The sequence below is a fragment of the Anguilla rostrata genome, chromosome 3 (genome assembly GCF_018555375.3).
Source record: "Anguilla rostrata isolate EN2019 chromosome 3, ASM1855537v3, whole genome shotgun sequence".
Lineage (NCBI taxonomy): Eukaryota > Metazoa > Chordata > Actinopteri > Anguilliformes > Anguillidae > Anguilla > Anguilla rostrata.
The window spans coordinates 68687384-68831562 of NC_057935.1; the positions used below are offsets into that span (position 1 = coordinate 68687384).

At 45.8% G+C, this 144179-nt stretch overlaps 3 protein-coding genes across 5 annotated transcripts; 1 reads left to right on the top strand and 2 right to left on the bottom strand.

The window, feature by feature from the left end:
* Window positions 1–21013: 21013 nt before the first annotated feature.
* On the bottom strand, window positions 21014–26451 carry LOC135251769 (myosin light chain 3, skeletal muscle isoform-like). The gene is made up of 6 exons (XM_064329525.1): window positions 26316–26451; window positions 25647–25797; window positions 23035–23178; window positions 22462–22635; window positions 21869–21946; window positions 21014–21535 (listed from the first exon to the last, which is right to left on the bottom strand). Exons 1-6 carry the CDS (start codon window positions 26316–26318, stop codon window positions 21507–21509), a joined length of 579 nt encoding a protein of 192 aa, XP_064185595.1. The 5' UTR covers window positions 26319–26451; the 3' UTR covers window positions 21014–21506.
* A 4368-nt stretch (window positions 26452–30819) lies between these two features.
* lancl1 (LanC antibiotic synthetase component C-like 1 (bacterial)) lies at window positions 30820–41806 on the bottom strand. 3 transcript variants are annotated; one of them, XM_064329528.1, is made up of 10 exons: window positions 41553–41806; window positions 40902–41028; window positions 38624–38741; window positions 37466–37673; window positions 36411–36558; window positions 35730–35876; window positions 35007–35189; window positions 33668–33844; window positions 32652–32724; window positions 30820–32243 (listed from the first exon to the last, which is right to left on the bottom strand). In XM_064329528.1, the coding sequence occupies exons 2-10, from the start codon at window positions 40986–40988 to the stop codon at window positions 32167–32169; spliced, it is 1218 nt and encodes a 405-aa protein (XP_064185598.1). In that variant the 5' UTR covers window positions 40989–41028; window positions 41553–41806; the 3' UTR covers window positions 30820–32166. The 3 variants fall into 3 exon arrangements, with proteins under 3 accessions (XP_064185598.1, XP_064185597.1, XP_064185596.1); XM_064329527.1 differs by having other exon boundaries at window positions 40902–41048; window positions 41572–41799; XM_064329526.1 differs by lacking the exon at window positions 41553–41806 and having other exon boundaries at window positions 40902–41526.
* Window positions 41807–42110: 304 nt separating this feature from the next.
* cps1 (carbamoyl-phosphate synthase 1, mitochondrial) lies at window positions 42111–99518 on the top strand. The gene is made up of 39 exons (XM_064329529.1): window positions 42111–42487; window positions 44859–44968; window positions 45677–45821; window positions 46556–46645; window positions 46890–46946; window positions 47195–47287; window positions 47725–47814; window positions 48415–48543; window positions 49111–49217; window positions 49767–49908; window positions 50762–50839; window positions 51044–51142; window positions 51610–51705; window positions 53763–53952; window positions 55120–55277; window positions 55502–55630; window positions 56162–56306; window positions 56626–56836; window positions 59842–60040; window positions 60792–60968; window positions 62187–62305; window positions 66817–66958; window positions 67395–67460; window positions 67880–67943; window positions 68837–69018; window positions 70751–70945; window positions 73895–73962; window positions 76390–76465; window positions 78694–78771; window positions 81433–81540; window positions 82898–82987; window positions 83450–83620; window positions 88795–88869; window positions 90257–90355; window positions 95538–95597; window positions 96281–96393; window positions 98163–98292; window positions 99128–99150; window positions 99382–99518. The coding sequence occupies exons 1-39, from the start codon at window positions 42368–42370 to the stop codon at window positions 99455–99457; spliced, it is 4500 nt and encodes a 1499-aa protein (XP_064185599.1). The 5' UTR covers window positions 42111–42367; the 3' UTR covers window positions 99458–99518.
* Window positions 99519–144179: the final 44661 nt, after the last annotated feature.

Genomic DNA, 144179 nt, shown 5'->3' on the forward strand with positions numbered 1-144179 from the left:
TCACTTATTTATTTTTATTTTTTTTGAATGACCTCAACACACAGTTGAGCAAAGCACTGGCAGGAGCGCTTAGGGCCCCCTGCTGAGCTGCTGCTTTCAACCCAGAAAATGACTATTATTGAAAATGGCGACGCTAAAATGTGAAAGATAATGGCTGAGAGAGAGAAAAAAAAGGCATTCTTTGGCCCTTCCACTCTTTTCGCAGCGGGCGATTGCAAGTGCAAAGATTTTCCACCCCGTTCTTCGCTTTGTTAGGCCTACAGAGCCCCCCCCCCCCTTTCACCACCACCGACACTGCCAGGCTGAGCCACGTCGGTTCACTCTAACTCCAGATTAGCCTTTTTTTTTTTTTTTCAAAATTAACGTTGATAATAATTAAAGCATGTTTTTATTCGCTGGTGAGACTGTCCTTTTAAGAAATAACCTATGCTATGAGGCTGCCAGGATACTAAAATACACGCGGTAAATATACATCCACTGAGCAACGCAAACAACTATGACAAAACCGCAAAAATGACAGTAAATAGACATCCTACTGAAAGATTGTTCTAAAACCACAAGGTCGGACGCGTATGTGAACGCAGTGCAAATAAAGTGCCTTGAATATAAGAAAGAATATTATTGGAATATCCAAAGTCACATATTCAGAAGTATCACATCACATTAGAAACCAATCTTGCCTCTTTTGAACATTGAACCATATCCTCACATAATGCTAAAAGACTGTTTTTTTTTTTTATTATTCGGACAAATTCTAGAATATTGCTGTGGGCTGCTCGTGGGAACATTGCAGCGAATGATGAGCTTTCACCATTTTGTACCAACGCATTTGTTTCTGTGCATTTTGGCATCGTCATTACTGTACAAAACAGCGTCTTCCTCCGTTTTCAAAATGACATCCAGACAGTCTGATACTTTAATTGGAGTCACCCTGTGAACCATGAGGCTCTGTCGGCTGGGACAACGGTTTGTTATTCATTGGAAAAATAAAAAGCCATTAGATGTGTTCTTACTGGGTAGACTGAGAGCGTCTCGTTGTCTTGGTGAGAAGCCAGCTTCGGTCCAAATACTGCACACGGGAGGCTCTCTTGTTAGAGATCCAAGGAGATGTCTGGATCTCAGAAAAATGGGTGGATGGAATGAACGGCTCCAATGGAGAGTTGCTCATCGCCGAGCATAGATATACAGGGGGATTAAGTGTCCGTCCAACAATTAAGTGTCCGTCCTACAATGATTTACAATTTCAAACTGAATCAATTGAATAGACAGACTATAAAGACCAGGTTATCTTCAGCATGTGGCCTCAAAAATTATTACAGACATATTCTAGTTGAAACTTCGAAGAGCAGTAAAGTTACTATCCATAATGCTGTTGTTGTTGTTGTTGATGATGAAACACGTTCGGATAGGCTGCCACTGGGCACACGACTCTTCCCTGGATGAAACAATAAAGGAATAACGTGAAAGTCATCATGCTAAAAGGATGAAATTGAGCGGGAATGAGATAAGGAGAGAAAACGATGAAAGCAACACATCGCGTCGTTCATTTAGACTCCGATAATGGCGACATAAATCACTCCCATTAACACCGCCTCTGAGCCGTTGGTTTTCCTCGCACGGAGTTTGATAAAAAAAAAAGAAAAAAAGAAAGATGTAAACTCTCGCCTTCGGGTGGTGATTTTGCAAATTGAACATTATCCTCTCATCTCGACAATGGCGGATTTGAGGTACTCCAAGGTTGCAAACCGCTCACAGCGCCTGGGACGCTAATTCCTTCGGTGGGCCAGGCGCGCTGCAGATTCGAAACGGCTCACTTCCCCCCTGTACAATTAGCTGAATGGCAGAATGTGAAAACGGTGAGTCGAAGGTGTCGTCCTTTTTTCCCCACAATGCCGTGCAGACGGCCTCACGTTCATCACCCGTCCCGCCAGCACCATCACGTCCCTCCTCAGCGGTAGAAAATTTCTGTCGGCGCCATTCAAGGCCTGTGTAATTAATTAACCCGTGTGCTATCATCTCCGCCTTTAAAGCTACATGAAAATGCAAAATGACCAGAACAGGCCATTTAGCCCATTTGCAGGGGCGACATAGCTCAGGAGGTAAGAGCGGTTGTCTGGCAGTCGGAGGGTTGCCGGTGCGATCCCCGCCCTGGGCCGTGCCGAAGTGTCCCTGAGCAAGACACCTAACCCCTAACTGCTCTGGTGAATGAGAGGCATCAATTGTAAAGCGCTTTGGATAAAAGCGCTATATAAATGCAGTCCATTTACCATTTACAGTAGGCTTATCGCTAAGCTACAGGCTAGAGTGAACACTGTCCGTGCTGTCCAGTCTCTGTCTATACACTCTCTGCTACAGAACCTGGAAAGCCGTTCCAGAAATTACCTGCGATCTGTAAAAAAAATAAATAAATAATAAAAAATACTGCCTGATATCCTTGATATCCAATTCCTTCTTGTTTTACTATTCAATGTGGCCTGAAATTTTTTTTTTTTTTTTTTTAAAGGTTATCTTTGTTAGTTCCTTTAATTAATTCAAAAACTGCAGTTAACCCCAACCCCCCCAACCCCCGTAACTTCCTTTTTTTAAGCTTTAAGAGATTAAACACCTTTACTCTTTCTTCATAATTTTTAGATTTAATATGGAGAGCCAGTTTTGAGGCTATACTCCCCGCCTCCAGCCTGCTGACCCCAACAAGAGAAAAGAGCTGCCCTATCGAAAAAAAAAAAACTAGTTGCGACAGGACGCTGTCACACCAGTAAGCATGTCTCATTATTCCCGTAACAACAACATACTGGTGTTTGGGTTTGTCATTAATCTTCGCAATGCCGCTGAGATGACAGCAAGTGTGGCACTGCTCAAGCAGCTAACCGTGTTCAGTGAAGAACAGGCATTTCAACAGCGCTTGATTTTACGTACAGACCGCTCCTGATTGGCACAGTGGAAAGAGCTTTCATTTAAAACATCGTGAGTTTGATTTTCTACAGGCCTTGTCCACCATACTGGCATTTAGAGGTTCCATTCATTTTAATGTCATATAAAATAGATGTGTGATGCAGTGCAGCTTGACTTGACTATGCTTGACATACAAAACAGTTTTTTTGAGTCGAGCCTGAACCATGGACTGCATCCATAGTACTTGTGTTGTAGCACGTGAGACAACAATCCTGATAAACTTTAATTAAAAACAAAAATTTTCTTTTTAATTTAATGACACATTATAGTTAGGGTAACATTGCCTTGTGAAAACAATATATCCACTTATACACCTGTCTTCCTTAATCAAATCTTATGTGGTGCAATTAAACAGAAAGTTATGAATATGGAAAGCATTAAGATAGATCTTAAAACTTCTAGACGTTTTATTTATGGACAACTCAGTCATAACAGAGCCGAGCATCAATAATTACCTCTCTTCGTCTCCAACGGTTACTCAATTATCACCCACGCTGCACTGATTGCTATTTTGTAGTTTTCTCCATGCGGAGAGCAGTCAGTGTTCTTTCTCTGATTGCCGAGCTCCATATCAGCAGAAAACAATAAAAAAAAAACAACTTAATAACATTGACTTTTGAGAGTCATATTGCAATATCAACAAGCTCTCACAGTCGGAATGAGCAATGTGAAAACAACTTTTTTTTTTTTTTCCACCAGTGCCTCTAAGAGGTGCTTCAGACTACTTAGTTGAATTGGAAAATCATCTTTTCAGCCTCGTGAAGCAGTTTTACTTACCCCTAGCGTAGCTTTAGCCGTTCCATTATCTGACACCTGCATCAAAGTCTGAGATCTGAACAACACAGATGGACCCTGAACTCAAGATGGCCGATTTGCTGCCTCGGAACCTCCCACACATCTCTTAATGCAACTTACAGTGCAAACACGGTTTCTTTCCGAATGTAGTTAGCTGTTTACTGTTACGCCCTCAATGGTACAAAAATGGATGCTTAATTGCGTGCGAAGTCATGAAGTGCACCTCGCGGACTTACAGATGTGTGCATCCATCAATTTACAGCTCAGCCTTCACAATTATGAGATCATTAAGAGAAAACCATTTGCCGTCGCAGGCACTGTTGACTCTGAAGTCTTCTTCCTAAGTGTGCGGATTCTTCAAATGTTAAACAATATTGGCTAACATGGTAAAATAATACGAGCTGATGACCCCTAAAACGTAATGGCACCAGAATAGCTCCTCAGTTATCCTTGAAGAAATCACCATAAGCAAAAATTAAGTCCATTAGGCTTAATTTCAGAACTTTAGTCTTTATTCATGTGTCCAGTATCCAAGCACAGGAGAAAATTCAATTTAGAATGATGTCATAAGCAATTTAAGTGTATAGTAATGTTTTTACTGCAGTAATTTTGCCCCCATTACCACAAGTTTGTAATTCATACATTACTAGCCAGTGATTATTTAATGTGCCTGCGACTGTATTCTTTCCTATACAGCAAGTCTTAATAGATCTGCAAATAAATGTATGCACCACATAACAAAAATACAAACATGCATTTTATATTTTGTTCATCACATCTTGCTAAAAGGTCTTTATTCTTTTGCTCTGAAACCATACTAATATTTCAAATTTTGGCTAGGAAATTTGTTCATAACTGCTACAGAGCTATTGTCATTCCCTCAATGAAACCAAAGTACTCATTTGCGTTTTTACTTTTTGCTTTCATTTTTAAAATAAATGTATTTGATTTAATTAAAGCAGATGTCTCTCCTTGGGGTGGATGCTTTTTAAGAAGGGTTGACAGTGTGCAGTGTATTTGTCAGCCAAACTCATGAGGGAACTAATTCCTGAAGGCCTCTAAAAATGTAATCACTAATGTGGCATTCCCATTCTAGTTTACATATTCATATATGTTTTCAGTTTTTAGTTTTATACAATGAATTAGGAAGAAGCAAATCAGCATGACCTTTTAATTCCAGACTGCTGTCATTGAGGCACCTGTGGCTGTTTACCGACGCACCAAGGAAGAGCAGAACAGGTGGCTCACAGCAACATGTCATTATTGCTTAGAGCCAATATGGCATGATGACTTGAGCACCTTATTTAATTCCACACATGAATATTAATGCACCCTGTTTGTCTTGATAATAAACGATTGAATAATGCATGTATGGTACGATTAGTGCTTTTTCTTTTTTTTTTTTTTTCTCGAATTTCGATCAAAGCAATTATAATATATATTATTCAAGACTCAGGCGATGCTTCTATTAATGTGAGGAAAAACGGTACACTTGACAGTGCAGTATACCTGCGGTCCATTCGAAAATGAATTGTGTTTATGTTTCATTATTGAAAACAAAAATGGACCCGAGCTAAATTGATGAGGTGTGATGCTGTACAAAAGTTCAGTATGCGTTCTGGCAAGAAGGCCATTTGAAGAACGTGCCAGAAAAAAATGTCCACGTCACCAGCCTAAACAGCCAGAAGCACTGTGAAAACAAAATATATAAAACACTGTGTGTGTGCGTGTGTGTATGCGTGTGTGTGCCTGCATGTATGTGTGTGTGTGTGTGCATGTATGTGTGTGTGTGTGTGTGTGTGTGTGTGTGTGCACATGCATGCCTTCTCTGAGTGAAATATTCTGAGCCATATATTGTTAATAGTGCTTTGATTATATTTGTGTGCACTGCAATATCAATGAGGCTGGGCCCGTCTGTACTTTAATCTGTAATTAACAAAAACGATCCATGTGTAATTATAATTTACTTTAATTTGAAGTGTTACCCTTGTGTCAATGTGAACATTACAATCACTTCACTGAATTAGTATATGACAGAATATTACCATTCTTTATAATTAGCTGAAGGAATATGAATGGGTATGACCTATGATTGGCAAGTCTGGTGTTCATAATTTTGTTTAAATTAGATGTCTTCATGTTGAAATGATTCCATACATTAATAAATATTATTGACATATTCTAAAAGATCACAATCCTCTCCCTCTTGGTACACAATCAAGCACATGTACACACATGCACACGCACACACACACACACAGACAGAACACACACACATGTAGACACACACACACACACACACAGACACACAGACAGAACACACACACATGCAGACACACACACACGCACGCACACACACGCAGACATGCAGACAGACAGACAGACACACACACACATGCAGACAGACACACACACACACACACACATGTAGACACACACACGCACGCAGACATGCAGACAGACAGACAGACAGACACACACACACACACACACACACACACACACACAGTAGTAATATGGCACAAGGCGGGTTAATATCGTTCAATGTGCCTTTCTATCAGCACCATTAGCACTCGGGTCTGCAGAGTAATATTCTGTTCGGTTAAACTGCTCGGTAAGAAACTTCATTTGGATGTAAATGAAGCATAGTGCCTCATCCAGGGGGTGTCTTGACCCAGAGAATCATAAAATTAGACTCACAATCCTTCTTGCCATAGATCTTGCAAAATGGCGAAATGTGCAGTGTGACGGTTGCTGGTAGAGGAGTAAAATGTGTGGCGTCCTTAAAAATCAGGGACATGAACCCAAATGCTGCTCACCTCCAGTCACGCCTGAGCACATTTTGAATAAACATGTTGTTGGTTGCTGGCTTGAGTGGTCAATTAGTTGGTTACATAGCAACACAACGATATTCACAGCCTTACGTATTGCAGATAACCCATTAATACTTATATTATATTCATTATATTTTAAACCAGGTATATTCATAATTACATTTATAATCATATATTAAACATATGTGTTAATAATTACCTTTCACTTCCACAAGACATGACCTTCCTTTCTTGGTGCTTGGACGGTGCTTAATGAGTCACTTCTATTACTTCATGCCTAATGCAGCTAATTATAAAAAAAACGGAGAGGAATAATCAACAAAAAGCTCTTAAAGATCACACTATATGCTGTGCTTGGATGTTAAATTTTAAAAAGCGTCTATGCGGTTATCTTACATAAGCATTCAGATATGCACGTGCATATCCCTCCTTGCCTAACCACCAACTGAATGTACAAATTGAAAACCGGTCTTGTTAATCCCATTGAATTTCATGTCGCAGTCAGTATGGCGGGCCACGTTCGAGCAGTATTCAAACTCACACTTTTCACTCAAGACTTCAAACAGCTTCAGTCTTAGTTCCAAGCCTTAGATCCGTGCACCTCGCTGTGTGGACAGAACATTCCAACCTCGGGGCAGAACCACTGCTGCAGTGACACACGCCACTCCGTTCCTAGGGAAACGGATCAAAGTCAGAACGGAGTCAGCCTCCATTATTAATTTCAAGCATCTTACAAGAAAAAAAGTGACACGCTCTGTGTATCTGTGCATAGTCCTGTCCCCTTTAAAATTCATGTTCTCAGTATGACTGGACAAGACGCATATTTTTCTCTTACATTTTACCTACCACAACATGTTTTCTTTTTCATTATTAAAAAAATTAAATAAATATTCTACCCATGAAATAGTGAGGAATCATTTACTTGTTTGTACATTGCATGCTTTTTATAGAGGTGACATTTGGCAATTTCATAATTAGTCATTCCAATGACTTTGTTATATGCCAAAACCACATATAGCATCTGTGCTACATGAATCTAGAAAGATAGTAGGCCCACGATAATGAACTTTCCTTTGCCAGGCATTATTACTGGTATTATTATCAGAACAGACCATTTAATTGCCTCTCTCATACTTATCAGGACTCTCTGTCCTAGATAAGATCAACATTTGCCCAAATTTCTGAATTTTGATTAAATATGTGCTCATTGCTATTTTTCAGAAAGACAATTTGGTGCAGCAAATTATGATGATTACCGATCTCACCACACAGTGTCTGTGGAGAATGAAATCTTCATTTGCATTTAATCTTTAGTTAAAGTTATGGACAAATTTCAATTGAACCCAGGCTCCAGTTTCTGACAGAGACCGTTATAAAGACATGCCATGTAGAAAGTTTCTGTGATATAGTTCAAGCTAAGCACAATGTTATGAAAATAATTAACAGAACATTTAAAAACATAATCAGAACAGTGAGAGGTACATTATGTGAATCAACCGTCAATGAGCTACGTGTATCAATATAGCCATGTATCCGTTATGCATGCGCAGCATACACATGTAAGACGGTACATGGATTTACGGCAAAGAAGAAATCTTCCACTTCCATCCTTTAGAAACATATAAATGCAGCCAGAATTTAAAATTTGGAACTGGGCTAGATTTGGATAATTGAGAGGCGAGGGTCCAAGCATTAATTTTGCTTGAGTAAGCAAGCTTGCGCAGTAAAAGCCCAAGGGACAAACAAAACAGATTTGAGGTATTTAAAAGTTCAAAGCACTTCTAAGTAGAGGCATAAAAAAATAAATAAATTTTAAAAAATCCATAAAAATATTCCCGGTGAGACTTCAAATATTAATGTGCCATTTCAATTTTTCTTTCAGAGCACCCCATCTATTTTGTTTGTTTATTTTCCATTCCATGTATTAATTTAGGCGGTTGAATGTTTGAACAGAATATAATGAACCATGAAGGGAATTATTGAATCACTGGGGATAAAAAAAAGACAAATGAAATAGTCTGACAACATTTATTCACATAGTCTATTGTCATAGTCTGTTCTGCTTAGTAGACATGCTGGCAAAGACTCAGAGATTATTTTTTGCTGGTGATGAGACATACCATACATTTAACTGCTTGTAGTGGCCTTTAATTATTTATATATAAAAAATAAATACTAAAAGAACTACTGATACTTAATTGCGTTTACCACAAGGGTGCCTCTGGGAGGGCTGATATTTTCTTTATTAGATGAAGGCTTCTCGCTGAGTCATGTCAAGATTTACCTTGAATCCTGACGCTGCTTTAAAATTAAACAATCAGCCTTCTTTTGCAGTGAAAGCACCTCTCGGTGCTGTAGATTCTACCACAGAAAGAGGAAAATATGGGACGTAATTCCCAAGGGCAATAATGCTTTCACTCTTTCCCTATGCAGAATCAGAGAAAGGTAGACCTGCTGCGGGTCCACAGATCCAAAAACAAGGAAGCGGGCACGTCCGATGCTACGTGCTAGCAAGAGAACAGAATGAATAGGAAACCTGCTCTCTCAGCCGTTTTCACCCCATAGTGTTGAAATGGTAGCATAGTGTTCAGTTCAATTTTCTATTCATTCGTAGTGTTTATACAAACCCATATTTAACAGAACAAGGCCATTCGTTCATCTTGGATTACCTTTGGGGTGGGGTGGGGTGGGAGGGGGGGTATTCAGGGGGAGGGGGGATGGAATAATTTTGTCCTGGGCCAAGGAATTTCACCTGGGAAACTTGTACCAGTGACTCCTACATATAAGCGGATGCACTGTACGTACACCCAGACACTGAACAGGAAACTTCACTCTCCATCCATGTCACCTCACTCACAAATGAGTGATCTCTCACAAGTGATCCTGTTTTTGTCTAAAAACGCATAATAATTAGTAAATCTCATCTCAGAGAAGAATTGTATTAAGGATTTGGCCTGGCCTGCTGGAACACGGCCCGGTTCTAAAAACAAACCATAACAAACCGGTGCCTGCCCGCGGCAGATGGGTTGCCCCTCTGAGTCCGGTTCTGCTCAAGGTTTCTTCCTGTTATCAGTCAGGGAGGTTTTCCTTGCCACTGTTGCCCTAGGCTTACTCTTTGAGGGGCCTCCTTTGTTAAAAGCGCTATACAAATAAAATTGATTGATTGATTGATTAAAAAGAAAAGTTATCCTTAAATCTGAAACCTGTAATTATTGGATGCACAACCCATTAGAAGTGATTGACACTTTTGTCACATATAACAACAACTGTTCCCTCAACTCACAGAGCAGACTCACAGAACAGGGTCAAGATCTTGCACATTTTCTCACATTATTGTCTGGGTTTGTTTAGGCAAGTTCTCCACAGACTGGTCACTGCAGGGGCGGAATATGCCAAACCACTTTCCATAGAAACCCCATTAGCATCCCAGTAATGATGATGGGAAACACGTCTAATTGAACAGTACCTTGAAAAGGCTCAATGCCAGTCCTAATGGATCATGGATCAAGGTTTGAGAGCATATAGTCAGCCAACATTCTCTTTCCTGGCAAAGGACGGGGGCAGTGTTTAGGCAATTCTACTTATTCAAAAACCTATTTCCAAAATGTACAGTTAGCTGGCCTCAAAGTACAATTACATGGTTTAAATTTTGCACATGGCATGACCATTTCAGGGTATACGTATTCGTGACAAGCACTGCTTAATACTGTACCAGCAGAAGGACAGGACGTAATGCTCTGAGAGGTTAATGAGCCACCAGGTTTAAAGACTGGCTCAAGCTCATGGAATGCAAATCTGACTCATATTTCTATCGATTTTCACTTCTGAAAAGAAAGTATTGGCCAAACACACCATAGTTTTCTGAGGGCCCTCGGAATCATCCTATCTGCCTCCCCCCCCCACGCACACACACACACACCCCTCTGACCCCCCTCCCAAGCCCCCACCCCACAGTACTGCTGGGTGGCCGTAGGTAATAAAGTAATGCTATGAACTTTAAGGCTATGCAACGCATTATGCATTCAAGCAGTCGCTGGGGTTGTGTATGTTTACTAGCTCATTGCCAAGCACTACACCATCTCTCAGACACCATGTTTGTCTGACATTATTCCTTAGCTTAGCAGACTGGAGAGACACACCGCTATGCTACTGGCGCTAATTCCTTTTTGTCTCGATGTGTGCACACTCATAATCATAACATTAAAAATGATGTGAGCTGAAACTGTTTCGCATGCTTTTTCCTCTGTGCCATTTGCTAAAACAATATTAATAATCACGTGAATAAAAGTAGGAAGCAGATTTAATTCAATATAATTTTTTAAGCTTAGAAAATAAACCTCTTACGAGGGCACTGAATAGAATCTCTGACGTAAAGCTGTACAGAACTTTTTTCAATTTTTTCTTCAGTGCTTTCCTTTACCACAGAATCGTTACCATGCTGGACCCCCTTAGTATGGAACCATGTGACCTTCTATTCTAATGGTTCATGCGCTGGCAAAAACCAGCACACAATGCTCGTTTTAAAATTGCCTTCAGAGGGAATCATCATGTGCAATGTTCCCGACAAAAAAGGCCATTTTTATTTGTAATAGCATACTTCCTGCTGAAAATTCTAATGTGTTTTTCAAGGAAACTGATCAATGACAGCTTCATTTCCTGCTGAATAGCTACACATGATTGCTTCCTGCTATCCCCATTTTTATTTTTTCTAAAAAAAGGCATACAAAAACATGGGAACCTTGTTTCTCTTTTTAGGAGAAAATATTTACTTTCATTTTGAAATGAATCCTTTTTTAAAAAAAGAAAAAAATGTAATTAAATATAAATTTCTTAATTACTTAAGAAATGTGCATTTCTAATGTACATTTTACGTATTGCAAGGTGTACCACAGTGATTTAAATGCAGCAGGTATATTGCTACATGTCAATTTAATACTAAGATCTGACAAGAAAGAAATCAAAACCAACTCTGTCAGGCCACCTGTTTTTTCCTGCTTAGATGCAGATACTGCCTGTTCCTCTGCCCAGCTATACTAGTTATATTCACTTTATCTCTTTTTTAATGAATTTGATTATCTGCACTAGTGGATAGTTGGTGAGTGGATACCAGTGGGATGTTTTTTTGAATGAAAAATCTAAAAATCTTCAAGCCCACCCGGATTTGGAATGTCCAATTCATGAGCTAAATACAAGCACGTTCATATACGAACCCTGCTGTCTGAAACCCATAACCTCCTGTTTCAAGTCCAAATTGTCTGTGTGGGGGACACATCAAGTTGCAGGACACATAGAGTTTGCTGCTCGGACAGTCCACAGTTTTGGTTGTGTTTTGGAGACCGCCTCTAGCATGATGTCACTGGTCCGGTTCCTCTATGACGTGACTGTTCTGCATGCTGGTCTTGACCATCCCAGCAGATTGAGTGCAAGGAAAGCAGCATCACAGGCCTGATGCCAGGCAAAGAAATTTCAGTTTGTATGGACAAGCAAGGACGCGTTGTGATTTTGTTTTTTTTGCATTTGATTTCTTAGAAGGTTGCAATTTAGCAAGCAGCTGGCGTGTCTGTCAGAATGAATACGCCCTTGTGTTCACTGGCCTGGGATTCAATTAAAGGAGGGAGGCAGCCGTTCTCACAAGCTAGTCAAAAATGAAAGTGCTCTGGAGAGAGCAGAGGATGCGGGGTTCATAACAGGCCACAGGAAGAAATACTGAAGAACGAACTGCGGAAGAGAGGAACCCGATAACACAGCGCCCCTTGTGGACACAGGGGGAAAAACACATCAAGGACTGCACACAAAATGCATCACATTTAAATCAGATTTAACAGCAGGGGACTCAAACTCCAGGCCTGGGAGGGGGAGGGGCGGGGGGGGGCGTGTTGCCGTGCAAAATATTTGTGGTTTCCTTTCAATCAGCAGCTAAATAAAGCTTTGAGAACAGGGTGTGTGGACCTTTCTTTAGCCAGTCAATGACTTAAATAAATCGCTCGTGCTGAAACACACTGAAAACCAGCAGTCACTGCGGCCCCCCCCCAGGACTGCAGTTTGACCCCCCCTGCCTTAGAGAACCCAGAGAGACACACAGCTAGAGAGAGAGAGAGAGAGAGAGAGAGAGAGTGAGGGGGAGAGAGAGAGAGAGAGAGAGAGGGAGAGAGAGAGAGAGAGAGAGAGAGAGAGAGAGAGAGAGAGAGAGAGAGAGAGAGAGAGAGCACTGCTTTTTTTCCTGCAATCATTTTATTTAAGCAAGTTTGTGATTAACGGGATTTGTGCTGCTCTGTATCAGACCAAATGACCAAGCTTATGCGAGAGCAACACTTGAACTCTTGAGAGATCGAGCCCCAAGCACCCGGGTGGGTGAGTGAGCATGGATGTCGTTGAAACCATATAACTTATCCTCAGCTTATGGGGGGTAAACTGCATCTCCTAAACAGAGGTTTTCTTGCCCCCGCAAACCCAAATTACAATGTGAGAAAACCTCAGGCAGTCGATGGCATTTTATAATCTCATAAAACAAAAATGCACAAATCAAACAAAATGCAGAAAGCTGAGTAAAATGCTTCCGCATGCAGTGCTTGTAAAACTTCATGCTGTTTGTGTGTGTATTATCTTACGTATATGCTGTCCGTGGACAACAATAAATCATAATCTGTAAAAATGTTTCAAGTTATTAATTTCCCTAAAGGCATTTTATTTGGACCATTTATTCCAATATGATGTTTTTTTTTTTTTTTATTGATTTCCATTCCACAGGTTGCAAAAGGCAATCACGAGGAGATTATGTCCATTACTTTGACTCAGCCGAGAGGCGTTTATTGAAACAGGCCGACACATAGGCCGCGATCGCTGGGTTTGAACATGCAGGTCGTCTGTGTCTAGGAAAGGTATTGGACCTACGGCCTTTACGATGGAAGCATTGTGACGTGTTATCACTTCAATAGAGTTTCAAAAAAAGACAAACAAAAAAACTGGAGACCGCCTGACTGTCTCCCAGTGCATTACATTACATTACAGGCATTTGGCAGACGCTCTTATCCAGAGCGACGTACAACAAAGTGTATAACCATAACCAGGAACGAGTGTGTCGAAAACCCTAGAGAGAAGTACCGGTCCAAGTGCAGGGAACAACTGCATAGTTCAACTTGGACCCTGAAGGTTAAACTGATTAACACTAACACAACGAGAACGGCAACAACGCAATCTATGGAAAAAAAATACAAGCAGTAGTTAACACAGTTAATGCACCTAAAGGCGCGTTTCCACCAAAATTACCCGGAACTTTCAGTCCCAGGAACTACTTTACCAGGAACTAAAAGGTTCCTTCAGCCAATGGTTGTCTGCGTTTCCACCGGGGTCTAAAGTACCGCGAAGATTAGGCAAATTAGCCCACTGACGTTGTCGTCGGTCCATCTGTCATATGATTTCTTCTGTAACCCCATACTACCACCGAAGTAGCCTACATTATTTTCTAATAACCGGGACAGCCCGGAGGGGTTTATTCCACTTATATACAACGGGTTACCAACAATGACTATATATGGTTACTTTTGTATTTATTGATTTTCATATATCCTCTCAAACACATTCGTTAACAGCAGAAAACATGCACACGTTGTAAACAATTTGCTGTTTTATTACTTTCTCGTCGTCAATTCCATATAGGCTAATCGCAAAATGACAAGAATAGAACGAAAACTCGGACTTGCGTGAAAATGTAAATTAGTAGTGGTACAGCCACCGTTTGCTTTCCTTCGAAGTTACTGCTAGCCGAGCAGCGAAGTGTGCCCTCCAGATGCGAACCATGCACCATAAATGAGTCCATAGTCTTCCTGGTCTTTTCGTGGAATTGAAAAATGACAGTAAAATTACGGCAGTCTTAAAAAGCTAAAGGGAATATTACTAGAATTAACCTGTTATTTTACCCGGATGAAAAGTGCGGAAGGTGATTTCCAGTTTGCTTGTACTGTATCACCGATGTTAATTATGCAGAACTACCGCATACCTCACATAACTGTATCAAACGTTTTGAGTCAATTACAACGGGCTAACAAAGAAAATCCGGAAGAAAATATTCAGCAACCGAATTAATCCATTTGAATGTTTTGGTAGCCTACGTAATATGCTGTCCCAGCACGAATGCTTAGCATTTTATAAAACGAATACTAAAGCAAGAAAAGAACAGAAGAGCACACGTTATAATTCCAAGACGTTGACAGGCTATAACCAAAAGTAGGCTACTGCGCCGCATAACAAACAAGTTTGATTTGAAGTTATTATGAAAATAAATTGGTTTGCCGCTGCATATTTTCAAACATGGCGGGTAATGGCGGAAAATAAATACAACACAAATGCCACGAGTACTCGACCAATCAGAAATGTTCAGCGCTGCAAGCTCCACCCAAAAGGTTCCTGTACTTTCGGAAAGTACTACCCCCCGAGCAGGAACGTTTTGGGGGGTAAAACAAAGCCCCCAGAACTAAATTTAGACCCTAGTTCCTGCGGTGGAAACGCACTGAGTTCCTCAAAAGGTTCCTAGTTCCGGGGTATAGTTCCTGCGGTGGAAACGCGGCTTAAGTCACCTACGAAACAGCTGCCTAGTTACAACCCTAAGCTTACAGTCATTTACAGGGGGGTAGGGAGTGCCCAGTGCGATTGGCTGTTTTACAAATGCGCCATATCAATTCTCTATAGGATTTCATAGCGCTCTCATTAGCCCTGCATGTAATTTTGTGCATGGCTGGTTCATTCCACTGAGTGAATTAGAGAACCCGGTCATGAAGGGGTGGCTTAGATGCTCTACTGTAACATCATCCTCTACAGAGAAAATAAACCCGTTTTTAAAAGGAAGGCTGTCTTGCATTTAAAATGAGAGTCTTCTGCACCTTAAACGCGATGGTGAGCATGTAGGACACAACAGGTAAACTGCTCCCTTGGGAAAAAAGCTGTGCCGGGAAGTCACGGAAATGTCAGAACTTCCAGATGCACATGTTGTGTTAGGTGCCCTTCAAAGATGTCTTGAAAAAAATGCCTGCGCTAAATTAACCTTAAATGCTCGAAACTGATTATGAAGGCAAATTAATTCCTAGACACTCTTTTACATGCTGCTGAAAGAAACCACTGCAGTCATAAATGTGAATTCAAGATTTTACCCCCGGAGGTTGATAAAAAATCGGGTAATTCGACCAGCTTGTCAGTGAACGCTATCAGTACGGAGAAATTCTGTATATACAGACGGGTGACAAATTAAAGGAACGACAAACTTAAAGTGTTTTAGTAGGGTGCTGGGCCACCACGAGCCATTGGAACAGCTTCAGTGCGCCTTAGAATAGGTTCTACCAGTCTCTGGAACTGCCAAAGACATTTGGTGTTTTCATGATGGTGGCAGAGAGCACTGTCTAACACATCGATCCAAAATCTCCCATAGGCGTTCAATTGGGCTGAGATCTAGTGACTGCAAAGGCCATAGCATGTGATTCACAACATTTTAATACTCATCAAACCATTCAGTGTCCCCTCGAGCCCTGTGGATGGGGGCATTGTCATCCTGAAAGAGACCACTCCCATCAGGATAAAAATGTTTCATCATAGGATAAAGGCGATCACTCAGAATATCTTTGTATAGATTTGCAGTGCCTGTTCCCTCTAAGGGGACAAGTGGACCAAAACTATGCCAGGAAAATGCCCCCCACAGCAAAACAGAGCCACCGGACCCCCTCACTGTAGGGGTCAAGAATTGAGGCCTGTACCGTTCTCTTGGTGTGCGCCATACATGCACTTGTGAATATGGTGACTCTTCAGACCATATCACTTTTTTCCACGTCTCTGTAGACCAGTGCCTGTGGTTTTTGCACCACTGAACTCTCAAATGTGCATTCAGCTTTGTAAGAAGGGGTTTATGCACTGCAACCCTCCTAACGCATCCCTCTCTGTGTAGTTGTCGATGGACTGTCTGATCACGGCCTGCACTGACATTCTCAGTCACCTGAGGAAGAGTTTCTCTTCTGTTTTTCCTTACATATCACACTAATGCATGAACATCATGGTCATCAAATGTGTGCTTTCAACTACAATCTCTGATTCTATTTTACTGACGTCTTTCCCATAGATCTAAATGCAGACGTCAGTTTAGTCACTGTTCCTATTGAAACACTAACCAATTGGGCAGTCTTTTTGTCTGAAGTTCCTGTCCTCCGTGCCCCCAATAATGAAACCTCTTTCAAAGTCACTTAGATGTTTTCCTCTTGCTGCCATTATCCAAAATCAAGGTCAACTGGGCCTGCTCAGCATTTTTATACATGCCATGGAGCATGATAGAATGTTAATTGCATAATTGTGCCATGCAGTACACCTGTTTAGAAGCAGCTGCACTCGTTATGTTTCTCCACTCATTATGCAGGTTCTTCTTTTAATTTGTCATATATAGACGTGTGTGTGTGCACATGGAGAGGTACACTGTACGGTCCTGTGCAAATAAGCAATATATTGCAATTATGAGATGTTGTATTATTTTCTTTTTTTAATTCTGTTTGTTTTAATCATAGTGTTGCACACCAAAATAATGCTGAATATTGAGGCTGGGGCTCGAGCTGTCAAAAAAGGAGGATCTTTTTACTTTTTACTGTCAGATGGGAGCATCAATGGGAACTGTCAGAAACTGCAGCTGAGCTCGCGCAGAGATGCCATTTCCTGCCAGCAGTGTCGGCGCGCCCCCTAGTGGTGAGTCAGTCTCTAATTTCTCCTGCCGACAGGCGACTTCATCCACAGGACTAGTCGGGCTCGTGACTGAGATCAGGTGATTGATCGCACCGTTTATTTCCCTGAAGTGTTAATGAATCTGGAGAAGCGGCCCGATTTTCCTGAAAATAAGCAACAAAGCGCTAAACGCATAGTGCGGTGGGTCCATTGCCATTCTGCAAACTCTTGTGATTTACCTAATTTCTTCCCACTGGGCAGGCTGTAAATCAAATCGGACGTTGTCAGGGGATTGTACCGTACTTTAGCTGTGCTGAGGCACTGTTTCAGATAATGCGTGCGTTTAGTCCTTTCCGCGCTAATTAAGGAGTAAATAATCCTAATGACAACCGTGCAGGACTATCTATCATATGTAATGCGCTTGCTTATCACACGCCGTTGATAAATTTCCTTTTCTGCACCGAACCGATCTTTCAGAGGGACATGTACTCAGAAAGCTCTGAGTCAGTGCTTTGCTCAAGGGTAAATCAGCAATGTCGCATTCATGGTTCCCAAACTTAAAAAAAAATTATTATTATTATTATTTTTTTTTTTATTGACAGATGTCTGTAGCCCATTGCCTGGCTGCGTGACATTCACTTTAATCTGCGTCATTTCAGAGAGTTTGGTCTTTGATGACCGTTCCTGCTGTTCAAGCAAACGTTTTGCGTGAGCATTTTGACTGCGGTTGGCTGTCACATTTGAGAAAGCATTAGTGCGCGATTCTGTGCGCTTAAGTGCATGCTTTTGAAGGAGGGTTCGGAAGCCAAATGCCAAAATCCCGCGTAACAATAAGGAAAGTGACATGAAAATTGTTATAATTTGTAATTCTGCTGTCAGGTTTTCCTAATCATTGGACATTATTGGCTCTTCTCCATTGACCAGCACGGCACAGTACAGGATCCTACCTGTGCGGTGTTGCCTGTTGCGCTCCTCCATTACACAACAGACCCGTGAAGGTGGGAGGAGTCATGGGAAAAGTAAAGCGTCCTGAATGTGTAATGATTATCTTTTGTATGTATTTCTATACTCCGTACTCTCGTATGTTTTCTTGTATGGGGATGGAAGGATATGAAAACAATTTACACCGTCAACCACATTTTGGCAATGTTCTAACACTCTGGTCATCACTGTTGCATGCATCACACAAACTATTACACCACTAACTAACGCTAACATTACAGTGTGAAATATCCACATTGTATATATACCACTAACCCATTTAAAGACACTCAATTTCAAAAATAACGTATATAACCGAAATATTTGAGCAGTAATACTTACATAGCAATGTGATGACATTTTATCTGTGTTCAGTAGATAGAGAGAGACAGTAAATCAATGACAGTTCTATCCACTTCTGTTTTGCTCCTGCACCGGAAAACGATGTCAGGTAGGTCTATCTGCAAACATATGGCTTAGCTATGTCCAGACGTCCTCAATAATAATAGTATTTTCCAAGAAATTATGAAAAATCGTTGACAACGTTTCGTTAGGTGCAGGTCTTTTACTGCTATCACAGAGCGAATGCCTAAGTTAATGCGATGATAAGAACATTGTCGGTTACCCTGACCTATAAAACGCTATTCCAAAAGCAAAATTGTCCAAGACAATATATGACCCCTCATTTTCAAAAGGGACATCTCTACGCGTAAAACCAATGGTAAGGTTGTATATTTATTCAATATTTAGTCCCAGATATTGACTGTAGAATTCGCTAGTTAACGTTACTCTCTCTTGCTGTTGTGGTATTTTAAAATGGCGGTTGCTGCCGGTGAACAAACTGAACATGGGATGACGTATTTGTGACGATTTCCATTGACCAATCAACGGTCTGCAGTATCGATATGCAGCACGGACAGTACCTTTGGTACCTACCCCAGAGCAGTAAAATCAGCATGGGTACTTGTGGCCCGGCACGGGTCATGTGGCAGTGGAGAAAGCAAAACAAAGCGGGGAGCATGGATTCCGGCACAGCACGGCGCGGTAGTGGAAAAGCGGCATATCATTACATTACATTTATTTGGCAGACGCTTTAATCCAAAGCGACGTACAAAAAATGCATTTCATGGTCATAGACAACTGCTAAACACAGGTTCAGTAAGGTACAATACTTATTTTATACAGCTATTTCTAGCCAAGAACACAGTTTAGTTCACACAGTGAACACTATTCAGACCTAACCTCTGCAAAGCCAACTAGGCAGAAGAATAAGCTACAGGTGTAGCATATGTGTAGCCGGAACTAATGCTGGGTCGAGCTCTCACATTGTCATTCTGCTCTTGCAAAAACAATCAGCTTTTGTTTAGATTGAACCATTGACAGGTTAAACGAAGCCTTTGGTTTGATTGAACTCTTCTATGCTAGATTCCCACAGTTGCTGTGTGTGACTGGCAGCACTCTTCCCCTATATAGTACCCTATAAGCAAAGAATGCTGTCCCTTTCACGATGGTTTTCCCCTTCCTGGATAGAAGTGGGACCTGACTACCAGAAAGGAGAAGATGCATTTATGGACCATATTTTGATGTGCAAATACTTACGACCCAAAGGTTCTGAGTGTGTATTATTATTGTGATATCTTATGTTTATTCTTGGTTCCTCATAAATGTAGTACCAGTATGGGATGTATGTTTGCAATTACCGTAATTTAACATCTGACCGGGTTGAGATGGTCGGTGAGATCACACAAATGTGTGACTGCAATGTTCTTAACTGAACACTGTAATGCTGATGTCACAATCACCGCTAGTGACTGAAAGCAGTGGAGTTCCAGAATACTGACTTAGAATTTTGGCCAAAAAAAAAAAAACGAGTAAATACTGTGCTGCATGGTAGTGATGGCAACCACAGCATATGGCTAAAAGAGAGTGCTAATTCCCCTGATGGACTTGTGTGCTGCCACATTGTTTCACGCACACACACACCAGCCATTTCTTTTCACAGTGCCTCAGCTCACTGTTTCCTGTGCCACTGCATGAATAAATTGCTGGGACGGGAAAATCTGTCGCAATTTGGCATCTGCTTGACAGCCACCCTCTGCCAAGTCGCTCTCAGCAGCCTGGCACACAGCTGGCTCGGACGGGGCAAAAGAACCTTGGGTATTCCCTGGTCACCAAGCAACAATGTCTGTAATGGGGACACTTGTGGTTGACAGTGAATCAAATGTTTGAGTGCTGCATGGGCCTTCTGGCTGTGTAGAATGGTTTCTCCGCGCAGGGCATTGACAGTGGAATAAAGAAAAGCGGCCTTCAACCATGCTTACGTGCTCCGAGGTGCCATTGAGATGTCAGTAGTGTCACTGAAATGAGTTTCTTACATCCCTCTATACATCCGTGGATGACAGACATGCTAAGTCGATGTTCTCAGGGCCAAGCCACAAAAGCACTGATGTACAGGCTTGAAAATATATGTACATGGGAACAGCAAAGAAAAGAAACAATTCGTAAGATTGAAGCAGTTATATTGTGGCAGAATTCCATTGGACCCTGCTTGTTCTGCATCCTGAGTACAACTCACACAAATTAATAATTAATTAATTCACTAATTCATTCATTCATCCATCCATCCATTTATTCATCCATGCATTCATCCATCCATCCATCCATCCATCCATCCATCCATTTAAACCTATTCTGTCCTTTCTTGTGCTGAAGGCCGAACCACATGCTACTTCGTAAGGGAAATGACAAGGAGCCCAGTCAATGTGTGGGGGTGCATTTTTGTAAAAGTTTATTTGGTGAAACGACAGAGCAAAAATTATTTAAGACTCTGGGCAGGGGGAGGGGCTGGGTGGCCGGCCCACAGTCATTCCCGATGCCTTAGGCACCGCTGGCCGATGGGAGCAGCCGAGATGGGAGGGGCCGGAGGTTCTGACCCCACGTTGTGAGTGGTCAGCCTCCTCTTCCCTTGTTCCCAACCCCTGTGTAACAAAAAAAAAAGGGCACACCCCTGGTCGAGGGTCTTCTGCGGTGAGGTGGCGCCCCGGAGAGAAGATGGGAAAAAAAAAAAAAAAAAGAACTCAAACAAAAAAAGGCAAAGAGGAAAAAAAAAAAAAAACAGGAACGGTTGGGTAGCAACGGTTCCATAGTCCTTTGGGTTTCCTTCGGTTGGTCTTTGAAACGGCAGATGGATGTCCTGACACACTGGGGGTTCGCTGGTTCTGCTTCTGCTCCCCGAACCACTCCTGCCGACGCCCGTTTTTACACGGACAGGATGTGCTTGACGAAGCCTGCCGGGAAACAGAGAGCGAGCGTCAAGGCGCGACAGAAAAGAACGAGCCAACACGCGTATTGCCTGTTTCTGGGATGGCACGTGAACCGCCAACCACAGTGTAGCACTGAGCGTGCTCTTACAAAGACGGCAAACGTCACTGACACGCAGCACTAGTTCTAGTGTTCCAGTGACAGTCACTGACGTTAACACTGCTGCATCAGCAATATAACAGGCTGCTGCAGTATAATTCAAATACAGCATAGTAGCACTCGACAGTGCTGGTCACATTGTAGGTCCTTAGGTTGACTTAGACTGTCAGATATGAGCAAGTATGAAAGCAGGGACTGACTCTCGTAGTTGATGGTGCCGTTCTCGTCTTCCTGACCGGTCATGAGGGCGTCGATCTCACCCTCATTCAACTTCTCACCTGGAACATTTGGGAAGAGAGCCAGGTGAGAAAACATCCCCACAGAAACACATGCTGAAAATTAGTTTTCAGCCTCATCCAAAAAATAAATATATGTTTATACTTATATATTTGTATAAATATATTTGTACCCTCTTTCATTAAATCATTGTCTACTTGTATATACACACATAAACACGTGCACAAAAATCACTTTTTGTGGGAAGCCGAAATCAAATTTTAAAAGACATCATCGTCAAAGCTTTGCAGATTACATGACGCATGATTCCAACATCCACTGTGACATCATAACTGCAAGCATCCTGTGGATTATACTGTATGACAAATTATTCCTCCATGCACTGTGACGTCATAACTCTGAAGCATTCTGTGGATTATGCTGTATTGCAAACGATTCCATTGTCCACTGTGACGTCATAACGATGAGGCATTCTGTGGATTATACTGCGTGACAAGCGATTCCTCCATGCACTGTGACGTCATAACTCTGAGGCATTCCGGGGCCCGCCCCTTACCCAGTGTGGACAGGACGATGCGCAGCTCAGCGCCCATCACGGTGCCGTTGCCCTCTTTGTCGAAGACGCGCAGGCCCTCAACGTAGTCGTCGTAGGTGCCCTTCTGTGGGCTGGCGACCACGCCGGAGAGCATGGGTAGGAAGGAGTTGAAGTCCAGTCTCTTGTTTGCAAAGTCTGTGCAGGGGAGGAGATGGAGGGAAAGGTCAAAAAGATTGTAACAGACAGACAGGCAGGCAAACAGACAGACAGGTAGGGATGGCAGACAGACAGACAGACAGACAGGTAGGGATGGCAGACCCCACCCGCCCTCCTCATGCCTCCTGAAGGTCTCTTTAGATTCATGCCAGGCTTTCATTGTAAATAAGAGTCTAATCTTAATTGACCTGCCTGGTAAACTAAAGGTTAAATAAATAAATAAATAAATAAATAAATAAATACAGTCTTCATGCTCATGCGACCTAATTGCTGTATTTCACAACGAGACAGATGTGTGGAAGTGCATCTCTTAACTACCACTGCTACAGCTGTGAAGCCAAATAGCGGCCATAACAGGGGCCATGACGCGGGTTCTACCTTCAGCGGAGGGGTTGCCAAGGATACCCATCACTTCCTTGTTGGTGGGGTTCTGGCCCAGGGCGCGCATGAGGTCCGCCACCTGGTTGTACCCCACACAGCTGTCGCCGACTCTGTCGAACAGTCCGAAGGCCTCTTTCCAGTCTGCGTGGGGGGAAAAAGGGGAGGGAGGGACGGAGTTAGGGCAGGATAGGGGCCTAGCCTAAAACATTAAAAAAACAGCCCCCGTCCAAGGGGTGTCCAGACACTTCCAGTCATATAGTGTATGTGCGCTATCACACAGGAGAGTGTTATTTACGGGTAGCACATCTTCAATTTAAACATGATTTCAGCATCAGATCAACAATATTACAAATGGACGTGTAATATCTGCGAAGCAAAACGGTACACTTGTGAGCTCCTTTAGGTGCCCACATTCTGATTTGGAATGAAAAATCGTGTGGCATTTCATTTTAAACTTGGAAAATGAAATATCCCAGTGCAACCTAAACTCTTGATGCACTGACAGCCTTGATCACAGAAATGCATTCTATTTCACTCGCTACATGTCAGTGAATTTTTAAGTCATACATTTGCTTGCCATTGGCTTTGTAATGCTATAGACCATTTTCTTCTACTGATGTAGCAACTGAAGACCAATTGCAAGCAAAACGTGTGAAAATTACACTCGAGCTTAAATGAGTTACTGTACACTATACTCTCAAAACACGTGTTAGAAACAACACAACGTCGTTTTTTTAAACACACCTCCATATCTAATTATGAACTACACAATTTGTCACTTTCAACATCATCTTGTTTTGAAAAGCACCCCTTAGTAATACATAAATTGTATATTTGTAGCAAAACGTTGACACAACCTGAGTTGAAACTTGAAAATAACATAAAAGTAGTAACGGGAAAAGTGTGCTGGACATTAACACAGCCTTTCTGAGAGTGTATCAACATTTTGGGGGAGAAAATTCGTTTCAGAACAAATTTATGTGAGGTAATTTGAGTTTTACGATTCAGTCACAACCTATGTTCACATAGTTGTCCCCTGTGTCCTACTACCCCTTGTAAATTGCCTGGGGGTAGCTCCACTTAGCACCCCGTTAATTACAACCCACAGCCGACTCTGGGGCCCTCCAAGAGACGACACCGGGCGCTAACAAGAGGCAGCTATTTCTATAGCCTGTATCGGGCTCCAAACTGAAAGTGACCCGCCGAAAGATTAATAGCTTTGAGCGACTCCCGAAACACACAGGCAGCTGTCGTCGTGGCGGCCGACAGGAAATCGACAACCCCCCCCCCCCGGGGAGAGCGCAACCCCATCCTTAAAAAAAAAGAGGGCACGGGCGTGTCGGTTTGGGGCCCCAAGTCGAGTCGAGCCGAGCACAGGAATGCTGAGTAGAGGTGCAGCTTACACCCGACACTTTGACCTCTAGAAAAGCCGTACTGGAATGTGAACCCCTTCTACCGCAGAACATGCAGTGCATTCCAGGGGTGCTACATTATACTACACAGGTGTCTGGAGTCATCTAACCTTTTAAGGAAAATAAAATTTTCTGTAGTTTTCCATTTGCAGTACTTAGTATTGGAGGCAACAGCCATTATCTCAGCCTAATCCGTATACTATTCAATCGGAAATTTAGATTTTAGTCATAAACATAGTTCTTCTAAATCATCACCATTGTGAGCATCATCATCCTCATAAAAAATTAGTACATTTTCTTTTTCAATTTCCCTGCTCACATGCTCCCAGCCTGTTAAATCCCCACCTTTACAAGATGTCTGATACACGTCAGTCTACTGTTGGATCGGCAGCACATATGTGCTTTTGAGGTAAGGTAAAAATGTCAGGGGTCAAGGGTCAAAGGTCAAAATGCCGTATGTAATGAAACCTGCCCTAAGATTCCCTTAATACGTCTGAACAGGGATTATGAGGCATTGCATGCTCGGAAGTGAGAATCGCAGCGCGGTTATAGACAGGTTTGCTAGGGCTCAGAATAGACTCAACACGCCCACCCTCAACAGCTGAACAAATTCGAGCACATTCTGAAAGTCTACTCTGTGTATCCCCACCAGTCGATATTAAGAGATGCTTACAAAGTCCAGATGGGGAGACAGAAAGTTCATGAACGACGAACCAGTTTACATTTACCTCTTTGTTAATAGAGTACCTTAAAGAAGTGATTCGTTTGTGAAATTTGCAGCTGCTTACTATTTACGGCAAAATGATCAAGGATGTCTACTGACACAAATTATTGACACATCTTTAACAAGATGCTGGTTTCGTCCCCCCCCTTTATTTTAACACGTTATCATGTGGACGGGCCCATGGCAGACAACACAATGTGTGTGGCAGGGCTTTGGTGATTTCATTTAACTGGAGTTTCCCATTGAAACAAATATTGGACTAATAAGGCTACCCACCACCCACCTTCTTGTCATGACATACACCTTGGGGGGGGGGGGGGGGGGGTGGGGGGGGTGGGGGGGGGGGGAGAGGTTAGGGCTGGAATGGGGGAGGGTGGGGGTTTTCGATGGGTAAAGGAGACATCCAAAATAACATCCTCAAGAAATTAACCTGTCGCACGTGAGTCACCACACGCACGGGGGGCTTCACTCACCGTCCAGCTGGTCAGCAGAGACGCCTGTTGCTACTGGCGCCGCTACTGCAGGGGCGGGTTCGGGCGCGGGCGCTGGTGCGGGTTCTGGGGCTGGGGCTGGGGCTGCGGCGGGGGCTGCGGCGGGGGCTTCCGCGGGAGCGGCGGCGTCTGCCTGCGGGGGCCCACACGAAACAGAGAAAAAAACGAAAACAGTTCCTGTTACCTACAGACGCGCTGACAGACACGGACGGCTCTGTGTCTGTCAGAAGCTCGTTTGTTTGCTGTAAACGGGTCAATCCAGACCATATGAAAGATCTGATAGATTATACGGATGTCAGTGGTCCTAACGAAATAGAACTCCTCCCATAGGAGTCAAGGCTATTGGAAACAGCCACTTAAACGTAACATGTGCAAAGGTTATTTTTGAGATATAGCGCAGTACATATAATGCAGTTGTTCCCTAATCCCATCTACAACACAGCAGAACAACTTCTTAAAAGAAGAAAAATTGACATTGCGTCTTGATAGCTCTCAGTCGTCTATTTTGCAGTGACATCAGGCAAGGATAGATCCAGGCTAGGGAAGTGCTGCATCCAAATATTGATTTAAAAAAAAAAAAGGAAAAAAAAAAAGTTGGCTGTCTTGCAAGTGTTACGTGACCGACTTGGCCCAGAGGAATCGTGTACACACCATGCTGAAGAGCTGACGGAGGAGAGGGAAGTCAAGAAGCAGGAGGAGCCGGTGTCCCTTGAGAGTGGTCCAGCCGCTTGGTCACCGCCCTTCTTATTTATGTCGGGCTGTGATGTCACGGGGGATATCGAATGACGGTTGGCAAGTTCTTTAGCTTTCTTAGGGCAAACCGAGAGCGGACTTACCGCCCCATCTCGGGGCGCAAGAGTACCTTTAGTGGGGGTGTCAGTTATTTTTAGGAGCTCCTCCCAAGGGACGTATAGAAAAGTCTCCCTTCTGTCAGCACATTTACGCGTGTTTTTCTTATAAATCTTTTCTTAGGCTATGTGCAACTGTGTGATGTTATTTTACCGATTGCACGACAATTACATTTATTGTCATAGTTTGCTCAAATCCGTTAATATACAATAATATGTTAGCGCAGCTCCAATTTCACTTGTGATATCTTTAACCCGCTTGGGAGATATAACCCATTCGCATGCTTGTCCGGAAGCATTTAACACATATCCAATTATACAAGAGGGAATTCATTACATATTCATTATCTCAGAGAAGAAAAATATGCCGAAGAACTCATAACAATTATGCATGTGTACCCACATCCTACAAACATAACATGATATAAACTATAATATATGAATAATATATAACAAGTTGTAAATATATCTATATATATATATACTATATATATATAAATGAAACAAAAAGTTCGCCACATTATAGCTAATAACTGGTCTACTCAGATAAGTTTTCACTGCTTAATGACGTTGTAAAGGTGATTTGCCGTGTTAGTTCCTCAGTACAGCAGGAAAAGGGGAGGGGGGTAGCCTAAATAGCAGTTCAAACAAATGGAAGTAAGCCTAAAGCTCGATCTGCGTTCCTCGAACATAGAATCCTCTGAAGAGCTTAATCGGAACAGGGTAACGGGGAAGGTCCAGCCCCTCACGCTTCCGCAGTTCACACAAATATTCCTTCAGACAAATAAGCGACGAAGTGAAGTGGCTAATACGAATACAACGACAACACCGCACGGCCAAGTGCGACCCCGCCTTTGAAACCGTAACCCTATCAAATGTTCCTTAAGCAATGTGTAGGCTACAGTAGGCTACGCCGCAACAAAACGTGTTAGCCTACTAATTTTCTTGCATATAATAATAATATTATTATATGCAAGAAAATTAGTTGTTATTATTATTATGTCTACTACTACCATTACTAGTCGTATCTGGTAGTCATACACTCATACTACTTGTTTATGCTTTCTGACGAAGCAGCGTAAAGAACGGACCTCTCTCTCTCGGCTTGTAGTGTAGCCTACAAGGCCAAGTAAAGTACGACATTTTAGCTCTCTACAGTAACTAAACAGTTACTGTATGTCTAATTTCTAACATTCTCAAATGTAAATAAACTCATATTCCTTGACGGCAGGTCAAGTCATCTTCAGTTGTTCACATTTCCACATTTGGTGGCATACCCCATATGTCCAACGCCAATCAGGAAGTTTGATGGCCGTGGAGAGCTGTTGGGTTACATAAGGAGGACAGCAACACAGCAAGGGACACCAAGATAAAACCATCTGCAGGCCAGAAATCAGTTTCGTTCTGGATTAGCGAACAGCACACGTTCTGTTCGGAGCTGTCCGTGGTGCTGCTGTTCGATCCGTGTTGCCATAAAAAAAAAAAAAATAATAATCTATACAAATGGATAAACTCTGGATATCGTTAAACTTAATTATGGAACTCATTTTTTTAAAAAAGCAGCTTGGCATCAACAATAGAATCTCGTGTGGGTTTGATCATGGACTGAGAAATAATTTAAGTTTTATAACAACAAAACGAAAAACTAGAAGCTGATATTACACATGGCACGTGCGGACACAGTATTCCTCCTGCCTGGGACAGCTGCCTGTTTGGCTGCCCCCCCAAAAAAGGTTAAAAAAAAAGGTTAGACCCGCGAATGGATTTTTTTTTTCAACAAATGCCCTCAAATCAAATCAGTGACACCATCATTTCCACATTACCATTAAAACAATATATTAATATAAGCCTGCTTCAACCACAACACACTCAGAGTAACAGCGTTCAAGATACAAAACCTAATAAAACCCCGTTATGGTACAGGGTATGGCCTGAGGTCATCTGGCAACTGAAAAGGTTGTTGGTTTTATTCCAGGTCCTCTGAGTATGTCGAAGTGTCCTTGAGCAAGACACCTCACCCCCTATTGCTCCCGATGGGCTGGTTTGCGAGGCTGCCTTGATCACCAGTGGTGTGAGTGAATGAAAAAAGGTTAGACCCGCGAATGGATTTTTTTTTTTTCAACAAATGCCCTCAAATCAAATCAGTGACACGATCATTTCCACATTACCATTAAAACAATATATTAGGATGCAGGATGCAATACGCCTGATTCAACCACAACACACTCAGAGTAACAGAGTTCAAGATACAAAACCGAATAAAACCCCGTTATGGTACAGGGTATGGCCTGAGGTCATCTGGCAACAGAGAAGGTTGTTGGTTTTATCCCAGGTCCTCTGAGTATGTCGAAGTGTCCTTGAGCAAGACACCTCACCCCCTATTGCTCCCGATGGGCTGGTTTGCGAGGCTGCCTTGATCACCAGTGGTGTGAGTGAATGATAGGTATTCATTCACTGTAAAGCTCTTTGCGTAGTTGTTGCTAGAAAATGCGCTATATAAATGCAGTTTATTTACCATTTCTATGTTCCTGGAAAGGAATGTAAAACCACAGCGCACTATGCTTTCTGAAAACTCTTCACTTGGTGTATATTCTATTTTTAAGTATTATTTTTAAAGGGTGAGATAGCTGTTGCTTGGAATAGTAGCTTAAATACACAGTGGAATTTCCAGTGTCAATTCAACACTAACAGTGTCAATTGGGCTGGAAGGAACTCAATAAGGATGTGTTGGTAATAACAATCATGCTGTTGTACCTGGGGGGGGGGGGGGGGGGGGGGGTGAAGGCCTTCTGACTATGTTCTTTGGGTCTTCACGTTTTAACACCACACAGTGTTATATTCAACAGATAACATTTGGTCCTGCATTCCAGAGTGGGATCAAAGGTTATCTGTTAAGTCTTGACTTAACACTGTTAAGAGTTAAATTAACACCGGACATTTTACAGTGCAGTCTTCAACAGCTTTACATGTTACATGTACTTTAGGTGGTGCAGGGTTAAGGCCCGACCGTCAAAATTCCAGATCACAGGTTTCCAGGGTGTCTTGCTTGGGACGGAAAGGGGTTTCATCTCCTGCTACACATTCAGGGTCAAGTTAGCCGCGTCCCTTGAGGGTCTTTGGTTATAAGAGCAATGCAAAGGTTACAGAGGTCTCTAACCACTGTCCGAAGGTCACATGGGTGGTTTTGGCACCATCACTCTATTGTATGTGTGTTTGGTGGAGGGGGATGTTACCTCAAATCTGACCAATGGGTGATGAGCTTACTGGGAGGTCAGCGACATGCGGCAGTTCTGCTCCATTGGGTGATGAGCTTGTTGGGAGGTCAGCGACATGTGGCACTTCTGCTCCATTGTGATTCTGGCCCTACGCTCACTTAGGTGGCCTGGAAAGAATGGGCTGTAAACTGAGCTCTTGAGACAGATGGGCTCTACTTATAGACCCTGCAAACGGGGGTATAAAGTTTCTTGGAATTTCTCAGTGTGGTGGTGAGAAATTCTTCCTGTGGAGGGTCTTCTCTGTCCATTCCCCCAGCAGACTGCAGAACAGCTCAACAGTCAGTAGTCATAAAGCAAGCCTACAAAATCTGCTCTCTGGGCTTTGAGGACGTCCCCGTCAACAGAAGGGCGTTGCAGGAGATTAGAACTGTGGTTAAGAGGTCAAAGGTCAGAAACACATCGGAATGTCTTGGAGCTTTTCTGGACTTGGGCTGAATGGCCTCCTTTCTGAACGCATTACGGATTTGACTTTAGTCACAACTGCCATGTAAATAAATGCATTGATTCAGTGCTGCCACCCAGTGTTACATATGCAACACTGCACAGAAATGAATCTAAGAACTAACGTTAACAGTGCCTAACACTTTAATTAGCATTGAAAATTAAGTGCGTTGCCACATCATGAAGAACATTCCCCATACAATATCCACTTTACAGTCACAATCCTGGCACTCATAACTTGAATTCCCCAATTCAAAGTCGATCAGTCCAATGGAACTCCAGAGATAATGCAAAATGCCTGGAGTCACCCCTGCAATGTGTTTTTACAAAAAGCCAACTTGTTTCAAACAAATACTGTTCTTGGTCTCAGCACAATGAACAGTGGTTTGACACTGTACTTTTACTTTCAATAAACTTTGCGAAGCACAGACTACATGCAAGTGTAAATCTGCAAAGTCAGTGCGCTTGGCTTAACAGGCTGCAAGGCCTGCCTATCTTCACTGATGCTATACTACACAATTTACACATTATATAATAATATGTAATCACATATAACAACATCTCATGCATATTACAATGACAGTAGAGATGTCAAGAGGGCAGAACACCATTTTATTGCTGAGCTGGCGGAGCAGGGAAGCAAAAGAGAAACCGTAGAAATTAGATGAAGAAGAAACACAAACTAAAGTACAAGGCAGGGTGGGGTGCACTTACAGTCTGTCTACTGCGTTCACCTTATAAAAGCATCACTGCAGTAACATAAAAAGCAAACCCGTCTAATATTTATGCACAGAAAAAAAGATTACATAGCCATGCATTCTGAACGTAAACATTATTGGAAACATATATAAAAAATGGATCAAATATGCTGCTTATAGGAAACTAACACTGGTCTTAACCATAGCAAAGTTCACATATATTTTACTGCATAAAGCATTAATTCCAGCAACTTACAGATCTACATAGTTGAACCGAGTCTTACAACCAACAAAATGTGTGAAAATATTCTAGTGGTGGGTGTATAGGCTCAACCATATGAAGGACATTGACCTGCCCATCCAGACCTTTATATAGGCAACCTGGGGCTACACCCCTGTTGTGCCCAAGGAGGCGAGAGGTGTGAAGGTTTTCCAATTTTCTTTCTTTTTTTTTGTTTAATGAAGAAATTCATGCTGAAGGTTGTTTTTTCAGTAAAACTTCAAGTGAGGATCACAATGTCAAGAGCTTTTATTAGTGGAGGTTTCGTATTAAATGCAACTCAGTTTTATGCGGAATGGTTATATAAACTGAAAAATAAAAATCTACAAATATTGTGCACACAAGATGCCATGGGAAAGTCACTTTTGAGCAAACTAATAGCAGTGAAATCTACATCATAATATTTTTTATTATTTACAAATGTCAATTAATCTCAAACAACCTTTGGCTTGACAGCCTACCTTCCACTGCATATAAATAATTATTCTCCATTTCCTGGGTTTAAAAAAAAAAAAAAAAACCCATCAATTTACCATAAAATGTAAAGCTAACCTTAAACCAGTTTTGTATTTCCCACTACCTGAATAATCTCTTTTCATACCCACTGTCATCTTTAGACGGACACCCTTGGTCCAGGACAAGTACAGCGTATCCACACAACACTGCTATGGCTTTGTTAGCAGTAGCTCTAAAACATGAAGGTTTACATGCAGTGCATGGACAGGCCACTGTTTCCAGTGTTATGAATGACACAGCAGCACCAGCAGGGACACCCCACTCAGACAGCACTGTAGTGCACCAGAAAGCAATGCGGAGGGACTCTTAGCGCTAAACGACATAGCCCCACCCTCCCCCCACGCCGGGGGGAGGAGCCTCACAGCTGCCCCTCCCTGTGGTGGAACGGAGGGACGTTCCACCGAGAGAAGTGCATGCTGGGGACAGCGCGCTTCTGGGTTGGCTTTACATCTCAAAAGCCGGGAACTTTGACCTCAGGGGCTGCAGAAGATCGGCCAGGAAGTAGATGGTGCCAGCCATGCCTGTGGAGGGAAGGACGAATTCAGAACAGAGCTCCTGGTGGAAATGGACTCAAACTCCCATACTGCTCTGCTGTCAAGAAGTTACCATTTGTTTCATCAGTATGATGATGTCATGTCTTCTCTAAGGGAATTAGCCTGTTCCAAATCTAAAAAATGAAACATTCTGTATTTGTGTAAAAACACCGAAATGTTACATTCCTTTAAAAACAATATTCTGCATTTGAGTATAGTTCAAAGACAGACACAGTTGTTTTGGGTAGTTTTTGAAGAAGCACTTCCTAAAGCAGTGGGGAAAAGGCAAACCAATGATCAGTCCTGTAATCAGTACGAGCAATAGGATCACTGCGGTCCAAACAAGACACACAGGTGTAGCTGTCACACACTGGGTACCCCACCGCCTTAACCCACCTTCAAAGAGAGAGAAGGGCGTGTCCGGAGTCCGGCAGCCATGTTTGCCGTAGTCCATGCACCACTCTGCAAACTACAAGAGAAGGCAAGTCCTCAGGGAAACGTTCCATCAAGTCACCTGACAAACTCAAATTTGCAGAATTCCGCCACCAATGGGGAATTCTGCAATCAAACCGCAGCGGGTGACGTGATTCTACTGGGGTAGATTTGCGAATGGGAGGTCAAAATCCACATTCTCCCTCTCAAAAAAGACACAGAGCCAAATCCCTCCGGCCATTGAATACAGCTTCAGAAATTATTCCAATTATACCTGAGCGCTACGCTCGTAGCATAAATAGCAGCACCCCTTTCTGTGGTGAGATGCGACACTGCAGGAGGGAGGAGGGAGAGTCCTGAAACCCGACATGAACGGGATCCTTTATTTTTGGCTCTTTATACAAACGGCTCTTAAGCTCTTAAATCTGTTCGCCGGCCGCCCTCTAAGATGCCTGTAAAACGAGCCGCGTCGCCGCCGACGCCAGCTCCCACGGGCACCGCTGCCAGCTGCCAGTCAGAGCTGATGAAGCACCTGGCACCGTGAAGCGTTCGCGTGCCCTCCAGTCACGAAACGATCTCTGGCCCCGCGCGGCTACGCGCGTTTCCGTGGCGATGAAACGCTAATCACAGGAGCGTAGACGCAGATCATCAGCGAGACTACAACTCCCAAGCACTGTGTAAAAACGGGGGAACAGGACATGGATATGACAGCAGCGTCTGAAAGACATGGTAACAGGAAACAGACTCTGATCAGCGCTGGGCAGGACTCAACACTGAATTGTGCGGTTTGAGCCCCGCTCTCCCGTGCTTGCTGATGGGCTTGGTTAGCCTCTCACCTTGCAGGGCCTGTACAGGTACTGGGGAGCGGCGGTTCGATCCCCTCTCTCTGTGTGCGGGTTGTCTCTCACCTTGCAGGCCTGGTACAGGTGTTGGGGGTGCGGGGTTCGAATCCCTCTCACTGTTCGCGGTTAGCCTCTCACCTTACAGGCCCGGTACAGGTGCTGGGGGGCGCCGGTGTGCTTGTACAGGGCCAGGAAGCCGTACGCGTTGCCGGCGGCACCGTGGCACAGGCCGTAGCCCTTCTTCAGCAGACCCCACCTCCAGATGACCTCCCCGCACTGCAGCGCGTCCGACAGGTACTGGTCCTCCCCAAACACCTGTACCGGGACAGGGGCGACAGCACAGCCCCGCCTCTTAGTCACTGGACACCTGTCAATCACCCTGCCCCGTAAGCCTACTGCTTACTGTTTTACCATTCACCCTTTAAGGTGTGAGGTCACAATTAATGCAATTAGAATGCTCTTAACTGAACATTCTAATGCTGATGTAACAATCACTACTGGCAACTGAAAGCAGTGGAGTTCTAGAACACTGTCTTAGAAAAAAAAAAGAAAAAAAAAACACACACATGCCAAAAAACCTGATATTCAAAGGGTTAAATGAGAGCACACAGTGAAGCCAATCTAGTTCATTTAGGAAGTTACTGTGGATGAAAGCATCTGCTTGATATATGATTGCAATGAAATACTTTTTGCCTCATACCATCTTTGAACCTTTTTTATTCCCTTAATGTTTTTTTCCTGTTCTGTCTTGACACATATTTCAGTTTGTCAGCGTTCACTTTCTGTGATACGCAGATTCAGAACTGGCTTTACCCAAAGCAGATCTAATGCAGTAAGGCTGTAGGTAATACATTCTGCTGGAAGTCATTTCCATCCCATAATTTGCCAAAGCACGTGGGTGACCCAATAAAGTATTTTCACTGCGTCTGACCTACATTTTAATCTGAGTCTAGACCACTACCTCATTTCCACATACAGTAACTGGAATCAGTAACATCCATCAAGACAGGACTGAGATTCATCAGCGTGAGCACTAGAGGGCGCCACCACGCTTAGAGAAAACAGCCCAGTGCCAGAACTTCTCTGAGGAGAGGGTTCACACCTAGATCAAGCTTTTCACTGGATAAGCACACACACCCCCACACACAGCACACACACTCGTACATACACACATGCATGTGCACACACACACACACACACTTCACACGCGTGTGCACACGCACACACACACTCACACGTGCATGTGCACACACACACACATACACATGCACACACACACGCACACGCACATGCACACACGTGCACACACACACACACATACACACACACACTCGTACATACACACACACACACACACACACACACACACACACACATACATATTCTACATTCACAGAGCTGAAACTCCAGGAGCGGTCTCACTGCAGGCGTGTGTAGGCGCCTCTCGCAGCGCGGCGCAGCGCGGGGCAGCACGCACCCTGTGAGCCTGCAGTAGCATGTAGACGACTCCGGGGGCGCCGTGGCACCAGTGAACCAGCAGGTCGCGGGAGTCGCCCACGCACGGCGGGTAGTTCCCCGAGGGGAACTTGATCTGGCGCACGAAGTCCACGCTGGGCTTCACCACCCTCTCCAGCCTGTCCTCGCCCACCCCGAAACCTGGCTGCGGGGCACACAGGAGAACTGATCAGAGGCCAGGGGAACAGGGGTGCACCCCTCAGGGAACACTTTTATTTTAGACACCCCATTTTAAAGGATTGAGATTTAAAAAAAAAAAAAGAAATATCATGGTTCTTTTCTTAATAATAGTCCACATTCCGAACCTTTTTTTTTTTTAATGATTTCAGTTCTAGTGTACCTTGTGGATTGGTCCAGACGGTTTTTGTGTGATGAAGAATATTTTAGATATTTACATAAGTTTACGATGACCTACAGGCTGTATGATGGCTGGTACTAGCTGCTTTGTAGTTATCTTCAGTATGTTGTCTTGCACAAATTTGTTAATGCCTCCACACCAGCCATCATAAACGCCAACAGGTCATCAGACACTTCTTTAGGCATCTAAAATATCCATCGCAAACAAAAATCGTCAGTGCCAATCGGCAAACAGCAAGGTTAATTTGAAAAATCCTCAACCAACATTTGTCAGCCAATGGGGTTCTTCTATTTGGAACTGCAGCACTCACTGGCCAATGGGAGTTACCTGCATGAGGAAGTAGTAGATTCCTGATAGGCCGTGGGCAGCCCCCACGTAGTACTCCTGGTACCACTCGTAGAAGAGGGGGGTCTTATCCTGGTACCTGCGTTTCTTCGACAGTCTCTCCCCAGAGGCCAAGATGGCCTCGCAGATCTGAAAAAGATGAGTGACAGCTGATGAGTGACAGCTGAGTCATCACAACAGCACAAGGCAGCCTCCACAGGCCATGAGCACGGAACTATTAAACATCTCCCCAGACTGTATTCGCTGTGAAATGGCACGGATCCTCCAAAAACACCCCCAAATCCCACAAAACAACAGTATCACTGATCACTGTGATATTCGGTGGGCGGCGTGAACCCAAGTTCTTAAAGGCATACTATGCAGGAGTTTTATAAAGCAAAAAAACAAAAGCATCATAAAATAACCCTGCTAAGGGACATATCTACGATGCACTGTTAATCCCTGTCTTTACGCACTTTTGTCGAATTCACGTACCTTTACCTGTATTCGTTATTCTAAAATGTGCTCAGAACGTTTCTGGGTGAGGAACTCTTTTCTGAACACACACAGCTAATGCCTTTTACTGAACATTGATGTTTCATTCATTAACGCTAAGCTCATGTTTATACTTGGCAGTTGCTCCTTCATAGAGCAGATTAGCGCTCAGACTTGGTGAACTCTCACCTCCTGGATGAGCTGCATGGGAATCTTCTCCTGCCCAAACTGCTGGTTGACGAAGGACAGGGAGGAGAGGTAGCCAATGCGGCCGTACAGCAACTCGTCCGGCAGGCTCTCCTCCCCCCTGACCACCGATTGGTGGAGCTGGAGGAGCCTGGGGCATCAGGAAAAGGAGCATGACACACCTGAGCAGACCACTAACCGTACCTGCCAATCACTGCAGAGAAGAGCCAAACATACATTTGCTGAAGAAGACTGGCGCAATGCTTAATGCTGCAATCAAGACCAGGGTTACAACAATGTTAGTTTCATATACTTTTTTAACCCTTTAAGGTGTGACATCACAAATATGTGATGAGAATGTTATTAACTGAACATTCTAATGCTGATGTAATTGAAATACTGGTAATTGAAAGCAATGGAGTTCTAGAACAGAACAGAAACTGGAGGGGGGGGGGGGCTTTCCAGAAAACCTACTCTTCAAAGGGTTAATCGACCCGGAAAATGACCTCACTGTAACTGACATGTCAGATAACCGGGAATGCTACCCTTCAACCAGGCTGAGTCTATGTGAAAACCATAAAGTAAAACATAAAACAGGTTTGACTCAGGTTTGGTCAGCTGTGAGTGGCATTCTTTAGAATCTCCTGATGCAGTCTGATCTAAACTGCGCAGGGTTTGAGCAGTTAAGATCAGGTTTGGATTGCAGGGCTGTACCGTGAATCCAGTTACAGCAGTGATTTGAGAGTGAAGCTTTATGAACCCAAAAAGAGGGCAGACCCAATGTGTACCAATCACTGACTGATACGTAACACTTCGAGTGAGATGGGTTTCTGGCCCACAGTAAAACTCTCCACCCATTCTTCCTCTCCTGTGCCGATCGTACAATCCTGGCAGTGGCTGTGCTGTAGCTGATCCTGAGGACGTGTCTGAACGGAAACACGGCGGTTCATAAGAGGGGGGTGGGGGTCGGTAAGGGGGGGGGGTGGGTAAGGCTTACAGTTCACAGGCCTTCCCCGCGCAGCTGAAATGCCTCTGGTTCTGCTCCCGTCGGTACCGACCTTCTCAGGCAGTCCTCGGCCTCCTGGGTCCTCTGCAGCCGGTGGTAGACCACGGCGGCCACCGCCAGCGGGCCCGCGTCGCCGCACAGGAAGGTCACCCAGCGCCGCGTCAGGCACTGCAGGGCGCGGCTCACGTAGTCCAGCGCCCTCTGCAGGAAGGAGGACTCCCCGAAAACGTCAGCCAGGTGCAGGTAGAGCAGGGCGATGCCTGAGGGGGGCAGAAGAGGGGGGGCGGGGTTACGGTTGTCTGGACGACGACAGGTCTCCTTTTATTGCTCCTATGTGAACAGCTTTAGCTCTTTGAAGATGCCCTTCCTTTATCTCTGCTAATGACTGAGGCACATAAATGCATTTACTACCAGTCCTGTCTAGAGGGGGAAGGGTAGTGAAGAACAGAGGACTCAGTTACAGGACAGGGGAACGCTTTTCTGTAGCAAGTTGGGCTTATCTAAGAGACTGAAAAGGAACAGATTGTTTCATTTAAAGATTTTACAATTAGCCAAAAAAAAACCCCAACAATTAAAATCTTCAGCCACACATGTACGTGTGTTGAGTTTTAATTAAAAGCTTTACACATGGTATTCAATCTAGCCACAAAGAAGTTAATCACCCGCCACTTCAGAAGAAGTAAGTTTTTCACGGTAGCGAAAGTGGCAGAGCGCTAGGCTTACAAAGAAAATGAAAAAATATTTATTTCAATTTTTTTTACTATTTGAAATTTGTGGATGAACCTGATACAAGAAAGACAGCAATAGTTAATGTGTCAAGTTTTTTTATGATATTTAATGATTATAATGTTGAGATTTTATACAAAGTCTTATACAACATGGACAATGTAACACAGTTGTTCCCAGCCCTGTTCCTGGAGAACTAGTCCTGTAGGTTTTCACTCCAACCCTAACAAAGCACACCTCATTCAACAGCTAGAGCAGGGCTGCCCAACCCTGCTCATGGAGATCTACCATCCTGTAGGCTTTCAATCCAACCCTAACAAAGCACACCTCATTCAACAGCGAGATCTCATTGAGCTGCCAATTAGTAGAACCAGGTGAAGAACCAAATTAGGGCTGAAATTAATGGTAGATCTCCTGACACAGTGTTGTTAGCCGCTGGTGTACCATGACAACAGACTCCGGTGAACCACTGTGTTCTTCTCACCCGTCCATCCAGTGTAGCCACTGCAGTCCCTGGGGTCAGCTGACCGGAGGCCATTCTCCATCAGGGAGAGCAGCTCGCTGATCTTATTGCGCACACGTCCAGCAAACTCCTCAGTCAGCTGCAGAAAGCCACACAACACACGCGCATGCACGCACACACACACACACACGCTGGTTAGCTCCAACAGCTACTCTTTTAAAAAGATGAAGAAAAACAACCATCCTTTCGAAAATTACTTACAAGGCTGCATTCCCCAATCCCCTTACCACTCACTCCTGACCTCTCGTCTCTGCTTGGCATGCGGTACAGATTGTACACTTGCTTGGATGATTGTGGGAAGCTTTACTTGTCTTTCAACCAACTACTGGCCATATAAGCATCATTACATAATGTCCTGCCCTCACTGGAAATTGCACCTTTATCAAGACCATTCTTTACACGCTGATGGCCACTATTCTCAGCCATGTGCAAAACTATTTTACTGTAAAAACTGCTGTTTATTTTTTGCCCCCTGCAGAAAATGAAGCAAGTGATTCACATACACATCATTAACATTTTCTTTTAATTACTCATTACCTAGTATTGACTGTAAGTCAATTTGTTCTGTTGAGGCTTTTATGTGTGCGATGACACGGCTACGTCCTGCTTCATAATGAGATATGAAAATCCTGGGCACGTGAGATTTCCGACAGTATTACAAACGGAGAGGACCTTTCTCTGTAACTCCGAACGGGACGAGCCTGCACACGTTCGGTGAGCTCTTTAATGCGAGGGTAAGTGGGGATAACCTCAGTCACCCCTGGCCTGGTTCTGAGCGAGGGGTTAAAGCACTCTGCTGACCCATCCACGTCCAATTACTTCTGCCTGGCCTGACTGTGACTGTGGACCCACAGACTGCTGAATCCACAGGGCAGGGCTATAGCTGGCACCCCCGTTGTCAGACATTCCCCCCGCACTCAGCAAACGGCAGGTCTACACTTAATCCTGCCCGGGGGGGCGGGGGCCCTATTGTTATCCGGGTGGGGGGGTGGGGGGGGAGGGGCTTCCCCATTGTTATCCAGGATTCAGGGGGAAACTGGAGGCTACAGAGTGGAGGACCGTACAGCTGCACTGCAAATAAAAGGCCAATGACCACAAGGGCTGCCATGCTCAGAAGCAGCTATTCCATAGGCGCCTACTCTTTAGTTTCGTTGGTTGGTTCAGATAGCTACATGGGAGATCACTATACCTGAATGAAAAATGACATTCCTACACATGAGTAGTTAATCACCTTCAACCTTCTAAAATGGACATCGGAGGAGAAAAAAAAAACCTTTTAAAAAATCAATGGGCTCTTTTTTGCAGTGAGTGCTAGCTATACTTTTTTTATTCATTTTTTTGTACAGTAGCAAGTGTGGTGTTTAAATCACACTTAACGAAATATATAATAAAATAATATATTATAACGAAATAACGAAACAATCACATCAAAATGTTTTAGTTATTGCATAGAACATAGTGGACCAGGAGCACCAACTATAAAAATAAACTGTGAAAACATAAAGCCCCAATTACACCAGCAAAAATGAGACTCAAGTGCTTCAATGTGGGTCATACAGAAGCTGCATTCAGCAGTGTGTAAACGGAGCTCATGCAGAAGGGACAACATACGCTCCGTTTATTAGCTTATTTCGGGTAATATCTGCATTTTCAGATACCTGTAGCAAGAAAATTCAGAATTCTACTTTCCATAGATACACTCACTGCTAACATGATAATCCAATAACACTACAGTCAAAAAAAACTATATAGAGAGAATGTGTGTACTGACTGGGCTATCAATCTCGTTATCATCAGGTCAAAGTTATAATCAATAAGAAAAATAGTTATCACCTCACAAGTACTGTACGTGTACTAGGTTTACATTTTGCTCAGATTTGGGAAAATTCAAAAATGCTCATAAAAGTTACTAACACAGATGTTCTTATGGATGGTTGGACAGGGACGAGACACACCACGAAAAACTGCTCTACTCACAGTACCAAAAGAAACAATAAAGACAACCGTTTCAGAAATGATTGTTTATGAATGGGGCCGTACAGCTGACTGCATGTCTACAACATCTAAAGTGACAATGGACGAAGGCATTTTCTGTTGTGACTGCGGTTCCGTTGTACTGTGTTTTTGGCCGGTCTGTTCGTTTACAGTATGTTTGTTTTATTTTGTGTTCGTACTTCGGGGCCGCTGTGAATGTTCCAACATTTCGTAGGAGCTCTACCTTGCAATTACGGCAACTTACTTTGCCCTGAGAGTCGAACAGGTGCTGTGTGCAGGCTGGTGTCCCATCGTAATCCCTATACGGATTCTTTAAGGCTCTCGTGTCCATTTTTCTCGCTGTGGCGCTGTTCAGATTCTGGGTCAGACAACTCTGTTTCGCAGGCTTGTCCTGGAAATTAGACGGCGATATGAGACGTGAGCCTAATCGGGCCTATTTTCTCTAAACGAACACCCCCATTTCTAAAGAGAACGAAACATGCAAATAGCACACTTAAAAACAAACGCTGTGACTGACTGCATCTTCACATGCAGATTTAACCCTCAATATGTTATTCGCGAATTGCAGAATGTGGAATCGTATGCAATCTAATTTGCAACCAGCTAGTAAAATGTAACCAGTTTGTCACGTCATCTAAATTGTTCTTGGCTTTTAATTGCTTAAAATCATTTAGTTAGAAAACTCGCTAATGCTACGTAGCTAGCTGTCGACCATAACTAAACATGGGATGCAACGCTGCATGCTAGCAAGCTAAGCTGCAGGCAGAAAAGAGCACAAACGAAACGCTAGCTACCTAACTTCACGTTAAACTAAAGCCTCGGCGCACGCAAACACACACTAACGTAACAAGACCGCATATGCTACCCCAACTAGCTAACCCCAAACTATTCATACAACGTATTCAACTAACTACCTTCTTAAGGGTAAGCAGGCGTGCAGATCATATTCATATCCCTTCTTCTGCGAATGTCTTTCTTGGTTGGATAAGTGCGTAATTACGTACACAACTGGAGCATGCGCTTCTGTCAGAAATACCGTAAGGAAGTTAGCTATACCATTAGCCTAGCCGAGTCAGACCAATCATAGGGTTATAAATACGGATCTCTAATCTAATAATAGATAACTATCTTATTTTGTATCAGCCCTTACGACGCTTCAGACAGCATGCTACTAGTGAAGTTAGATTAACAAAGCGAACAAGACAATTTCAGACACACGCCTGAATGAATATTTCAAATTGTATACGTTAACATGTCTTCATAAATACAAAAACACGGGCAAAATGACGTGACTGCAACAAATAAGATTTTACAAAGAAAGCAACGCTGCACAGGACACTCGTTGCTCCACACCAGAGCGTATAATGCTCAACATAGGGTCTCACCCATGCTCTTACCCTAAATCCACATCGAATTCAGCTACGCCAATCATAGACGAGAGCGCGTTATTTGCGAAGAGAAAAGCAACTTTGCATTCTTTCCCACCCTCTGTCCCATTCAACTAGCTACTTATAACCAAAGCGATGAGACACGCGGACAGCTGAGAAGTACCCTTCCCCCAGATTTGTCAAATAGAAATTTGTTCTTTAAAGCGCATTAGTTGTTGGCATACAATCCCGGACAAGTTCTTCTGGCTAGCTAAATTACTTTACTCTTAGTCACCTAAGAAATAGTTTTAGCTGGGTAACTATACAAAACAGCCAACGCAGAATGACACAGATTTTGAGAGCATATAATGTTGCCAGAACCCTAAAGCACGGATGGTCCTTAGGAAGAATCAGCAATTTTGCCGCCTGGAAATCAAACGGAATTAGATTATTTAGTGTAAAGGTAAGCCAACGGCTGCTTCTCTAGCTCGCTCCATCAAAATCGATGTGATCAATTTTTCGTCTGTCTAGATTGTGCACGCAAATTTGCGAGTACAATCTATCTGGGATTCACTTATTTTGTGTTCCTCCAACAGCGGATGTAAATTGCTTGCGATAATGCACCGGTCGCAAAATCTAGTCGTTACCTGTTCAACACGTCCTTAGCTAGGGGCCACACAACCTGTACATAGTATTTATTTATCAATTCAAATTGTTAAAGAAATTACTTATGCAGCCAGATGCAACATTCCACCATGCTGCATGGGTAATTTCTTTATCATTGAACGATTTTTGCTATCTTACTAACTGCTTATCAAAGTTTGAAAGTTAATGTCTTGTTCTGGGGTGCCGTTCGCTTGCTGCATTTATTGGATTGTTTTAATCAGCATCTAGGTAGGTGTCTGTTTAAAAAAAAAATTACGTTTGCAGTAGTGACAATGTAAAGCGCACTACATGGGCAAAAATATGTGAACACCTAACATCCAACATCTAATCCGAAATCATAGACATTTATATGGAGTTGATCCACCCTTTGCTGCTGTACCAACCTCCACTCTTCTGAGGAGGCTAGATGTTTAGTCTATACTAGATGTTCGAGCATTTGCTTCCATTCATCCAGATGAGCATTAGTGAGGTCTGGCTCTGATTGGACGATTAGGCATGGCTCCCGGATGTCTTAATAAATACAGTTTGCAAGAGAACAGGTATTGTGTTGCTGAAGCAACCACACTAATAACTGATGTTGTCTTGGATTTTTCAGTGGGAGGAGTTACATGCACTGGCTTGACTTTTTCTTTAAAATTTTTAATTGAGGCCTGCAAGCTACGATGAAATTGACGGTGATCTGGGATGCTATCTAGTAAAACGAATTAAACATATTTTGCAATTGTGTCCGAAGTTGTGACCCAGTATAGTCCCACAAAAGGAGACCAAATCGCATTAGAATTATTTATTATGATATTGTATTGGTCCTGCGATAGATTGGCGACCTGTCCAGGGTGTATTCCTGCCTCTCGCCCAATGCACGCTGGGATAGGCTCCGGCACCCCACGCAACCGTTGACCAAGATAAGCGGGTCTAGATAATGGATGGATGGATGGAATATTGTTTTGGTGAAGGTGCTGTGGTACTTGAAAGAGACATGCATTCTTGAAAATAGTGATTGTTCTGCACAAGCAGCAAGGTTACTGTTCCATCTCTAGATATGAATATTGGAATGCGAACAAATTCCAGTATGATAGGATGTTGATTCTAAGCAATGATCTGTCGGCATGCTGAAGCCTACGTTATTTTTCTTTGTCACGGACACACAGATGACTGCAGTCATTCTGTGGAGCTTATAACCAGGAGTGAACTAGAAATACTGATTAACACCTTTGTGCGTGACAGGGTAGGAGTAGGGCTGTGGCCATGCAAGAAGGGGGTTCTGGGTTTGAGTCCCAGCCGACTCTTAACTCGTGAAGGTTGCATGTTCTCCCCGTGTTCGCATGGGTTTCCTCCTGGTACGCTGGTTTCCTCTCATTTAGGGAAAAACTTGAGGGAAAGCACTGAGATGCCACATTTATTTGTTTATTTATTTAAAGGTCCCTTTCTCACTTGAAGTTGACCTTTGCCAGGTCACATGTCAAAGGAGGAAATAAAGATGATAATGAGCAGCTGTTTTGAAATCAGAGCGTCTTAAAACCCTGAGGTGGTCCTCGCTGAGAATTGAGTTGTGTGGCAGTTCATTAAAAAAATGATTACGTGTGCTTTGAGCAGCATCTTTATAGTCTGGGTGTGGGTGTATGGTGCATGATTTACAGAAATCTGTAAAATGAGTTTCAGCAAGGGTGATGGCTTGAATTGTCCACACACACACACACGCACACGCATACGCACGCACACGCACACACACACACACAGTACGTATTATTTTTAAAAAATCATCTTATTTTTAAAAATCATTAATATTAACATTACTGTTACTATCTTAATATTTAGATAAGATTGTGTGTGATTAGATGGTAAACCTGTAGCCTATTGTGCCCATTAGTGAATTGTTGGAGTCATGTTCTGGTTCTGCAGGCCGAGACCACTGGCTCTGCTGCCTTGCTGCTTGTTGGTTTGCCAGTCTGTGCTCAGTAACAGTGGATTATTCATTACTGTCAGCAGCAAACTGGGGTTTTGTATATTTTTATACTGGTTGTCTTTGACAGTGTGTGCATTGTGATAGACAGTGTGCAAGTCCTGTAATGAGCGTTGTTCGGGCAGTTTTTTCGTACGTGAAGAGCATGTTTCGGCAGTATGTCGAGAATCTGACCTCTAACCTTTGACCCCACCTCTCTGCCCCCCAGGCCCAGACTGCACACCTGATCCTGGAGGACGGCACACGAATGAAGGGCTTGTCCTTCGGACACGGACGCTCTGTCTCCGGGGAGCTGGTCTTCAACACGGGCCTGGTGGGGTAAGACCGCAGACATCAGAAAGAAATAGCCTATAGATAAAATCGCTGTGACGTCACCCATTGCCTCTCCATGGGCTTGGTGAAAAGCGTTTTGAACCCTGGGAAGTGCAGTTTGTGGGTGCCGCCATATATATATATATATGTATATAAATTCCATAGAAAATTAAATAGATTATATAGAACAGGATATATTTTTCATTTTAATTTGCATCTTTCAGTCTTTCGCTATGAAAATCTTCTGAAAATATAGCAAAAACTAGTTTCCAAAATGGCCCTTTGGGGAAAAATAAATCAGGCCTATGAGAGAACATGGATATTATATGCACAGCAATAACACACTGACAGACCAATGCACACACTTTTTATTTATTGTTAGTAATAAGGTTTTGGATTTTTTTTCATTGTGCGCATATTGCAGTTTAAGTGGGGTGGCATTAGAAAAATATAGTCAAATTTACATAAGCACACTTGTCAGGGAATTTGACTTGTAACAGAAGGCAGATTATTATTATTATTATTATTATTATTATTATTATTAGTAGTAGTAGTAGTAGTAGTAGCGTTGTTGGTTTTGGTAGTCTTAAAGTAGATATTAGGAGTATCAGTAGTAGTAGCAGCAGAAGTAGTTGTAGTAGTAGCAGTAATAGTAGTATCAGTAGCACCTGTTGCCAGGATTAATTTCATGACGCTCCTCCTTCTCTGGCACAGTTACCCCGAGGCCCTGACTGACCCCAGCTATAGAGGGCAGATCCTTACCCTCACCTACCCCATCGTGGGCAACTACGGCGTGCCCAACACCCAGGAGCTGGACGAGCTGGGCCTGCGGAAGCACGTAGAGTCGGATCGGATCCAGGTGAGACCGGGGTCCTGCTCAGACGGAGCGCACTGCCCCTCTCATAGACTGGTTTAAATGACACCTTCAGGGATTTCCCTGGGAGTTAGCGGTATAAAGCAGCCTATCCAGGCAGAGGTATTTAAACATACTGTAAGCCGCATACTGTACATACAGGATTCTTGCTTGCTGAACAAGCTTACTCTACAGGGTTGGAGTCCTGATCGATGTGGTCACTTCTGGCACTACGATCCTTACTTGACTCTAGTGTTTCTTTTGCGCCTCTACATCATGAAACCTATGCACTTGTTGTACGTCGCTCTGGATAAGAGCGTCTGCTAAATGCCTGTAATGTAATGTAATGTAATGTACATCCAGCGTTTTGAAATTGATGTTGTTATAATCAGATTCTCCTAAAGCACAGAGCATTTCTACAGTGTCTGAAGGATGCTGGCGCTCTTCTGTAGAAGATGCTTATTATTTTCTAGTTTTTTTTCTTGCTATTATTATTAAATGCGTGCATCAAAGAGTTGCCGGCTCACTGGAAGCAGCACGCAGAAAGCTTATTAAAGCGTAACCCAGGGGAAGTGTTTGTTGAGGACGGCGTACCAAATAATTGCCTTTGCAAGGATAATAGATAAGGGCTTGTTTATTCCTATTCTTTCTTAAACACTTTGGCAGATTTTCTTTTGGCAGCCGGCAGCCCTGGGGATGCTGTAATAACGTGCTGGGGGGGGATGGGGGTGTGTCCACAGGTCTCAGGGCTGTTAGTGCAGGACTACAGCCATGAGTACAGTCACTGGAACTCAGTCAAATCCCTGGCTCAGTGGCTACAGGAAGAGGAGGTATCTTGTTTTTTTAAAGAATCTCTGAACACATCATTTGTGTGATTTTTGCTTGACATCAGTACAAGACCTACAGTACATAATGTTAATGGTGGAGGGGGGGGGGGTTGCTTGGTGTACCATAAGAGTGGAGTTTGTCTCATATGTTTTATATATATATAAGGTTGTGTACATTTGTTTATGAATATATTTAACGTGTGTAATTGCTTCTCTGTGAGCTGAGCCGGTGTGTTTGTCTTTAAAGGTCCCTGCACTGTATGGTGTCGACACCAGGATGCTAACGAAGATCATCCGAGACAAGGTGGGGCATTCAAATTTTCACCCAAACCGCCACAATCCATATTTGTTTTCTGACAGTAGTGGGAATTTTAGAGAAGTGTATTTCTGTTATAACTACCTTTCATTTACATAATTTTATTTTTTTTCCTTTTCTCGCAGCAGGCTTTCGTTATGTTGACACATTAAATTGCACAGATAGGCTAAATATTACAAACTAGAAATATGTGTAATGCTGTTGGAAACGACCTTGGGAAACCCTTCAATCTTCAGGGCACAGTTTTGGGGAAAATCGAGTTTGACGGGCAACCAGTGGAGATTTCCGATCCCAATCAACGGAACCTTGTGGCCGAGGTGTCGACGAAGGTGAGACCAGTCTGGCTCCGTGGGTGGCCCGCTGCCATTTAAAAAAACAAAACAATTATTTTCAGTGAAATCCACTGAAGGAACAGTGACACAGACTTATGTCTTTGTTCTGTTGCACCCTGATATGCTTGATGACCTGGACCTGTTCGGTTCGGTGTGGGGCGATATAGCTCAGGAAGTAAGAGCGGTTGTCTGGCAGTCGGAGGGTTGCCGGTTCAATCACCTGCCCTGGGCGTGTCGAAGTGTCCCTGAGCAAGACACCTAACCCCTAATTGTTCCCTACAAGCTGATTGGTACCTTGCATGGCAGCCTTTCACCGTTGGTGTGTGGGTGTGTGTGTGAATGGGTGAATGAGAGGCATCAATTGTAAAGCGCTTTGGTTAAAAGCGCCATATAAATGCAGTCCATTTACCATTTACCATGTTCTGTTCTTTAAGGAGACCGTGGTGTTCGGGAAAGGAAACCCCATAAAAGTGGTGGCTGTTGACTGCGGAATCAAGCACAACATCATCCGACTGCTGGTGAAGGTGAGAGAGCCACAGTGCCCTCAAATTTCTGTGCTATTCTGCAGGCGTTGTAGCATCATTGCTGTGCTGGTAAGCACATTCCCAGGGCTAGTTACACTTTATACAACCTGCTGCACTGCAAAAAACCCAGTCTCAACAAGTATTCTAGTCTAATATTTAGGCTAATATTATTTCTGTTAATTTTTTGCTGAATAAGACTACAACATTGCCAGTGAGGTGAAAGAGTTTGTGACTCATTTAAGGATTTGCCAATGGGGTAAGTAAATATCACTTGGTAAGCAAACAGTAACTTAAGGCAATATTTTCTTTTTTGGGAGAGCTCGAGAGAAAAAAAAAAAAGATTTTAAGTCTCATTACAAGTCTAAAACAGTCGCTGAGACAACCGTTTTTTGCAGTGTTCAAATATGTATTTAAATACTTGAGCTCAGAATTTAAACCCGTAGCTTTCTATTGTGAACGATAATCTTTACACATTTTGTCGTTCATGCATTTATACAGCTCTGTATTTAGAATCCATAGCCTTATGGTATGAAATGTTGGGGTCCGCTGCTGATGCGGGGAGTGTCTGGGTGTCTCTGGTCGTGTGTGTGTTGTGTGCAGAGGGGAGCAGAGGTCCACCTGGTGCCGTGGGATCAGGACCTCCTCAGTCTGGAGTACGACGGCCTGTTCGTCTCCAACGGCCCCGGGGACCCCGCCCTGGCCGGGCCCCTCATCCACAACCTCCGCCAGGTACAGTCAGGGGCCAGAGAGAGAGAGAGCGACCAGGGGCCACAGCTCGTTCAGTGTGGGGATAACAGGCCTAAGATCCTCCTTATAGTCAGGCAATGGTTTTCCAACTCTGGTCCATGGAGAGCCCAGAGAATTCCACAACAGTCTGGTCTGTGGCTGAATCTGCATTCTGAATAAAAGTGCACAGTTATGTGCACCTTTCTGCTGTGTAGATCACGCAGGGATTGATCAGACAAACGGACGCACACTATCCTTTTGATGATGCTAGTAAGCTTGTACGTATGACCAAGGACATAGGTCTCATTTCAATGTTGTAGGGGCCAATAAACAGGAATGTTTTTTTTTGTTTGTTTTTTTTTTTTGGGGGGGGGGGGGGGGGGGGGGGCAGGGACACTAACAGGATCACCCAGTACAACATGATAATATTGGGGGGGGGGGGGCATTTAATGTTTTCCCAAAGTTGGGGGGGGTGTGTGTCCCCTTGTCCTTCCTGTGATCACGGTCCATGCCTGTAGTGAGTCTCACACATTGATAGTAAATGTGAATGGACGTGACCTGTGTCCCCAGGTGCTGGAGAGTGACCGGCCTCAGCCTGTTTTCGGCATCTGCATGGGGAACCAGATCACCGCCCTCGCTGCGGGGGCCCAGTCTTACAAACTGCCCATGGGAAACAGGTACATAAGCATCTGCCTTAACAAGTGCTTTAGTCTTGCTGTGACACTTACAATCTTTTTTTTTCCTGTTTAGTTGAAATTGGTTGGTTTTAAGTTACTGTTTGCTTGACGAGTCACATTTAATAATACATCTTGAAATAAGTCAAATTGTCTAAGTGGTGAATTTAGTATTATTTCACAAAAAAATGTAAATACGATTTTAAATCTTAATATAAGACTAACATGATTGTGGCGATTTACTATTTTTGGTATTTCCAGTGCAGACAATGGGTTTTAATTATAGAAAAATACCGCTCAGTTTCCCAAATGATAAATTATGAAATACTGAAGTGTTTTGTGAGATAGATGTGAAAAACTCCACTGCTTTCAATTAGCAGTAGTGATTGTTACATCAGCATTAGAACGTTCATTTAAGAACATTATAATCACATATTTGTGACCTCACACCTTAATGGGTTCTATGGGACAGTGACATAATCGGTCTCATTATCCAATGGCAGCGCCTTCCTTCAGGCTCACCTCTCCCGCTTGCCCCCCCTCCCCCCCCAGGGGTCAGAACCAGCCGGTGCTGAACCTGATGACGGGTCAGGCCTTCATCACGGCACAGAACCACGGCTACGGCATCGACAGCCAATCGCTGCCCCCGGGCTGGAGCCCGCTGTTCGTCAACGCCAACGACGGCACCAACGAGGTTGGTCACCATGACGACCCGGCACCAAACCCCATCACTCTGATGTCACCATAGGGATTTTCTTTTACCGTCCCCTTGGTACTAGGTATTTACCAGGTAAATATGTGGCAAAAGATAGCACATAATTGGATAATTACCACTATTAAAAAAAAACCCAAAAAAACTACGAAACAAAAACTGAAATACTTAGAAACAGCTCTTTTACTTGTGTGCTTTCTTGGAAATTAGATAATACTTTCTAACTGAGATGTTTTCAAGAAAGTGTTTTCTAAATTTCTGGGAAGTACACAGTTAAAATCAGGCTAAAGCAGCATTTGACAACTACACAGTAATCACTTGAATTGGCAGGTGATAGAGAGGAGGTGTTTCTGAGTATTTCAGCTTTATTTACCTATTTTTTACCGGTGGTAATTGCTCAATTATGTGCTATTTTGCAGCGTATTTACGTGGTACTTAGGGAACTGCAAAGGGAAGCGTTACTAAGGACTCTCTCTGTATTGGAAGATAAGAAAAGAACATTTTATACAGAGAGAAGTGGGAAAAAATGTATAACATGCTCATCTGACTTTAACATAAATGTCTTGCCAGTACTTGGCATTTGCAGTGATCTTACTGTACCAAGGCTGATCTGTTACTCTAACCCTAGCCGCCCCAGTTCAGAAAGTTAAATCCCTGCCAAAGTTGTAGCAGGTGGGCCGATGTGTCTCCAAACCTTTTGGACCCTGTGTGTTTGATTGTTTAAAAAGGCCTGAAGTGTTATGAGTCAAAGTCATATCAGTCATAGGCAGTGTGTTTTTGTGTTGGTGTCCCAGAAGGATTTATCACAAAATATTGTATGTCTTCTTTCTCTTAGGGGATCATGCACAATACCAAGCCCATCTTCACAGCGCAGTTCCACCCCGAGGCTAAAGGGGGCCCCACTGACACTGAGGTATCTCTGCTCACAGGCCTCCGTTTACAGGCAGCCAATCATAAACTCCATTTCCTCATTAGTGACAGAGACGTTGATGTATTTTCTCTGCACAGTAGTTGGTCACCAAGGCAGTAAGAGCTCTGTGCTGGGCGGGTGTGATTCATTGGACTGTCGACGGCGTGTAATTCAGGTGAAACTGAGGTGACCTTTTTTATTTTTCAGTTCCTGTTTGACGCCTTCATCGCGATGATAAAGAAGGGAGAGAAAGAAAGCATCTTCTCTGTGATGCCGAAGAAAGCGGACATTCCCCAGCGGCCTCAGGTGTGTCGACAAACCCCTGCCGTGCGAATGCGGGTCTTTCAAAGAGACGCTTCAGAGCAAGGGCACGTGATATTAACTGCCTAACCTCTCTATTACACTAGCATGAACTCTTTACAGTGCTGTTATTGGAACACAAAACACTGAGCATTTTGTAGAGGTTCAATACAGTATTCATGAACACATCACAATCCAAGAACAACATTGGTCACAACTATTATTATGATTGATATTATATTATCGTTATCATTATTATTATTATTATTATTGTGTGTGTGTGTCTGAGTGCTGATGTGCATCTTCTGTGTGCAGGTGTCATAGAGCACTGTGTGTGTGTGTGTGTGTGTGTGTGTGTGAGAGAGAGTGTTCATGTGCGTGCTGTGTGCTCTGTGCAGGTGTCATAGAGCACTGTGTGTGTGTGTGTGTGTGAGAGAGAGAGTGTTAATGTGCGTGCTGTGTGCTCTGTGCAGGTGTCTAAGGTGCTGGTGCTGGGGTCTGGCGGTCTGTCCATCGGTCAGGCCGGGGAGTTTGATTACTCCGGGTCCCAGGCGGTCAAAGCCATGAAGGTGAGCGGCTCGGGTGTGCAGGGGTTTGTACAGGGCCGGCCCTGGGTTTGTATTATGCAGACACTCCATATGTGACTTAGGTGCATTAACTGTCTTAACTACTGCTTGTATTTTTGCATAGACTGCGTTGTTGCTGTTCTCGTTGTGTTAGTGTTAGTCAGTTTAACCTTCAGGGTCCAAGTTGAACTATGCGGTTGTTCCCTGCACTTGGACCGGTACTTCTCTCTAGGGGTTTCGTCATACTTGTTCCTGGTTATGGTTATACACTTTGTTGTACGTCGCTCTGGATAAGAGCGTCTGCCAAATGCCTGTAATGTAATGTAATGTAATATGTAAGAGTGTCTGCATCAGGGCTAATTACTTCCATCTTTTTATGGTTAAATCTAAACAAATACCTTACGAGGGACACAATGGGTAGTTAGCATCTCACATGGAAGCTTTCACCATTGATCACTTATCATGTGTAGTTTTAATGCTTATTATCATGTGTATTTATAAGTTATAAATGTGTAGTATCACATCTATCTATAACTTATAATGTATTATAATGTGTATTTATGTGTATTAAGTGTATTATCAGGTGTATCTGTAAGTTGTAATGTATTATAATGCGTATTATGTGTATTTATGTTATAAAGCATATTATCACATGCATATATAAGTTATAATGTATTATAATGTTGTCATGTGCGTTTATAAAGCCGCGTTTCCACCAAAATTACCCGGAACTTTCAGTCCCAGGAACTACTTTACCAGGAACTAAAAGGTTCCTTCAGCCAATGGTTGTCTGCGTTTCCACCGGGGTCTAAAGTACCGCGAAGATTAGGCAAATTAGCCCACTGACGTTGTCGTCGGTCCATCTGTCATATGATTTCTTCTGTAACCCCATACTACCACCGAAGTAGCCTACATTATTTTCTAATAACCGGGACAGCCCGGAGGGGTTTATTCCACTTATATACAACGGGTTACCAACAATGACTATATATGGTTACTTTTGTATTTATTGATTTTCATATATCCTCTCAAACACATTCATTAACAGCAGAAAACATGCACACGTTGTTATCAATTTGCTGTTTTATTACTTTCTCGTCGTCAATTCCATATAGGCTAATCGCAAAATGACAAGAATAGAACGAAAACTCGGACTTGCGTGAAAATGTAAATTAGTAGTGGTACAGCCACCGTTTGCTTTCCTTCGAAGTTACTGCTAGCCGAGCAGCGAAGTGTGCCCTCCAGATGCGAACCATGCACCATAAATGAGTCCATAGTCTTCCTGGTCTTTTCGTGGAATTGAAAAATGGCAGTAAAATTACGGCAGTCTGAAAAAGCTAAAGGGAAGATTACTAGAATTAACCTGTTATTTTACCCGAATAAAAAGGGCGGAAGGTGATTTCCAGTTTGCTTGTACTGTATCACCAATGTTAATTATGCAGAACTACCGCATACCTCACATAACTGTATCAAACGTTTTTAGTCAATTACAACGGGCTAACAAAGAAAATCCGGAAGAAAATATTCAGCAACCGAATTAATCCGTTTGAATGTTTTGGTAGCCTACGTAATATGCTGTCCCAGCACGAATGCTTAGCATTTTATAAAACGAATACTAAAGCAAGAAAAGAACAGAAGAGCACACGTTATAATTCCAAGACGTTATAACCAAGAAGTAGGCTACTGCGCCGCATAACATACAAGTTTGATTTGAAGTTATTATGAAAATAAATTGGTTTGCCGGTGCATATTTTCAAACATGGCGGGTAATGGCGGAAAATAAATACAACACAAATGCTACGAGTACTCGACCAATCAGAAATGTTCAGCGCTGCAAGCTCCACCCAAAAGGTTCCTGTACTTTCGGAAAGTACTACCTCCCGAGCAGGAACGTTTTGGGGGGTAAAACAAAGCCCCCAGAACTAAATTTAGACCCTAGTTCCTGCGGTGGAAACGCACTGAGTTCCTCAAAAGGTTCCTAGTTCCGGGGTATAGTTCCTGCGGTGGAAACGCGGCTTAAGTTGCACATTAAGTGTTCCCTGTGCGCTGTTTCTCTGCAGGAGGAGAATGTGAAGACGGTGCTGATGAACCCCAACATCGCCTCGGTCCAGACCAACGAGGTGGGCACCAAGCAGGCCGACTCCGTCTACTTCCTGCCCGTGACCCCGCAGTTCGTCACCGAGGTCATCAAGATCGAGCGTCCCGACGGTATCCTGCTGTCCATGGGCGGCCAGACCGCCCTCAACTGCGGTGGGTTTGCCCTCAGCTCTCTGCTCATACACACACATATGCACGCACACACACTCACTCATACACACACACACACACATACACACACACACACACACACACACATACACTCACATGCACCTACACACACAAGCACACACACTCTCCAACATACACACACTCGCTCGTACACACACACACACATGCTCTCAAATACACACACACACACACACACACACACACACTCGCTCGTACACACACACACATACTCTCAAATACACATACTTTCAAATACACGCACACACGCACACACACGCACACACACTCACTCATACACACAGACACACAGACACACACATGCACGGACACACATACACTCACAGGCACCTACATACACACACACTCTCTCAAACATACACATGCGCACATGCAGCTACACACATGGAGACACACACACGCACACACATGTACACATGCACGTACACACACGAACGCACACCTGCGCACACGCACCTACACGCACGGACACACACAAAAACACACACACGGTAAAAGAGGCTAAAAGAACACAGGATATCTTCATACAGTGTTTGCTAATTTGTTTGTTAATTTAGATACTTATTCTTCCATCCATTGTCAAGCTAATTAATTTAGAGCTGGTGTGGGTTTGCGGTGCATAATTTAGCTGTGCAATCAACCGCCAGAATATTTGCACATTTTAATATTAGGTAATCCAGGGAGTGAAATGAATGTTTTTCTCTTTTTAGTCGGGGGAAATACAGCGTGAGCCTTTTCATCTCACGTATGTGTAATTGGCCCACGTTTCAGGGGCCTCAGCTGGGCTGGGTTAAACAAGGACTGTAAGACTTTTCCTTACTCGTTCCCCTGAACTGAGAGGAGTCAGTGGAGCTGAGTTATCAGCTATCAAATCATGTAATCTTAAAGTCAGAAGTGCAGTTCTGTCAGATTCTCTGATGTTCTGGCTTGGAGTTTGCACTTTAAAATGGGGGGTAATATAAAAATGTAGGGGCTCCCTGGGGGTGTGAAAAATCCTACTGTGTACTTCCTCAGCTATACTACTTAAGCCTTAGTATTAAATCAAGGATGTGTGTGTGCGTGTGTGTTTGTGTGTGTGCACGTATGTGTGTGTGTGTGTGTGTGTGTACACACGTGTGTCTCTGTTCTCAGGGGTGGAGCTGTTTAAGAGCGGGGTCCTGCAGCAGTACGGGGTACAGGTTTTGGGGACCCCGGTCGAATCGATCATGGCCACCGAGGACCGTCAGCTCTTCGCCGACAAGCTGACGGAGATCAACGAGAAGATGGCGCCCAGCATCGCCGTGGAGACGGTGAGGTCACGACCCCTCAGCCGCTAGGTCTGTGTAGCAGCGGGCGGTTGTCTGCGCTAGCCTGGCGGTCAGCTTCATGCCCTTAAAACAGAAAGACCAGCCCCTGCTTTTTCTATGAAAGCGATCTGATTTTCTGGCTTATGACATCGACGAAGGCATGCGGGCGTTGGAATTTTGAAGGGGGGCTGTCCTCACCTGGGTTTTCGTGGCTCGTGCCCCCGCAGGTGGGGGACGCCCTCAAAGCGGCGGAGGAGATCGGGTACCCCATCATGCTCCGCTCGGCCTACACGCTGGGGGGGCTGGGCTCGGGCCTCTGCGGCAGCAGGGAGGGGCTGGAGGAGACGGCCAGGAAGGTGAGCGAAAAAAAAGAGCCCCGCCGCGTTCGCTCTGGGGCACGCGGCGTGTGTGACAAGGCCAGGGGCGTGGAGCGCCCTCTGGTGGGCGGGTGCTTTGTGATGCGCAGTCGCCGTGAGTGTGAGTTTTGGACCCTGGAACTAAATGAAGGTAACACCGACAGCGTGACTCGGGGTTGCCAGATTTCCCGGTTTTCTTACCAGAATGTCCGGTTTTCAAAGTTGTACGGGTCTTGGTTTGTCGTCCTGACGGGACTATATAATGTCCGGTCTGAGTGACTGATCGGGAAGTTTACCGTTAGTTTATAATGAATTTGTGTTTCAACCACTCCACCGGTCCATGATCCATTCCATTAGCAACCGCTAACAGTCTCAATCAAATCCCCCCCAGTCTGACAAACTCTAAATCTGGCAGCCCTAACCGCGACCCTTCTCGAGACAGACGCGTTGAGATTTGCTCTGCTGCTGAAGAGCTGTGACTCTGACACAGGCCTGAGGCCTTGTCCTGATTGGCTCTCGGGCGTCTTTCAGGCCCTGGCCACCAGCTGCCAGGTGCTCATTGAGAAGTCCCTGCTGGGCTGGAAGGAAGTGGAGTACGAGGTGGTGAGGGACGTGGCCGACAACTGCGTCACCGTCTGCAACATGGAGAATTTTGACCCTCTGGGGATCCATACAGGTACTACTCCCATCCACATACAGAATATCCTACTGCTAGCCACACAAGCTCCACTCCAGTCAGCACACAGAACAGAGGCGTAGCTTCAACCTATGCTGATTGCTGTTTCATTAGCCAAATTGTGTACGTCGTTTTCTTTAATCTCTCTTTAAAAGTTTTTTGCTAGGACGTATATTATAAGCCATTATTATTCTACCGTGACGTGGTTCATTGGGATGCACCACTGCTCGAGTACACAGTTGATGAACTCATTTAATTATTAAGCTCTTTAATTTGCGTTCTCTCTGTTTCATTCCCGTCATCCCGTTCCTCTCTTTAGGGGACTCCATCGTGGTGGCGCCCAGCCAGACCCTGTCCAACGAGGAGTACCACATGCTGCGGGAGACCGCCATCAAGGTGGTGCGGCACCTGGGCATCGTGGGAGAGTGCAACATCCAGTACGCCCTGCACCCGTCCTCCCTGGAGTACTGCATCATCGAGGTCAACGCCCGCCTCTCCAGAAGCTCCGCCCTCGCCTCCAAGGCAACCGGGTGAGATGTTTTTTTTTTTTTTAAAAAGAAGGTTTTTCAGAACCCCAAGTCAGTGTTCTAGAACTAGAGCAGGTTAACTTTGGAATGCTTTTTCAGAATCCCAATTCAGTGTGTTATGGAACTCCACTGCTTTCAATTACCAGCAATGATCGTTGTAGTACATCAGCATTAGAACGTTCAGTAATGAACATTATGATCTCTCATTTGCGATCTTTCTTAACTTAAAGGGTTAACAGGGCACGTGGGGGGAGTTTTAATGCTCAAATTGTTCAAAAGCAGTTCAAAACCTTGTTGGTTTGGCACAAATCAAGTATACATTTTGTATGGTAGTGCAGGAAGCCTGACGGGCTCATTTTGCTATGCTGGGCTTACTAATAGTAGGTCTGAGCTATTGTATGTTTTGTCCTTGATAGCATCGCCCCATTGCTTTGTGTTTATCTCCTTGATTGCAGCTATAACTGTTAAGGGTCCAGACCAACCAACCCTCTATGCTCCATTTACTTTACAATCAGCATTGCTAGCTGCCTCAACTAGATCGTTTGCTTTGATCTCTGATTATCTCTTTGCTCCTATGTGGCGCTGTTCTCATCCCTAATTGGTGGATTGGTCATGAAGGGACCTCCGAGAGGGAAAGTGGCATTTAGTGAATAGTTTTTTCCCTGTCAGATTAAATATGTTAATTATTCATTGTGTTGCACATTTACTAATTAATTGTGTACTCCCACTCTACAAGTGACTGGTGTTTATGTATTTGTCCCTTCCTGGCACCATTCAGACGCATTTTGTTCCCTAGGAAAATAAATAAAATGTGTGCCTTTGAATTCTTCAGAAAAATGAAGTCATGATCCTCAGGTCTTGAGCTGTGCTTTTTCAGACTGTCCACGTCCTGACATTTCTCCAAGCAGTGGTCATCCTTGAAAAGATGTAATTCAGTGTGAGTGCTGGTGCATGGGCTATGTACTGTAGGGTGACTTATCTACTCGTTTTTCAAAGTCTCTCTGGACTTTGCTGTAGTTTCAGAAACTCACTCTTGCACGTTTGATGAAATGGTTTCATTTCATATGTGCATTTGACTATTTCCACAACGCTGAACTCTTTATACGGTTCATCCATAGCAGTCTCCTTAAGATTACAGGCCTTTACTGCATCACACAGTTCCCGAAGGGACACAGAGAGGTTGCCAAGGCTAATTTAGACGCTCGCAAGTCGTGTTATTCCAGCATTTTTTTGGCTATTGCATAAAAAATGAAGATGTCTCCGGCATCTCTTTGTCACGATTACGTTAATTGCTTGTTTGGCGGTGGCAGTGTACCCAGAAACGAGTGTGGAACCCTTCTCTCTCTCTCGAGCTTCCTGTAGATTGTGGTCGTTAACTTTTAGAGTCGAACGTCTCTGAAGCATCAGCTCTGAGAATAGTCCGAGAGTGGCTTTGAAGCCACAGCTGGGAACGGGACAGTAAAGCTGCCAGATTTTGCAGTTATTCCCCTCCTTTGTGTGAGGATTTACACACCACCGCTCACGCCGGCCTTAACTCTGGAGGTAACGTCAAGGAAAAGTACCTCGGCAGGAAGGAAGCAACGTGAGCTACCTGCTCTCAGCACGCAATAGAGACCGCATCCTTTGGTGTCAACATGCTCCCTTTAACTGGTTACCCTGCACCGTTCTGCTCACAGAAACACTGTAGAATGCTGAGGTGCATAAGGATCCAGAGAGAGGGCAGGAGGGGCCAGGCGGTGAAACCTGGGATTTAACAGGAAACAGCCGAGTACCAAAAGCCCTTGCTTCTCATTGAATTCAATGTAAAAAAAACAACAACAACGAAAAAAAACAAGGTGATTTTAAAACCAAAGTAAACCTCATTGGTCAATTTTTTGTGATCATTAATTTCATTATGTGTAGCGGTTTGTGAAACAATGGTTGTTTTGGTCCAGATGTTTTGGGAAGTTTAAAATGTTTTAAATGTATTTTTTTAAAGGTATTTTATTACATAGTATGTATTTTTGCAATCTACTTTTCATATGAAGCAGTACCCATTGTAAACGTACACCACACCACTAACGGTGTCATTTGAAAACCTAAAAAAAAACATTGATGGAGGAAAAAAAAAAACTAAATCGAAACTGCAAGTCTAGCTGCAGCTGACAATCAGTGCAAAAGGAGAATTGGAGGAAACACTTCAGCTCTATGTGCTATTCATCGAAGAGGATGAAAGACTGTGTTTTTGTTGATTTAGCTCTGCGGGACGCTGAATTACCTCCCAGACAGGAGAAGTTCAAGTTCCCTGTAGAGAGGATGACCCACATCATCAGTGTATTTCCAGCATTTCTTTTAGATCCTTTTTTTTTTTTAAAGTGTTGTTGCTGACTTGCTGTAGATTAGGGTCAGGGATCCCCTACAGGCACCGTTAAAAGGATGCCATCTGCTTCTTCAAGTTCAGTGAAGTCACTGCACAGATCCTGAAATGTCCATAACGCATGGATCTGATAATGCTTGCTCATGCTCTGCGTTTATCAGTTCCCCCCCCCCCCCCCCAAGCCCCACCCCCCCTCGCAGTACACCCTTATTGCGTCCCGGTATCTGAAACGGTTCGACACGCAGCGTTTTAAATGCACAGCGCACGCTAGCAGACGAGCAGCAGGACGCACATAAGGTATTAGATAATGTGTTCATTATGGGGGCTGCTGCTGTTAGCTAGCTGGTGCGGGTCTTGGCAGTTCCACATTCGCCGTGCCATCTGTGCAGGGAAACACAGAAACGGGTGGATGGGTAGAAAAGAGAAAGGAGAAACGGTCAGTACATAAACAGGAAAGAGATAAAAAAGGTAGCAGATGAAAAAATAAAAAAATATATATATATTTGTTTTCTAAGGCAGTAGCTTGCTTTACTGTGCCCCTTTTAGACAGCTCTGTCTATGAAGTCAAAGACACATCACTTCCTGCTCTCTGAGTGCGACGAGCGTTTTATTGAATGCCCGCGCGCGCCCGTCTCCCTCGCCCCGTCCTCAGGTACCCCCTGGCGTTCGTGGCGGCGAAGCTGTCGCTGGGCATCCCGCTGCCCGAGATCAAGAACGCGGTTTCGGAGAGGACCACGGCCTGCTTCGAGCCCAGCCTGGACTACATCGTCACCAAGATCCCGCGCTGGGACCTGGACCGCTTCCACGGGATGTCCCGCGAGATCGGGAGCGCCATGAAGAGCGTGGGGGAGGTGAGGGGGCGTGGGGGGGGGGCGGGTGTGTCACACGCACACCTGCACGGACGCTCGCACACGCTGATATCAGTGAGCACGCTCTCACGGATGCACGCGCATGCCTACACACGTGTGCTCTCACGCACGCTCTCACCAGGCCTTAGACATGACTAAATACATCCTAACCTCCATTGTCCGAAGCATATTATGAATTTGCTGATCTCTGATCAGTGCCAATGTAGTGCTGACACTAATCAGTCCCTCTTCCGGATTTGGCTGGGCGCCAGGTTTTACTCAGTGTAGTTATCCAGCTAAGTCAGTAATGCTGCTTCGTGAAATACCTCCCCAGGTTAAGAACCTTGCTCAAGGGTACAACCTGTCCTACCTGGGAGTCGAACCTGTAGCCTCTGCGTTACAAACCCGGTTCCCCCTGCCGCCCGTCTGCGTCGTTGCCTGGTGACCGTTCTTCCTCTTTGTTCAGCTGGGGTCAGCGAGAGAGGCTGTTTTGCTGCTCTGGCTGTGTTTGAGTCGGCGGTGTGGTGTAATGGCTAGGGAGCTGGCCTTGTAAGCAAAGGTGTGCAGAGGGATATCCCATAATACTTAGCCTGCTGTTGTTCCCGTAATACTTTACCTGCATCTTCTCAGTATATATCCAACTATATAAAGAATGCTCTGTATAAGCTCTAGATAAATATCTGCTAAATGCCCGTAATGTAATGTAATGTAATGAGTCAGTACCACCCCCCGCCCCCCATGCCGTGTTTCCTAGGTGATGGCAGTGGGGCGCACTTTTGAGGAAAGCATCCAGAAGGCCCTGCGCATGTGCCACCCCTCGGTGGACGGCTTCGTGCCCCACTTGCCCCTCAAGAGGGCGTGGGGCGCCCAGCAGGACCTGCAGCAGGACCTGGCAGTGCCCTCCAGCACCCGCATCTTCTCCCTGGCAAAGGTAGGGCATCCCCATCCCCAAGAACATGCCCTACCCCCCCCCCCCCCATAAAATGCCCCCGACCCCCAAGAACACATCCCCCCCACTTCCAATAACATGCCCCCTGCCCCAAGAACACGCCCCTCCCCCCACCTCCAAGAACATGTCCCTACCCCCCCAATAAATTGTCCCTAACCCCCAATGACATGTTCCCTCACACCTCCAAGAATATGTCCCCCAACCTCCAATACCATGCCCCCCCGGCCACTTTGAAGAACATGCCCAGTTTTACCCAGTTGTGCAACCACACTGCAGTCACTGCGAAACTTTTACCATAGTGTTTTAATTTGTCATCACAGCCATGATTCAAGACGCATATCCCATAATGGCTCAATCGTCTCTTAATCTGAATGGGCTGCTTATCTGGAGACTGCTCTTCATTAGGAAGTACCTTTGAAGCCTGACTGTAACGGACAGGGAAATATGAGTGACCTGTGCCGGGCTTTTTGATACTAATAAAAAAAGACAGGTACATCTTTGCCTTTATCTGGTGACAGTTTATCCTCTTTGTTCAGCTACTGATCGCATCGTAGCCCTGGTAACAGCCCACCTGACATCCACAGGACAGTGTTATTGGTTATTGGCTGTCACTTTTTTTTATATACTCTCCTTGAAAATATCCCCTCAGATCAAAAATAAATAAATAAAGGAAAATACCAGCAGACTGCCACCGTCTGAGAAAGGGAATATTTCACGAGTGTCGAAATGAAATTATTAATGCTGGCAGATTTATTTAGGAGTAATGGGCCAAATCATATTACTCTCAAAAACATCAATAACTCTCAAGGTTAGCCCTGCAATGCTTCTCCTGTGATATCGCCGCGTTCTCCGGGCGGCTAATTTAATTCCGAGCCGAGTTATGTCTCCCATTACTGGTCTGTGGGCTGTCGATTGCCCCGCATTGATTGGCTGAGAGCCTCGGAACCCTCTCTGCGCCACGGCAACGGCGCGTCTGAGGGTAGTTCTGGGGGGGGGGGGGGCGGCGACTGGGATGGTCACGGCTCGGCGCGCGCGATTAAAATGCGCGAGGTGCGGCGAGCGACGAGCTCGCAATTAGCGAGGCGGCGAGCGGGACCTGTAGCTACGCTGCAGTGAGTATAGTAACGATATGGGAATATAAAGGTGATTTGAGCTGTTGGGAGTTTCCTGTTTTTGTCTCTTCTCCTCTGGCGACCCCAGGCCCTGCACAGCGGCCTCGGCGTGGACCAGATCCACCGGCTGACCGCTATCGACAAGTGGTTCCTGCACAAACTGCGGCGCATCACGGAGCTGGAGCACCACCTGGGGAAGTTCCACAGGTAAGGGGCGAGGAACGCCTGTGTTGAGCTCACTTAGAAACGCAGAGCTGTTTTCTCACCGGGCCTCGTTCACGAAACGTGCGTGCGATCGCATTCGATCGTAAACTGCGCGTTTCCAAGAATGTTTCGGCATTCTTAATTTTTTTTTCTCTCATCTGTATTTGTTCATGGCTGTTTCCTTATGCTAATCACATGAACAGGATTGCTCATGAAATTTAGAAACAGTCAGCATTCATCATCTCATACAGCTGGGATATGCACAAAAATAAAATTCTGCACGTGTCATGAATCCCGTGTTGGGATTTTTAAGAACAAAAGTAAGGACAGTTAAAGAAAAGTTTTGTGAATGAGGCCCTGTGTCTTATTTGTTGCTGTTTATGAACCAGCTGAAGAAGGTGGTGTGGGAAGTCACTGATTTTTGACATGCCTGCAGTGACAAATTCTAACCACTAGGTGGCACTGAAAGGACACGCAAAACCCAGTCCCTAGCTCCTGAAGGACTGTGGAGAAATCGAAAATAAAATAATTTAAAGATATTCTCCAAGACAGACAGAACAAAGGAATCCCTGTACAAAGATTTATCTTAACAATGCCACTAATGGGCGCAGACAAAAGAACCTTGTATTCTTTAAAACACAGTTAATTAAAGAACAAGACTGTCTGGCGTGAAAAGCCTGGGACGGGAGCAGCAATCACCCTCTCCGCTCTTTGAGAGTCGAGCCGGCGAGGAGGAGAGGGGGGCGATCCATTCACTCCTCCCCTCGAGCTAAAGTGAATCACTCCCGCGTTCGCGAAAACCTTTCTGTGACATTCTGAAAGGATTCCGCGCCAGCCTACCCCTATCGGCGGCTGCGGAGGGGACGGATCGCACCCCCACGCACTTCCCGCGAGTTCCCGTTGCTGTCTCAAAATCGAGAGGATGGCTGTTCTGCACTGAAGTCTGTTCTCTCGAAGCACGTTATTAGAGAAGATTGATTGTTATAAAACCCTGTGCTATGGAGGATGGCTGGAGGCACCTACGAGTCTGATTGTTAGCAAACTTCAGTGTGCATTAACGAAAACCCAGCGCACTTTTAAGAGATGATTTTCAGGGGCCAGGATCGTTTTCTGCATTGTTACCTACTTTTTATTGAGATTTTGAGAAGCCTGCATTCATAAAAAATGAATGTATTAGGGTATACTTATATTTCAGCCCAACTCAATTCAGACTTTACTCCCTATTGTACCAGTGAGTTGAAAGCATTCCAGATATGAATGTTGCGCCGGCATTTTGTGCAATACAAGGCCTCTCGAGAAAGCTTTTGATAAAGCATTACCCATCCGGAGAAGCAGATGCGTTTGGTAAAAAGGTAAAAACCGCAGGCAGAGGCGTGACGTTTGACCCTCTGCTTTTCACCTGTCGAGCCGCGGAGCCGTCTGAAAAGGCTACTCACCTGCGCGGCGGGCTTTTCTGAGGAAATCCAGTCGGAGGGGAAGCTCTGGAAGAGCCGGGTTTCGCATTAGCACTTCACAGATCTGCGGCTTTCATCCGGGCCTGAGAGGAGATCCGTGTGCCTCTCCTGCCCCTGTCACCCCCCCCCCCGTTCCCCCCCCCCCCGTGTTGGATCTGGGAAGAGGAGGGGGGGGCGGTCTCTCTGAAGACTAAGTTCAAGAGAGAGACCTCGTGTCCATCCTCACCACAGATGAGTCACGTTTCCCTCCAGTCTCTGACACCGTCCACGAGGCCTCCTGAGCTCTTCCTGATGGGCCAGTGGCGTAATTGGGGAGGTTGTAATCGACTCTGTGGGAGGTCTGTGGGAAGTACTGTGTGTGTGTGTGTGTGTGTTTTGGCCCTTTGTGTGGGCGTGTGTGTATGTGCGTGCATATGTGTGTGTGTGCGTGTGTGTGTGTTTGTCCTGTTGCTGAAGGAAAAACAATGCTTGTTAGAGAATGTCACATAAGGTGGCTAACCCTTATCAGTTTCTTTTAATACACACAACGCAGGTTCCCAGAGCCTGAATGAAGGGTGGTCTACGATAGTCTGTGTGACAGCACCGCCTGTTCTCATAAACTGGGATCAAAGGAGAAAAGGACTGCAATGTTCAGCTTGCTGTCGGAGCTGGGGAGTTCTACTGAGCATGCTCAGTGCAGGCATCCTAGCGGTCCCTTCCCGACTGAACCCCACACCCAGCCAGTGCTAGGATGACCCGGCAGAGCAGGTCAGGGAGGTCGGGGAGGCAGGGAGGCGAAACGGTTCTCTCTGTCTCAGTTCTCGGCTGAGCCCTGCCCCCCCCCCCCCCCAACACCCAGCCCCCGCCCCCACCCCCCCCACAGCGTGCGAGTCTGTGCGCCAGAACACGGACGAGCCGCCGTTGTTTTAACCGTCGCCGCGACAGGTTCGGCGATTGTTAATGTAAGTGTTCAATAATGAACGGGCCGCCCCCGGGGTTCCGGCGCGGGTCCGCTCCGGGCCCCGCAGGGGAGCGGGACGTGCGTCAGGCATGTCAATTAGCGGAGAGGAACAGAACAGTCTGCCCCCTCCGCAGGCCCTGTGTTCTTCTCCTCTCTGCCTTTTATCCGTCAGACCGCGGCTTCCGCGCTCCGTCCTCAGCGTCTGAAAAACAAGGGCCCTCGCCGAAATGGAGGAAAATTACCGCCATAACAGCGGCGGCGCTAGCGGCCGTAGCCGTCTGTAGCAGCGGCGGCGTCTGTGGGAGTTTATTATTATAGAGACGCTGCTGGTAGCCGCAGCGATAGTTGCAGTGTTAGTTAGCAGCAGCAGCTGAAGTGGTTGTTTTTTTTGAAGAGGTGGTGATTGGTTGTCTGTCTGTAGAGATGGCGATCATAGCCTTGATGGCGGTAGTAGTTATGGTAACTGCAGTAGTGATGCTGGGGGAGGAAGAAGTAGTTGGGATGGTAGACATCGTTGTGGTCATGGTGGTTAGTAATGGTAGTGGTCATGGAATTTTCTTATGCACTATAAGAGAAGATTGTGCCGCATTATCTTGAATTAAAATAACGAAAAAAAATTTTAAAGTCTAATCTACTTTTTTAGGATTAAAGTTGCATAATGTAAATATTAATTAGAGTGTTCTTACACTGTATATGAAATACCATCTTACAGTCTCACCAGGGCCTGTAACAGACATCAGTGAGGAAGACCAGCTGCAGTATTTCAAGCTGTCTCTGCACTTCTCTCCTTAAAAAAAGGCAGGGATGTTTTCTTTCTACAAAGCCAGGGAGCTGTCCTGGGACTTGGATCCACTTGACATTTTGGATACGGTTACGGCATAACATTCTTCAATTATTCAGCACGTTAAAAAAAGAGTACACATCGCGGCACAAGGTTTTGGTTCCTGTTTTTATTGGACACTTTTTCCCTGAATATGAAATTTTAATTGATTAAATAGAGTTTTTAAAAGCGCTCATCCCCGAGATGGTCCTCCGTGGACCTCCCTAGTTTATTTATTGATGGTGTATTGATCTTCCTAGACTACCGTTTACAGAGATATTTGACAGAGCAAGTCGGCGAAGCCTTAGCCGTTACTGTTACTATAAAAACTCCCAAATCCAAGTACAGGTGTATGGAAGGTGACGCAGGGTGTGTGTCACGTAAGATAGGCTTCTGTCTGCTCTCTTAAAAACAAACAAAAAAAAGTTTTTTTTCCAGTTTACTTTCTGTATGGTTATTTCTGGACTTTGATTTACAGTGTATTTATTGATTTTTTTTTTTTTAAGAAATAGCTTGTTGAAGGTGAGTGATAAGATGCCTGTCTTAGTTCTCCTTCACCCTTTGGGTTGTACGGGGTCAGTTTCAAGGCTGTAATTTCATTGTGCAGTCATTTCATTGTGCAGTCTCGAACCTTGAACACATTTCTTTTTAGGGTAGTTAAAACAACAAAAAACTTTATGGAATACAGGGCAACCGATATTACACCTTAAACATCGCTAAATGATGGTAAAATAGAATTTTTGTTGATTAAAAATAATAATAAATAGAAAACACATTTAATATTTTTGGTAGTTATATCCACTCCACATATTCTGTCATACTGGAAATAAAGAAAAAAAAAAAAAAAATTTAAGTGATGGTAAAATGATTTTTTAATACACAAAATTCTTCCTTTTGGAAAGAATTTGGCCAAATTCCATAAGTAATGACAGCACAGGGTCTTTCTTTGGAAATGTTTGTCCATAGAATGTGCTAAATTCAATAACACAGTTATTATACGCTGTAATGTCAATTATTATGGTTATTATGAATACGGCCATTATGAGGCAGACCTTCAGCTGCCTCATAAAGTATCGTTTGATATTTCAGCATTATCAGTGCACAGATCTCTTCTCTTTGAATATTGATTTGCCAGAAGCTTAAAAGAAATGACAAAAAAAATGGACCTTCTACAGTACCTTCTGTCCGGGGTACCACAAGATCCTATTTTAATGATCACATGTAAATATGAAGGACAGTCCTGTGCTGGGCTGTATGGAGGCATTGTGTGGCATTGTGTCTTCTCTGGCGTCTGCTGCAGCTCCACGGTACCCCAGGACCTGCTGCTGAGGGCCAAGCGGGACGGCTTCTCTGACCGGCAGGTGGGCCAGATCCTGGGCTGCACGGAGGCAGAGGCCAGAGAGCTGAGACTGAGCCAGAACATCAGACCCTGGGTCAAACAGGTGAGAAGCGCAAACGCTGGGTCAAACAGGTGGGACCGTCAGACCCTGGGTCAAACAGGTGAGACCAGCAGACTGGGTCAAACAGGTGAGAAGAACAAATGCTGGGTCAAACAGGTGAGAATATCAGACGCTGGGTCAAACAGGTAAGAGCATCAGACCCTGGGTCAAACAGGTAAGAACATTAGACTGGGTCAGACAGGTAAGAACATCAGGTCCTGAGTCAGACAGGTAAGAACATCAGTTCCTGGGTCAGACAGGTAAGAACATCAGGTCCTGGGTCAGACAGGTAAGAACATCAGGTCCTGGGTCAGACAGGTAAGAACATCAGGTCCTGGGTCAGACAGGTGAGCACAGTGGGTTAAATGTGAATCAAGCTCACACACTTGACCTCACCCTAGCAGGAGCACTGCCCTAACGTCCTGCTTTCTCCGGTCAGATCGACACGCTCGCTGCAGAGTACCCTGCGGTCACCAACTACCTGTACTGCACCTATCACGGCCAGGTGAGTCCGCCTGCCCTGCCGACCCAGCAGTGTGTCAGCTCCACTCCCACTCATCTCCCCATAGTCAATCCTGGAGTCAGAGCACCGTACTACTACATCATATAAATGCCAATCAAGATAATCAGCGGGGAAAAATTGTTTCCGCCCACAAATTCGTCTGTTGATGCAGTGCATAGTTTGACAGTTTGATCTGAGGTTCATGAGCCAGGCTCAGCCTCGCTGTATGAGCTAATTTGCATAGAGAATACCTTATGCTAATGAGATGAGCTTTGAGACACGCCTACTCCAACTACCCTAGGAAGAATTTTTTTTAATTGCGTAGTAGGCGGAACCAGACTGAAGCAGGGAGTGCAATTGCTACTTAAATTCACCTTATCCACTGCATTGTCTTCTAACATGTCTTTCTTTCTCCTCTCCAGGAGCACGATTTGGACTTTGCTGACCAGGCGGTCATGGTCCTGGGGTGTGGCCCGTACCACATCGGTGAGTCGCAGCCTCTTTTTTTCGGCGCTCCGTTGCCTTGACGGACGTTCCCGTCTCTCTCTCTCCGGTCGCCGTCCCATTTCCCTGCTGGGACACCCCGAGAGTGACGGAGCACAGCTCTGCCCTTTGTAGCCGTCCCGCGGAACGCCAGCCATCCGTTTTATCGCCCTGGCTTTCGGCAGAGCTCCTTGTCTGGCCGAAATGTAGTACTGTTCCAGGTAACTTCCCCCTGGATAGAAATGGGGGCTCCCGATGCACCGGGTTCGAAGTTAAGACTCTCTTCTTGGTTGGTTCCTGCTTCAACACGGCTCATTTAGTTTGTTGTTATTTCACATTTAAAGAGTGTGAACAGAGGTTTTGGCCTACACTGTGGGACAATGCACTCACTGGGTGTCTGTCTTTAAGGTCCCCCCTCTCTGGGGGTTGTGGTTTTGATGGTCACTGAGTCGCTTTAATGTCTGTGTGTCTGTGTTTTATAAAGTAAACCAAGAGGGAAAGCCTATGCACACCTAGACCAATGTCTTTACCTGGGTAACTTCTCTGAAAGGTAGGTTAAAAGACAAGCTGAGTAGAAGCAATCTAGCTCTCAAGATATAGCTGCACCTGTAAACTGTCGGTCTGGATTATTTTCCCTGTTTTATTCTTCTAAATGAAGTTGTTTATGTGCAATTATGTTTTGACTGGTCCAGCTTTTTTTTTGTTTGTTTTACTCAGCTTGTCTTGAGCTTTTGTAGACGTTGCCTGGGTTAGGAAATTATTCAACAGTCATTAAACATGATAATTTACCATCCACAGCAGACTGTGAGTTCTCTTTGTTTGCCCCACTGGCGGGGAAACACACGGGTTTCTCAGAGAAGTGAAGCGCTCTCTTTTTCGGACGGCTCCCCCTGCAGGCAGCAGCGTGGAGTTCGACTGGTGCGCGGTCTCCAGCATCCGCGCGCTCAGGCAGATGGGCAAGCGCACGGTCGTCATCAACCACAACCCCGAGACGGTCAGCACCGACTTCGACGAGTGCGACCGCCTCTACTTCGAGGAGCTCACCCTGGAACGCATCCTGGACATCACTCAGCAGGAGGTCAGGCCGCCTTCCCATCATGCACCACTCTGTGGTAGTTTTATTTTTAGACTGGAGGGGGGAGATAGTCCTTCCTTGTCTCCTTGTTTCTGTGCTCCCTAGAGGCGAATCCCTAGCGTCCTCTACTTCTCTTATCCCGACACGTCAGAAGTAGCCAAGTGGACGAGCCAAGTACTACAGGCTTACAGATATAGGAAACAGGATTTTTAGCTATCGTTCTCCGTGGCTATGGAACACCTTACAAAAGCAAACGAAGCTAGACAATCGAGTCTCCCTGTCTCCCCAGAGTTCAAAAACTAGCATAGAGTGTACGCGTTATTTGCATTTGAACTGTGTCTTGACTTGTCACTCCTTATTGCCATGTCTCTCCTGCATAAGAGATCATTAACCTCGAGAGACCTCTGGTTAAATAAATAAATGTATGAAATCAAATAACAAGGAAAGACAATTGGGACACGGCCAAGTCTGAACTCCCATCGTTGTTTGACATCCGATCTTCAGAAGCGGCTACTCGTTCAGCCGATATTTTTTTGGTTGAATTGATTTATATTTTTTTACATGAATAAGCATCAGACTGGCGAGCACCAATTTAAAACCCATTACAAATATTAGGCAGCAAAAGGCACCTCTCAGTCAGCCTCCCTCAGTCTCTCATGCGTAAGGACAGGAGAGCTTCCAGTGACCCCCAGTCCTGTGTGGAGGAGCCGCCGGGGTTTGTGTCTGGACTGGAGTCAGCTGCAGTTCCTCCGCCTCTCACTCGCTGATGCTTCCACTGTTTTAAGGTGGGGCGCCCCCTGCTGGGAGACCCATGTCACCCAAGTGCACCACTTGCCAAGCAATCCCCCTCCCCGCCCCCTGCCATCACCCGTAAATAGAAAGTAGGGAAATGACAGGTTTCAGTTCATCCGTGGACCGGGCGGATAACAGACCAGCGGATGGCTGGTTTTTTCCCGAAGCCGGATATGAGTTCGGCCGCGATCGGAGACGCGTGCGGCCCCTCGACACGCCGGATCGGGGGGGTACTTCAGCCGCAATCGAGCGCGGAGCGGATGAGGGATGAGGGAGGAGATGGACGGACAGACAGAGAGGCGGAGAGAAACAGAGAAAAAATATGAGGCTGAAAAAAGGGGGAAAAAAAGGGCTAGCACTCGAGCGGTGAAGTGCCCAGGCGTGTCGCTGTCATGGAAATGACTTCCCCTTCTTCCCGTGCTTGACTTCATGTCTCGTACTTATCAACAATCCTGAGCATATGTAGCCATCTTTAAAAAGAAATGAATATTAATCCTGCCCAGATCGTGGTAAATCAGAGGTCATTGTGGCGTATGGTGCTGTACGTGTCATCTCCTTGTACAGAAACCCATTCAGCTCTTTTGCACCATTACTGGAGGTGAGCCTTGTTGCTTACCTGCGACCTCCCTAATCATCTGTCCCATCCTTTAAAATTCATATATGTGTTCAGAGATTCAACCCCTCTGACCATACAGTAAAAGAGCACGGGGCCTAACTGCTGTCCGTCATTGTCGCCATGGTGTTTTATCTGCAATGATCTCAACATGCCAAGCAGATACAGAAAGACAGGCAGGAAAGCATGATACAATTTTGAAAGTTCCTTCTTTTGTAGAGATAATGAGCTTGAGTTTTGTATATGAGGGTGGTCTAATAGAACGTCTCTTTGCAAACACAAGGCACACCCCTGACCTTCTGTTTCACCCCCCACCCCCACCCCACTCAGGGCTGCAGCGGGAGCATCGTCTCGGTGGGGGGGCAGATCCCCAATAACCTGGCCATGCCGCTGCACCGGAATGGGGTGAAGATCCTGGGCACCGACCCGGAGCAGATCGACCGGGCCGAGGAGCGCTCCGTCTTCTCCAGCATCCTGGACCAGCTGGGCGTGGACCAGGCCCCCTGGCGGGCCCTCAGCTCCCTGGTAAGGAGGCGCGTCATTGGCTGAGAGCTTGCATCCGTGACATTATGCCTACACACGGGCCTCCAACGAACAGAGCAGCGTTTACTGTTACAAATACTCCTATCCGGTGGAAACACAACACAACTCACCATACAGCCCATTTATACATAGAGATCGATATTTACTGATGCAGTTCAGGTCAAGTACTTGGCTCGAGGGAGGTGCCCCACTTTGGAATTGAACCCGCAGCCTCTGCCTTACAATCCCAGCACCCAAGCCATTATGATACATTACTGTGGAATAGTCAGTGTTCTGTGTGACTGTTGTGTGTGACATCACAGTCCTGGTCTCTGCTCTGTTGGCTATCGCCTTTGGAATGTTTACTCTTGCTCCATTGCAGGATTCTGTCATAATGAGCTGATAAGAGTATTTATTGCTTAATTAATTTGACAACAGTAGTGTTTCAGCGTTGAGCATTTAGCCATTAAAAAAGTTTTAAAGCAGATGGCTTATTGCGTATTGATTCTGAGCCAGGAGATGAAGATGACAGGGGAAATCCAAAGTTCGCTCTCTGGCAGAGGAACAGATGGCAACGTTTTGTAAAGTCACTGTTGTGTTAATAAAAAGTCATTCAGACTTAATTTTAGACAATAGGTTCTTGAATGTACATTAAGAGTAATGTATTAACTAGTTAATTAAATGAATTGTGACCGCATAGCGACCTTTTGTGTGTGTGTGTGTGTGTGTGTGTGTGTATGAATCCACTACATCTGTAACAGGTAAAAGGATCTTTGAATCAGTTCAGTGAAGTATTTATGTTGTCTTGACCCACAGAATAAATGTATAAGAAGCAACCCAATCAACAATAGAAAAAAAAAATATTATGGCAGTTTCAGTGGCAATAGGCACACAAAAGCAAAATTAAAAGCTCAAAGCTGGTGTCCAGTAAAGACATAAGCTGAGGAGCTGCTTCTGTCAGTGAATCTCTCTTCATCAGAGCTGGTGATGGACGTACACAGCGTATTTATTATTATCTTCTGTTAATCAATAGCAACAGATAGCAGTTTACTCTTGTCCAGAATTTGTGAATTAATCAACCTATCCTTAATCGACTGACTAAACAGTTTCTCACAAACATCCCTAAAGTAGCTTTGTATAAACAAAAATACAAATGAGCACAAATGTGCCAAGTGTAATTATCAGTGCAGACTGGATTCTACTTGACCTTTTTTTCGGTGCTTTTTGAATCTCGTATTAACTTTCTCAGGTGTGTGCCTCCATTTTATGATCACAAATGAAATGAAACCATTTTTTTGTCCTCTCAAGTGTCCTTTGCCCTCTAACTTAATATGCCAATAGCTGCTCTTTCAGCAGAACTCTCGGCCTGTCTGAAAGGTAATATTGCTCAAAATGTTAACTACAGTCTCCACCTTTACCAGCATTAAAAAGTCATTTGGGAATTTGCCCTTCTTCATGCAGTGATCTGTTTTTTTGTGGGTTTATGAAGTGTAGGTTTTTTTTGGAATGTTTAAAAAACATTCTAAGTCAGTGTTCTAGAACTCCACTGCTTTCAGTCACCAGCAGTGACTGTGACATCAGCATTAGAATGTTCAGTTACGAACCTTCTAATCACGTAGTGTGCATGCGCTCTCGCACCGTGAAGGGTTAAAAGAAAAAGAGTGCGGGGGAAGAGGCTTTAGCAGAGACGCTCCTGAAGGGCGTGTTCCCGCCGGAGAGAGGGGGCATCTGTACCTGTCTGCCCTGAAAGAGTGTTTATCCAGCTGGAGGAGTGCAGTCTGTGCTTTCATTCCCGAGTTAATGTGTCTTTTCATCCCCGCGGCGGGCCCGGGCGGACCCGGCGTTCCGCGCGGCCCGCTTTGAAGCGGCGCTGAGAAACCGCTCTCGGGCCCCGGTAAGAGGAGCGCCTCTCTCTCTCTCCGATGGCCCCTGCTAATGGTTACTTCTGGCATGGGCATTCGTTAGACCAAACGCGGCACCGAGGTGCACTTTGATGAATGAGTCACCCTTCTCAAACCCACGCGCGAATACACACACATGCGCAGACACACACAGATACATGCACACACACACACACACACACACACACACAGATACATGCACACACACACACACACACACACACACAGATACATGCACACAGTACCTACCCACACACACACACACACACACACACACACACACACACACACACACACACTGTCTGTCCTACTTTCTCTCGGTCTCACCTCACCGGGGGTGTAAAAGGTTCGATTTGGGGCGGACGGGTTCGAAAGAGAACCGCTGTTGTTTCTCTACTGTCAGCTCGCATGCCTCGGAGTGCCGTTGCCAATGACAACGACATCAGATGTGACCCAGTGGAGTCCATTTGGATAACCCTCAAGTCACTGTCTCCCGCCCTTCCTCAAATGACCAGTCAGCACAGGCGACTGAACTGCCAGTGAACGCAAAGGCCCTGCCACTAGCATGTAGTACTGATCGAAAGTTTGTGCTTATTGTTTTTTGTCTCCCTCATTGTTACTTTTCCCATTCACTATCCTTACCATTCCCTATCCTTACCATTCCCTATACTTCCCATTCCCTATACTTCCCATTCCCTATCCTTACCATTCCCTATCCTTACCATTTCCTATACTTCCCATTCCCTATACTTCCTATTCCCTATGTCTCCAATTCCCTACATTTCCCATTCTGATACTTCCCAGTTCCTATGTTCCTGTTCCATATACTTCCCATTCTGTATACTTCGCATTCCCTATGCCTCACATTCCCTATATTTCTGTTCCCTATACAGTACTTCCCATTCCATATACTTCCCATTCCCCATATTTTCCATTCGCTATACTTCCTGTTCCCGATACTTCCCATTCCCTATATTTTCCATTTGCTATACTTCCCGCTCCCTGTTAACAGCTGGTAACATCTGTGCCTTGGTGCTGTAATGTCTTTCAGGAAGATGCCTTTGCCTTTGCCAGTAAAGTGGGGTACCCCTGTCTTCTGCGCCCCTCGTATGTCCTGAGGTAAGATTTGACGCGTTCTTGAAAAATAATCGGCAGTTTAGACTCCAGCCATCATTTGTCATTCATATCTAATTGGAGCTTGGAACCAGTTGTGTGTTTGCTGCAGAAAAATCAATAAGCATTTGAAATTGAACCCGAGGGAAGGAGTTAAGTTGACTGTATCAAACAAACACCCAGTCAGTGGCCCTTACAGTTTGATTTATAAATGCTTGGTTTTCCCATCCAAACATTGGCCTAAGCAATATTTTTAAACAGAATATGCTGTGAGACTGTAACATATTTCTGGATGATACTCTGTCAGTGAGTTTAAAAAAGACAGGCAAATGAAATTTAAATATAAAATGGGAAATGAGAATAATATTTTATTTTTAACTGATGGCTGATTGCTAAGTACTAATTCTACCAGCTGTGAAGTTCTCAGAAGACTCATTTGTAATTTATTTAATCAAGAAATATGCGCACGTTTTTAATGGTGCTGAACACTTCCACATATTCATCCTTATGAACTTGTTCTGACACTCTGGTGGAACATTCTGTCCCGCTATTTTTGTTCACTGATGGAGTCTCCCTGGCGCTGGCACATTATGTTTCTGACGAGACCATTATGTATGTTGTGGTTCGGTGTAGGGGGGGGGGGGCAGTATTTATCTTTCAGTTCTATAAGGACTACACACGTATGAGAGGGATAGTCCTCACAATCTCAGTACACAGACATCATATAGCATTAGCAAAGGCTCGCGTCCAGAACAGCTTTGCTTTGATTTGAAAGATCTTCACTCATGAAGGAATTAAAGCTTAGACCGAACGGTTGTTGATTGGTTCAGCACCTCCTGTTCTCCAGGACTCCTGTAGCTCCTTCTGTTAGTTTATTATTTTACCATAACTGTATTATTGTACATGCACTTTATGCGTGTCATTTTTTCTGGAACATTGCAAAAAAAAAATATTTACTAAATATATTTCGGAGAAAGAAAGGGGCACATGGAAATACTTTCTTGAACCATAATGGGGGAGCAGTTTTACTTTGCTTTTCCTCTCATCTGTAGCTTCAGTGACACCACACAGCAGCTACAGTCGAGTAGAGCACCGGTGTCGTCGCTCCAGTGCTTTAAATTCAGTGCCAGAGCTGCGCGCACTTCAATGACACGGGCTTCACAGTGCACCCCTGGACTGGACTCAGCCCGGTTCCACAGCACGAGGCCCTGCGGGATTCCCACACATCCCCACAGATCCCAGGCCAATGAACCCAGGCCCAGAGGAGCTATCGGTGCCTTTAATCTTGCCGGTAGTGACAGTGACAGCTTGGGTCCTCCGAGCCTCGTTTGGAATGGAAGGAGTGCTTTTCACCCCCACCGCCCGTGCCCCCCCCCCCATGCCCTCAAGCCCCATAGGCCTCTCTGCCCCAAAACAGGATGCTCCGTACCTCAAGCATGCACAAGCCATTTGCCCATGGTCAAACCCTGTGTGTGTGTGTGTGTGTGTGTTTGTTTGAGTGTATGTGCATTTAGATAATCAACTTTCTGAAAACCACCGACAGCACTTGACAAAAGGGCTGTAATACCTGGGAACAGAGGATGTGGAGACCGCACCGATTATTATTATTATTTGTTTTTTTAAAGGGGTTGGGGGGGGGGGGGCTTGTGGGAGAGGCACAGTCCACAGCCTGCTCTCAGACCAGTTGGAAGCTGAATGAAGCTCGGGTTGCCAGATGTGGCCCGTCCGGACTCAGGAATTGAGTTCTCATCGCGGTGGTTTTAAAGTGGGAAAAACAGCGGTTGGATATCTGCTGAGGAAGAGCTCCAGCTGCACCCAGCGCAGAATACGCAATGAGTTCCCCAGTCTCCCAGCGTTTACTCCTCTCTCTCTGCTTATAGGCGCCAGTTCGGCGTCGTGAGTTTGAAGCTCTCTACAAAGGCTGTGTGTGTGTTTGTGTGTGTGTGTGTGTTTATCTGTGTGTGTTTGTGTGTGTGTGTGTGTGTGTTTGTGTTTGTGTGTGTGTGTGTGTGTGTGTGTGTGTGTGTCCCGCTACGATGCAACGTCCCACTAGGAACTCAACGTCCATACCCCTCCCCCTTCTGCAGCTGTCAGTTCCATGCCCAGGGAGGTGGAGCAGCCGGTGCAGTTGGGGGGGGGGGGGGGTTTGCAGGTGGGGCTGGGGGGGCGTAGGTGAGACCGGTGGGGGGTAGAGAGAACAGCTTTCCTGCCTGTCGCGAGCCCTGAGGAGCCTCCGGGATCCAGGTGGACAGTTCAGGTCCAGTCCCAGAATAAAACCCTCCAAGACTGTTCTAACGGCCAGGCTGTGGAAAACAAGGGCAGTCTGAGAAGCTGACCTGATTATTTCTCATCTCCCTCATAGTTTCTTTTCCCACTCTCTCTCTCTCTCTCTGTTCCCGTCTCTCTCTCTCTCTCTCTCTGTCTCCCTCTCAGTGGCTCGGCGATGAACGTGGTGTACGGTGAGGAAGAAATGAAGCGTTTCCTGGAAGAGGCAGCACAGGTGTCGCAGGTAAGCAAGGCACCTGCCTTCATCAGCATTTCTGTCTATCTCTGTCTTTTCTCTTTCTTTCTTATGCATCAGATCAGGAATCAATCGAGCCACCTTCTCAAACACCTTCTGTCTTTCAGCAATCCTCCCACTCATAAAAACACAACACGCACACACAGATACCCTGTGCGCCCCCGCCCCCCTCCCCGTTCCTCCCAGTAGCTCCAGGGCCTCCATTGATTCCCCTCTCTCTCTCCCTTCTTCTCTCCCTCCTTTGTACTTTTGTTTTTTTTGAGTGAAAACCCGCTCTCCGGAGGACCGAGCTGTTTGCACGCGGAACGCCGCTCTCCGCCGCTCCCCTGGCGATGGTGTACCTCGAGCGGTCGGGGGAGCGGCGTTTTCTCATCGAGAGGCTTTCTCACCGTAATCTGAAAGCCGAGGCCCTTTACAGATGTTCTCACGCGCTCCAAACGAGCGGAAACGCGGGACGCCCGTTCTGGAGGGATGAGACACCACACTGCTGTGAACCTAGCGTGCACAAGTATAGAAACTATCTGCACATTTGTAAAAAAAAAAAAATAAAGTAGGTCATGTGAAGGACATGGTAATAGCGTACGAGATTACGAAAAGGTTTCCTTTTAGAAAGAGCTAACTTCTTAAAAAGTGGACTAAGCACTACAATAATATAGAATTTAAAATTAGAATGGCATGGATTAAATGCCAACGTTTGTGCTGTGATTGAATTCCTGCCATGGTCTCTCTGTTAACAGATTTTATAGTTTTGTGTTTCGGTGTATGTGTCATAACCCATTTTTTCTCAATTAGTTTAAGTTCATTTTTAGCGCAAGTGTAACTGTGATCACCCAATAAAAAAGTCTTGCTGGAATATCTTAAAGATCTTCCTGTTGCCAGAACTCTTAGAATTCCATCAATATTTACCCGAATACAAATGGAGACATGCAGCAGAAAAGATTGTGTAACGTGGTTGGATGTAGCGCCTGGTGGTCTGGCTTCACTGTTACTGAAGCAAAGCTGACATCCTTTGGCTTCAGTCTGTGCTTCGGCCATTTGAGCACGGCATCCCACGTCTCTGAAGTTAAAGAAGCACACAGCGGACTGCCCCCTGTGTGACCGGAGAGTAATTGCACTCAGTTATCCCCTCATACACTGTGGGAGCTCGTTTTACCTGGAGCTCTTCATCTGTCACTCAGGTGGAGGTGTGGACTCGACACCTTAAGCAGCTTCTTGACCACAGGAAATGACTGCGGGAAAGTACACACGGACGGAGTGACAAGTAGAGTGACCTTGCCCCCACCCACCCCCCCCACAGCTGGTGTCCCTCTAACCCCCCCACCACCACAAACAGCCAATCAGAGGCCTCAAAGGAGACATGACCTCACCCCTCACCCCTTCACCCCTTAGGGCCCTTTTCTCTCTGCAGCCTCTGTCAGGTTATATTTCCTTTTTTCCTCGTCATTGGTCTGTCTCATCAGCCAATGGATCAGCCTCGTTTCGGTCATGTGACCTCACGCACGCTCGGCTGGCTCTTACCCACGCGTGCACAGACTTCTCCCTGACTGCAGAAACCAGCGTTTCCCTCATTTTCTCCGAGCCCGTCTGACTGGCCTTGGGTTTGCATTAGGAATGCAGCCTGCGTGCTGATTGTTTGCCCAAAACAACCTCTCTGAGTGCCTTTTTTTTTTTTGCGAAGGCATCTTCTCAGCAGGGAGCGCGGTTTTCACCAAAATCTGGCAGACGTGGTCGTCCGCTGCAACTTTCGATTTGAACTGACAGTTCAGAGGTTTAAATGGATAGCGTTTTAATAACGCGTGACACCTATGGGGTGCTGATGAATCGAGGATAAACGCTCTGATGTAACACTGCAGCGCAGAGCTCACAAAGACCAGCTAAAGGGCGCTTTCTCATAAAGATCTTTAATAGTACCCAACCTCGGCAGTATTATACTTACTGGGTACCTTATTTCATAGTCCTTGACATTCAAAAAGCTGTGCTGTAAATGTCAGTCCAAAGAACTCAGCCACTCTTCCATGTGGGCGTAATAACAACACACTGAATATCAAAAAAAGAGACGGTTTCGCCCAAGTCTTCCGGCACATTCTACAAGCCTGACGCTGTCTGGCACAAGCTGCTCTGCTCTGTAATCTTTGGCTGTGGCGGGGGGCTTGGTAGCGTCTTCATTTCCAGAGGTCGGAGGTCAGAGGTCACTCACAGTCGCCTCTCTCCTGCAGGAGCACCCGGTGGTCATCACGAAGTTCATCTGCGGAGCCAGGGAGGTGGAGGTGGACGCGGTGGCCAAGGCAGGCAAGGTGAGCCCACAGAGGGTCGTCTCCGGCCCCCAGAAGCAGGGCTGGGGGGGTCTGGAGCTCTTCCAGCTGTTTGCGTTACATATTTAAGTTTTTTAACAGTTCAGCTACTGATAAATGGCAATCCAAATGTTAAGTTTGCTGTGATCTTAGCCCCTTCCTTTATTTGTTATTATTTAGGCATGTAAATAAAAAAACATATTTGGTAATGTTATAATCTAAGAAAATATGCATTTTTTGCAGAATACTTTAATTATGTGATCAGATCTTAAAATGCGACTCACACTGACCTCGTTTTCAGATGAAAAAAGTGTTTTTTTGGTTATGTAAGACACAGACTCAGGGAAAAAAAATGAAAAAGCAAGAGCAAATTTTTTTTTTCTTTTGAGTATTGAAAAAAAAAAACAGATTTTAATGTAATGCATTCAGACACGCCTTCCAGTGCATCGCTTAAAAAAGGGAGAGATTGTGAAGAAAAAGGAAAATAAAGTCTTAAAAATGTATCCCCATCTCACTTCTGAGTGTGTTGCCGTCATGCCTCCATTGACCCCTGACGTTTGACCCTGACCTGAACCGTGGGTGGCCTCCTGTGGGCAGTGCTTTGACTGAGCCAGCCTCCTCAGCCCCTCGCTGCTCACAGAGGTTCAGGCTCATTCTCGTTCAGGAGCCATTTTAGAAGAGTGGGCAGTTAAAATAATGCCTGCACTACGCTCCAATTAACATCCAAGCACTTCACCTCAGAGAACTTAGAATCATAGACTGATCGGTAGCTGTGTTTGTGGTACAGAACTAATGGTACGAGAGTTCCTAGTAGTAGAGCTTACTCTAAAGACTGTACAGGGTGATTATTGGCAGCTCACCATAACCCTAAATCTACCGTTGTAATAAAGTGCTGCAGTGTCTTTCTGTTTATTTGAATACAGCGGTAGCCCTGGGAGGTATTTCAAAAATCAAGAATACTGAGTTAGCTGGATGACTAGGCTGAGTAAAAACTGGAACAGCTCTTTCTACTTCAGTCTATGTTCCAGATTTTGGGGAGGGTTCCGGGTTTTACTCAGTGCAGTTACCCAGTTAACTTAATAGTAATTTTGCTTCATGATACAGGGCCCTGTTACTGTGCTGTGTTAGCAATAGCGAAGTCTTCGTTGTTATTGCGCGTTTGACCACCACCAGGTCAACAGGGGGCGCCCCGCTGCACCTACAGGTCACAGTCGCGGAGGTTAACGCCCAGTAAGTTTTAATTAGCAGCGAGAAAAAAACCGATGGCAAATGGGGTGCTTTTTTTTTTTTTTTTTTACACACACGCGCTCCTGGCTCTCTCCCCCCTGCCCTAGCCCTCCGCGGCGGACGGACATCGACGGAATGGCAAACAGGATGCATTATTCATGGCAGCCAGGCCCGTGAGATGAGATGGGGGGGGGGGGACACTCGACTTGCCTCCTCCATATTAATCACGGGGTCTGGGTCTGAAGTGTGCTAATGAACGATATGGCTATCGAGCGTTTAGAGGCGTTAATGACACGGCGGTTCATGAAATCCTGCGCCTCGTCCCCCCCCCCCCTCCCTGGGGGGGCTAGCGGGTTCGCTGTTTGAATGGAAGGGGTTGGCGCCGCTCTTGGTATCTATCAGCCCTGGAATTAACTGACCCTTCGTTACCTGAGAGAACGCGTCCTTTTAATTCACTTCCTGTTAAATAAAACATCCCCCCTGCTGATTTGTATGCCGGGTCCCCCCTTCATTCATGATTTCTGTCCGAAACGGACGGTCATTTGCGAATGACGAACCCTTCGCGCGGCACGGGGTGCTGGAATGGGTCCAGAGGGAGGGAGACGAAAAGCTTTTGAGACAGGGAGATAAATCCTCCTTCCGGCCCCTCCCCCTTTCCGTTCGTGTCCTGATGCGCCCCGCTTGCCGGGTTAGCGTGGGATTGTTGCTTCGCTTGTTCGTCGTGTTCAAAATGTCCTTTCCCACCTGTGCTAACGCAGCTGACTCGCTGCACTTAAAATGGGTAAATAATTCAAGCGGCGCGGCGTGTAGCCGTCTGGCTAAAAACACAAAGTAGCTGCCTGTGTTTTCAGAGATGGCTTCCGCTTTGCTGGCTAGGTTTGTTTTTTTTTTAAATTATTTATTTCCATCCCCAAGGGATTGTGTATTAGAGTTGGAAGATTCTTTATGCTTTTTTTTTAGTTTAAGGATCTGGGCTTGGTGTTTAAAAAACCGTTACACTGCCATTGTATCGCTTAGCAAAGCGCATCATAATCACTTCAATATCCAGCTGTGAATTGGATTATATATAAACTGTAACTGTAATGTATTTTAAGTCACCCCGGATAATAGCATTTCCTGGACAAGCATATAGTAATGTTCTTTTTTTTAATTTTTTAAAACACATGCTGACTTTGTAAGTTTAACCTCTTCTCCTCAACCAAATGGTTTTTCCAAAGAGAGTTGAAAAGCCAGTTTGACCTTCCATAGCAATGCCCCTGGTGCACCATACCCACACATCATGTGTGCACTCATATTTCATAATCAGCTTTTAACTCTGCGGCATTCTGATTGGGTGGGCCTCCCAGCTGCCCACTCTGCAGCATTCTGATTGGCCGACCATGTCAGCTGCTGTTCTATGCCGTGTTCTGATTGGGAGTCTGTGTGCTCTTTTGTCAGGTGCTGGTCCACGCCATCACGGAGCACGTGGAGGATGCTGGAGTCCACTCTGGTGATGCAACCCTCATGTTACCGACACAGTCCATCAGCCAGGGGGCGCTAGAGAAGGTTGGGAGCCACACAGTGCTGGTTTAGTTTAAGGGGGCTGCATGCCTCCTTTTAGCATCAATTTACATTGCATGTATGCTCGCTGAAAACAATGATAAAATATTCTATACAATATTATGTGGGGTAGCAGTGATGCAGTACGTAGCATTGTCACCTCACAGCTAGAAGGTACTGAGTTTGAATCCCAGCCTGGGCCTTTCTGTGTGGGGTATGCATGTTCTCCCCGTGTCCGCGTGGGTTTCCTCCAGGTACTTTGGTTTCCTCCCGCAGTCCAAAGAAATGCAGATTACACTAATTGGAGAGCCTGAATGTCTCTTGCATGTACGAATGTACAAGTGAATGGTGTGTGTGTGCCCTGCGATGTATAGGTGACCTGTCCAGCATGTATTCCTGCCTTTCTCCCAGTGAATTCTGGGATAGGCCCAACCCCCCTGCAACCCTGACCAGGAGTAATCGGTTTAGAAAATGGACAAACGAGATGGATATTATGCATTATGTATATTAATATTATAGTTACCGCACCAGACACCTTAACCTTTACTGAAGCTATTGAGGAGTAATAGTTTAATTCCATTGAGGGTGTGAATACCTGTCACTCAAATCCAGTCCCCTTTAATTCAACCAGTAGTCCACACTGCCGCCCCACCCATCTGCCTCTTTTTATAAGCCTGCTGTTGTCTGTCTGTCAGTCAAATTTCATCTGGTCCATTTTACATTTGCCCAAAACAAAGAACCGTGGAATATATGAACTAAATCAATTGGCTTCAGACCTTAACATTGTAATGAGAATTTTTCCTTTTTTTAATATATTTTATATATTCAAAGACCATTGTATGGAACTGCATGTAGGTCATATGTAGTTTCAGTGCACCCCCAGAAAGGTCTGAGATTGGAATTGGAAAATTGCCTGTGATGAGTAATGCAGCATGGGGGATTTTTTTATTCAGTGGAGTGAATTACACATCCTGAAACCTCATGATGTAAATCAGGCAGGGCCAAAAAGCTGAAGAGAAGATACGATTGTCACCATGCAGTCCAGCCATGGTACAGGGAAGCACCACAGAACACGCTTAGCTGGAGACGTGCAAAGAATGTTGTTAGGAAAAGAGGCACATCTCTACTCATCTGCACTTGTTTGTGCATATGGAGATAATATTCCCTCAAATCGCAATTTTGCCTCCAAAACTGTGTATTCTGCTTCCCTTACCGATGCGAGTACTTTATGGATCTGCATAAACTTTTCACAGCCAAATCGTACGGCTACAAAGCAATATGTTCATAATAGTTATGCATAAACAATTTTTTATTGAACTCAGTATTCACCCATATTGTAATACATCTGTCTCTTAACTTTCAGGTGAAAACTGCTACCCGGAAAATTGCCAAGGCCTTCGAGATTTCAGGGCCTTTCAACACTCAGTTCCTGGTGAAAGGCAATGATGTCATGGTATGATAAAGTGCCCTATATATGCTGTTAGCACTCTGTTAAACCTATACACGTATGTGGACTGCAGAAAAAACAGCAGGACATTGCAGAAATTTTATTTTTCTTTAATAATTTTGGATATTTTTGTTTTAATTTGATCATTTGATATTTTGATGTTTAATTGTAACTGTATTTGAAATTAGTAGCATGCACTTTTGGGCGAGACTGTGTCATTGGTCTGAGCTGCATCACACGATCATTGGCATCTTTACGCAGTTTTACTATGCTTTGGGCTAAGCATTATGACCTGGGTGTTCCTGGGTCACATGACCGTTTGAACCTCTGTCACATGACAGAGGTTCAAAAGGTCATGGCTTATGGTCTTTTCGATATGTTACTATGGTCTTGCCTAAGCAGATGTTCCTGTGTCACGTGACCCTTTGACCTTCTGTCATGTGACCAGCGTGCGCCTCCTTCCCTCAGGTGATCGAGTGCAACCTCCGCGCCTCCCGCTCCTTCCCCTTCGTCTCCAAGACGATCGGCGTGGACTTCATCAGCGTGGCCACCCGGGTGATGGTGGGCGAGCCGCTGGAGGAGGCGCGCCTGCCCTCGCTGGAGAACCCCATCATCCCCGTCGACTACGTCGGCATCAAGGTCGAGCCGCGGCGCCGTCCTCCTCCGGTCCTCCGATCGAGGGCCGGGACTCAGTCGATAATCGTCCTTAACGAAGCCTCACATTCACGCGCACACGTTCCTCCACAGTCAGAATTAGGGACACGTTTGCTTGAGTCAAGGCCTTAGTTTTAACCTGAAGGCTTAGTAACCCTGCCTTTTGCCCTCTGATTGTTAGTCAGATGACCGCATTTGCAGGTCTTGGTCAGGTTCCCACAGAACCAGAGGAGGGTAGCCGTGCCCGCTCATGCCAACCACTGTTCTTCCCCCAGCATGGCATTGCCCTTGCAGCCACACACCCCAACATGCGGAGTTTCACCAGAACAAGTAGCGTCAGAAGGAGAGTCACTCCAGGGAGAGAGACTGGGAGATTGGGCTCAAGTGACACAACGTTCCCCCCACCCCTTCCCCCACCCCCACCGAAAAAGGTTAGGTGACCTGGGTCACAGCTTTCAAGCCAAAAGTTGCCCAGGCTTCCAGCCCAGTACCTCTAGCCCCTCTCAGCTAATGCACCAGCATAGAGAGAGGATGAAGAGAGATGATGGAGAAGAGAGGGGGCTGATGGTTTGACAGCAGAGCTCTCTGCTCTCCTCTCTCTGTGTTACATATCCCAGCATCCTCTCTTCCCGGTCTCTGCGTCTGATCCCAGCGATTTACAGCTGAGCTGAATGGGAAGGTTCGGGTTCAGGTTCAGCTGTTTAATGCAGGGTAGAGACAATTACAGCTCCGGGCGGCGAATGGATTTTATTATACATAATGCGCGTTACAATGGGCACGCATTAGAAAAGCCTTAATGATAAGGCATATAGATAGTCATTATGCTCACGTTCGCGGTGGCGGCTCGCGTGACTAATTGCCAAGCATAGCCGTCACGTTTAATGGGTTAGCGCTGCGATTACCGCCAAACTTTCCCTACCGACTCCGCGGCTGCCGCCGCCGCCACCCGCTACCTGCCACCGCCGCTACTTCTGGAGCGCTAGCATTCCGTAGCGCTTCAACGACGCAATTTCTCCCAAAGTAATTTCCTGCGTAATTACCCGAGCGTCGCCTGACAATGGCGGGAAGGGGAAGGGGGGGGGCGGGGGCAGCCGGGCAGGTATAATCCCCCCCCCGTCTCCCTCCACTCCGCAACTTTTCAATATCCAGCCTGCCGTGGAAGGGGGAATATTAAGCGTGCCGGTGAATACAGAGTAGCTCCCGCCAGCCAGCCAGCCTCCCCGACTTAAAGGCCTGCTTCTACTGAGACCTTTACCACGTGCAAAATTAGCAACACAACCAGCGATTGGTGCACAACGAATAACCTTGACCAATCGCTGGTCGTGTTATTGGTTTTTTGTGTGACAAAGGTCACTGAAGGCCAGACCTTCGGCGACTGTTAGACCCAGGTGTGCACACATTTCCGCTAACACCGATACACACCCAGCATGTTTTTAATGACACTCTCACACACTCACACATGTACATACGCACACTCATGCACACAGTCACGCACACAGACCACACACACACACGCACGTAGTCGTAGTCCCACACACACACACACGCCGGCACAAATATTGACCAGTTTTGAATTCCCTCTTATCATCCCTCTCCCCACTTCTCTCAACTTCCCACTTGAGAACCCAAACAAAGTTTATTTGCACATCTTTAAAGTTCTCCATCTTTCAACTCTCTCTGTCCCATGTGTGTGCTCTCTCTCTCTCTCTCTCTTCTCCTTTTTGAAGGGGATGAGACTCACCCCCCTCCATTTTCGTTGACCCGTTGTGTTCGGGGTCAGTAGTTCCTGCTAATCTGTGCCCTGGCCCGAACATAAGCCCCCCACCCCCCACCCCCCACCCCGCAGGAGAATTGGGTAAACACTCTAAACGATCCGCTTGTTAACATATGCCGCACCTCAACGGGATGCTCAGCTGTAAACAAATTGAAATGCATGAATAAATTAGGCAGCCCCCCCTTCACCCCCCCCCACCCCACCCCCACCATCCACTCCGAGGCGGTCCATCACCCGGTGCCTGCCTGGCAGAACAGACAGCGCCAGCTTCAAAAACCCTGGCAGCAGGAGAGCGGCACCATGCCACTCTCGTCTGTTTCCCTCGACCTCTCTGAGACCCGAAAGAACATCCCGGGAGGGAAGGGCGCATTTGTCCCGCTAACAAGTCCCAGCTGAGTAGCCGTCGCCTCCTTTTCTTCACTCCCCCCCCCCCCCTCCCCCCCAAACCTTACCGTAACGCCACTCAAATTCGACACGACAACGCCGGACAAGACCCCGCCTGAGGAGCGGAACTATGCGCACGGGGGCCAGTCGTAGATTTTACCTGAGAGGGAACACACAGCGTTCCCCAGAGAGAGAAACTGCAGAGATGTCTGCCTCAGTTAACGCCTGCTGGTGCGGGAATGTCATATCTGAAGTACAGACAGAAGTCGTTTTCATCCCAATTTTTCTTAAACAGGCGTGTACATTCATTCCAGGCCCGGTTTCACAATCATAGTGTGATTTGTTGACTGACATTGGCATATAGGAATTGGTTTCCATAGTGACTGATGTCACTTCCTCTTGAGGAAGCCGATTCCGCCAGTAACTGTGACAGTGCTTTTCCCAGGAATTCTGTACTCTACTCAAAACACTTCAGGCTACGGTTTCGTTGTTGTACGGACAAGTCTCCCTACACTGTTTTTTGTAAGCTGCAGGTGAACTGTGCAAATTGGCCAGTTACCATTACTGCAGTGTAAAATTCAACACAATTTAAATGTTATATCAGATATAATATGGTATATATGTCTGTTAAAATGTGGGGTGCAAATTAATTGTGCACAGTTTAGGGAACAAAGCAACATCAGAATGTTGATCCTTTTCTCTATGTTTGAAGGCAGGCTATGCAGAATTTTTTACTTGAAAATATATGTAAAATAACCGTGGTAAGGCCTATCTATGATCTGCTGGCAATCTATGTCTTTACTTAGTTTTGCTGAATTTGTGCACTTTTTACCGGTATTTGTTATTCTAAAATGTATTTTGGGACATTTCTAGGTGTGGTGCTGTTTTCTGTGTGGGGAGGGGTGAGTGTGGCTACAGAGCCTGTGGTTTGGGGTCAGATTCAAACAAAGTGTTTGTTCTAGTTTGCTGCAATGGCAGATGGTAAAAAGCCTAGATACAGCAAAGCAAAAAGACCAGCTGACAGGCTCGTTTAAAAACTAGAGTCAACCTTGGAATTGCTTTTCTTCAATGGCGTTAGCTCAAGTTTCCCAAGGGGAGGAAAAGCGACTTGGAGTTAGCCTGTTGCCTGTTGGACCTATAAATAAGGCTACTTTTAGCTAGTTATGCAGCTAGATGCCGAGGTTGGGTAGCTTTTTGTATCGAATTCTGTTCTTCCCCCACCATGGGAGCTGCTGCTACTGTTTATAGTTGCAACTTAGCTAGCTCTGTAATTCACTTGCATTTATTTCAATCAGGGGAAAAACATTTGATACCGCATACATGCTCTCTAGCTAATTTTACATGTAGGCAACTTCACTAACAAACCTAACAAAGTTGCTAACAACTTTGAAAAGGCTACGGATAGTTTCACAAAAAGCCATTAACTTTACAAGTATATTAGCTGCCCATGGCCTGCGAATGTTACTTATTCCACAAGTGATAGCGTGTTTACATCCCAATTTTAATGTTCCAGATTTGGGAGGGTGCTGAGTTTTACTCAGAGCAGTTATCCAGCTATCCTGCTTCATGAAGCAGGGCCTAGAATAGGTAAATACCAAATGAGGGAAAACCCCAAATAGCTGCACCGGCACATCTATATGGAATCTACTCATGTTTCTAAAAATGCTGTTTTCAGTATCTCTGACTACTGCACCTCTTCGCTTGACATTTTGCTTGTAGCGCTCGAGGGTGTTCTCGACGGAGGTGTGGGTGGGGTTGAGGATGGAGGAGGTGTGGGTGGGGTTGAGGATGAAGGAGGTGTGGGTGGGGTTGAGGATGAAGGAGGTGTGATTGGGGTTTACAAAGACAGAGTCTACAAAGGCCGCAGAATCCTACATAGTATACCTTTAAATACTTTTATATGACTTTTCTCGTATTTTTGAACAGGACGTCCACTCCTACCAGGAAGGTGCCACGCCCATGAGCAGCACTAGAGTGTTCACATTTAACATTTTTCTTAAGCGCAGCATAAAACTGCAAAAGAAAAATTTTCATGGGGAACGCAATAAGAATTATATGGAACCTCAGGGAAGGCGTTTGACTGACCATCCCGCAAAAAATCACACCGCAAATCGGAGCTGTCATCACGCAATGGACTTACGAAAACGCAGCACGTCGAACCCAAACACTTTTTTTTCTGAGTTTCATTTTTTCCGCGGAACGGCGGTGGGCGCGAGTCGTTGAGGAGAGCTCCGCGCCGGCATTATGAATCCCCCTGGGAACGGCGGTATTAGCATGCGCGCGCGAGCCTGCTCTACCCGGCCCTGATTAGCCCCGGCTTCAAGGATGTTTTCTCCCCCAGCGCCTGAGACTCAGCCTCTCCGCCGTCGAGCGCGCGGATCCGCGGGTAATCCCGCCCCGCCTCCCTAAACGCGGTAATGGGAGCCGTCTGCCTCTAATTGGAGAGATAAGGACCCTGTACCGCGAAGGGGCCGCAGCCGCCGCCCGGCTGGCTCGTCGGAAACGTAGAGCACAGGGGGCCGACGTGAGGAAGGGCCGCGGTGTGTTTCTGACAGGGCGGGGGGGGGGGGGGGCGTTGGTGGCGTCGGGATGTCTGAACCTCCGTGAGCGGGCCAAACGCGTGAACGGAAGGCGCTCCCGGGGGGTCCGTCCCCCCCCCCCCCCCTCGCTAAAAAGAGGTGAGGCGAGGGGAGGACTCTGCACCGCGGTTCCTTCCCGTGTTCCGCCGCACTGGAGGGACGTGGGTTGTGATTAGGGCTGTGGCCTCTAGGTGGCAGCGTTGCAGCAGGCTGACGAGACGCGAGGCGAGAGAACTCGAGCCGGCCGCTCCGGGTTTCGAAAGCAGGTCTCGCGCAGCGGCGCGCTGTGACTTTTCCGAAACGCCGCGCCGGCGAGGTCTGTGTATTATCTGCGTTTCTCCTGGCTCTGATGTGTTTATAGCGTCGCACGCCCAGGTGTAATCCCGCCGTCTCTCTCTCTCTCTCTCTCTCTCGCCCCGCAGGCTCCCATGTTCTCCTGGCCCCGGCTGCGGGACGCCGACCCCGTCCTGCGCTGCGAGATGGCGTCCACCGGAGAGGTGAGCGCACCTTTCCTCCCAAACTCACACCCCCCAAATCGCCCCCCCACTAAACCTCACTCCATTAATCTCCAGCAAAATAGACTGTTTAGATCCCCTAATCAGAGAGCAAATGCTAGCGGCTTCCAGCAGCGGGTCCCCACTCTGACTTAATAAACCCGCTGCTCATTAAAAAGGGCTTTATGTAATTGCGTGGGGGGCTCCAAAACGCCCCCCCTCTCCCGCCCACCCCTTCCCCCCCCCCCCCCCCCCGCCCACCCGCTCCCTTCTGCCCCCTCTCGGGACGTCCCTCTGAGTCACGGATAAACCCGCACTCGCTGCTCCCGTGGCGGATTTCCGTGAGGGTGTGGGGGGGGTGGAGCCGAGGAATCGTGGGACCGGGGCGATCCGGGTTTCGGCTGGCTCCGTCGCCGGGCGTCGCCACGGAGATGCGCGGCTTTCTCATTTCCACGGCAACTTGTCCACACCTGCTGTCCTTGGCAGAGCGGTCGCGTTTCTCTCCTTCAGGACCACGGGAGAGGCCGCCGTGCGCGTATCCTGTCAACAGCTTTTCAGTCTGTTTAAACACTTTGCTTTGCGTTGGGTTTTGGTGGGGGGGGGATTCTTTTTAATGCCATATCAAAGAAGGCTTTTTCGTCTTTAACAAAAGGAATGCTGTGGATTTTTATAAACGCTGCTCGAGAAAAGCACCCTGACATTTACAGATGAACGCACCGTGCCTTTGTTCTTTTATTGTAGCTGGGATTCCAGCGAGCACACTTTTGCCATTTAGAATATTTTTTTTTCGCAATAAAATCACATTCTTTGAAGCGAAGTAGTACCCAAAGTCTCTCGCTTTTGGTGGGATTTCTCTTTGTGCAGAGCAGTTCAGACAGTACGCATTCCTTTTTAAAAGGAGGCCGTCTTCAATACTTGACTTCATCAATAAGTCCACCATTACTCATCAAAAACCTGACGGTATTTATTTCTTCTTGGTAATTCTGGACACTTGGTTGGGCTTAATAACTCCTCTCTGCTCCTCGAGTACTCTCTTTCAAAAATCTGGGACAGGAGCACCCCCCTCTATCGCTGAAGTGGAACATTTTGTGCGCGATGCGCGTGGACGGGCAGAAGCAGATTTCTCAGCCCGTCGTACGTCCTGAGGGCCCACCGCCATCCAGGTGGACGGCTGATATTCTGTCCAGGAACGAAAGCAGAATTATCCCTGAAAGCTTCTTTTAATGAGCAAAAGCTGTGGGAAAAAAAACAGTCACTCTGAGAGAAGCCTGGAGTTGTAGTTGACCTTGATGTCCCTCGTTTTCTTCATCGCCTCCCTCCTCCATCCCTCGCTGTCGCTCTTCCTCCTGTTCCTCCTCCTCCTCCTCACTTCCCATTCCTCTCTCTCCAGGTGGCCTGCTTCGGACCAAACATATACTCTGCCTTCCTGAAGGCCATGCTGTCCACGGGCTTCAAGCTGCCCCAGAGGGGCATTCTGATCGGGATCCAGGTGAGGGCGCCGCTGAGCGCACTCTTACGGCAGTCACAAGCAATAGATGTTTGCCACTCCCACACTGGGTCTAGCTAAAGTCAGCCGCCAATCACCAACTTGTCTTAACCAATGAAAGCTCACTGGCTCTCCGCAGCAAACCAAGATGATTGGTCAACATCAGTGAGCATTTGCGGTGATGTCACCTGTCAGTCTGTGTGTTCCCTTTCTTGTTCACCAGCCACAGCACAGCCCCCACCCCCTGCTAGAATTCCGGTGGTAGGCCATCTTATAATTTCACCAAAAACTATTTATCTATGAATATACAGTATATCACTACACTGTACCGTTAAGTTCAGAGCCATGGAAGGTGAGCGTATGGCTCCTAATGCTCATGGTATGAGCAGTTACAGTTCATTATTTGATAAGTAAGGCCAAGGAGGCCGTTTTGTATGTACGGCAACGTATCCACGATTTCAGATAGAGGAAATGAAGAAAACATCGTGTCCATATTTTCATGTCGTTGCCAAAATGTCTATTGATTTATGCGAAGCGTTCCTGAGAGAAAGCTAATTTTATTTCCTTTGCGACATCTTTTCCCCCAATGCTAAACACGCGCCCGTGCGTTGAGGGAAGAGTCAAGGGGGACGTTCTGTATTTTAACCTAATTAGAAACGTCAGTCTCAATCTTTTAGCCGTCCGGCCGAATTAGCCGTAACTCAGAGCTGTCACTGTGCGTTCGTGCTACGGCAGCGTGTCTTCTCGAGCCGGCACTGCATCGTTATGTAGCCGAGAGCTGACTGGGCTTCGCGACGCTCGCTTAGAAAAGCAGTCCGCATCTGAAGTGATAAAAAGCGGGCCGTTTTATGAGCAGAGAGCGATGCGTATTATCACGGGGTCTGTAACTTATCCGCGGTGGCCGTGGTGTCAGAGCGGAGCGGAGTGCTGGAGATTTCGCGCAACTTCAGCTGACACTGTGGACCTGTCAAAGTGGCGCACGTCGCCCCCTCAGATACACGGAAACACCAACAGGACGGAGAGAGAAAGAGAGGGAGAGAGAGAAAGAGGGAGACTAACAGAGACTAACTGTAATTGCCAAGCTGTTGTGTTGGCTTCCAGGAAACCTCACCAAAGAGTTACTTACTGTACACAGTGTGTGGCCATTTTAGCCCAATGTAATGTTATTTTTGACAGAATGATTTTGCTTCTCAGTACAATTCCATCATGACCCAACAACTTTGACAACGTTATGTGTTAAGTGGTGTGCAATGTTCTCCGGTCACTTAGAAGTCCTGTCGTGTTGCACTAACATGTTTGTAGTGAACATTAAGATTGATGATTCACTTTAAAAAAAAAAAAAAAAAAAATTACCTTTGTATTTTCTCTGAAAACCAATAACCAGTAGTTTGCCACGAGTATGTAATTTACTGTGATTGTCAGTGGAATTAATTGCTTTGTGAAAATATTGCCCCCAGAAGACAGCCTAGCCAGCTTACAGGACTGTTTTATGAATGTGCGTATCACACTAACTGAACTGCTTCCTTGGATTTAGGGCCTCATAGACCCACCACTGCTGCCTTATGAGTAGAGGATGTTTTCCTTATAGCTGTGATTAACTGAGTCACATTCTCATCACGCGTGCGCGTGTAGCTCTACATTTCAGGTTAATTTCAATTAGGCTTTTAACGTGTCACATGGTATGCTGTAGTCATAAATGCAGTTTGTTTGTATGTGCGTGCGCACGGTGTGTTTGCGTGTCTGTGTGTCTGTGTGTGCGTGTGTAATTGCGCGTGTGTGCAGAGTGACCTCCCTCCCTCTCTCCCTCCATTACTCTGTCTCTCTTCAAGCAGCACCTCTCCCTCTCTACCTCCCCCTCTCCTCTCCTCCTCTCCTCTCCTCTCCTCTCCTCTCCGCTCTTAAATCCTTTGAAGCCCAGATGGAAGCTGACAGTCGTTATTCCTCATCACAGGAGGCTGTTTGGTGTGTCACAGCCACTCAGGGCGGGTTTGATGGAAGTGTAGTGGCACGTCGTTACGAAACCAAACTCCCCCCTCCCCGCCCCCCCACCCCAACCCCCCCAACCCGCCCACCGCAGACGGGAGAGTGGTTAGCTCTCTGGGAACCTGCCAATAATGTCATGTTTCATACATCCCCCCTCCCCCCCATAGTAAGGGGCTGGGTTTGGGTTTTGGGGGTTGTGGGGGGTGTTTATGATGCTTCAGACCTGGGAAGAGCTCGCGAGGGCCGTCGTTACCCTCTCGAGCTCGAGAACGTTGCCGCTGCGCCCATTAGCGAGCGGCCCACAGACACGGCTGGGATTAGCGCTAACAACGCTAATAACACGAACGCAGCGCCTCGGCTGTGCTGCTCCTGACCTGCGGCGGAACTTTGCTTCCACAGCAGACTGGCTAGACTGCGCGTAGGCAAACCCCGCGTCCGGTGCGAGTCTGCCTTTCCTTTATTAAACTTAGTCTGATTGGTTATTAAAGCCCGGTCAGCTTGACCGGCTTGCCCTCTCGGAACAGGAGAGACGGGAAACACGTGGAGAAGTTCATCTCTCCTGTAGAGGAGGGTGCGATTGGTCGGCTCTCCTGTAGAGGAGGGTGCGATTGGCCGGCTCTGCTGTAGAGGAGGGTGTGATTGGTCGCCTCTCCTGTAGAGGAGGGTGCGATTGGTCTCCTCTCCTGTAGAGGAGGGTGCGATTGGTCTCCTCTCCTGTAGAGGAGGGTGCGATTGGTCGCCTCTCCTGTAGAGGAGGGTGCGATTGGTCGCCTCTCCTGTAGAGGAGGGTGCGATTGGCCGGCTCTGCTGTAGAGGAGGGTGCGATTGGTCGCCTCTCCTGTAGAGGAGGGTGCGATTGGCCGGCTCTGCTGTAGAGGAGGGTGCGATTGGTCGCCTCTCCTGTAGAGGAGGGTGCGATTGGTCGCCTCTCCTGTAGAGGAGGTTGCGATTGGTCGGCTCTGCTGTGGAAGAGGGTGCGATTGGTCGGCTGTCCTGTGGAAGAGGGTGCGATTGGTCGGCTCTGCTGTGGAAGAGGGTGCGATTGGTCAGCTCGCTGCAGGCCATCGATAAAGCGACACAATAAAGATCCAGTCGTCCTGGCACCACACGTTGGGCTCCAGGGACACACCTATACCTTACGTTATAAACGGGTGCCATGTTAATGCTGTAATGCTAAAAGTTATGCAAGTCCATCGGGAAAATAGCATCTGCTGAATTTCTGTAATGTATGCGGTCTGAGATATGGGGTGGATCGGCTGAAATTTGGGCAGGTAGCCGTCCTGATCCCACAGCAGGATTTTCACCATTAAAAAATGAGGTTGTCCCCTCCACGTACCCCAGTGTTAGTTTGCTCACCTCTGCAGTCGCGCAGACAGAGAGCTGCAGCACTCTGTGCTCTCCCCCCACCCCCAGCCGCCCCCCCCAGCCGGGCCCCCCCATCCCCCTCGGCTGCGGCGGCATAATTACCTCATTAGGCGGGTGCATTAAAAACCCCTCTCTGCAAACCCCAAACATTCTGTAAGCAAAATATTTACCGAGCTAAGGGCGGCGTTTAATTCGCCAGCTGTGAATTCATCGCCCCGCCATGTTGGAAATGTTAAATTGAGAAGATAATTAGATCAGTGAAGTCAAAAGGGGACGGATGAGGGCCAAAAAAAATCCACTAATTCAGGCTTCGGAAAACGCTGATATTTTGTCAGAGGTCTGTCGAGTTTTACCGAGTCCCTCCGTTGCCGTGGCAAGATCTCCCAAACCTGTAGGGGTTTTTTTCTCTCCCTCTACTGAACTGTGATTGGGCTGATGTCCTTGGGATGTTGATTTATTTATTTATTTATTCATTTATTTATGAGGAGGATAAAAATCAAAAAATCGCTAGCGCCTTACTCACTGATGACAGCGTCTTGCAGTGGTGTCTGTGATTGGCTCAGAGAAGGCGAGAGTGCTCCTGATTGGCTGGGTTGATTATCCAAAGGGGGTGGTTCCTAACGAGAGGCTGAGCAAACAGAGGAGCGGAGCAGCGTTTGTGTTAGCGTGTCGGTGTTAGCGCGGCCTAAAGACCGTTTTTAATGGGTTAACCGCTTAGCCTGGAGAGCCTTTCGTTAGCAGCCGCACTCTAATACATGGCCTGCAGCCGTGACCCATCAGCCTCTCCTCTTCCTCTCATGTTCCTGAGAGGCTCGGGTCCTCTTATCTCCCCAGCCTATAGGCCCTACAGCAATTCCCCCGGTCCCAGAGCATTGTGGGTAGACAAAGTCCGAGACCCGGCGAGATAAGACGGTTTTCACTTAGTCACAGTCTGACGGGTTATTTGAAGTCGTGCCGTAGTAAGGACTGATGTGTGTTTCATCCGAGCTTTATAGTTTTTCCCCAGCCTTCATCCAGATGCAGGCAGGGCTGCGGCAGGATGACGCGTTTAACTTATTCCATTTAAATTCCCATTTTCAGCCCTGTGCACACGAGGAGACAGCTTATGACGCATGTCGAGCGGCTCGGCAGGAAGATCTAATGCGTCCTAGGAGCCTGACTGTGAATAACAGGAGTTGTGTGTTTTTTTCCCTGCTCGGCTCCAGGTGTGTACGGCGGTATTAAACCGCCATTAGAGACGGAGCGCCTCCCTCTTCTCTCCCGCCGGCTCCCGGGCCAACAGCTGCGCCGCCGCCGCCGCGCGGGGTCGGTTGGCGCGGCAACGCCGCGAGCGGGCGCTCCGCTTCGGGCGCGTCGCTGAGAGACGGGCGGGCGGCCCACCTCGAAAACCCAACCGTCGGTTGGGGACGGTCTGCGGAACTGAAAAGTGGTTTAATACCTGGGAGTAAAGTTTTGGCCATTTTGGGTCAGAATTGCTCACCAGAGTGTTTGCTATTGAATGTCCCATTTCATCTCCCCGACTCCCAGCGTGTGGATATAGACTGCTGCGTCAGTTGCTCCCGCGAGAAGGAATCAAGAATTCAAATGTTTCAGTGCTAGGTAGTAGCCATACTGGATGTGAATAGCCTATCAAAACCTTTGACGGAAGCTTCTGTTAGTACAGTGTTCTGGAACGTTATAATTTGAAATGCACTTCAGATCAAAAGCAGTGGATCAAAGTCAAAACTACGGGACCTTATACCTAAATTCACGTCCTCTCTCTAAGTAAATAAATAAACAATCAAACAAACGAATAAATAAAGTGAAATAAACGTTTGCTCTGTTTGTCCCTTCTCAGCACTCGTTCCGACCCCGGTTCCTGGCCACGGCCCACCAGCTGAATGAGGAGGGGTTCAAGGTGAGGCACCGGACAGCGTTCGCGTTTTCTCTGTTGGGGGAGGGCGGGGGAAGGGGCGAAACAGTGGCACCCAATGCCCACTGTATGCTGTGTGGTAGCATCCATCACAAAGGAGAGAAGGTATGGGGATTGTGATTGTTGTAACAGGCGTGTGAAAGAAGGAGTGCCATGCGCGATCCACAGCCACGGAAGTCCCCTGTTAAGCTTTCTCATTGGCTAGTGAATAACTGCTGCGTTCCTCACTTCTTATTTTGGGCACAGTTTCACAGCTTCTGCCGTTTTCTCTCTCATTGGCTCATGAATAAACAGGCTTATTTTCTCCCACAGGGAAGCACTTAGAAGAAAAGTAACTGGAAAGATGCAATTATTGAGCAATCTGACCAACAACCTCTCTCTCTCTCGCTGTCTCTCTCTTTCTCTCTCTCTCTGCTCCATCTGTTCCTTCTGTCATTGTGCTGGTGTTGTCCATCCATCTGTCCATCCCTCCATCTGTCCATCTCTCCACCTGTTTATCCCCATCTTATGTCCATCCTTCCGTCTGTTCATCCCTCCATCTGTCCATCTCTCTCATCCTGTTATCCCCTCTTGTCCATCCTCCACCTCCTCATCTGTCCATCTCTCCATCTGTTCATCCCCATCATCTGTCCATCCCTCCATCTCTCCGTCTGCTCCCGCTCGTTCAGCTCTACGCCACCGAGGCCACCTCCGCCTGGCTCAACGTGAACGACGTGCCCTCGGCGCCCGTGGCCTGGCCCAGTCAGGAGGGCGAAGACGGGCCCCTGCCCAGCATCAGCAGGTCAGAGCGTGCCTTCGAGGCCCAGTGCACGCTGGGGCCGTGCAACTCATTAAATAAGCATCCTCGCAAAGGTCAAGGGTCAGATTCTGACTCAGGTCACCACGCGCCACCTGCAGACGAAGTGTGTCACCGTGGAACGCAGATATATGTGATCACCCGCCATCCCCAGGTAAAATGATCATCTGCTGAACATGCCTACACATTTCAGGCAGGTGAGGGGTAACATGGTGGTTAGCGTTGTTCCCTCACAAAATGGAGGTTACGGGTTTGAGTCCTGGCTGGCCCGAGGTCCTCTCTGCGTGTAATACGCGTGTTCTCCTTGTGCTTGGGTGGGTTGCCTGGGGTGCTCTGGTTTCCGTTACTCCCACAGCCAAAAACACGTAGCCCTGCCACTACAGATGAAAACTAGCCTCCCTGGCTAACTCTGACACATTTTTTTTTTTAAATGTAAACTGATAAATGAAAATTAAATTAAGACCCTGCAGGCTCACGAAGCACGTCCGACGGGCTGCGGGTGACGAGAGGGCGGGGTTCGGCTCGGCGGAAGACGGGACGGGGCCGCCTTTCGGGCATCTGTCAGCGGTGAAAAGGGGAGCCTGCCATCTCCGTGGACACAGGGCTTAGTGGCGCCTTTGTCTGGGCCCCAGGCCTCGGGTGCCCGCCCCCTCCCCCCCTGCCCCCCCTCCCTCCCTGTTTGAGTTGGCATTCAGTCCTAATGCCACGCCGTCTGCACGGAGAGCGAGAGAGGGCTGGGATGAAGAAGAGCGCGAGCGCTCGGGAAACAGGAAGTAGTTTACACGCAGGGCGGCCGGAGTCCCGGACCTCAAAGCTCTGTCAGCTCGCACCGAAGCCCGGGCTCGCAGAAAAAAAAAAAAAGTGTAGTTTAGTGTAGGGAAATGAGTTATTCCAAAGGCCATCCGGGGTCACGCCATTTAAAAAAAACATAATAATAATAATGTGAGTTCAAAATGTTATCTTTGGAATATGTTTGCACTTGCTTATTTGATTTCTGCAACAACAAAAATAAAAAGTCAATGTGCCTTTTAAAAGCCAAACATGGTATTGGTGATGTTTTGGTTTGCCCTGCGTTGATTTCTCATGTGTGAAGTGCAGGCAATCAAAAATAATCTTTGTTCTTTAATTCTATGGTACACTGAATTCATGTACACTTTGAATTCATTAATTAATTTTAAGCTTAATCATTATGTTTTACTCTGGCATTTTAGAAGGTTTTTATAAAGTCTGCTGTGCCAGTAATGCAATAATGGTCTATATGGGCTGGTAAATACCTCAAGAGTGAAGTTATGGTGGTATTGGGTCAAAATTGCTAACCAGAGTATTTGCTATTGAATGGCACATTTTTTCTCCCCGACTCCTAGTGTGTAGGTATGAACTGCTGTGTCTTTTGTTCCCACAAAAAATAAATAAAAAATTCACGTTTCAGAGCTAGGCAGCCATACTGAACACAGAGTTTATCAAAACTTATGACAGAAGAAGTGTAGTGTAATTTCAATTTGTTCTCTTGGCAGGACAGCCAGTCATTGCTAGAGCAACACATACAAGACACAAGAACATGAAAACCGCATATACAACATGCAAATATGACCCAGAAGTATGACCTTACCTCCCCACTCTCCCCCCTCTCCTGTCTCTTTCTTGTCTCTCTCACTCCCTATCTCTCCCTCTCTCCTCTCTCCCTCCTTCTCCCTCTTCATCTCACCCACCCTCTCCCCTCTCTCTCCCTCTCTCTCTCCCCTCTCTCTCTGCAGGCTGATCAGCGAGGGGCAGATTGACTTGGTGATAAACCTGCCCAACAACAGCACCAGGTTCCTCCGGGACAACTTCCTGATCCGCAGGATGGCAGTGGACCACGGGGTGCCCCTGATCACCAACTACCAGGTCTGTCTGCCCACGGCATTCTCCCGCCCAATCGGGTCTCAGCGCACCGGCCAATCAAAACGCGCTGCTGCGCTGCAAAATGCCTTCCCTTACACTCCGTACAGCGCACCGGCCAATCAAAAGGCGCTGCGCTTACAGTAATCAAGTAGCTAAAGCTCACTGAAAAAAAGAGTCAAAGTCAGTAAGTATTTTAGTCTTATTTTTAGACTTGAAATCTCATTTTTATTACTTGTTTTTTTTGCTAAATAAGACAAAAATATTGCCAATGGGGTGAAAATGTTTGACTCATTTAAAGATTTGCCAATGGAGTAAGAACATGTCCAGTAGTAACTTATAACAAGATAGTATTTACTACCTGACATAGAAAAACGATTTTATGTCTCATTACTACACTAAAACACTTGTTAAGGCAGACGTCTTTGCAGTACACTTTCAAATATGCCCCAGTCTAGCTTCAACCAAATCTCCCTTTCATTTACTTCAGCCTGATATTTAACAGTCCTTTAAGTCTGCTTAAGTTTGACATTGAAGCCCGGGAGTTATCTAATCACATAGCGTCTTATTTTAGCCAGTTTTCATGATTTCAGCTGATGTGAAGGAGATAATGTAATGTCAGCTTCATCTGTCAGTGATTCATGTGCTATCTGGGCATTACTACATCAAAGAAAATCGGTTTAAGGTGAAAGATTTACGTTTCAGTGCTCAGGGACATTAAGAGCTTAGAGGTACAGTGTGCATTTAGCTCTAGAGTGGTAGTAGTATGTTTTGTTTTTTTTAGCTTTAGATGTTTTATTGGTGAACAGCAGCCTTCACTCTCGCCTCGTTCCCTGTGTAGGTGGCCAAGCTGTTCGCAGAGGCATAAGACAGCAACCTGAACCCCCGTTCCACACGCAGCAGACGCAGACAGATAGGCCGCCACCCTCTGAGCCACGCCCTTGCCTCCACCGCCCGTCCAGAACTGACCAGCCTGTTCCAACACCGGAGACGCCAGTCAACAGGGCTAGAGCTCCGCCCCCCGCCCACCCCGCCCCACCCCAGCCGTTCCACACACCACGAGCATCACGATGACTCGCCCCCCGCCCCACCCCACCTGAGCCACCCCGTCAAGCTGGACACCACCAGCCTGTTCCACTACCGCCAGCGAGACGCCAGTCAACAGGGCTAGAGCTCCGCCCCCCCGCCCCGCCCCGCCCCCACCCTCTGAGCCACCGCCCATCCCAGAAGCTGGACACCACCAGCCTGTTCCACTACTGCGCAAGCATCACGGCTAGAGCCGCTCCGCCCCCCGCCTGCCGCCCACCTTGAGCACGCCTCCAGAAGCTGACCCACAGCCGTCCCTACCGCCACGAGACGCCGTCACAGGAAAGCCCCGCCCCACCGCCTGCCCCCTCGAGCACCGCCCCTTTGCCTCCACCGCCCCGTCCCAGAAGCTGGAGACCCCCCCCCAGCTGGCGCGGACCGGCCACCAAACACCAAGGACGTCTGCGGCGTTTTCGACGGGAACGTGGCGGTCCAGCAAGGGGGCGAAGTTTTACCGGTGCCTTCCGTGATGACGTGTGTTTGCCATTTCCCCTAGTGAGAGACTGCAGATCTGACCAATAATCACGCCGGGCTGAACGCCTCAGGCCCAGGTGAAGCCAACCCCCTGCACTGCCAGTTATGTATGAATGCTCCTCATCTGAATCCAGTGGAGCCAGTGCAGTCATCTCGCCCTACGTGCTGCAGTGCAGTCATCTCGCCCTACGTGCTGCAGTGCAGTCATCTCGCCCTACGTGCTGCAGTGCAGTCATCTCGCCCTACCTCCACATCATTGTCTTAAAAGTGTTTCCAAAACCATGGAGACATCCTGGCTGAGATAAAGAAATAGCTCCTGCTGCAGCTTTCCGATCTCATCTGAAGTCAAGAAGAGAACGAAAATGTTACGCTTACACTGACGTACTTTTAATGTGTGTTCTTCCGATTGTTTTTTTCGTAAATTAGTAAGTGCCTGTCACGAAGATGCACCATTAATTCCAGGGTCTCTAAATGCCACAGCCTGTCTTTTCCTGACACTGTTTTGTCTTACCGAAAGTCCACAGTCTCATTTGTTTACATTTGTATCGATCTGTTCAGTAGCCTTTCCTGTGGACTCTCTTGTAAGCCGAATGGTGTCCGCTGTGTGAGGACGTGCAGTCTGTTTCGTGAGTTCTGAGATCTAACTGAATTAATCCCAGCAGGGGAAAAACTGGTATTTTTAACATAACCAGCAATCAGCCTGGTCTTCCGCGTGATTGGCAATATAATCAAACACTGGACTCTGTGTGTGTGTGTGTGTGAGAGAGAGTGCACGCATGTGTGCGCACGTGTGCATACGTGCTTATGCGTGTATGTGTGTGAGTGAGAGTGAAAGGGAGTGTGCATGTGTGTGTGTATGTGTGTGAGAGAGTGTGCACGTGTGTGCACGCGTGTGCATACGTGCTCATGCGTGCATGTGTGTGAGAGTGAGAGAGAGTGTGTGCGCACGTGTGCATACGTGCATGTGTGTGTGTGTGTGTGTGTGAGTGTGAGAGAGTGCACGCATGTGTGTACGCGTGTGCATACGTGCTCATGCGTGCATGTGTGTGAGTGTGAGAGAGAGTGTGTGCGCACGTGTGCATACGTGCATGTGTGTGTGTGTGTGTGTGAAATAGACAGACTCGCATACACAGACCCAGATTGCACTCCTGCCTCAGACAGAGACTGAGATCTCTTTATCAAAAGAGTTCCTGCTTGGAAGCCGCAGGCTATGTGTTTACAGTAAGCCGGTGAAGGTGGTGGTACCAGCCGCGATTTGAAAGCGCACATACTCGTTTACTGTTTCATTTTTCAATGTGTACATATTTCTGGAAATCTTCAGACTTGAATGTCAAACCTTTTTTCTGTTTTGAACCGCTTCTTCAGGCCAATTAAAGAACGCTCATTGTGAAAGGAAAAGGTTGTCTCTCGCGCGTTTTAATAGATGTCTTTCCTCAAGGCCTTTAAGATGCAGGTGTGCTTGTTCACGCTTGGCTGTAGTGCAAATGTTGCTGGTGTTAAAGCAGTGTTAGCTTGGTGTGTTAAGCTGGGTCAGTGCTGATTTTTTTTTTGCACTTTAATATGCAGACTGATTTGGACTGTGGCCTTGGCGCTGGTTGGTATGTGTGCTGCAGGATAATGAGTGACCAATCAGGAGCCAGGAGGGACGGCGGTTCTTTGGACATACGCTGGAGAAGCTTCACAGAGCTCTAAGCCTCTGATTGCAGGCCTAAATTAGCGGTGATAATAGTGGCAGGCACCCTGTGGCCTGTCAGCCATTACATTTCCAAATACATTCATTGCATTCATGCAGCCAGGCACACGCTTGCCTGGAAGTGCCTGTGAATCTGTGTTTGCGCACGTCCGTGTTCCTGCATAATTGTTTGCGTGTTTGTTTGAGTGTGTGTGTGTGTGTGTGTGTGTGTGTGTGTGTTATGTACAGGTTGTGAACTCACTCACTCACAGGATGTCGGACCACCACACTGTGGCCTGTGTGCGCTATAAGCATAGACTACCAATGTGCGGAATTCTGCGGGGGAAATGGAACACCATCCTTCCATGAGAGCGTCAGCCGACTCGCACTCAGTTAGGCACCTCCTCAGGCATCGTGGTGTTGCCATGGCGAGTACACGTCTAGTGACTGAGAAGGCCATGATACAAGGAGCGCGACAGTGTCATGCTCCTCAAATCTCTGGGCGGCTAAGTCAAGCTCTGTGGATGGGTGCAATCTTGAAAGAAACACAGAACAGAAATGTTCCAGTCTGCAGGAAATGGTTTTAATTAATTAATTAATCCACCACACCCTCCCCTTTAACATGTGTGTACATGATTGCTATCCTAGTCCCCTTTAACGTGTGTACGTCATTGCTGTTTTAGTCCCCTTTTAACATGCAGGTAAGTTGTTGCTGTCATAGTCCTCTTTAACATATAGATATGTGAATTATGTCTTGTGTCCCCTTTGCAGGGGCATTTTGGGGTTAAGCCGTGTTAGACGGACGCCTCTTTCCCCAAACGCACCGTTCACCCCTACGCCGCCCTGGCATTTCGCTTCACGCCGAAACAGGAGATGTGTGCTTGAGCAAACAGAAAAAAATACACCCTGGTCTTTGCATTTCCCCCCCTCGCCTTCTTCCCTGTTTACACCAGAGGCGTGGCTCGGCTCAGCGCAGAGATACAGCTCCAAATTATTAATGCACTTACCCTGGGACGTTGCCAGGTTTCACCCCAACCTGCGAGCTGGTTTTGGGGGGGTGGGGGTGGGGCGAGGTGGCCAGTTGGGAGAGAAGGGGGGGGTGGAGCTCTCAGGCTGTTTATCCAGCACTCCTTTGCTCAGACACGTAGCAGCATTACCCCGGGGAGGGGAGAGGGAGGGGGGCGGGGGGCGGACTGTGGCCGCTCTTCAATGTTTAATCAAAAAAGAAAAAGAGGAAAAAGAAGGACCCCGGCGAAGACGCCGCGGTGGAGCCGCCGCGATCGTTTTTCCACCTGGGTGACATTCGGGGGGGGGCCGGGAGAGAGCCAGGAGTCAAGCTGCGGGGCACCGGCTGTCAGATTTCTCATCTTTATTCACTTTACTCTCCAACCCCCCACCCCCCCGACTTCAGCCTCTCCAGCGCTGTGGCTCTGCTTGTGTAGATCTGCCAGACTTCTCCAGCCAAGGCTCCCTGTCTGAGCGTGCGTATATAACCTGTCCCGAAGCACCTTACAGGAAGCAGTATCTCACAGGAAGTGTTTGTAATTTTGGCATTTAAGAGATACATAATATAATCTAGCAAGGTTCTTGAGATGACATGGTTGATTTTAGGCATATATATATATATACACAAGCATATATAAAAGCCCTGCTTAGAATGTACATAGAGAGCTGTCCTAAATGTACAATATTTGCCTCCAGTTTGTACACCAAAGTGCCAAAAGTGCACTAGTACAAACAGTCTTATTGGAGTTAAATTGTTTAAATTGCAGGTTTAGGTTCAGATTGCAGTCAAAACAAGTCTACATGAAGCAGCATACCCTGCGAGTCCCATTTTGTCCTCTCGTCTCCTTATTTCTCAAAATCTTAGAAACAAGAGGAGGACAGGCAGTCTCTCCTCCCTCTACCTAGTGCCACTGTTTATAAGAGATGACCTGTGTCCCTGTCTCCTTACAAATGGCTGACTGGCAGGCCTCGCTGCACAGGTGGAGAAGCTTTCTTTTCTTTCCCCTCTTTCTTTAACGACTGCGCTCCTCCCTCTCTCTCTGTTTTGTTTGTTCCTTCGGTCAGCCAGCAGGTGCCCCTGCTTGCGCAGGTGTGTCTCTGGGCGCCTGGCAACCAGTTTTCCCGCCGTTCTCCTCCCGCGGCGCTCCGTGCCCTGTGAACGGAGCGGCCAATGTTGAGTAATCTCGCGTTAGGCCACGCCCCCCAATAATCAAAAGCGGCTCTCCACAGCTCACGCCAGGGCCCCTGTTTGATCAGACGGGGCCCTCTTCAAAATAAATGTTATTTTGGGTCTCCCTAATTCCATTTTTGCCCCCCCCCTCCTACCCCTGTCTTTCACTCTTATTTTAATATCATCTGGGTCTCAGGTGGTGAATATATCACTTTGTTTGCTGCATGGAGAAGGCTGGCAGGGGGAGGCAAGGAGAGTGATAGAGAGAGTTTTGAATTCAAAGTCTGCGCCTGTTTTAACAGTTTCTTCCTGGTCCTGTTCCAAAGGTCGTCTTTTGTAGCTTTGGGATGCAAGCCATGGCAGAGATGCCTCGGCAGTCAGTGTGAGAAGAACATGAAAAAATGGGCAGCGACAGTTAGCATGCTACAATTACTGTTAGCATGCTAACAAAGTACAACCGAGACTGAGGAAGGCATAGCTTAGACTGATGTATGCCTCGCTAGGGCTGACAACGTGCAGCTTAGACTGATGGATGTTGAGCTAAGCCTGACAAGCTGAGATGGAGATGTCCTCTCAGGGCCACCGTAGCCCTATGACCATTTCACCACTTGTTGGGGGGAGGGGGGAGGGGGGGGGGGGGGGTGCAAATGAGATAAAAATACAAGGTCTGCGCCATTGTAGAGCGGAACAATCCGGATGACCCAAGGTTGTCGAGCTAAGAGCTGATGGCGGAGTGATAACGCCTGATGATGGATTATGGGCAGGAGGGAGTCACGGCGCTCTCTGCCAAGCAGCGGTAACGACGCAGACAACAAAGGCTCACTGGCTTTATTCAAACAGAATTATGTACAAACCACTGCCACCTGCACTTCTTTCATTTTGTCCAGGCTTCTGATGAATTGCCCTCTTTTTTTTTTCTCCCCCCCCCCCCATTTTCTCGCTGGATGCAATACTTTACTGGAATTGAATCAGTTGTTATTCATTACACAATCTGGAAGCGTGTTGCAGGCCATATACTATTTCAGCATCCCCCGTGGAAAAGGGGAATGGGTGAATCATTAATGGCTTCTCTACAGTAAATGAGTCGATTCTTCATTACACCAGACGCAGAGATTGATGTCTCTGGCCGCGGAAATCTTTATGATATTGAATCACACTCCCGGTAGCATCACGCCGAAGAACTTGCTTCGCTGGCTTTCAGACGGAACCCGTTGCGTAACCGGCTCTCGTCGTCGGAGTCCCATCCAACATGTTTCGGGATTGTATTTTCTCCATTACTTTTTGAAAAGGCCCTTGAGCTCCCGGTTTAATAATGGGCTTCTTTTTTTTTTTTTCTTGCACTGACTCTGTGTGTGCGCAAGGTTCTTCACAGCACCGACAAGGAATAACGTGAAGACTCCGGTTGAGCAAGCTTCAATTAAATAGTCCTGGAAGAACCGAATGCATCTTCAGGACCAGGATATAATAGTTTTTCAAAGTAATTGTAAAAAGTGGGATTACAAATTATTGCTGGCAAGCTATAATGTGGATGTGCATGTGTATGTAGATGCATCTTAAGTAGCCTTAATGTTGCTCGTAAACAAAAACACAACCCGGTGTGTCCAGTATAGTAGTACATGTCAGTGAGTAGTAACCCAGAAGCTGGAGAAATGTACAGGCACTCATGAACCGGCTGTTTGTTCAGGTTCCTCCTCACGCCCACAGAGCCAAAATACTAATGACATGCCATTACAGGAAGTCTATCTGTGGGTTCACACTCAGGGCCTCTCCAGTGCATTACCGCACTTACGGAGTTAGCCGGCCAGCCGGTGATGGGGACGCTACTTGTCCCCGAAATTACTCTTATGACACTTAATATTAACGCGCTGTCTGGTGCCTGCCACACTCGCGCGGGCGAGAGGCGCGTTGCGCTGTCACAGCGCTGGCTGCTAAGGGCCCTCAGCCTCTGAACGAGCGGTGTTAACGGAAGCCAGCGAGCGCTCGGCTCCCAGGTCGACGCACTTCTCTTAATGGAGTGCATGATTCCCGGGGACATGGCGCCAGAGCAGGAGGCCGTGCATTAGGTGGACTTTATACTGCGTGAAAACTGGCGCATCTCTGGGGCAAGGGTAAAAAAAAAATAAAAAAAACAGAGTTTCGTGTCGAAACCATGGTTCTGCGTCTGAAACAGATGTAGTTTTGTGCATGGTTTTGAGGTGTTCTTGTCCAGACACTTGTCGTAAACTACCAGACATGGCTGTCCATGTCTCAGGACACACCATGAAATTTGAGTGTGTGTAGAGTCCATGAATTAATCGGGAAGATTAAGATTAAAACGTGGCCCAGGAGTGGGCAGCTTCTGGAAACACACTTGTTGACAGGGGGGAAACTACAACTCTAATGACCAACACGCCCCAAAATTTCCCTGAAATTGAACAGGTCGGATATCTCCCAGAAGATCCGATTTTTTTTTATGGGTGTACAAGTTGGCCTGTCCCTCTGAGGTTGTGCCCAGCTTTGGTGAATTAAACAACGTTTGTGGTCATTTATCACCTCCAGCAATGTCGAAGCGATGCGGTGGGCCGGCGTGCGGAGAGGAAGTGAGGACATCCTGCCTGGGTGTCTGCAGGACAGGGCTTGTAATGATGATGCATGGACCACCGGGGTCTCGGTTTTGAGTGGATTACGCAACATGACTAATGACCCTGGCAGAGCGGAGCTATCTCAGGTAAGGGTGTCCACCAAGCAAATGAATGACGTAATGAAATCTGACATCGAGCTTCTCCACTACCGCAACCCGTCAGCTTTCCCACTGGTATCAGGGAATAACTTGTCTAAGTGTTTTTTAAAAACAATTTTTCATTTTTATAAAATAAATATTATATAATATGATGACTTTAAGATTATGTTCATTTGTCCAGGGCGGCATGGTGCTCGCACAGCTAGAAGGTCATGTGACGAATCCCAGCCTTTCTGTGTGGAGTTTGCATGTTCTCCACGTGGGTGTCCTCTTTGTCCAATTACTTTTGGCCCCCTAACATGGGGGGGACTATGTATAAACAAGGCTGTAATTCCTACACGGTTCGCCCAATAGGGATCTAAACGCCCTCAAATTAAAGCTGACAGTCTTCACTGTAGCCTCATATTCATCGTTTCGTTTCAACTCCAGTGTGTTTGAGTACAGAGCCAAAGCTACAAAAAATGTGTCACTGTCCATATCCTTCTAGACTGCTCTGTGTGTATATAGTACACACCGTTATCCAAAATGACTTCCAGTGTAGCGGAACATAATTGAGTTCCAGACGGCACCCATCCTGCTGCTTCTTTGCGGGACCCGCTCCAGGCTACCCCCGGTCCCGGTTTCCAAACTCCTCTCTTCAGCTCTTGGCAGGGGTTCCAGAAAGGGCTTCTCCTTCTCCCCCCCCCACCTCACCCCCCACCCTCCACTGCTGCTCGGTCACGTTTACTCACGGCTGAATGCTGTTTAACTACAGATATTTATTTAGCTCATTTGATATTGTGGAGAGCTCATTTTCCATCCCGGGACAGAAATAGCCCCTTTAATGACAGCGATGGGGGGGGCAAGGGGGGGAATGTCACAGCCCCTTTAATAGGCCAATAAAGCAGGATCAGGCTGCGCTATTGAAGCCTGATATGTAATGAGTGCAGGGGGAAGGATCTGAATATCCTGGACGGCGTAATGATATTTGAGAATTTGAGAGCGGGTTAGCTGTGACTCTAGTGACATTGCGTAGATGTTTTGGGTTATGGGATTGGGATGTGGAGGGGCAGAGGGGGGTCAGTTTCTCTCCGGAACATTACGCTCCATCAGGACTGCCAGCGCTTCGCGGACGCCAACAGACTGTGAAATTGTCATCAGGCCATCATCGTCCTCATCATCGAAGCCGCCGCCGCCCCTGTGCTGCAACATCTGTCACGCACGTGACTCTCCTACACGCCGCTACCCTTACCCACAATCCCCAGCGGCGTGCTGCGGCACCGGCTCGGCCGGTGCGCACTTTTCCCGCCACCTCGTCCGGGGCGGCCATTTTACGTACAGCTTAAACCCTAGCGCCATCTGGAGAGCAGCATCCTCTGTCTCTCACACAAACCTCCCTTCTCCCCTTTTTTCCCAGGACTAAAAAAAAAAAAGAAAAGAAAAAACATTTAAAAAAAAAAGAATGCGCTTTGAATATTTGTTTATTTATTTATTTATTTTCAGGGGAGTAATCTTCTGTGAAAACTCAGGCAGCAGAGGAGAGAATGATAGCCTGGGAGCATGTGGAGGGAATAAAGGGATATTGAGTAGGCACTAAAATCCCCCAGATTAATGAATTTTGCAGGGTGAGTGGTCTCTCCGCTAACAGCTAATGAATTTGGGCTTAAAGCAGGCGTCGCTGCCGCTGCAGTGCGTCAATAGGAATGAGGGAGGAATCGATCACCCTGGCATCCCACAGCTTTTGTCTCGCAGTTGATTAACAGGGAGGCTCTATTAATATGTGGAAGCGTGTCAGCGAAGGGTGAGAGAGATTGCTTCCCGCGTTACGGCTTGGGTCACATGCTTCGTGGCGTCTTGGGCCCCGTGTTGCACGGGCAACCGATTAGGCCGTTGTTGGGAAATTTGTGTGACATCATCGAGGCGCTGTAGTTGCATTGTAGCTGCATTGCCAAATGTACTGTGCTGTGATATTGTAAAACAGGCTGGCACCATCTTTCTTTCCTTTCTGTGTGTGTGTGTGTATGTATGTATATATGTATGTATGTATGCATGCATGCATGTGTGTGTATATACTCAGAAGACCATTCCTCTCTCTCTCTATCTCTTCCTTTCTCTCACACCTACACACTCTCTCTCGCTCTCTCTCTCTCTCCCTGCTTCCCCACCCCACCCCTCTCTCCCCCCCCTTTCCCTCTCCCTCTCTCTCTCCTCCCAAGGTCAGTGGTCTGTATCGCAGCCATTCAAACTGTGGACATCAGGGCAGGCGCTCTCTGGTATAATGAACGACGCCATTGGACAGATGGCTCAATATGCCAGCCAGACGGGACCCGGCCCTCGCCAATGTCACTGCAAAGGTGCTGGACTCAGATCACCTCTTTCCACAGGGACACACACTGGTGCTACGTTTGCTCTGTTTCCACAGGGACACACACTGGTGCTACGTTTGCTGTGTTTCCACAGGGACACACACTGCTGCTATGTTTGTCCAGTTTCCACAGGGACACACACTGGTGCTACGTTTGCTCTGTTTCCACAGGGACACACACTGGTGCTACGTTTGCTCTGTTTCCACAAGTACAAACAATACACAGAATGAAGGTCGGAAGGTCGGTTTTCGCCTGTGTGGGGATTTTCATTTAATTCAATGCAATACAGTGACCATATAACCAGTCCCCCTATCATTAAGAACAAGAGCTATCTTAAGACTAATGCGCCTAAATGTTTCAATGTGCATTCAGCAACAGGACAGGGCGGTGTTCAGCGAACTGTTTTTCTTGTTCCACATAAGGCGCTGAAGCACTTCATATATCTTTTTCTTAATCCGTAAGTGTCCTGTAAAAGCACTGCACTACTGCAGCACAGCAGATTATTGCAAAATAGATCATATTTAAGCTTCAGCAGGTGCTTTTATCCAAAGTTACTTACACTGTTTTTTTTTCTTCTTTTTTTATATACAATCCATTTATACAGCTCGGCTATTTTTACCGAAGCAATTCAGTTTAAGTACCTTGGCTCATGGGTGTAACAGCAGTGACCCGGGATGGAATCAAATCTATACCCTTGGAGATGCAAATCCAGCTCCCTAACCATTATGCTAAAATGACCAGTGTTAATTCAAACTCTAACCGTGTTAATTCACTCTTTAAAGATGACATTTGAACACAGTAAAATATCCAGTGTTAATTCAACTCTAATAGTGTTAATTCAACTCTCAACTGATCAACACTCAGTCCCACTCTGGAATGTGGGACCAAGAGTTGAATGAACACTGGCCCAGAGTGGGTCCAAATGTCATCTGTTCAGAGTTGAAAAACTGGCCCAAATGGTCCAAGTCATTGTTTGAGTTAGATGCAATGGTCCAATGTCATCTGTCAATTGATGACACGGCATTTTACCGTGCGCACCGGACTCCTCGAGCATGGCTATTTTGGCGCACATCCGCCCAGCTGTGTGTGAGTGGGTTTATATTTACCGAGCCAGAACACAACATGTTGTCCAGCCTTAGGCTACAGCGTGGCCTGAGTCTTTCATGCCGAGCTTTGGTGGGGGCCACTTTCATGTGCGCTGGAGGCATCGCATGAATATGCAACCAGCGCGATAAAAATATACTGGCGGAGAGTTTAAACCGGGGGCGATACGGAACGTGGCTGGCCCGCTGTGGCCCGTGTGCTGGAGTTCTGTCACGCGATGGACGAAGTGCTTGTTTACCGGTGGGAGATGTTAAGCTGTAATGCGTGTCTTAACCGTGTCAAAACTAATCCTGAAAAGAAAAGAAGTCCAGTCTCTACTCCAAAGGGAAAACCGATTGTTGGCAAGTAATATATGTACAGCATTGTGCCTACACAATAGGAACATTTGTCATTTTGCTCGTAATTATATTTATAACAAATTCAAGAAGAGCAGCTTTTTGGAAACACACTTACAGACACAATTCGTATTGAAAAGCAGGAACCTTTCTCTGTGGCATTACACGACAGATATGCTTGTCATTAGGCGTGTGCATTTATCGCGGGTAGCACAGCTACCTGTCACATGGCGTCAGCGATGGTTTCTGGATCAATGCCCCCCTGAACTGTCCTCTCCCTGCCAGATCCACAGCCCAGTGCGTTCTCTCTGAGTGCCAAAACAGGTGAGGGAAGGCCAGGTAACGGGGCATCTGGGCACAGGTAGCTTGGCACTGCCACAGTTTTCCCACAGTCAGTGGGCAGATGTCTTTGCATATGCCAGTGGTAAATAACACGTGTTCCTGTCCTGAGGCTGAGCTGAATGTCCAGGGCAGACACACACTCACACGTGTGATTTTATAGAGGCACCAGTTGACTGTTTTTTTTTTTTTTCTTCTCCGAAGCCTAGAATCAATTGAACAAGCCATTACATGCACTTCTGAAATGCACCCAAAACAGCCTTGAACACCATGACCCGAGCGGGGGTTCAGAAGCATCATCGAGACCAATCTCAGACCATTAACTTTTATTGGAGCTCTTGTACCGTTTTACACATCACTGTGAGGACTTGCAATTAATGTCTAATTTATGTCCACTTTATAACCGGCAATACACGGAAAAAAAAGTTTAAAAAAATAAAAAAATTTGCTGATTGCGCTGATAATGAGCACCATGGCAACAAATGCTGAATAAATAATGAGCCAGTGAAATCAAAGGGTGCTGAAAAAACAGCTGATTGCCCTTAATAAGACTTCAGAATACCTGCAGGGAGATCGCCAAGGGCAGCACTGCAATGTTTTTCTTATGCAGATACAAGGTAAACAAGGGTACCCATGGAATACCTGCTCATCTGTGTTAGTTAGGGTTAGGGTTAGGGTTATTTATATATATATATATATATATATATATATATATATATATACACACATATACACACACACATACATACATATAAGTTCTGTAGTACAGAGTAAAAGTAATCAATAGCATATTATTATTATAAATGTAATATCCATTTTCCTATCTGCTGACATGGATCTTCAAATTTTACGTTCCTTTCACAGTCAAAAATAGCAAGTATAAAAGACTTTTGGAATATGCAGTCTCCATATCATGGAAGCTAATTGATTTGCACTGCAAGTTCACGGCAGTAGATGCACTTGTGGTGCATCTTAGTTCCCTTATTTCCAGAATTATAGAAATTGCCACAAGCTAAAGGACTAAACAAGCAAACCACCCGACAACTTGAACTGGGTCATGTTTTTAGCAGTCTAACCACTCCAGGATGCCAAACTGTAGCCTAACTGAGATCCACTCAGTGCTCAAAAGTGTGGCCCACATTTTTAAACGTTTCCTTTTAAACTAGTACTACTGCATGAAAAATCCAGATTATATTTCCTAAAGACTATGGCATCCCAGAAAGACTGATGTCATTTCAAAAATAAAACATTAAAATGGGCTACAGTCCCAAATTAAAAATTAATTTTGGCATTCTTCATTTTTTTTCTTATCTGTTTATCATAGGAACGTTGTTAAGAACAAAAGTAATAATAATTTAAGGAACTCTTTGTGAATGAGAGCCAATGAAACCAGAAGTCCCCTGGCTACCTGCTCTTTGCCTTTGAGGATAAGACTGTACTGATTATTAGAAAGGTCATCAAGATTAAATATTTTGAGAGGGAAAATAATCCGCAAACAGATCTCGATTTCTCCTTTTTGGAGGGAAACAAACAGATTAAGCTATCAGGCAAGGAGCTGTGTAAATTTTTTACCCATGATTCTGTCTGTTCTTCCAATCACTTACAATTGTTATTGGGGTGAAATGGTGGGGCGGCTTTGAATTTTGTTCATTCTCTTTAATTTTAACTTCTGCAGGACTGGATTGTAATAATAGTTTTGTATTATCCTTAAAGCAGAGATGGCCATTGGGGACCTGTAGGCTGGTTTCACACCTTACTTACTACCAGTCTTGGCTATTTACTTAATTGCAATGATGAACAATAACCACAGTCTTCTGCTGTGCAATGTCTCATTCAGGGGTTGGTAGACACATACCATCAATGCCTTTTAGGACTTTGAATCTCCAGGAATAAGAGTGAACTCCTCTACCTGTATCAGTCCTGAATAACATGTCAGGTAACTCTTCCAGTTTATCCTAACGCCCTCCTTATTTTTATTCATCGTCTTGTCAGTGTAAGAAAACATTTTGTTTTGAAGATAGAAGAAAACCTCTGCACCAGAGACTGTAAAAGAGAACACCAGGCCTTTAGGTCAACTCATCAGTTTTCCTCACGGCATCAGCCAATACGTGGGGCTCTTTGTTTAATTAAAACAAAACTGTCTAAACTGTTTAAAGCGTCTTTTTAGAAGCCTGGGGCTATGGCCACCTGGTCGCTATCTTACGGGACCTTTGTCTCCATCTGTTTAGCCTGTGAATTCAGAGACAATGATGAAGGAAGGAACCTACGGGCCTCGGGGGCTGAACCACCCATTGAGGACACAGCCTTACGCATGCTTACTAGAAATAATACGTTTAATACAATTGCAGTGTGTGAAAATGTATTGAAAGTGAAGAAATTGCATTCCTTTCATTGGAGGAAAAATTTTGATCTAGCAGTGTCTTCTAAGCCGGGAGTGGACTGCTGCACAGCTTGCTATCCTGATTGTGGCAACCAATCGAGAATCAGGGGCCACGGTTCTCTGAGGTGGGGGGGGGGGGGGTCACATGGGGAAAAGTCACTCCTCAGGGCAGTCTTAGCACCTCTTTGGTGTTACCAAAACTGTGCGGACTGAAATCCCGAGAGGAATACAAAATTCAGCCATCAGACGCCCCTTTCCTTTTGACCCTCAACCCAGGAGAGAGTTTCCTGTCTTTGAGGACTTGAAAAGAGGAAAAGTTTTGAAAGGACTCCCCAGTGCATTCAGTCCGCAAACCGAGATTTAAAGGCAGCCCATCTATCTCTCTCTCACTGTCGATTTCTGGCTCATCCACCAGGAACAGAGGCTTAAGCTGTGTCCGATTTGTTTTGCAACACGATATTGAGATCACTGGTGCATCAGAAGGCCTTAACTTAATGTCTTACTGATTGAAGCAGCGTCGCGTTATCAAAGGCCTGCCAATCTAAAGTAAAAAAAACACATGACGCACAGCAGGATGACATCAGAATGACATCAGAACTAAGCCGATTGTATTGTTATTACTTTTTTTTTAAGTATCTTGTCCTAATTGGTGGTGATGCTCCTCCCACCCCACCCTATCCAGGCCCGGAAGGGTTTTGTGAGGTCGTAACCGCGCATCAGTATTCCGCAGAACGCCCAGACCTTTCCCCGCTCTGTTGTAAAAAAACACATGACGCACAGCAGGATGACATCAGAAGTGACATCACAACTAAGTGTTGGTTTTTTTTCTTCGTTCTGTTTTTTTAAGTACTTTGTCCTAATCATTACAGTACATTACAGGCATTTAGCAGACGCTCTTATCCAGAGCGACTTACACAACTTTTACATTGTATCCATTTATACAGCTGGATATATACTGAAGCAATTTCGGTTAAGTACCTTGCTCAAGGGTACAACGGCAGTGTCCTTACTCGGGAATTTGAACCTGCGACCTTCGGTTACAAGCCCAGTTCCTACCCGGTGGTGACATCGTCCGCCCCCACGCCCACCCCACCTCACCCCGGCCAGGCCCTGACGGGTTTCGTGAGGTCGTCCCACTGCACATTGGGTATTCTGCAGAACGCGCTCCCAAACGCTTCCCCCCTCGCTTCACTCACCAGCCCCGCCTGTGTTCTCTCTCTGAGCAGAGACAGAGAGAGAGAGAGAGAGAGAGAGAGAGAGAGAGAGAGAGAACACTTCCCAGCTCCACGAGCCGTCGCTGACAGAGCTACAGAGTGAAAGCAAATGCTTAAAGAGGCCTTTCTTCAAACGATGAAAAAAGCCAGAGAGAAGACAGGATACCAGTTCCCATGACTGGAATCAGTGAAGATTCTAGCACTGCATGAGGAGTGCCACTCTCACTGTGGAGTTTAGTGTTATTTTGGTGGCTTCACACAATTCTCCCCACCATGTACAGTGAGTATCATTACTCCACTCTTCATTTTTAAAAATTTTCTTTTCATCTTTTTTTATGGGATTCATTATTGGCTTCAGGTTCCCAAGCAAAATGTTGTAGGGTTTATCCTTTCTGAAGTTGTCCTCAGTATCCCCCTTCCCCCATTTCCCTCATACATATACATGGGTTTATACAGAGAATACAAATCACAAGACACAGGAATTCAACATGCGCGAGTACCCATGGTTGGTCTCTACACTCTCTGAAATACAGTACGTGTTAATATCCAGCACACTTTTTGTGTGTTACTACTTTTGCGTTACTTGCACATTTTGTGTCAAGGCTATGACTGCAAGTACACAATTTCTGCCACACAAAGTGAGGCTTTTTAACATAGAATGTGTTGAAAGTGACCTCAGAATCGGTTGTCCTTAACTAGACAACTTGGAGGAGTGTTAACAATGTCACGTTATGTGTTGAGAGCAGAATTAAATTGGGGGGGAAGGAATGCAAAGAGAGGGAAAACAAACAACTGGTCTGGATGTGGACGTGCACTTTGCCTGAAGCCAAAGGAATGACACATGCCGGGGGGCAGAATATGAATTTTTTAAGAGAGGTCATCAGTGCTGTGTGTGTGTGTGTGTGTGTGAGAGAGCGTGTGTGTGTAAGAGCGTGTGTGTGTGTGTGAGCGTGTGTGTGTGTTTGAGAGCGTGTGTGTGTGTGTGTGTGTGAGAGCGTGCGTGCGTGTGTGTGTGTGTGTGCGTGCGTGCGTGTGTCACGGAATAAGCAGCGGACCTCTCTGTGGCTTTCATTGAAGAGTTTTGGCAAGAGCTGTTCCGTTTATAATCATAAAAAGCTAGCTGAGGCTGTGTGCTCATTATCTGTGTGGGCGTGAGGCTTTTCATACAGTTAATCAGGCAAAGAGCGGTGTTCAAAACACGCGTGTGTTTGGTGGGAGTAATGACAGGGCCCACAGTGATTGGCGTGTGTTGTCTTCATTTTAACGGCCCGTTTTGATGCTGTCACAATAAATACAGCCGGCGAGCTCGGGGCCAGGAGAAAAGGATTAGCGAGTGTCTGTACATCGTAACCGAGGGTTTGATTCACTTCATGCCTGAGGTCCACTATGGCATGGCAGTCGTGGTGGGGGTGGGAGGGGGGGAATTGAGAGGGGGGGTGGCGGGAAAGGGCCGTCGTCAATGACGACCGATGTCACGGAGACGCGCGGAGACGAAGTGATCCTGATGTAATCTGTCAGCCCCGCGTGCGGCGGGTGTCATAGCAGTCCCCTCTGCTTACTCCGGCTGTCGCCCGTGATGGGACACGAAGCAGGAATGGTCCCCCCCCCCCCAACTCCCAAGCCCCTCTCCCCACCGCCGCCTCCGCCACCGTCCTCCTCCACCACCCACCCACCCCATCCTGGTACTATCATCACTGGAGGTCGGGGGGGGGAAGATTCCCTGGATACAGATGAGAAGCTTTTCTCCCCTCTCGTCTTTAAACACTGCTTTGGGCAGAGGTCCAGACCAGTGTCTTTCCACCCGAGAATGCTAAACCAGATTGCTACTGGCAATGATGCTGATTTACATCGCCACACTGAAATACAGTGTGAGATCATGTTAAAGCTCATGAATGAAACTTTACAATCTACTATACAAATAAATTCTTTGAACAGGTTTTTTAAATTGAAAGGAGAAAAATGTCACTGTTGTTAATTTTATTGCTTTTCACGCCATCAGTTGCCACGTGCAGTTCTCCTTCTCTCCAGAAGAGGCGCCACAATCATCCCTCCTGGTTCAATAATCAGCTGGAAACTGCCTGCTCAAATAGAGATTAAAGCTACTGCACCTGTACCCAAGAAACCCAGCCCATGCATGCATGGATTCCCCCGTAGAAAATCCAGGTTTACAAACAAGAGACGGTAATGCTGTGAAACGGCACAGCTGCGCTGTCTAAATGTTTAGACTCCATCCTTTGCCGCGCGCTGAATTGATTCTGATGGGCCGTGTACGTAAGAGTGGAATTGCCTGTCCCAGTGTCCTTTAATTACCTTTATTTTGTCCTCATCAAAGCGAACACCTGATGCTCTACACTCTGAGCCAACCGTTTACCTCGGTTTAAATGCGCCTCAATTAAACGTTTTACGCGTATTTGTACTTTTAATTAGCCCTGCTCGGAAAACGATTCCGTGAGATGCGTTTTCGCCGGTATCTCTTCCTTTGTTGTTTTACAGATTTGAAGTGGGAGTTGATGTGCTTAAACTGACACATTCCGTGATTAGCATAACAAAATGAAAAGACATGCCCTACTTATCAACATCCATGTTCGGCGGATCGAGACGCAATTAAGTCCAATAGAAGATCTGGTGGGTTTGTGTTGAGATTGCTGAGAAATCACTTCCTATAGTTTGGCCGAGCTTTGTCCTGGAGGAAATGGTGCCTGCTCTCACGCAGATGGGTTTTGCCTATGAAATATTAAACTATGGTTGCCTACTTCTATTAAGGATTTCTGGAAGGGACTGTACTTATTGTTTCCTCTGTATATATATATGCACAAGAACCATGCAGTTTGAAAGAAAATATGCAATTGTGTTATACTGTAAAAGAATGCTTTGGACACTGGCTTAAAACATGATGAACTTCCGTTATGTTCTGTGACACACCCAAAAAGGGGTTATGTTCTATATCAGTTTTTTCTTTTTTGTTTTGTAATGTTCTATATCAGTTTATTGTTTTGTGATGTTCTATGTCAGTTTTTTGTTTTGTAATGTTCTATATCAGTTTTTTGTTTCGTAATGTTCTATATCAGTTTTTTTTTGTAATGTTCCACGTCAGTTTTTTGTTTTGTAAAGTTCTATATCAGTTTTTTTTGTAATGTTCTATATCAGTTTTTTGTTTTGTGATGTTCCACGTCAGTTTTTTGTTTTGTGATGTTCTACATCCGTTTTTTTGGATGTAATTTTCCTAATAGCATTGAGCTCTGAAACGCAGGAGCTGTTGTGTTTAGATTATCGGCTGAAGTTTTCTCCTGCCGTGTTTTTGGCCAGCGTGTGTGTGTGTGTGTGTGTGTGTGTGTGCGCGCGCGCGCGAGCGAAAGACAGGCTCATATTTTCTCCATATTTGTCTTTGCCCCTCGCCTCACGCTGCTCCCCGACACTCTCCGGCTTGATTGTGTTCCATCGTCGCCGGTTAGGGGCGAGCCGGGGTGTTGTCTCGTCCGTAATTGGCGGAGTGATTGCTTTTTGGGGCGGGCGTCGGCCGAGGGTTACAATCCCACGACCCCCCGCGGGCCCAGCCGCCACCCCGCCGTCCGCTCGTTCAATTTGGCTCCGCTGGTGGCGCGCGGACAGATGGTTTGTGGAACGGCGGAAACGGCTCCAAATTTTTAAAATCCAAGACCTGTTGTTTTCCAGCTTGTTTTGTTTTTTTTTTCTGGAAATGGAAGAGATTTTTTTTTCCCTCTTTTTTTTTTTGACTGCATAATGCGTCGTCTTCAATCTCCACAGGATTCTGACAGATTAAGAAAGAAAAAAAAAAAAAGTAATATTCAGAGGAGCTGCTTCATGTCCAAGCAATAAATAAATAAAAATACATGTTCGGAACACATTTATTACACTGTTATAACAGTAGTCTGCCTCAGTATGTGAACAGAGCAGTTTATATAATAGCACAAAATGTCCAATTCAATGGGATACATGGGTGTGTCCATTACATCATGCTTAAAATGAAGAATTGGCCGAAATGAGAAGCACGGCCAACCAGCAGGATCCACCAATCAAAATGACCCACACCACAGCCTATGGGCGTCAACTCAGAAAAAAGAGCCAATTATACTTGTGGGAGGAGTTAACAGCTCCAGGTCACATGGCAGTTTTGGAAACAGTGGTGAATACGCTGACCTTGAGTAGAGGTCACACCGCACACTTGGCTACCAGCTCCACCACGTCCTCTCTGCCAGGACCAGCGGGGACAGTAAATCCATGGCGATGGGAGAAAAGAAGGTCATTTTGTGCTGTCTGTAGAGATCAGCCAAGCCAGCATGACATCATTCAAGGGTAAAAAATAAAATAAGAGAAAAAATAAATAAAATAAATGAAACGAAATAAAATAAAGTAAAAAAGAAAAGACAAATTATATTTATTTCCCAGGAAGGTGCAGAGAGAATCAATAAATTGTTAGTCTCCACCACTAAAGGAGAAATAAATAAGGCTTGAAAATGTGCTTGGCCTCAGATTATCTGGGGTGAGCACCTGCATGAAATATGGGAATATATTTCTGTGCTGTTTGTCAGTGACAGTGGTCTGTGTTTGACTTTCATTTCCCCAGCTCTCCTGTTGGGGGCGCTCCGTGGTTATGAGTCAACGCCCACACAGCCTTCGGGGCTTATTGCTTTACCTTGGCAGTGGATTTCATCTGATGCGCTCTCTTGTCGGAGGATTCAGTGAGACGGCTGGTGCTTGATATAGCGCGCTTCATTTCGTATGTTTTCCTTTGTAGCTTCTAACTCCCCAGCTCTGAGGCGGCGTTATTGCACAGTCCAGACACAAGCAGCTCGAAATGAAACTCTTCCTAAAGACTAAAAGACAATAAAGTTGGATCTCTTGCCAAAAAGAATTAAATAAAATAGGTCTCAGAATATTCCACCTTAAACCGTCATCGTTCTACTTCAATTACTTTGACAGCATGAGCAGAATGAATGACTGGCCTAAATTTAGGCCACATACGCTCATTTCTGCACCAGCGATTTCTGATGGCCTCGGAAAGTCAGAAATAGCCCCAATCGAGGTAATTTAGGGTCATCTCCGATCTGACGTCCCGCCCGCCGCCGCGTTCGAACACGGCTTTGCACTCTCCTCCCCGTGTTTCCGAATCGCCCGCCGCTACTCAGGGACTCTCCCCCGCGCGCTCATTCCATCTCTGGCTGGACGAGCGTTTGGAGGAATCCGCCGTGTGTACCTCCCACCCCACCCGTGCATCATAACCCCCACCTGCCTGCCTCTCAGGGCCCCCCCCCATTCTAATGAGTCACGGTCAAGCCTGTGCAGAGCGGACAAGGCCGCTGTCCTTTCGCCTCCACTCATCTGTATGGAAATGCTTCAGTCAGCTGTCCTGTGTTCCGGTAATGTGGGACCGTCTGAGAATATAATTGAATCCCGGCCCCGCCAGCCCGGGCCCCCCATACATTACAAACTTGTCAGCCACTCCTAGGTTAAGTGCCGAACCGCTTCAGTAGTTTGTAATAGGGGATGTTGTGTCTCTCTCTCTCTCTCTTTTACGCATACACAAATGCGCACACACACAGGCACACGCCCGCATTCACACACAAACACCACGCACACGCACACGCACACACAAACATGCACACGTGTGCACACACACACCCACGCACACCACATACACACACACAGTCTTAGTGCCCTGATCTTGGGAACAGGTCCTCCAGCAGCCCACAATGCCCCGCTAACACACCGCGTTGATCACGTTTGCACACACGGTCACACTCTCGGTGGTGCTTTATGTTAACTTTGGCATGTCCCCCCCAGAAATATTAGGCCGCCTATATCCTCTCCCAGTGTTGTCTTTTAAAAAAAAAAAAAAGAACAGAGCTTCGCTAAGCTTCTGCGACACTTCAGTCACGCTGAACTTGCCTCGGTGTGAATCGCAAGGCTTGTGAGTGGGCGGACGAGACGAGCGTAGCCGCGGCAACGTTCGCTATCGGAGAAATTCCCAAGGAAACGCAGCCATCGCCACGCTCTCGCCATCGACTCCCCTCCACTGCCGCCCACCAGCGCCAACCGACACTTACCGCCAACCCACCACCACCACCGCCACCGCCGCTGCCGGGCCCAAAGACCGATCACGACGGTGTTGTGCGATCGCATCGCCCAACAAAACCCACGAACACATCCCTCCTTGTGCTTTGTGTAATAAACGGCCGGGCGGCCCCCTCTTGTCTGGGAGGACGTGGGGGGGGGAATATTGCTGACCCAAGCGTCGGGGAGCACATTCATATTTATCGGCTGTAATTAGTCACAGAGAAAGAGACGCTGAAGGAGGGAAGGAAGGCAGGAAATACGGCTTCGATCAGGCGGGGGGGGGGGGGGTGGGGGGCTGAATTAAGGGCCGTTCGTGTGGGGCGTGAGTTATGAGCCCTCTCAAAACCTGGAGCGGCTGTTCAGCAAATACTGAGAGATGGTTTTGGAGGACGCTGGGGGTGGGGGTAAGGAGGGAGGGAGGGCATTATGGGATGCCAACGCCAAGCCGTGTCTCTCTGATATCCCTATAAGAGGATCGGCGACTGTTTCCTCATGTCCACACTTTCCACTCACCCTCCGCTCTCCCAAGCCATGGACAGCATTCCACTCAAACAATCGTGGAAATAAAGGTGTCGGAAAAAACGTAAATTAAAAACAAAAATAAATAATAAAAGTATTGTGCTAAAAATCCATTTTCATCATTCATCCCCAAATCATATCTTATGTAGCCTTGTGTCATTTTTGCTATTTAAGCCAGCATCCTGGCACTGATTTTCAGGATCTACTGCATTAATGAAACCTACGTGCTGTGCGTGTGGAGGATTATTATCTTTAGAATATTGGTTCTGTCCCTGTTTTTTTTTCTCTTTGCATTACTGCTACATTGTGGAAGAATTAAATGCATTTCTGCCGCAGCATGAATCTCAGAGGGAGAGCGGAGAGAGAAGGGCTCTCTGTTTGCTGGGCTTGTGTGTCATAATCACCGCCTTTTTAAAAATGTATTTTTTATTCTTCATGGAAACTTCAACAGGACCGCGGTCCCCCCGCCCTCCCCTTAATTTTGGTCCCATAATCTCATGGACCCGGCTAGCAAACCCGAGCGCTGGATGTCCCCCCTTTTGTGTGAAGTTTCGGGAATAAGCGACGAAAAGTTAAGGCGCTTAAAAAAGTTTATATTTTCCGAGAGCGATATTCCTCAGGAAAAGCGGTGAGAGGCTGAGGTTTTGTCGATGAGCCGCTGATGGAGCGCAGCGACCGGGCGGCACGTTCTCTCGACAGATCGCCTGATTCGGGCAATCTACTCCCAGCAGGTCAGATCTCTCCACCGCTCGGAGAAAACGTCTGCGAGTGCCGGGCTCGCACGTTACCCGAAACGGCACAGCGTGGCGTAGCGCATTAAACGGGCCGGCCACGTCCAAACGCGCCGTTCGAAAGCAGAAACTGGAAACGGGAGGCTAAAAAAAAACCGAATAAAACAGCCGGCGAGAGGTAGAGAGAGAGAGAGAGAGAGAGAGAGAGAAGCCTCCATTCTTTCTGAGATGCACTCTAGCAGATCTCTACGTGGACGCTTTTAATTTTGCACGGTGTAACTACGCGGAGCCCAAACATTCGTTACTCTGATGAGGTTGTGCGCGGGAGACCCCTGGAGACGACAGGCTGATAACTTAGGGGCGGCGCGACGCCTCGTTTCGCCCAAAAGAAAGATGGCCACCGGCGGGAAGTGGGCGAGTGTAATAACGGCACTGCGAGCGGCCATCGATTACACCGCCAGAAAACACAGATGAGGCGCAGCGCAGCCTCCCTGCTCGCCCCTCCCTCCTCTCCTCTCTTCTCCTGCCCGCAGATGGAAAGTTGGGTGTCAGCACCCCATGCCTGTGTTACGGGGAGGGGGGGGGCCTCATCCTTCGCCATCGGGGCATCACGCTCCCGTGTTTCACCCGGTGGCCGTGTGCACCGTGCGTAGTGTCATGCTGCTTGTATGGTGCGTGTCGACTCATTACATTACATTATAGGCATTTAGCTGACGCTCTTATCCAGAGCGACTTACAACAGTGTAACCAAACTCAGGATCAAGTCCACTTAAGTCTATTGAACAAAATGCAGATAAAAAGCCTTTACTATGATAGCATACATTAAGGAGAAACAAGATAGTCTGAACCAAAAATTTTTTTTTTTTTTTTTTTTTTTAATAGTTATGGGAGGGGGTTTAGGGAAGAGGAGAGAGGTACACAGAGAAGAGGTGCGTCTTGAGTTTCCGTTTGAAGGTGCTCAGACACTCTGCTGTTCTGACCTCCACTGGAAGATCGTTCCACCATCGTGGGGACCAGAATGCAAAGGGAAGGCAGGAAATCGGCTTCGATCAGGCGGGGGGGTGGGGGGGAATTAGGCCGTCGTGGGGCGTAGTTATGAGCCCTCTCAAACTGGAGCGGTTCAGCAAATACTGAGGTGGTTTTGTGCGCTGGGGTGGACAGGAGCTGGACCTTGACCTAAGCAAGCCGTTCTTATACCTGAGGACTGCACTGTTGCCAGTGGACGAGCATACCACGTCGTCCAGCTGGCAGATCACTAGAAGTCGTGGAAATAAAGGTGCGGAATACATTAAGAGCGAAAACTAGATAGTAAGTATGTGGCAAGAACCAGATTCATCAGTTCCAAATCTCTATTGTGCATTTTGCATGTTACCAGCCTGTGATATTGTCAGGATTACTGCATTATCCTACGTGATTGTTCGGAGATATTCTTTAGAATATTGGTTCTGTCCTGTTTTTTTTTCTTGCACGCTCTGGGGAGTAATTTAACGTGAGGACAGTTTCCAGCATCAGCCGCAGACCGTTTTACCCTGCGAGGGTGGATCTCCAAGAAGGGGAGAAGGGTCTGATGTTGCTGGGGTGCGAGCAAATCATGGAAAGCTTTTTTTTTATTTATCTGAGTGTCTTTGAATCAACAGCTCGGATGTCCTCAGCAGCCCGATTAATTTGGATCGGAGACCTAGGCTGGGAGCAAACCAAGGTGGATGTCCCTCTTTGGAGAAGTTGGATAACACGCAATGGCGCTAAAAAGTTGATTCCAGGGCGATATCTAAGAAAAACGGGCAAGGAAGGCCTGAGGACATTTGTGATGAGCCGAGATGATAGCACGCCAGGCACCAAGGAGCGGCGCTCCGACAGATAGCGATGGGCGATCCATGCAGGTGCAGATTCTCCACCGCCGGAGAATACGTCTAGGAAGACAGAAGTGTAGGATGCGCACGGTGTCGAAGGCAGCGGGTCAGGATTAAACGGACGCACGGCAATCGGCGTTGCGGAAGAGAACTGGAAACGGAGGCTAAAGAATCTCATCAAAGATGACCGGGTAGAGAGAGACTGAGGGTCTGAGATTATTTTAGAGATATAGGAGTTTGGATTTAGAATTTTGCAGTGAACTACGCGAGCCCAAACATTACCTATAGTAGCTGTAGAACACTTATCGACAGCGATAACTTGGGGCGGCCGACGCCGTTTCGCCAAAGAAGATGGCACCGGGAATTGGGGTGTCGTAAAACGCCGACATAATCCCACGATTCACCAAAAACCAGATTGGCAGCGCAGCTCTGCTCGCCCTTGCTCGCACATTACCTGACCCAGATGAAATAGAGTGGTTCAGAGGAAGGAGTTCTCTATCCTTCGCCATCGGCATACGCCCGTTTTCCCCGTGGAACGGCCAACCATACGTATGTGTCACTAGCTGTATGGTGCGTTTCAACTAACCATCTCCTCCAAAGGAAGAACGAGAAATTAGAACGACGAGAGACGGAAGACACGAGTGGACACTACATGGCAATCTCCTCACGAAGGAGAGAAGGGAGGCGGTTTGGGGGAGGGGGGGGGGGGGTCAGGGTAGAACAGAGTGGTAGTGTTGGTGTATACGCCTCAAAAGACATAAAAAAAGTAAAAAAGTAATAAGTGCTAGCATTGAATGCAATTGAATCGAACTCTGCAAACTGTGATAAAATGTGAATTTAACTGCAGAGTCAACTACTCATGATAACTAGCTTCCAACACGCGTGCACACAGTCGACCCCCAACCACAGCACGCAAGTCATTCTACCGCATGCCCCTTTCACGGAGCCAATAATGAGAGAATAACAAGCAAGAGAATAAAACGCATCTTCCATTCATACCGTTCCGTGTAGGCTACTCATCTGTGCCCGTGTTAAAACATTCTTCTCCCCGCGGGGAGTCACCACCGATGGGCTACAACAGCTAATTGACCACTGAACGAGTAATCGATACCTTAACAACATTATCGCAGTCCGTGTTTCCTTGCATGAGACTCTTTCTCGCCCGCCCCTCCCCTCTCCATCTCCTCCTAACTCCATGTCCTCAGGTCTGGCCTTCATTGATCTGAATGACAGACGGAAGTTCAATTATTAACCGTTATTATTATTATTATTGTTATTATTATTTTGTATAAATAAATAATACCAGGTGTTCGTTATTGTGTATTGATTGGGTACAGTTCTAACAAAACTATAATTTCCATTAAAGGCTAGATTGAATAGGTTGTACTAAGAACAACCATCCCCTCAGACATTATTTTCTCCTTCCTGCATTAATAATTCCTTTTTAATTAGATTGTTTCTTTTGGAAATTGAGTTTTGTGCTTTCTCTTTCCGGCCGATAAACTTGACATTTTGTATTAATTAAGCTCAAGCATTAGCTTCAAATGTAAAACGACTATTGTTAATAACAAATTAATTCCGGAGACGATCTCTGTACACCAAAACAAGTCACACAAAAAAAAAAAAAAAAAACGAAATCCTTCTATCACGGCGCAAATTTCATCGCTTATAAAATCAAACTGAAGCCCAATTGTTCATAGCAATCACCGACCCCCTGAGGTAGTCTGGCATCAGAAGCTGTGGAAGCACTGTTTTGCCAGCTCAACCGGTTTTATAGATATTTTGGAGAACTGAGGCATGTATTTAAATTAGACATGGCTTTTAATTACTTTGCTGCAGAGTAATTTCCTAGCTATGGGCTGTGAAATGCTTATTGAGAGTGCATTATCATAATTCCTCTACATTTCCAACAAGTGCTCAGATGCGACGTCCTGTGATATTACGCTGTATATATTAATTGAAATAAAAATGTCAACCATGCACAATTCAAATACTTTTGGTCGTTTGATAACAACGGTGATCAATGGAAGGAAAAAAAGAAAGAAACAAACAAAAATTTGCTGAAACGAAATACTCAAGCACATTTTTTATACCTTTAATTAAGAACGCGCAGAAGCACTGAGTTCAAGAGACAATCGCTCGCAGTAACTTCCCACAGAGCAAAGCTCTCGCTGACGACACGAATGTGCAATGCAGGAGAACAATGGAGGCTATTTTCAAAAACAAACAGGGAAACGTCTGGGAAGATGCGTCGAAGAACCATGAGAGACATTCGCCCCGAGGAGAGCTTTGTTTTTGTTTTCATCCCAGTGAAAAGAAGCGAACGAGAGGGGGAACAAGAAGAAGAAGAAGAAGTAGAAACTAAAAATTCAAAAATGGCTTGTCGGATTTTCAGAGCGCAAAACCCGCAGCTTCTGGAGACGGCTGGGCAGGTCTCGGCAGAGCGATCGTGTTTTAAAAGCGGGGGGGGATTGAGTGTGCTGCGGGGAGGACGGGGGCGTGGAGGCTGGGAAGAGAAGAGAAGAAACGGGCCGCGGCCGCGGCGTCTCTCTGCGGAGTCCTGCGCGGGATCCCGGCGCATCGATTCCTCTTCTGAGCGTTGTTTACTCTCCTCCGCCTCCGTTTGGAGGGCTGCGGGGAAAGGACCCCTTTTCAAGAAGGGAGATCAAAACAGCCCCTCGGTCGACCTGGGCTTCCCCCAAAGTTGGAATAAAAGAAGAAGTAGGAAAAAACAAACACACAACAAAAAACAACAACAACAAAAACAAAAAAAAAAGCAGAAAAAGACCAAAAGGTCCCGTTGTGTTTTTCTGTCAAAGTAAAACATTTGCATCTTATTTTGCAGGCAGAGTGCTGTTTGTTTGGTAATTAAGGAAACCAGCGTTGTGCTCTGTGAGTGTAGGGGTTTGTTTCATATAAAGATGATGTATTAATGCATTACATAAGAGGAGGTCTAGAGAGATCCATACCGTACTCTTCCTATTCACACCCTGCAAACGGTGAAGCTGCATTAAGAATCATCCTCAAAACTGAAGTGGTGCAGAGGAGGAAGTGGAAGCCTGAGTATGTGGGCTATGTACGTGCATCTGAATGTGTGTCTGATTTCTGAGCACAAACTATGACCTGAATAGATGGCTTATACAAAAAAGTACTAACACACATCCTTCTATGGAAACCATGTTGGATCTTGCCATGGTGCACACACACACAGTACATTGTTCATTTGCTTAGCAGGCACCCTTACCCAGAGTGAATAGCGTGCTTACTATCCACACAAAAAACTGGATATTTACTGATGTGATTCAGGTTAAGCACTGCGCCTTGCTCAAGGGTACAAGTCGATATCCCTCTAGGAGCTAACAACCACATTTTATTTTAACCTGAGTTACAAGCTCAGTAACACATTACAACCCCTCACATTTTCACTCAGGCTAAAGCTTGTTTGAAGGCTGTCACACGGAGCATGTTATATACACCAGCTAAATAGTTTCATTAAAAATAAAAACTTTATTTACAATTGCAAGTAATTAACTTATGGAAATGCGTTATTGCCGCACTTTTTAAAAAAATATGAAAAAAATGAAATAAATTTCAAATCCACTGAAGGGACTGGCGTACCGCGGAGGTGAACTGTTGTCTTGACGGTTGAGGCCTGTGCAAGTTGCCCGGAGAGAGGCTGTAATGAAATATATGGGGTAAATAAAGTGCACTGAAGTTTGCACCGTTGTTTATGGTTTTGCATATCCTCTCAATTGCCTCTCAGGCCCGGTAAGAGGTGGGCTGGATGCTGAATATTTATGGAATTGGTTCTGTGTGAAATTGGTTTGGCCTAATGCCTCTGTGGCTGAGCGCGCTCCCAACACTGTGAAATCCCGCGAAAAGTGACCCCTCGTACCGCCAATGGGATGAGAGGAGCCCAGAAACAGTGACATAATGGGCTTCCGTTTGACAGAATGACAGGGAGCATTTTGTCTTACACCTCTGACCTTTTTATGTGAGAGAGTTATAATAGCAGTAGTAAACTTTACATTACATTGTGCTATTTAATCACTATGTTTTGTTCAACTTTCGGAAACTTTTTTCACACCATGTGAAGGCCATAAGGCATATAACCATGTAACAAGGTGCAGTATTAGCTTGTGTGAATCGCCTTATAATCAACACTCCTGATTGGACAATAGAGGCTCATATGAACTGTAACTGAATGGTCTTGTCATTGAAGGTAGGTAGTAAGGTCCAAAAATATTAGATAATGGGAATCAAAACTTGTTAGGCTTGTCTTTTTGTTGATGTTTTTTGCAGCACCCATTAAAATATTACGATCTTAATAAAAAAATATTATGATATAATTATCTTAACACTACCCATACAAAGACTGTTGGAAGAACACAATTTATATTCACTCAAGAAGGATTATTCAGTAACAACAACTTACCAGAGATCATGTAAATAAGTATACATTACTGAATCACAGAGCATCCTGAACACGTTTGGATCCCAACACATAAAATTTGAGTTCAGTTCACATATGGGTAGTACAGCAGATGTAAACTTCAGAAATGTTACGAAAGAGTTTATATTTTTGTGATATTCAGCTGTATCCATTGATCGTATATCTGTTTAAATACAATTGCTATTATTGACTTGCGCTCTGAACAACTGTCTATGAATAATAATCATGACTCTCCTATTGTCCAAATCTAATTGTGATTCTCAAATCGATTCCAGAATTGACCAGGAATTTCCCATGCATTTGAACCTTAATCCCCAAGAAAGTGGATAAACACACTGTTCCAAGAATGCACTAAATTTAAATGGCTGTTTTAAATCTACTGATACTAAAAAAAAAAAAAAATTATTATTATTTTTAAAAACAATGCTTGAGCCTCTATTGCCATGTCAGCAACATGGAAATATGAATGCGGATATGAATATGAATGCAGCTGACAAAAAAAAAAAATTAATAAAAAAGAAAAATTCAATAGCATTTAAAAACAGGAGCGGGCAGCTCAGCAACTCTATCAAGCTCTCCGTGTCAGCAGGGACCAAATCAGCCAGTTAATGCAGGAACAGGAAGCCAGTGTGCTGTGACAGTGCAATGCATCCTGGGTAAGGAGTGGGGCCCCCCCGTTGGAAAGAACATGGAAAATGGAGGACGTGCTACATTAAGCAATAATTGGATGCGGCTCTGGCTACGAAGACGGCCCCAATCCCACAGCTATGGAGATGTCGCCAGGAGAACGCGGTCTTCCGTTTTCACCGGTTCAGGTGGTTAGCTCAGATTAAGAGGAGAAATCAAGTGCATGCGTGTCCCTTCGTGTGTAGGCGGTACGATGGTGAGCATTGTAAACCATCGAGGTGGAGAAATTTCACAATCTCCTCCCCACCTTTGTAGTCCAACATGTACTGCTAGATGTGAAACCTGTGTGTTTCCATTTTTAACTTATTTTGTTGTAATGTTTCACCGTAAATGGTATGTACTGTTTTTTAAAAAGGGGAAATGCTATTTTCTGTATCCAAATAGAAGGCAAGCTATAACACTCACTAGCTGGATAGCTTTGCTGTTTGGTACTGGTTTGGTAGGGTAAACTTTTGTAGAACTTGTGTGCAAATTTAAACTATTTTGAAATCCTGTTAAGCATGCAGAGCTAGGTATGAAATATCGGAATATTTAGTATATGCCGACTATTATAACCATTATTAGTTTAGATTTGGAACTGTGAATGCACTGCTTATACTTTTCTTACAATTTCTGAATACTTGGTTGAACACTTGGGTATGGGTAACGAGCAGAACGCCACATCCGTCCACAACCGTGCGGGCAATCTTCCCCAGCCAACCGTATTGTCAGCCGCCGTCAGCTGGGTGCAGTGCAGTATACAAGGCCACAAAATGCACCCGTGACCCTTCCCTACACACGGTCGCGCTGCGTGTTACATGCAGACGTTTGTGGAAGGCTTTGATGGCCAACTGGTCCTGGGACCTCCCGGGGGGAATAAGGCCAGCGTGGGGGGGGGGTTAGATCTGACGGAATGGATTTGACGGGCCCAGATGAACAATGACAGGACAGGCTTCGATCGAAAGACAGACGGACAGACGGACAGATGCACGGGGCAATTATAGCCCCGCCAGAGTCGCCTCTCGCAGAAGACGCCGTTCCCCCCTGACGGAATTTGCCAATCTGTCAGAAGCTATTCTGAGCCCGGTCCCCCCCCGAAACGGCTTCGTGTCAAGTCGACATCGGGAAGCCCCTCCCCATCCTTCAACATCTGTTCTCACCGAAATAGAAACGACCAGAAATGCCGTCTAAAGATAGGCACACGGCAAGGGGCCGGGCAGACTCTTTCTGCCGTAACTCACAATGACAAAAGTTCGCGTAAACAAAACCCAGTCCTCGTTTGTCCAGGATAGTAATTTTGACAGGATGCTTTTTCTGCAAATCGACTGTGATAGTTTCACTGGTCTTGTGGTTGCATAGCAACCTACAGGCGTCCATCTCAAGGTTCAGGGGTCAAGGGTCACAGAAGATGTTCTGCGATGCTCTCAAGATTTAACAGCCATATAAGGTGAACGCTACCGCTGGTTTCCCCAGTCTCTGTCACTGATGAGGCTACTGCCTAAACAACATGATATATATGCACAGTTTGACCTTTAACCTTCCGCAAGTAAACACCTACGAGGAGCTACAGAACGTGTGGAGAAATGGACGCTACAAATGCAGCGTTGGAGCAATTTAAGAAGCCTTTGTAGGCTTCAGTTCATCATATCCACCTCTGAAAGCGAATGCGTTAAACGCGTGCCGCACATAATCGGTCAATTATCCGAATGAGCGTCGTCACGATTGAGGACATTAGTAAATTACACGGGATGTGTTCCGCTGTTGTTCTAGATGGTCCGATATCAGCCGTCTGCCAAAATTTTGTTTGATATGGAAAACTGACAATAGTGCCAGCACTCTTTGTTAGTGGTGTTTTTCTTTGTTTCAACAAAAGTGGCAGTGCAAGATTAAAGGCCATATTACCATCGTGGCTTTGAACAGCAAGATTAGATGGCCTCCCAGACCGTGTTGACATGGAAGTGTGAAGATTTGCTTTGTTGCGTCTTTCTCTGTTGTGTCAATATTTTGTATTAAAAGAAATAACACAAGTCAGATTTTAATGCTTGGTCTGAAAGCTTCAGGGACTCAGCATTACTCACTGCACATTCACATTCAGTTTTGAATTAATTTAATTATGCAATTATATTGCTTTATGCCCTTATAACATTGCATATCTATCCAAAATATAGACGGGGAAAATGCCTCGACTGTTATGATAACAGTTTAATGTAACAGTGGTGTAGATTAAGCACAAAATAGGGCTTTCCGTAATAACTACACTTTACAGGAGTACCATGGAACTTTCAACCTCTCCAGCCAGTTTGACACACATGGAAAAAAATTGAATATCTGATGTAGACACCCTTTATAAAATGCAGCTTTTTTATTTTTGTTAAATGTATTCATAGGAAACAGTAATCTTTCTGGGCCTGCTTGATGTGCATGAATTGAAGTCACCACCCTGAACAGCGGAAATGGATACGGTCACAATGGTCACCGTGCTGGAATAATGGAACCAAACACACACACACACATATGTATGCACAAGCACACACACGCACAAGCACACACACTCATGTACATACTCAATGTCACAGCACCTTTGAGCTAATATATTCATTTACGGGGATGGAATGGGGGAGGGGCTTATTATTAATTTTTGTCCCTGACATGAACACCCCCCTTCCTTGGTCCTCTTGCCTATGCCCCCCCCCTCCCCCCATATACCGTCAGTATTCTCCAGGTAATTCTGAAGTAGCTCTAAATACATTCTGTAAAGGTTGTTAGATTGGGACAAAGGGGTGTTTTTTTTGGGGGGGGAGGGGGGGGGGGTGCTTTGTATTCACTGGAAGGGGGGGTTCCTGACAGTCCCATCCCTCTCTGTCTCTCCACATCCATCCTGCCTCCACTGACAGCCGTCAGCCAGGCAGAACGCTGCCTGCAAGCCAGGTAATTCATATTCCCTACCTGCGTCCAGCAATCCAGTGTGTGTGTGTGTGTGTGTGGGAGAGAGGGAGAGAGGGTATATGTGTGTGTGAGTGGGAGTGTGTCTGTGTGTGTGTGTTTGTGTGGGTGGGTGTGCACATGTGTGTGTCTGCCTGTGTGTGTGCGTGTATGTATGTGTGTGTGTGTGTGCGTGCAAGAGAGTGTTTGTGTGTGCGTGGATGTGTGTGTGTGTGTGTGTGTGTATGTGTATGTGAGAGAGAGAGAGGGTGCGTGGGTGTGTGTCTGTCTGTGTGTGTGTGTGCTACTCTATTTTTACCACATTCCTGAGTTACCTTTTTAAAATATCATCCATCCCCAGCCCTCTCTCTCTCTCTATCTCTCTCTCACTGTCTTTCTGTCTCTCACAGTTGTATCCGTTTAGGCAAAAGTAGGCAGAAGTATAAACACCTGGCATGGATCCACCACAGATTTACATAATGAGATCAATGACAACTGCAATACTGCTCCGACGTTTCCTTATCATTCCAGTTAGAACATTAAGGACTGTAGTGTCCCAGGGTGGCTCAGTGGTCCCGTGGGTAGCACCGTCGCCTCACAGCAAGTTTGAATCCAGGCCGGGGATCTCCTGTGTGGAGTTGTCCCCCCCTCATGTACCTCCGGGTTTCTCCCACAGTCCAAAGACATATAGGAGGGCTCACTGGAGACTCTAAATTGTCCATAGTTATGAGTGTGTGAGTGAATGATGTGTGTGCCCTGTGAAAGATTGGCAAGCTGTAGCCAGGGTGTATTACTGCCTCTCGCCCAGAGCATGCTGGGATGGGCTCCACCCCCCGCGACCTTGCGGGTATAGATAATGGATAGATGGATGGATTGTCCTCAACATAAATGTACTTAACTGTAAACGTAGACTTAACTGCCTAATGTTTTGACTTGAACTGTAGGGACTGACTGCTAACACTGCTAACTGGCTCAAGCTGCCCTGAATTCTCCGAATTGCTCAAAGGGTGCAAAGTGGCGGTTAGGAGAAGTCTGCAGCGGAAACGTACGAGAGGGGAATTGGCTGAAGTGCTGTGGTCCAGTGGAGAGCTACAGTTTCCCGTTTTCCACAGTCTAACCCATCAGCGCGCGTCTGTGCGTGTTTACAGGTATTTGCAGTGAGTCTGTGATACGACGGCGATACGTTCATTCACAACATGGCACTTTGCCATTCAGCGAAGCACACGCGTCAATATTTCAGCGAATCTAACCGTTCTATACGCATGTGGAAATCAGTGCTGAGGGCCAGTAGGACACGTTGTATGGGATGCATGTAGCCCTCTTGTGATTTTTTACAGCTGTGTCATGAATTCTGAGCCCCTTGGCACGCACAAGCGGCATTCATTACCGCGCTGCCACGGCAGCCTCCTGATTGGCCGGAGTTATTCTCCCTCGCGTCTGACATTGGTTATGCTTCGCAACTGAAAGCTGCTAATCCGACCAGAACCAATCCGCGATCTCCTGACAGGATTCTTCTTGAATCTCGAAGAGCCGGGGGGGGGGGGGGTGGAATTAAGAGAGCGCACACGAGGCACGCCAGGTTTCCCCCCCTCCCGTTGACAACCCGACGGCCAGCTACTGTCAGCGTCGTGTTAGACATGCCTGTGGTGGACATGAGTCAAAAATGAGGCACGGTAGCCATAGTAACAACAGTTTGTTTGTTGGGGCAGCTTTATTTGCCCTGGCCCAGTCTGATTTTCACATTTTGCACCAAGCGAAACATTCTGCAACTCAGTCATACAGCTGGATTTTGGGGGGATCTTGTTCGATTTAATAATGAAAGATACATGCGTATCCTTAGGTACAGGCTCCTGTCTCTGATTTTGTTCTGACTTTTGACTTAACTTTATAGGATTGCTATTAGACAGCATCCCAAAACTATATACAGAAAGGCCAGGCATTGACATATGTGAAAAGCACATATGAAATGGAATCACAGTCTTCCCGGCAGACATCTTGGCTCCATTGAAAACAAGGGAGCCAAAATCGGGTGGATGATGTGTATTAAAAACTGTTTGCAAAGTATTTCGCACTGAAAGAGCACATGGCAGTAGCATTTGAGTTCGGAGAAGTGAAACCACAACATCATATCACTCCCTGTGGCCTTAATGTGAAAACAGCTAATGATGGATCCGCTCTCTTCCGTGAAAACGAGTGCTCACGTGCGTCAAATGAACATTCGGTTTGCACAAGCTTTGCTTCGAGATTCCACACTGACAGCTGCAAAGAAGCTGCCAGGTACTGCATGAAGTTCTCACTTCACAAAACACTCTCAAATTTTGGTTTATGCTCAGCTGCCAGGAGCCAGTCGTCCTGATTCTCGAGACGCGTTTCTCCCATTCTGTTGACAAATTGGCCCCTTTGTTGGTGGCTGTGGTCTGCTGGTGGGCGATTATTCCTGGCAGTCTCCCACATCATGTGTGCCCCCCCCCCACCCCTTCCTCCCTCCTACATCCTCCCACCCCCACCCCCCTCGCATTTGTGTTGCCAACACTGCGTTTCCGCACCCCTGCCGGACGCCCCCCCGTGTGAACGCACCATCCCTTCTGTTTCTCTCGGCCCCCACTCCCTCTTCGTAAGTACACCTCCCCCACCTGCAAAAAAAAAACCAAAAAAAAAAAGTCTCTCCATCCCAAGAAGAAAGCTGCCGCCCAGCCGAATGCCAACACGCTGTTTTGTCACGCTTTTTTTTTTTTTGGATGCTTTTTTTTTTTTGGTTTTTTGAGAGGACAGTAAGGGAACGACATCATCGTTTGGACACGCATCGCGCCGAAGGGCTTCATTGTCGGTGTTGCTGTCGCTACTGCAGAAACACACCCGCTCCCTTGCATCGTTCCGTCCCGTCCGCTTCGGGCTCTAGCGAATGGGGAAACTGCCCCGTTTCTGAGAGCGTGGTGAGGAACACGATGGAGAGACACGAGCGAAGCTCTCGTCACGTCTAGAGAACGTGTGGATATTCCATGCACAGGAAAAATCACATTACACGATTACAGCGATTACATTACGCGATCACAGCACGCGAAACCCAAGCAAGCCGCACTCAGCGTCCATTCAGCTACTTTCTCTTTCATTATGAGGCCTTTGTTCTTAGGCAGCTGGTATATTCAAACACATGGTATTAAACCACATAAATGCAGCTCACCTCGCAAGCTGAATGCTATGACAGACAAATATCGCTTTACTTTGTCCATCTGAAGAAATAAAGAGCATACACATTAGGAGAACATATCCAGCAACCCTGTCAAAATACATTTTTACAGTATTTCAGCTGCTATTGAAATGACAAGGTTCTGATCCAAAGGACTACTTAAGAACACAAGGCATTAATGTGTACTTTTATTTTTTTATTTTATTTTAAATATTCTTGTGAGTGTTTACGAATAAACGTTTTGTTCACGGCCATAATTTCATCGCTTGTTTGAGCCGATACAGAGGACGGCAATTCCGCGTTCTCCAAAATACAACGTCCCGCAAACGGCACAGCTTTTTAAAAATTTTTTGTTTGAAGCGTCCTGCCAAGGACGCCCCAGCTTTCAGCCACGAAGCCGCCCGACCCCTCCGCTCGGAATGGGCCGCGTTCGTTGTCACCGCCAGCTGCCTCGTTGTTCGACCGAGTTAATCACCAATCAGCCCGAAACGGTTTCGCGGCAGACGCCGCCGGGGCGCCCGAGCGGAATGGAAACTGCCGAAAATTGACTTAACGGCTTAATTACTCGACGTTATTGGCTAATTGACGAGCCCCGTCGCCAACGCTGAAATCCGACGTAAGACCGCCGCGGCAGCGTCCGTCCCACGCGGGGGTGAGGATATCGAGCACTTCGGCGAGAATCTCAACGCTAATTGGAGGCTTTCTAAATTGCCCGTAGGCGTGAGTGAATGGTGTATGTGTGTGCGTGTGTGTGTGTGCCCTGTGATGGACTGGCAAACTGTTCAGGGTGTATTCCTGCGTCTCGCCCAGTGCATGCTGGGATAGGCTCCAGCACCCTGCCTGTGACCCTGCCTGCTTCTCCTCTTGCTTCAGGACTTTTATACCGAGGTTACTACCAGTCTTGTAAATTTATATCCATGGTGGGACACTGCCATTTAACCAATCACAAACGCGTCTAAATTACATCGGTTAAATAAAAAAACCTGGATATATATTCAGTTATCCCCCACCCCCCCCACCCTGCCCTTTTTACTGTGTGACTTCACCCCCACACAATCCATGTCAGGCCCACACACATCTTTGGCTTCAGAAAATTCAGTACCTGGCAACACCACCAAGGCCTGTAGGCAATAAATAAATAAATAAGAAATGTTTTACTTCTTTTTGGCTGCCTGTTTTCTGTAGGTAATTTCTGAAAAGCCTGCGAGGTAAATTGTTTGACTGATTAATTTACTGATTAAATGGTTTACACCAGCTCTTGTATCTTTGGCAGTTCTGCTGTAGTAGCATAACATCAGATATTTATTTACAGCTACTGTGACGGTGTGAGTCGGAGTTCATAAAATTCCTGCAGTTACTATGCACAGTAAAATCCACCTGTAAAGTAGTATTTAATTAGAAATGAACAACAGTGCTTCTAAACATAAACAGTCATACTCCCCTCCCACACCCACTGCATTCCTGCTGACAGTTGAGACTTGTTGTACTTGCTGCCACCAGCAGGGGGGGATATTGCATGTGAATGATACCAGTCGAGAAGTGCTTCATGCGAGCTCTTTTCCTTCTCGCCAGTGAAGCTTAGCAAGGCTTGCTGCTGAAATGGGCCTAAAATGGAGGAAAGGCACCTGAAATTGGTGCAGTGTGAAATATCACTGTGTGAGAAGCAGACTGAAATGTGTTTTGAAACATGTCAGTTAAATTATGATGTTTTATAGAGCCCCATTAAACTGCATTCACAGCTTGGGACATTCACAGATTTTTTGTCTTTTCACAGGCACGCGCACAGGTCTGCATTCTTCCTCATCATCTTCCTCATCATAATCATCATCGCTGACTTCACTTCCTCATCATCTCCTTTCAGTTTTTCTGCAAGCAAATGTGACAGAAAGTTTAACTTTAGTGGAACCGTACTCCATGAACAAGGCCCGTACATGTATAATGTGTCTATAAACCATTAACAACTGTACTCTCAGATGTGTTGCCATCTATTGTAGGGGCAAAGACTTGTTTAGAGGATGCAGTATATGAAATGAAACATGCTGCTGTTCAAAATGCATTATTGTCTATGAAATGTGTGTGTGTGTGTGTGTGTGTGAGGAAACCTGCTGACTTCTGCAGTTGTACAGAGTCAGGGTTTTGGAAATCCAGACTTATGCAAATAGTTTTCCGAGAAGTAAAAAAAAATAAAAATAATAAATAAATAAAATACATAAATACAAACAGAGAGAAGCACCATGTAAGGTACTGTAAGCCTACAGAAGACAGGTGGGAACCTGGAATTGCTAAAAGCAACTCCCAGCACATATGTATACTATAATAATATTGTTCTTATTAGGATATAAGGTTTGTGCAGTACCCAACTCTACTTTAATTAATGTACTTTTTTTCATAATGTATACATGTGTTACATGTTCGTTATACATTTATATTTAAGTTACTTGTTAATCAACTTATGTAGTGGTCCCTGGAACATTTATCCGTACACTACTTGCTGTAGCCCTGAATCTACTTCAGTCATAATGTTTACTGTCAGAAAAACTGAAACAGCCAACAACACTGCAATTAAATAAATAGAAATTCAGGCCTTTTACAGTTTTAAAAAAAACCTTCATCTTCTTTGCTTTCTTCCTTTGCTTCTTCATAAACATTTTATAAGATTTTCCCTTCCAGAACCTTTTGAAGTTTTAATTTTTTTAAAATGTTGAAATGCAGTACGGCCAGCCCCAAACACGCTGTACTTTTGCCCCCATCATTCCCCATTTCACCCCCTAATCTCAGACCAATAATCTCTATGTGGGGACAGACTTTCACACGTGTGTTAATTAATCATAAAGGGAATTCATAATTTATGACTTACAGCAGAGTCTATCTACCTTTGAACTCAGCAAAAACACACTTGTGTGCTCTAATATGCTGTTTACAAAATCTGCGGTAGAGTTTATTTAAAATACAGCAGGTTTTGGAGATGCATATATTATATTTTTATGGGACATTTATTTTAATAACGAGTGTTCTGCAGTTATTTAGACCTGTCAGACTACTTCACAAGCACAAGACAGCCAGAAACGCTAATAGTACACATGTATTTAGTCAGAGAAAGATGTTCATTCTCTGATAAAAACCCTCCCTCTCTACCCTACCTGCATCATGCCAGGAGTCTTGTTAAAGACTACCCCCCTCTTTGATCAGTGTTTACTTTGTAGATAGAGCTCCCAGAGCGATCAGTCAGACGGGCTGTCGCGGCGTTAAATAGGTCCCGACGTCTGAAAGCGCATCGAGCGTCGGCGACTTCCCCCCCTCCCTCCCTCCCTCCATCCCTCCCTCCGCCAGAGTGATGTCAGCCACGCTTGTTTACTCATTAACGCACGTTAATTAATTCTGGAGACCCGTGGCGCAGCCGTTGTAGTGGCGGAACGGCTGGCTAGATGGGAGGTGCTATTGGGGAGGGGGTATTACTGGCTGCAGATGGACAATATGAGTGGCAAAGGTTGCAATTTAGGCTGGCAGCCATGTTAGCTTCAGTCATTTCCATGGCGATTTTGATGCTTTGTTGGACTTAAAGACCGTTGGGTTGGGGGTTCGAATGCTCTTTTGCAAAACTGATGCCATGATCCCGAACCTCTTTGTTTCCGTACATTACATTACATTTATATAAGTGCATACCAAAGGTCAGGTACATGTATTCAAAAGCACACTATGGGCGGTACAGAAAGTGAGCAGCATAAATTAAACTTGCCAAGTCTGTGTCCTCGTTTAAAAACTCTTAAAATTTAATTGCTTTTTAATTGTTCATTTGTATTGTACAGCACTTGGTACTTATGTTTTGATTAGTGTTATAAATAAAGTTATTATTAGTATTATAGTATTATTAGTTATTATTAATGAATACATTTCTGTGTGACACAATGTAAATTGGTGCAGGAAGCTCCTAAATATTATTTGGCTTGCTGAGCGTGCATTATTATCAGGTAATAAGCCACTCAACAGGTTGTAGCCTGCTGTACAGGTCTGGACTGTGGCTGCACTCGAATCTGTATGTGTTTTGATCGTTTGTTATGACTGAGATTAAGGTCTGGATTCAGTAAACCTTGCTGATGACTTCAAACACAAGAGCCAGGTGTAACATATGGTTGAGGGAAAACCTCAGGTGTTTCGTACATTAGCTTACAGCCTTTTTAGGCAACAAAAAAAGTAAAAAAGTAATAATAATTAAAAAAAAAAAAAAACTTGTACAACAGTATATTTATACTGAGAATGGCAGAATCAATTTGCATGCAATAGTCGTCTGACGGACCTGCTGTGATTCTGAAAAACTCAAATTAATGACAGAAAGAAGATGGCACAGATTGCTCTGTCTGGTCATTATCGAATTAAAGCTTTTCATTCAAAAAAATCATCTTAATTAGCCTGGATCCAAATGTGTACTTTCCCCGGCGTCCCCTTTTAGCGAATGCCACCCTTTGGGGTGCAATATGATTGGGTTCAGCTCTCCCTCCTCATGTTCACAACTGAGCATGAACTGAAACTGAGAAACTGCAGCATGTGATGAAGGGGCCACAGTTATATTTAGCGCAGGGTTATTTGTTACAGCCTGGGTTTCCACACGGAGGGTCCACGGACCCCTGGGGGTTTTTGATGGTACTGCAGGGCAGCTTGTTTCCATTGTGCACTGGGCCTCTACTTACCTCGGCCGATCCCTTACCTCCTACAGATTCCACTTTCATATACCCAATTGCCCTGTTTTTCTCTGATTCCTGCTGCATATTTTGTCATGTACCCGAATAGAAATCAACTAGCACGCTCACAAACTAACAAGTACAGTACACCCCCAAGGCAAAGTCACCCCTGTACCCCTTTGATTCCAGTATGGACCCACATCCACAGCTGTAGCTTTCACAGATGAATCATTACAGGTGAATTTTTTTTGGGGGAGACTCCTGAACGCTCTGACTCCTATACAGTCTGCTCCTTAAAGGTTAAAGGTCAGCGGCAGACGCTCATTTGTACGGAATGGTTTTGATTGGCTGCCTCCTCCTCTCATTTTTTTTTCTCTGTTTCTGTGAAAGATTGCCGATTCAAAGTTAAGGGGGCAATTCACAAACACAGTAAATGTTTAATGCCGACTCCCAAACAACTACTCACATATTTCATAGCGTTTCAAAGCCGATTTCCTTAACTTTCGCGACAGGCGGCTCAGAAGCCTACGTCTCATTCTGTTGCCAGGAGCGACGCGTGAGAGAGCGCGGGCAGGGGAAATTCATTTCATCGGCCGCGAATGTGCCGACTGGTACTGATGGTCCTCGGCAGAGGAGATTTATACGACGTCCTGAGGCCAGCACAAAAATCGGACCGAGTGGGTTTGTCTTGTAAATCTCCCAAGCTGAAGAGGGGAAGGTGATTGTCTAATCAAAGAGAACGAGCCACATGAAAAAAATAAAAAATAAAACATTTTTTTAAAACTTTTTTTTTGTGTCCAAAACCATCCTTGGGCTCCAAAAAACAAACAAGTGCAGGAAGTCAAGTGAGATCGAACAGCAGTGGTTCTGTGGGCACAAAACACAGGGATGGATGAGCAATATCCCAGCCACCCAAGTACATCATTGTATCCGCTCCAAAAAAAAAGCCAGCCGCGCGGGGCTTAGTCTACGGATGACTTTTTTTTGCTTCTGAAGTTAAACGGATCCCTTGGTACATACTGTACATTCCCCCTCCTTGGAAGAGACTCATAATTATATACATGCGCTACAATTATGTCTTATATGGTAAATGGACTGCATTTATATAGCGCTTTTATCCAAAGCGCTTTACAATTGATGCCTCTCATTCGCCAGAGCAGTTAGGGGTTAGGTGTCTTGCTCAAAGACACTTTGACACGCCCAGGGCGGGGTTTGAACCGGCAACCCTCCGACTGCCAGACAATCGGTCTTACCTCCTGAGCTATGTCGCCCCCATATATATATTATATACAGCCTATTATATACATATATATATATATATATTATATACAGCCACTTAGTTGCAAAATCAAAAAAAATGTCAACTCTTACACTTCATAGGCATTAGCTCTCCATTTGAGACAGTGGGTGATCCATGATCAAGACTACATGTCAGAGCCAATCAGCTCGTCTGTGTCGGTGTACACTTCCTTAACGAGCCTGTCAGGGTCGTTTTGTCCCAGAGGGGTCGAGGCGCTGACAAAAACTCGGCCGTCCCAGGGTTGCGCTAAAGAAGAAGCGAATCAGTTCGGGACAGCTATCGGAGCCCCTCCAAAGCAGACACACTTCATAAACCCAAAAAAAATAAATATCTTCCGTCATGTCAACTTCTTGTTCGGAATGCTAGCCTTGCACTGATTTGGCTGGGCGACACTGTTCTAAATAGGACATTTACATATTAAAGGTAAATGCTGATTTAATTAACTGATGTTTGTTTTGAGAGCCTTTTTTCATTTCACATGCAGCCAGAGTCAGTGAAATTACACGGGACACTTGGTGACACTCACTAAATTGAAGTCAAAGATGTCAGAATCAGTTTGTCCAAACGGCATCACTGATAAATAAAATACAATTTAGTTTGTATCTAATCACGCCATTCAACAAATTGTTATTTGTCTGGATATAACATCTTGACAATGAAATTGCATTTCAGCAAGGAAGTGAAGATGTTGGAGATAAATCTTTTTAAAAGTTTAAACTGAGGTAAAAGGAGCGAAAAAACAAAGGATTTACACTGTGTATTTGGCCCTGATTTTAATTTATGTGGGCACCTTTTATAATTATGAATGTCAATCTATTTTATTTTTTATTTTTTGACACATACATTGAAACTGTTGCGTGCAAGCTATGTTTTGTTAGCAGAATAGTCATGAGAGGATTGGCGCATTAGAGTAGGTATATAATTAAAGTCTGTATTGACTATGGGCCACATACAGCCATATAACATACACATTCCCACATCATGTTGTTTCCATCCGTGGTCAAGAAGATTACAGTTTTGAATATGTTTTTTTACAGACAAAAATGTTCTGGAAAAACAACAACAGACGAAAGGGCGAAGATTACTCAGTACTTCAAGCACAGTGTTTCCGTAAATCGTGCCAGTACTGTAAACGCTGTTATTTTCTCTTATCTGGTTGTATGGCCTCACACCCTTCATTGTTACAGTACCACAATGTTGCTCCAGGACAAAATACATGTTTGAGATTCTGTGTTTGAGGTTGACTATTCAGAGGCAATTTGCTTGAAGAGCAGTATCACAGGCAAGCCAGTTAGACCACGAGTTTGGGAATTGCAGCAATTGTGGGCTGACACAGCAGGAAAGTGTCCCGGCAGTGGTTTTTGTCTGGTAACCATTTTTTTTTATTTTATTTTTTTGTTTTTCATTTATTGCCATCATTACCGTCCTGGTCCGCTGCCTATGAGGATAGAAGCCTTGAAATTGAGGTTTTATCGTAGCGGTGGCTGCAGCTAAACGTATTTATCTTATGTACATTTAGAGATGCATACAGCATTTTGCAAGCTCTCCCCCAGTTGATAGTGTACGTGTGAATTGAGCTTGTACATGATTCTACCTGAAAACTCAGAGACACCACTGACTACTGGAGATGGAAAGTTGCAGCTACCTTAGTCAGTCCATACCAGTGGTCTCCAACCCTGGTCCTGGAGAGCTACAGGGTCTGCTGGTTTTTGTTTTCACCTTAAAATCAGCACCCAATTGAGACCCAAGGCACCAGGTGAGTTGCGTTAACTGTGTAATCAACTGCTCTAATTGATTCATGAAGTGCAGAGTCACTATGAAAACCAGCAGACCCTGTAAGCTCTCCGGGACCAAGGTTGCAGACCACTGGTCTATACCTTCACAAAGCAAATCCATAATAATTGGGAATAACTTCTTGGGCAACTACATGATCACTTCCTGGCGCACGCTCAAATGCTTTAAGCAGTACTGGAGGTGGGGTTCCCCAAGCTACGCACATTGTTAATGCATAAGGAGATGGTTTAATCAGCTAGGACTCCACGTGAACACGTCCCCTGCCACGTCGAACGGAGAGGACGAGTCGGTGCTAATGAGAGAGGAAGACAGACGAGGCCCACAGATCTCGTTGTGTTTGCCTTTTCCTCTAATCTTAACCGCGACATCGTCACTGGTGCCGCTCACATGTTCCTCTGTGTGAGTTTTCAGCCAGCCCTGGGGTTTATGGGTAATGGTGGGCTGCTTCCTGTGTTATCAGAAAAACCTTCCTTTTTTATGTCAGCAATTCTACTTCAAAGTTGAATTCTCTTGAAGGCTTGCATTCCCAGATACAGCCTCCTGGGTTTATGGATTTAGATTCTGAGTAAGCTCTCACTGTCAGGCTACAAAAAAAAATCACTGGCTTATTTCAGCATTTTTTTAACCTGTATGCACTGAATTATAAAAAAAAAAAACATCAAGATCTGTAAGAATACATCCAATTGAGTCTCTAACCTACAGTAGTATTATCTGAAGCTAGTTATCCCTGTCAGATGTTAACAGGGCATGATTTCTAGTCTGTTGACTATGTGTAACAGAACCGGTTGATCGTGTTACATAACATAGATTGATCTGTAGATTTGTATGTAGTTGAAACATTGCTGGACTGTGTAGAACTGTATGGGTGTATGGATGTCTGTAGTAGCGCAACTGCAGCGATTTCTTTGAGTTTGTTATATGACATTTTCCGCAAAACTGATTTTACGGGCTCGGTTCTGCACCGAGGAATAACAGCTGGATTTACAATTAAATTACTGTAAGCATTCCAAAGAAATCATAAACATACAGTAAATAGTAAATATAAATGACTGCCGGCTTTTGTGACGGTGAGCTTAATGGTTTTTGTGTCAAAATAGCGACATTTTTTGGTGCCACAGGCTGGTGGCTCTCGAGGTGTTGAGAACCTTCCGCACTCCACACTCTTCTTCGTTAGTCCCGGGGACTTGTTTATCTACTACAGCAGTGCCAAGAGAAGAGAGGAAATTATTCATCAGACCAACAAATTCGCCTGACCTCTCTCTCTCTCTCTCTCTCTCTCTCTCTCTCTCTCTCACACACACACACTCTCTCTCTCTCTCACACACACACACACTCTCGCTCTGTCACACTCTCTCACACACACACACTCTCTCTCTCTCACACAGTCTCTGTCAATCTCTCTCTCTCTCTGAAATTCTCTTTGATATGCATTTGGAAGGGAAAAGAAAACAACCTCCTATTTATTTGAAATGGTCCTTATTAATCTTTCAGGCGGCTGTGGGATATTTGCAGAGCTTAGAAAGAAATAAGAAATGGGCGGCAGATTTTTCTGCTGAGGCTCATATCATGAAAGTTGGGAAAAATCTCGATAGGAATTGATTGTTACAGCAGTCTTATCGCTCTCCTCTCTCTCAAACTACAGTCCTCATTAATCTGAGCTGTTTCACGGAACACTGATGAGATTATCAACGAGACCACCCTGCTTTTGAGAATGCTACCACGATTTATAAAAACACATCACAATATAGCGTTTGGTACTGTTAATGAAAAATGGGAATGATTTTCCAAATCTATAGAATGACAGGACAAGTTATTACAATTGTATTCTTAAGAATAAAAAAGAAAAACAATCTAATGTTTTATAAATAAATTCATA

Bases quoted from the DNA above. Each gene is read 5' to 3' on its own strand.
- LOC135251769 (XM_064329525.1), bottom strand. The intron at 21,947-22,461 runs GTAAGGGGCGGG...CAAATGTTCCAG, and splicing joins CATCGTCCTGTCCACACTGG to GTGAGAAGTTGAATGAGGGT. The intron at 21,536-21,868 runs GTCAGTCCCTGC...GTTTCCCGGCAG, and splicing joins CGGCACCATCAACTACGAGA to GCTTCGTCAAGCACATCCTG.
- lancl1 (XM_064329528.1), bottom strand. From the start codon at position 40,988: ATGGACACGAGAGCCTTAAAGAATCCGTATAGGGATTACGATGGGACA. The intron at 33,845-35,006 runs GTGCGTGCTGCC...GTCCCGGTACAG, and splicing joins TGCTACTGCAGGCTCACAGG to GTGTTTGGGGAGGACCAGTA. The intron at 32,725-33,667 runs GTGAGAGGCTAA...CTTCTCTTGTAG, and splicing joins ACCTGTACCGGGCCTGTAAG to TTTGCAGAGTGGTGCATGGA.
- cps1 (XM_064329529.1), top strand. From the start codon at position 42,368: ATGACACAGATTTTGAGAGCATATAATGTTGCCAGAACCCTAAAGCAC. The intron at 55,278-55,501 runs GTGAGGTCACGA...GTGCCCCCGCAG, and splicing joins CCAGCATCGCCGTGGAGACG to GTGGGGGACGCCCTCAAAGC. The intron at 62,306-66,816 runs GTAAGGGGCGAG...CGTCTGCTGCAG, and splicing joins CACCTGGGGAAGTTCCACAG to CTCCACGGTACCCCAGGACC.